Source organism: Dipodomys spectabilis, unplaced genomic scaffold (genome assembly GCF_019054845.1).
Source record: "Dipodomys spectabilis isolate Male_0828 unplaced genomic scaffold, ASM1905484v1 ptg000042l, whole genome shotgun sequence".
NCBI classification, from domain to species: domain Eukaryota; kingdom Metazoa; phylum Chordata; class Mammalia; order Rodentia; family Heteromyidae; genus Dipodomys; species Dipodomys spectabilis.
In genome coordinates this window covers 11,113,486-11,257,664 of record NW_024870719.1, presented here as the reverse complement: position 1 = coordinate 11,257,664, position 144,179 = coordinate 11,113,486, and positions in this window count along the sequence as shown.

Here is a 144,179-nt window from a genome sequence, read left to right as displayed (position 1 = left end):
TGGAGTAAATATTATGAGATGAGTACTCTGATGATTAAGTGCACAAGTCCTATCCTACAGACAAGAGTGGAGAAGGAGAGTAGAAAGTAAAAAGTAACAGGACAGTGTAGTGGTACTATGGTTTGCATGTGCCCAGAAATTAATATACTAGAATCTTTTTTCCTCAATGTCACAGTGCTAAAAAGATACAAGTGGAAGCTGTTTCAAGGGGCTGAAGTAGGATTTAAAATATTGCATGCACTCACACAATTGAAATATTACAAAATGAGGATATGCCAGGAAACCTTGAGGCCTGACATCAAAATCTTGTTAATGATTGTGGTCTAGAATAGCAAGTTTCTCCAGCTTTCTCCATTAAAAGCTGTTTCCTATATGGGGCACTGGTGGTAGGATTATACCTGTAATCCTAGATACTCAGGAAACTGAGATCTGAGAATTGCAGTTCATAGCCAACCTGGGCAGGAAAGTCCAGGAGAGAGAAAAGCCAGAGTAGTACTATAACTAATAAGGTAGAGTGCTAGCTTTGATCAAAAGGTGTTATGCTACAGCGCTCAGGCCTAGAGTTCAAGGCCCAGGACCAGGGGGAAAAAAACTGTTTCTTCTTATTGCAATTCTTATCTAAAATGTATAAGTGATGACCACAAAACAGTGTTGTGTTACTCCTGCCAACTGATAAATTGTTTTTTTTAATGAAAGAAGAACAGAAAGGAAAAAATGTTTATTATACTTTCCTTTTAAAAAATAAACTTAAATGAACCCAGAGGGCTAATTCTAAGTGGTCTGCCCCCAGTTCATCAGATAAACTCTGTTCTGATACTCAGTGTGCTTCAATTTGCCTTTTAGTTTGACAAGGTGTGGTTCTCCTACATGGGTTAATGTTTTTCTCTTAGAGATATGCTTGCTATTTGGAGTTCATCCACTTTTCCTCAGCTTCTGCTGTGCCAGCTTAAACTTGTGTTCTATTATGAGTTAAAGGAACATAAAGCCTTCTGAAGATGTGGCTGCCTAGATTCTCAACCCAATTCAATCTCTTTCTTCTATAAATTACTCATTATCACATGGTCTACAACAAAATAACAACAACATAAACAGCCTAAGATAGTAAGCAAGAGCAGCAAGAAGCTTCTGTGTTGTCTGAGTGAGAGGGAATGCAGAGGAAGAAATAGTTAACCCATTCTAAAAGCATTCAGAAAGTCTCACATTAAGAGAAAGGGAATCACAGAAACAGTGGAACAAAGGGTAAACCAATGCCATAGTGATAGTTACTAGACACTATGTTGGAAATGAACTTTACAACTTGGGTGAGAGGGGAAGGGGGAAAGGAAAATGGGAGAAAACCAGGAAGGGGCAACACTGTTCAAAAAGAAATATAAAAAAAGAAAAGAAAAGAAATGTGCTCCTTACTTTACTTATGTAACTGTAACCCATCTGTACATCACCTTTACAATAAAATGTTATTTTTTAATGGTAAAGTCACTGGGATGGAAAAAAGATAGAAAATTGAAAGCTGGGCACCAGTGGCTTCCACCTGTAATACTAGTTACTCAGGAGGCTGAAATCTGAGGATCGCAGTTCAAAGTCAGCCCAAGAAGGAAAGTCTATGAGACTCTTATCTCCAATAAACTACATAGAAGAAGTCAGAAGTGATACTGTGGTTCAAGTGGTAGAATGCTAGCCTGAGCAAAAAGAGGTTCAGGGACAACACCGAGGCTCTGAGTTCAAGCCCCAGTATCAGCAGAAAGAAAAAAAGAAAGAAAGAAAATTGAGGGTGATGTGGAACACACTTCCCCAAAAGAAATCCGAAGAATCAAGGTGTCTTTATGTCTTTGTGTTTAAACCAGCTTTTCTGAGTTTTCTATTTAATGAAGAATATAGTGAGGAAAGGGTTCAAAATGGTACCAAGCTTTCTTGAAGCTTCCAAAAGAAGCCTACGAGGTGCTTAGCCTAAATCCAAAGCAACCAAGGACCCTCAACAGAGTTTCAAAAGTTCTTATACGATATAGATTCTGGGAAAATATCATCTATGATTAAATTATATTCTCCTATTGGCCTTGCTATGAAACACTAATTACCTCGTAACAGATGGGTGAAATAGCTGAAAAAAGGCTGGAGACCAGGCCCTCCCCGAAATTCCCTCTCATCCAGGTTATCACCTGGAATTTCCACATCCCACCTTTTTGTATAGCTGCCACTATCATTGCTGCCGTTGACCTTTGCTTTTGTTTGCCATTTTGGAATTTACAGATCAACAAACACCAGTAAATCTTGCCAGAATTAATGCAAATGTAAGGCAGAGTCATTACCAGCTCCTCACGGTAAAGAATAGCTTGTGACAATGTTATTACTGAAGCACAATTACCCCGATTGCCAGAAAGATGAGGCGCCCTGAAAGTGAGCAATAAATTTGCCCTAGAAATAAATTTCCCTGGCGATGCCCACGCAGAAGTTTGCTTCTGCAGATGAACACTGTCGGAGCTAGGGGCGGAGTGATGGATTCACTCCCGCTCATCTCCCGGCTGGAACACGAAAGTTAATTTGCTCTCATCCGCTCTGCTCACCACACTAGACATTTTTTAAGGGTTGAACTCAGAAAAAGGAAGCCCAGTAAATCAAGATGCAGCTAAATCCAGGGCTCCTCCCACCCTGCCTGAGCTTTTGTATTTCAGGTCTCCATGAGGTTCCCTGGGGTTGATACCCCCAAGAATTCCAGGCAGAAAGTACTCTTTGCTCAGTTGGCAATACAGACCAACGGCTACATCAGAGTTGGCAATTACATCAGAAGCAAAATTTCAGTTCATGACCATTTCATCTCAGCATATTTACATCATTCTCCCCTCTGTGGTTAACTCTGGCAACAAGATAAGTGGAACAAATAATTTCAGTAGTCTTCAGTAATCTCGTCTCAGGAAGCCTGCATGGAAGAGTAAATGTGGAGAAATCAAAAGGAAGTTTGCAGAAGATAATTAAGCCAAGTATGGGTGTTAATCGATCTTCAGGGAAATTATTAGTATTCTCAATACGTGGACTTAGCTATGAAAGGAAAAGTAAGGTGAGAGCAGGGAAAGGAAGCATGCCGGATTCTCAGCTAGTGCCTAGATTTTAAAGACAGGAGAAGCCACAATCAGACATAGCACAATTCTCTCTCTGGATGTTCTCAGCACCTAACCACCCTACACAAAAGCAGTGCCAAGGTAAGAAAGATCACATATTCAACAGAAGTATTCAACATGCAAAAGAAAACGAGAAAAAGAGTGGTAATATTCTAAGAAGTCAGAACCTATTAAATAATCCATCATTATTGAGATCCAATTAGAAAATTCGAAATAATTTTTCTTGTTCTAAAGCGTTTTACATTCCTTGAAACAAAATGTAAATTGAAAGTCTCCAAATACAATCTCCAAGTATAATCTTTTTATTCTTAAATGAATTCAAAGAACAAAATAATATGCAACAATATGGGCTACATAAACAATATAATAACAAAGGTTTTGTTACAAGAATAAACACACCAAGTAATCTAAATTATAGTGCCAGAATACTTATAACCAGAAGTACCTTGAAGACTGGGCTTTTTTTTTTTTTTTCGGTCAGTCATTGGGCTTGAACTCTGGGCTTGGGTGCTGTCCCTGGGCTCTTCAGCTCAAGGTGAGAACTCTACCGCTTGAGCCACAGCGCCACTTCTGGTTTACAAGTGGCTTATTGGAGATAAGAGTCTCTCAGACTTTCCTACCCAGGGTGGCTTTGAACCACCATCCTCAGATCTCAGCAGCCCAAGTAGCTAGGATTCCAGGCGTGAGCCACCGGCACCCAGCCCAAGACTGGGCTTTAAAATAAAGAATTGGCATTTGACTTAGAAACTTGAAGTCTAATAATTTGATCCCTTGAATATTTATTGACTTCTTCCTACATATCAGACATTATTTCCAGCGCTGAGTATGAAAGAGCCTCCCATTAGGTAGTTTGTAACCTAAAGAGACAAGTGGCTAAGCTGATGGGTAAGGTGCAATGATGTATGCATGGTGGAGACAGAGAGAGTCTTTCATTGTCTTACAGCTGTCAGAAAACCTAAAAGGCAATTACACAGTATAAATGTTAATATTAAAATAGCCCACTTATTCTGAAGCAAAATCTGTCTCAACTTAATTTGTTCAATTTAGAGCAGAACCTTACTGTTTTTGACTAATGAAGATGACCAGATTTATTGAAGTCTATTGTGCAGATGTGGGAGCATGCTGAGTATCTCTAGTCTACTATCTCCCTCCCCCACCCACGCATTCTTAGCTTACACCATGTAATATAATCGCAACAGAAACTTTTGACAAACAAGCTAGGATGCTGTGTTATCATATATTCTCTTTTTTCTTTCCTTTCTTTCATTCCAAGTAAATAGTCAGATCATCTCACAAAAGAAGAAAATCAGGAAAGAAATTTAAGAGTTAAACATCATGACAGACATCTATAAAACTTCCAATCAAAATGCTACAAAGAACATATTCTTCTCGCAAACTCATGGACCTTTCTTGAAAACACATCTCATTTCAGCTTATAGATCAAGTCTAAACAAACATAAAATTTCTCATATCTTATTATGTTGTAATAGAATAATATTACAAATCAAGCAAGTGAAGCTACACAAACAAATGAAGAGTGAATGATAACTGAATAAATCAGGAGGGAAACTGAATAATTCATACCCCCAAATTAAAAGGAAAATACTAATTATCAACACTTTACGGATACAACAAAGAGAGTTTTAAGAGAAGCCAATAGCTGTGAGTGGATACATGAAAAAAACAATAGAACAAACTCAACTAAATAACCTTGATGATGCATCTCAAAGCCTTAAAAAAGAATAGTAAACCAAAGAAATAATTATAATCAAGTTGGAAATTAATGAACTAGAAACAAAAATAATACAAGGAAACAAAGAAGCAGATTTAGCTTTGTGAAAAGGTAAACAAAAATGGTCAACCTTTAGTCAAACTTACAAAAAGTAAATAAAAAGAAGACATAAATTAATTAAATTGGGGCTGAATAAGGGAATATTGTGACAGATATCCAGGAAATCACTTGGTAGTATTTGGAAATTTTAAATTCCAAAACATTATAAGGTCTGGAAAAAATAAATATGTAGACACTTCGGTTTATTACAAAAATTAGCCAGTAAGATGTACACAAATCAAATAGAGATGCAACTACCAACAAAATAAGTAATAACTGATAAGCAACAAAATAACTAATAACTAATAGGAAGTCTCTAGACAAATCAAGACCCAGATAGATTCATTGTTAATTCTACCAGACATTTACAAACTAACATTTAAGGCAAGTAATGCTACCAAATTCAGTACATAAAGCCAGTGTTAGACTAATAGCCAAACCAAATAATGATAAAAACATAAAAAGAAAAGTATTATCAGATTTCCTTGATAAACTTAGATCTAAGATTCTTAAATAAAGAATGTGTAAACAAAATTCAATAGCACATTAAAAAGGTTAAAAATGACAACTAAAGTGGCTCCATTCCAAGGATGCAAAGATAGTTAAATAATAAATGTAATATTCATATGTAAAATAACATATGTGTAGAATCAAGGACAAAAAAACACATGATCACCTCCATAGATTCAGTAAAAGCCTTTCACAAATTCAACATCTCTTCTTGACTAAAAAAAATCCTACAAAAAATAGGGATAGAAGGAACATACTTCAGCATAGTAAAGGCTAAGTGAAAATCCTATAGCCAAAATTACATTGATTGGAGGAAATCTGGGAGTATTTCCTCTAAAACTAATTGCAAGACAAGATCATCAGTTCTGTTCAGTCCTATTCACCATAGTGCTTGAATTCTTAACCAGTTCAATAAGTCAAGAGAAAGAAATAAAAATGATACAAAGAGGCAAAGAAGAACTAAAATTATCCCCACTGCCACAGTACCCTATATTTAAAAGACCTTAAAATGCCACAACTATAAATAAATAGAATAATCTAACACATTTTTGACAAAGTAGCAGTACACAAAATAAATGTGAAAAATTTCTTTAGCTTTTCTAAATACTAATAAAGTACAGGCTAAGAAAGAAATCAGAAAAGCAATCTCCCTCAATACAGCCTCAGAAACTAAATAAAATTCCTAGGAATGAGGATAACCAAAACAGTGAAAGACTTCTACAATGAAAACTGTAAAACCTTGAAGAAAGAAATTAAAGACCTCCAAATTTATAGCATGGTGAAATTAATATTGGGGAAATGGTTGGTTATATTACTGAAAATGATCTATATAGGTATAATATTCCTAAAATTTTTATGGAAATAGAAAAGGCCCCAAATAGCATTCTGAGCAAAAAGAAAAATGCTGGAGATATCACAATGCCTAGTTTCAGATTATACTACAAAGCCATAATGCCAGCATGGTACTGGCACAAAGATATAATACATATAGATCAAAGGAATAGAATAGAGGAATCAGGGGGAGGAATCCTACACAGCTATAGTCATCTGATTTTTTACAAAGGTGCCAAAAACTTACAAAGGAGAAAAGATAGCCTCTTTAAGGAATTGTGCTAGAAAAATTGTGCTGAACATTCACATGTAGATGAATGATTGAAAATAGATTCCTAATTTTTTCCCTGTATAAAAATCTATTCAAGTTGGATCAAAGATCTTACTGTTAGAGTAGAAACTATAGAATTATTAAGGGAAAAATATACTAAGATATAAGCATAGGCAATGACTTTCTGAATGCGACTCCAATAGGTTTAGGAATTAATAGCAAGAATAAAAGTGAGATTACTTCACACTTAAAAGCTTTACCAGAATGAAGAGACAGCCTAAAGGACAAGAAGAAATGCTTCCAACTAATTATCTGATAAGGGATTCACATCTAAAATATAGAGAGCTTTAAAAAAATTAAATAGCCAATGAGCAAATAATCCAATCAATAAGTAGGTAAATGAATTGAACAAACAGTTCTCAAAGAAGTACAAATGGCCAATAAATACATTTTTTCAAATGTCCAACACCCTTAGCCATCAGAGAAAGACAAATAAAAACTACACTCTAACTATTCCAGTTAGAATGACAATCGCCAAGAAAACAGATGCTGGAGAACATAAAGGGAAAAGCAAACCCTTACACATTGTTGGGGGAATGTAAATTCCTGTAGACCATAGGGAAATCAGTATGGATGGCCCACAAAAAGCAAAAACAAAACTACCTTACGATCTAATTATACCACTCCTGGATACATACATAAAGGAATCAAAGTCAGCATCTAATAGAGATATCAGAACCTCCCCCCTCCCCATGTTTAATGGTGAAACTGTTCACAATAGCCATGCAATGGAATCAGGCTAGGTACCCATCAACTGATGAATGGATAAAGAAAATATTTGGCCATAAGGAATAAAATTATATCATTTGCAGGAAAACAGATAGAGCTGCAGATCATCATGTCAAGCAAATAAACCAGATTCAGAAAGATGAATATCGCAAGTGTTCTTTCCCATGAGGAAGCTAGATGTAAAAACAAAATTACATGAAAATGTAATGGGGCATAGGTATGGGGGAGAGCAGACTAACAGGAGTAGGTTCAAGAACAAAAGTGCTTGGGGGAGATTGAGTATCATCAAAGTAGATAGTATACATGTATGAAAATGTCATTATGGACCCATTATTTTGTATAATTAATACATGCTAGTTAAAACCAAAACATAATAATTCTCTATGAGAATATTCTCAAATAATTCTGTGATACCTGAATAGCGATGAATTATTATTTGGTGGGTAGACAGACCACCCAACTATTGGTGGATCTTTACATATTTATTATTGATACCACCACATGGGTACTAAAGAGCAATCTACCTCTTCATTAAGTATATTACCAAGTTGTGCAAGATCAAACTCACAGGTCTGGAATTAAACATACTAGTCTGGATTCCAAAGTTTTGGATGCATGTGAGACATAGAATGCAAAGTGGGAAATCACTTAATCTTTGGTCTGCATTTGCTTATGCTTTCTGATGATTAAGTCTGAGTTTTCTAGGAAATATAAATCCTATTTCAATTCTCCCATTTTCTTCTGTATGCAAATACTTATCCATTTTCCTTGGCATTTTCATTTAGTGAGCAGAAATACAAATATGAACTTGTTTTGCAGGATAAAACATGAAAACAAAGAGAAGTTGAAACTATAACTACCTGTTACAGGTGAGACTATTTTGAAGGACAGTCTTTCTGGTGTTGTCATCCGGTTAGAATTCAAATTCAGATAACTGGAAACTTTTATTTTTACTTAATGAATCATATTTTTGGAGTAACTGTTGCAAGTTCCTCTTCTCATGCTAAATGTTCAGATGTTGGGGAAAAAATTAAAACCTGTCAACTGCTACAGTGAAGTATTTCTTTCAGTAAATCGTAGTTTTGAGCAAATACAGAGGACAAGATAAAAATAAGTGAAATATAAAATCACAGGTTAGTATCAGTAGTATATCCGTATATACTACTTTAGGTATTCACAAGAATTATTCTTGAGATATACTCCACATACCTACAAAACATTTTCTTACTTTCAGATTTGAGATTTTCTGTTTGTTTTTTTTAGTACAGATGATGGCAAGGAAATTCAATTTTCTCACTATTTCAGAGTAAACTCTCCCTCACCCTCACATCTCACCTTTTATGTATTAGATGCCAATCTCATGAGTGCATCTCACTTTTGAAAACTAGATGAACACTGCTATGCATCCTCGGTTCAGAAAAGATTAACATAGGCTTGTATGTAACAGTTTGTACAGATAATTTTTGGAAGTTCAAGAGCTCATGATGAAAAGAATTGCTAAAAGAACCAGTTTAGTAATCTATAATATTTCTTTTAATGAACAATTTAATTCTACATATTGTACAAAAAACTCTGTACACAAAGAGTTTCTAAGTATGACAAACACTTTAAGACTTCAAGGGAAACATGTTCGGCTGATACAGAAGATAGTTGAGGAAGCTGTCAGTTAAGAAAATGAATATATTTACCATGCATTACTATACATGGTAAATTTACTCCAAGTTTTAAGTATTATTTTAAGTAAATTTTAAATTTTAAATAAGTATTAAATTATACTTCTAGTATGTTTTAAAATAGTGGTCTGTGCATATGTGAAATAGCATGTTCAGCCCAGAAACAAGGCTTGGCGTACAGGTAGGTTTTCAGAGCCCTGGGAATGACTCCAAAATCTCATTCCCACCAAAGTGGGAAAAATCTTAAATAAATAAAAGGTTCCTAACAGACAGTATTTTAATTTGGATATAGTATACCCTCAGAAAGAATATTTAGAAGAAAGAAAATGTCCTGTAATAAAACTTCTATGATTACATTGTACTTCTCATTTGAAAGGGCCTTGGTTTCTTTCAGTATGTTATTTACATTTTGTTTCAAAAAAGATTTCTTAATAGCAGAGTGTTTCCATTTTCATTTAATAACCTGTGGTGACACAAAGTGAATAGGTTCTATAAATTACCATGGAAATGGGTGAGCCAACAATTTGGCAGAACAAAGCCCCAAGGGCATGACAAGTAAAGAGAGAAGGCAGCGCGTGCAATTACAGATTAAAACTGGAGAGGAAAGTATTTGAATGCAACACCACGATGCTAAAAATGGACATTTCTCATGACTGCTTTGCAGGCCTGAAATAAACACTAAAAGTGGTCACTCTGCTTAGCCCCATTGAATACTTGGACTATTTATCTTATTGTCAAGTGTGTGTATGGGGCGGGGAGGGGATTGTTGTATCTTGAAAGTCCTTGTGCTTGATAGGCAATCAATCCACTCTCAGTCCTTCCCCCTTAGAGATTTTCTTCCCTGGAAGTATAAATTAAGATCATTTAACTTTGAGCGCAAAAGGTGAGGAGCCATGTTTAAGGAGTGTGATAGCCTTATTTTGGGCAGAGCCATGATAATGAGAGAGTTTACTGGTGCCACTTTGGGTGAAACTGTGACTAAATTCTGCTGTTTGTAGACATTTTGCCTCAGAATCAAAGAGAAAGTTTTTTTACATTCTGTTTGCTCACAGAGGAGTTCAGACATGCTCTATTTGCAAAGTGACTGCATGAAACGAAAAGCACAGTAATTCTGAAGCTGTTGGCTTGGATAAAATGAGGATGCAATTAAAAAGAAAAAGGTTAGGAAAAGAACATGCTGAGAATCGAAACTAAAAATCTGAAATGATGTCCCAGCCTGCCCATATAAGCCTCTCCCTGTGCAGAAAGAAACTTGCAATGCTCTGCTTCTTCTACTGTCTGTGTTCTTTACTCCAGTGTCACCTGTTCTGATGTTTCCTGTGTTTAATCAAGTATCAAAATAATCAAAATTGTTTTTACTTAAAATCTTTATTATTCTCATGCCAATAATTACCTGATATGTATTTATTTACTTACTTGCCTGTTGGAGAAAAAGTGTGTGTGTATATGTGTGTGTGTATGTATTTATATGTATATATATATAGTATCTATTGTCTCTTTTTTTGAATTCTAAGCTTCTTGTCATTAGCTTGTTTTCCAACATGTTGTTTCCTGTAAGCACATTACTTCTAGCTCCAGATTCAAACTAAAATGATTCTCAGGGTAAAAATATACTTATACAAGAAGAAAATCCTTTTACTTTGCTGCTCCACACATCAATAGTAGATGAGATGCAGAGCTTTCAAGTACGTTTCATAGGATTCACTGAATTAAAACAGAGAGGGCCTTGGAGAATCATTCAGCAAAACTTCCTCATTTTCACAGAAAGAAGCTCTGGCCCAGGGAGAAATGTGATTTATTGAGAGAGGCCCAGTGAGTGATAGAGTTAGAACCACAGAGTTCTTAGGTTCATAAACCCAAAGCCCCAGAAATGCTAAATTGACAAAGTAGTCAGCAACTTCCCAGTTGACAAAGAATAACCTCATTCATCCATTTTCTATTTCTACCATGTCTGTTCTTGTTTAGGTTTTAATCTTGGTTTTATGTGACTCTAAATTCTCATTCATTTGGGCTAAGTATCTGCCAGATTTTAATGCTGCAATGATTTTCCTACAAGTATACTTTCATTTGCTTTGACAAAATCACCTCAATTTTTCTCTAGAAAAGAAAATTCTCTAATGAACATTCCCATCTACTCTGAAGTCTGATATGTGGAAACATTAGTTCACAATAAGCAACTGACCAGAGGAAGACAGCAGAGGAAAGCTGACACTATACAGGAAAATAGGCAACTCTGAATCTAGAAAACTTTTGTCATTACACTGAACTTTCAGCGTAAAAAGAGATGTAGACATTGGCTATCCCAATATTGCCCCAGTGTTCCTTGTATTCTAGAAGCACAAATAAGAAATGATTTTGTAGGCAGGTTAATTAGGGACAACTATACCAAATTAAGTTGATTCCTTTCCTATAAAATTCTAATAGCCTTTTATACCAACAGGCTCTGAGACACTCAAAAATTATAGGGAACTTGCCAAAATTAATTTTAAAGAAAATCATTTATACAAAATCTCACAGACATACCATCTTGAAGATACCACTGGGGGAAATCTAATTCAATTCTACAAATACTGTTAATGCAAGAGCTAAGACATTAACCAAATCTTTGCAGTGCAGTGTTAATTGTCAGGAACATGAGCGCTTCTTAAGCATTGTGGTTTCAGACAATTCACTTAATCTATCTCAGATAAAATGAAAGTAGTAAGACAATCAAGGAATCTTATTTAGGACGGGTTGGTCACAATACTTAAGAACAACGTAGTAACTGATCTCTCAATTTAAAGCCTTTAATTCTTAGCTCAACAATAATCACAGAATTTTTTGCATGTATTAAGATAAGCCACTAACACTTAAACTTTAAATAAATTCCTATGTAAAAACTTTTATGATATATATGAAAGCAAGTTTTCAAAAAATATCTGAAATTTTGTGGCTGAATTCTTACTTGCCAAAAATGGAATATTTTGAAAAACACCAAGTATAGCAATGGCAACTGATAGAAATTTCACATATGTTTTAGCTTGTGAGGTTACAATGATACATAAGCAAAAATAAAATAGTTTAAAGACTGGTGAGTGAAAAAAAATCTGTTGTTTTTTTTTAAGCAAACTACATCTGATGTGAGCAAATAGCTGATGAAGGAAACTCCCTCTTAGTTTTCCAATTCAGACAGGAAGAAGGAAGGAACAGTTACAATGCCATACTCCTGAGCTGTAGGCAATGATCATCTATCATTAAAACTCTTAAATCACAAAGTGAAAGACAGAGTGCATGTGCCTCCTGGTGCAACCTGTGATAAAGTGTCCTTTTCCTAAAATTGAGCCTGAATTTAATCAGCCCTTTAGTTTCCAAACACCATTTAAATACAGGTGAATCAAAGAAATATGTCAAAAATCAGCATATTTTGCAAAGTAAGAAATTCTAGTTTAGATTATCTTGGTTTCTTAAACAAATAAGTTGCATGGGTAAGGGCAAGGACAGAGAAATCTGTTCATAGCAAATTTTCAATTCATGTCTTATTTGAAATCAGATGATACTATTTTGAGGGGTTGGGGGAGTGAGGTTACAGGCTTTTAAATAGCTGTCTCTTAAAGATACATAAATATAGCACATGATTGAAAACAATCCCAAACCAGGTACCAGTGGTTCAAACCTGTAATCCTATCCACCCAAGATGCTGAGATATGAGGATTGTGGTTCAAAGCCAACCCAGGCAGTAAAGTATATAAGACTTCTGTCTCCAATTAACCACCAAAGAGCTGTAAGTGGAGCTGTGGTTCAAGTGGTAGAGCTCTAGCCTTGAGCAACAAACTTCAAGGAGAGTGCCCAGCACCAGGACTGGCTTAAGCCCCGAGACTGGTACACACTCACAAAATAATAATCCTACGCTTGGTGGAAGATTTTCATGGTGGAAGGAGACTGGCTTGGGGATAAAAAATGCTGGTGCTGGGTGATGGCTTAGATGAACAATTACACCATCTTCCTACTTTTATAATTGCTTAAAATTGTCCTTAAAGGGTTTCTTTTAAGTTTGTTGTTATATCATAATAAAATTTTATGCCAACTTGTTTTGTTAAATGGCAAACCCTTTGTACAACTACTTAAAGATTGTAACTAAAAAAATGTATACCACCTCAGATGACAAATGATTATCAATTCTTGATTAGAACATGATCAGCTTACCTGTTATTTATATATCTGATGATACAGTAAGCCATTTACTCTTCAAATAATCTTTTTCCATCTAGAAAATTTTCAACTTCATTTTTTTCCCATTGAAACACATTGGTAATGGATAGCTGCCAGTTACTGAATATTTGGGAGCAATTGAATTTTTCATTTAGTATAAAAATATGTCGGTTTTGGTGAAAAGATATGTGAAATTCAAATTATCATTGGTATGTGATCTTAAGTTATAGAGTATGAATGCTCAAAAAATATATTATAAAAGCAGGATATGATCAGAAAAGGGAACAGAATGATCAGAAAAGATGGTGACTACAAAAACACCCAGACATAGCCTTCAAACAATGAAAGCACAGAGGAAATGCATGGGCTAAGGAAAACTATGCCCTCTATGAATTGGGAAGGAAAAGGACACTGGAGATAAAAAGAGAAATCCTAAAACTGGAAAATTATATGCCAAGCTACCATTTTCTGCCCCCCACCTTTCCTATTTCTACTTTCCTAACCTTCAATCCTTTATACATTGGAGAAAAGGACCTTGAAAGCCAGGTGGATTCAGTTCTGGAGTAAATGTGCAAGGTCAACCTGTGCTACATAGCAAGTCCCAGACAAATGGGCCACATGTGAGTCTACCTCAAAAAGGAAAAAAAAGTATAACAACATTTTAAAGTAGATAAACAGCTCTTCTGTTGGGACCTGGAATCAATAAATCCTCTGTATCACTTCCTTAACCCCTTCTCCCCATTCTGAGCACTGTCCCTCAGCAACTCAGCTCAAGGCTAGTGCCCTACCACTTGAGCTACAGCACCACTTCCGGTTTTCTGGTGGTTTATTGGAGATAAGAGTTTCACAGACTTTCTTGCCTGGGCTGGCTTTGAACCGCAATCCTCAGATCTCAGACTCCTGAGTAGCTAGATTACAAGCGTGAGCCACCAGTGCCAGGCTCTTCCCCATTCTTTTAAGAGATTTCTATAGGTTTCATTACACACACACACACACACACACACACACACACACCTTCTACAATCTTCATCTCACTGTCACCTTCTCCTACAGGAGACTCAAAATGCCTGTAAAGTCCTAAGAGATTTGAACTTTATTGGAATTTGTAGATTTGGAGTCAGTATTTCTCAAGGGAGGATTTTTTTTCTGAAAATTAAATTATGCATGATTAACTCCTCCCATCCATCGGTGGAGAGTTTGGACTTTAGATGATGAGACTGGCACTGTATGGTACTTAGGTCTATAGCTACAGGTTAATGATATTCCAACTAGCTATGAGGTCACCTGCTAGTCATCACAGCCACAGGACACTTCCCAGTCTCCAAATGTTAGTAGGGTACAGTCAACAGGAAGTAGTTGCAAAGTCTCCAAATGTTAGTAGGGTACAGTCAACAGGAAGTAGTTGCAAGTCCTGAGCTGTTCTATTTTCAATGGCCATTGCTCTCGGCAACCACTTTCCTCACACCCTGCTCATCTCTAATAGCCCCTTTCAGAGGAGGTTACATGAGTGTTGGGATTAAATTCTAAGCTAGAACAAGAAGGAAATAATTCATAGCCTTTATTCTGGTAGCTGCAACAGTACAGAGAAAATAAATGTGCAACCAAGTGTAGTTTTTTCCCTAACAAAAAGTGGATAAAAGGGTTTAAAATGAGATGATGATCTTTCAAGTAATAAATACTCAAAAATAGAATTTAATCCTTTCCCTCTGAAAATCTGTATGTGCATAATTAGAAGACAAGACTATATCTCCCAAATGCCAAGAATGGAGCTATTGTATATGCATGGTGACATACTCCTATAATCCCAGCTATGTGAAAAGCATACAAAGGAGACCAATGTAGGAAAATATGTGAAGTCCTATCTAAAAAAAAGAACTAAAGCCAAAAAAAAGAGCTGTGATATGGCTCAAGCAGTAGAGTATCTGTATGACAAAAACAAGTCCCTGTGTTCAAACTCCATTACTGCTGATTTAAAAAAAGAAAAGAGAAGGAAAAAAAACAAAAAGGATGGATGGATGGACGAGTTCAGCCTCCACAAAAACACTCAATGTGACACAATTAGCCAGTATTTTTTTTTTTGGGGGGGGGGTTCAGTCATGGGCCTGAACTCAGCCTGGCCACTGTCCCTGGCAGTCTACCACTTGAGCCACAGCGCCACTTCCGGCATTTTTTTTCTGCTTATGTGGTGCTAAAGAATCAAACCCAGGGCCTCAGGCATGCAAGGCAAGCGTTCTACCACTGAGCCACCTTCCCAGCCCAATTAGCCAGTATTTTATTAATATATGTTCAAGTAATACAATGTTATCATTTATCAATTGTTTGCAAGACAGGCACTTGGCTGTGTCTCAGGCGACAGAATTGGTGTTTCATTTATATATTAAGGACTGACAAGGCGCACAATGTTAAGGGGACACTTGAAAGAGATTAGGCAGAAATGTAAATTCAGATTTGGCTCCAAGCTTTACCTCAAATTTTCTCACACTTTTGAGCAAAGTGAGCCAGTTTGGTTGCCCACAGCTGCCATACTGTGGGCCTTAATGTGCAAAATGGCAATGCATTAGAAACAGAACAATGATTCTTTAGCAACACACAGCCTATAGATTCAAGCAAGGTTCAGGGTTCTAGGTTCCAATATTGTACCCAACTGCCTGAAAATGCCATTATCAAGACCCAATGTTTGTCAAATAACAAGAGATCCTGCAAAAGACAGTTTGAAATCTATTTACAAGTTTTGTTGCATATAGGAGGCTTTTTACCACTTTGTACCCCATTTCTGTTTAAGTGACCACATATGCTCAGGTGAAATGCCAGGGTGAGATCCTGTTGAACAATTAGCGTGTGAGCACGCCCCCCCACCCCCCGCCACACACACACACACACACCATACAGAATGGATGACAAGAACACACAACAGGTCCTAAGCAGTAGGAGGGCATTTGTGAGCAATTGGAGAAAAATGGGGAAATGGAGATAGTGATGGAGAATGAATATGACCCATATAGTTTAACATACACACAGGTGAAAAATAGAACAATGAGCTTGTGGAGATTGGTTTGGGAATATCGGAGGGAGGAGGAGGGAGAGTAATGGAGGAGGTGAGTCTGATCAAAGTACAGCATAGGCATATGTTGACACGTCAAAATGATATTCTCTTATACAAGTAATTAGTGCTAAGAAAATTGTGGGAAATAAAGAAAACGAGGTTAAGAAAATCTTATTGTGAAGCATTATGGTATTTTCACCAAAAAAAAGTTTATGAGTTAAAAAGAATAGAGAAGTGGTCATCCAAATCTACATTTGAAACCTATGCCTTTTACTTGTAATTCGGGATTTCAGAGATTTAGTTCTTTTCAGTGAACGGGAGTTGAAACTAATTCACAAAGGAAAATCTTGAACTGGAGCGTTGACATCCAAAGACATGACAAAGAAAACTCCTTCCACAGGAGAGCTGCAAACAAGTCTCCAAGCACCTCTCAAACTTTCATTTAATGAAAAAGAATTATTTATTCCATGTAAAAAGACAGAAACACTGCCATTTCTTCTGTCTGTATTCTTCTACACAACTGGATATCCTGGGGTTTCAATGCAAAACTTTGAAAGGTGACCAGTGTTAATAACCCGCAAGGCCTGCCAAGTTGATTAACAAGAGATATAAGCTTATAAGAACATCTCTAAAGGGCCAAGCATATGAAAGAAACCATCAGTGTTCAGAAAATGCAGAAAGGAAAAATCTGAGCATTTCCATGCTGAGTCCCAAGCAATGAAGGCAATTTTGTTGGCTTTATATGTTTCGGACAGGAAGTGATTTATAATATCCATGAATTATGGAAAGTAGCCAACTAAACTTTCTCTAATTCAAAGATAAAATGAAATTTTTGCACATCTCTTTCCTTTTCAGTATTTCTGTTTTCATTCATTAGCCTTTCATCCTATTCCTACATCTCCTTACTTGTTTTATTCCCCTCCCCCCCGAGACTTTAAAGAATTTCCTATTCTTTATCTTACCTTATGACCAATACAATGAGATCAGAAAGAGAGGATGGTGTTTAATCAAACTCAAGGAAGCAGAGTCTCGCCATTTTTAAGAGAACAGTATCAATGGCTGAACTCTTATAAGCCTGTGATAAAGATAGATTAGGAAGGACTGGCATGCAATCATAACCCACTGCTTAATTTCTTTAGTTAACACAGGAGATATCTGGCTTAATATCTCTCAGGGAAAGTCTTTAAGAGCAGAAAAAGACCAAATAAACCATTTAGGCTGTGAAAGATGTTGGTAGGTTAGGTAAATTGTCTCTAATTCTACTCCAAAGCACAGAATCTATCCGCTCAAGCAGCATGCATGAGAGCCTGTCCTCCGTGAATCCCAGGGTCAGCCTCAGCCAGGAGCCTTCAGCAGGTACCTTAAGGACACTTGTCTGTATCTGGTTCTTCAGTTTTTTGTTCTCTACTTTTATTTTCTATTTCCTATTTTATTCTCCTTTTATTTTCTAGTTTTGAGCAGAGGTAAACATTTTCAGTTGTCTAATCTATCTCCCTAGATCTAGGCACCAATGGATACTCAGTCACTATTTGTCATGTGAGTAAATTGCCACATCATCAGTCTGAGTTGAGGGACAGTTACATAGTTTTTGAGGCTTACTAAAAATGTTGGAAGGGGTGACATGGTGTTGTCAATGCATTGTGTTCATAAACGGTTTGATAAATAGTAACTCCTTTATAGAACTATTTCAAGATAATAAAAAATATTTTAAAAGAAATAAAAAGAATGTCTTATTCTTCCTAGTCTTGATTCCCACATGTCCTGACTTATTGTCTCTTTAGTAGAACATTTGTTTGTATATTTTTGTTAATTTTTTAAATCTTCTTTCTTCTGGATTTTTCTCACCTACAATACAGTCACTGAGGACCAAAATGACATAGGAAAAGCATATTCTCTATGATTAATGGAGGAAAAAAAAGAAAATACTAGACAGGCCCTATCTATCAACTAACTTTCCTCTCCCCGAGGTAATTTCTCTTCCTAAGTTCTTTCTGAAACTCTTCCAGGCACTTTATGATGGAGCAGGATTAGAACACATCATGACCAAAGGCTTATTTTTAGAAAGGCTTATTTTTGCCTGGGTGGTTTTTTTTTTTTTTGGGGGGGGGGGTCCAGTTGTGGGGCCTGAACTCTGGGCCTGAGCGCCGTCCCTCAGCTCTTCAGCTCAAGGCTAGCGCTCTACCACTTGAGCCACAGCACCACTTCTGGCTTTTTTCTTTTTGCTTATGTGGTGCTGAGGAATCGAACACAGGGCCTCATGCATGCAAGGCAAGCGCTCTACCACTGAGCCACCTTCCCAGTCCCTGGGTGTGTTTTCATAGCTAGTGAACTTTCTGAAGACACCTGGGACCAAGGTGCCCAGCTAGATCAGATAGCTAAACCATCAAACTGAACTAAACATATTGTAACTCACTCTATCATTCTTCCTCTCCAGCCAAATTCACTGTCCAGCTTAAAAGATACTATTCTAAGAATATCCAAGAAACATTACACAATGCATGAATCTGTAACACTGATTTCTTGGTTCATTCTGAGAAGACATATGAACTGAAGAATGCCAGTAAAGGGCTATTGGTGAAATTATGTTTGTTGGAATATGGGGGCCTTGTCTAACTTCGAGATAAAGGGGATGGGATGCCTATTCATTTAATTCATTCCATTTGCTCTTATATTTAATATGTATCTTATCAAGAACCCAAGTGAAGTTCTTATTGCAAGTGCATGCATGACTTTATCAGGAAAGAGGTACATCCATTTTTAACAGAATACTAAGTATTCAAAACTGAATAGTTTAGACCTAACACATTATCAGCACAGGAAAAGGTCATGTTTTTAAAGTATTTTGAGAAGCTTTGATTCTGGTTCATCCTCTTCCTCTTTGTCTAATATGATTGCTTCTTAGCTGAGAGACCACTCTATGGCCCATTCATTTACTGTAGGTTTGTGAGGTGTTAACAAACATACACATGGATTAAAATGCATTCTACCACTGGATTTTAAGGCACTTCACTTTTTTTGTTAAAATATGCTGCAGCTGAGATCTTTCATCAATCAATTTGTGTAGAAGGCTTAGAAGTTAGCCATATAACAGTTTAAGTTATGAAAAAGCACAATAGTTACACAATAGTTACTTTATGAAGAAGGAATATTATTCTGACACACAGCTCTGTTCTCCAAGGGCTCAAATCTGGTAGTGAGCATCTTCTCACCACAAGAAGGCAGCATGGGGCATCACAAGACAAGAGTCAGGCAACACATTTGTTATGCATGTTCTGTTCCCTCTTCTTCTTTGTATAAAACCATGAGTATTCAAAAACTCTTACTTAAGCCTGATGAATTTAATCCTAATTATCCCTCAAAAGCCCACCTGTAAGTGAATTTAGCTTCCTACCCTTTAAACATCTCATAAATAGGGATTAACTTTTGCCACACACACCTTTGGTGGACAAGGCAACCATATGCAAACCATGACATAGTAGAATCTTTTCAGTTTTATAGTTAATTGGGCTCCTGAAATTCATACAGAATGGGCCGGATACATAGTGAGTGGCTGGCATAACTTTGCCAACTTCAGTTGGACAAACATTGGCACTATCAAAATTCCTTCAGTTCTGAACATGCACCTAATAGACATATGTCCATAGTTTAAAAATATCTATCTTATTTTTAAAAATCATTTAAATGTTCAGATATTTTAGAGACTGTGCATTTTATACCACATTCAGAATCCCCACTAAATTCAAGATTATACAAATTGTACATTAATTCATTCTATAAAATGATCACTATCTCATCTTTTTTAAAAAAAAGTCTTTTCCATGCTGAAAACAACTGAATACTTCCTGTGTTTTTATTGCCATTGCCTCTGTCAAGATTTTGCTATGAATTTTTAAATGTAGTACTTTAAATTACAAATACAGAGCCAAGTGCCAGGGGTTCACATGTGTAATCCTAGCTACTCAAATGAGTAGCTAGTACTTAGATGAGATCTGAGGATCACAGTTTGAAGCCAGTCTTGCAAGAAAGTCCATGAGACACTTATCTCCAATAAACTACTCAGAAAAAGCTGGAAGTGATACAGCCTTAACCTTGAGCAAAAGAAGTTCAGAGACAGCAGCCCAGACCAAGTTCAAGCCCCAGAACAAGGACCAAAAAAGTAAATAAATTGCAAATATAGTCCATGAATTAAAACAAAAGTAATTTAAAGGAAGAGAATCCAATGTGCCATTTTGATGGCTTGATTTGCCATATGGGTTAATACATAATCAAAACCAGTTATTGAATATAAGTCTAGTTTACCAGAAGTTGCCAAAGTGCAAGCTTTTTTCATTTTGAGCAATTTGATCTGATGAAATTGATTTTCCAAGAATATCATTTCATTTCACTGAAATATATCTCAGCAGGTTAATCTGTTGATGAACTTCAAATTTTACTACACAATGAAAGTATTGCAATATCAAATTAATATAAATATTAAATGTACTTTGGAAGCTGTGATGTCCCATGTTCAAAGATGAAGTTATTCTCCACCATGCTAACAATAAGGTAGACTTAATGCAACATGCTTAGATATAATATTCTATTATATATAATTTTATATTATATATTATATTATGTAATTTATATAATTTGTATATAACATTTTCTATCTGAGAATAAAATCCAAGTCCTTAGCATGGTCTACAAGTCCTCCCATGATACATCCTACTTTTACCAGTACCCAGCCTTATCTTAAGCACTCTCCCACCTGGTTGCTGTTCTGCTACTTTTTCTTTCTGTTTTTTTATATATATAATTTTATTGTAAAGATACTGCACAGAGGGGTTACATGAGCAAAGTAATGAGTACATTTCCTATCGAGCATTGTTACCCTGTCCTTTGTCTTTCCCCTACCATCCCTTTCCTACCTAACTCCCCAACTCCTCCCTCCCCACCCAAAGTTGTAAAGTTCGTTTTCAATATAGTGTCCTGTACATCTCATTGTTGCAATGGGTCATCCTGTATCCTTATTTCAGCATTTTGTTATTTCCCTTCCCCTCCCCAAATTAGAAAAATGCATATACAAGATCCAGAACACCAGAATCAAATATAGTAACAACAGGGGTTGTCTCATGGGGGAAGAACATACAAAGGAACAAAAAATAATCACATAGTACAATATAAGTACATTTTAAAAAAAGATACAATCTCTTGTGTCCCTGTATTGGGGTTCATTTTGATTAGCATCAGGTTATATGGTCATAGTACATAGCTTTTGAAATCTTCTGCTTGTCCTAGACATATACTAGTTATTGCAGATAAGGTAAAACATGAGACCTATGTTTCTTTGAGTCTGGCTTACTTCACTTAATATAATTTTTTCCAAGTCTTTTCATTTCCAAACAAATGGGGTGGTATCATTCTTTCTGATGGAGGCATAGAATTCTACTGTATGGAATGTACTACATTTTCTTGATCCATTCATCTACTGAGGGGCATCTGGGTTGGTTCCAGATCTTAGCTATGATGAATAATGCTGCCATAAACATCGTTGAGATGGTAGCTTTAGTAGGGCCTTGTATGTGATCCTTTGGGAAAAGGCCTCAAAGTGGGATTGCTGGGTCATAGGGGAGCTCTATGTGGAGTCTTTTGAGGAACCTCCAATACTGCTTTCCAAAGTGGTTGAACAAGGTTACATTCCCACCAACAATGCAGTAGGTTTCCCTTTTGGCCACATCCCCTCCAGCATCTGTTGTTATTAGATTTCTTGATTCTAGTCAGTCTAACTGGAGTGAAGTAGAATCTCAATGTTGTTTTGATTTGCATTTCTTTTATGGCTAGAGAAGTTGAACATTTATTCATGTGTCTATTGGCCTTCTTATTTCCTCTTCAGAGAAGTTTCTCTTTAAATCTTTAGCCAACTTATTAATTGGGCAATTATTTTTTTGAGGCTTCATTGTTGGGAAATTTAAGTTTTTGAATTCTAAGTATATTTTAGATATGACACCCTTGTCCATTGTGTGGCTAGTGAAGTTCTTCTCCTGATCCATGGTTTTTCTATTGAACTTCCTTGCTACATCCTTTGCCATGCAGAAGCTCTGCAATTTCATGCTATTCCATTTGTCCACCTTTTCCTAGATTTGGTGTGTTGATGGGTCTTTATTAAGAAAATTTTGGCCTGTGAAAAGGAGCCCTAGAGTTTCTCCTATTCCTTCCTGTAATTTTTTCAGGGTGTCTGCTTTCACTCCAAGGTCTTTGATCCATTTGGAGTTGATTCTGGTTCAGGATGATATATAAGAATCTAGCTTTAGTTTTCTACAGGTGTTTAACCAGTTCTGCAAGGACCACTTACTGAAGAGGCTGTCTTTCCTCCATTCTATTTTTTTTAGTTCCCTTATTGATGATTAGGTGGCTATAGGTTTGTGGGTTCGTTTCTAGGTCTTCAGTTCTATTCCATTGGTCCTCAGGTCTCTTCTTGTGGTAGAACCAAGCTGTTTTGATTACTTTAGCTTTGTAGTAAAGTTTGAAGTTTGGTATTGATATTCCTCCAGCTATTAGGGGTCTTTCATTGTTCCATATGAATTTTTGGATTGCTTCTTCTATTTCCTTAAAAAATGAGGATGGAACACTGAAAGGAATAGCATTGTATTTGTAGATAGCCTTTGGATGTATTGCCATTTTCACGATATTATTCCTCCCAATCCAGGAGCATGGGAGATTTTTCCACTTCCTTCATTCTGCTTTAATTTCTTTTTTTCAAGTTTTTAAAGTTTTCATCATAAAAGTCCTTCAATTCTTTAGTTAAGTCAATTTTTTGTATTTAATTTTTTGTGGGGCTATTACAAAAGGAGTTGCTTTTCTGATTTCATATGTGCTCTTCTCATTATTGGCCTGCAGTAAAGCCCTTGATTTTTGAGGGTTAATTTTGTATCCTGCTATTTGCCAAAGTTTTGAATCAGCTTGAGTAACTCAGGAGTGGAGTCCATGGAGTTCTTTAAATACAAGATCATGTCATCTGCAAAGACAGAGAGTTTTACTTCATCTTTCCCTATTTGGATCCCCTTTAAATTTGCATATTATCTTAATTGCTGTTGCTAGGCATTCTGACACTAAATTGGAGAGAAATAGAGAGACTGGACATCCTTGTCTCATTCTTGCATTTAGAGGAAATGGCTTTAGCTTTTCTCCATTAAGTATAATGCTGGCTGTAGGTTTGTTATACACAGACTTTATTATATTGAGGAATGTTCCATTGATTCCTAGTTTCTCCAGAGCTTTCATCATAAAGGGATGTTAGATCTTGTCAAATGCTTTGTCTGCATCTATTGAGATAACCATGTGGTTCTTATCTTTTCTCTTGTTGATGTGATGAATTATACTAATTGATTTGCATATATTAAACAACTTTGCATCTCTGAAATGAATCCTGTTTGGTCATGGTGTATGATTTTTTTGATGAGCTGTTAAAGTCAATTGGCCAAAATTTTGTTGAGAAGTTTTAGATGGATGTTCATCAAAGAAATGGATCTATAGTTCTCTTTTGTTGATGACTCCCTGCATGGTTTTGGGATGAGAGTTTTGATGACTTCATAGAAGGAGTTTAGTGTGAACTTTCACTTTTCATTGAAGACTTTGGAGGAGTATTGGTGTGAGTTCTGCTTTGAAGGTCTTGTAGAACTCTGCTGTAAATCCATCCAGTCCTGGCCTTTCCTTGGGTGGGAGGTCTCTTATTGCTGTTTCTATTTTGATGCTTGATATGGGTCTGTTAAGTTGGTTTAAATTATCTGGGTTTAGTTTGGGCATTTCAATATTTGCTAGAAATTCATCCATTTCTTCCAGATTCTCAAGCTTATTAGCATAAAGTTGTGAGAAGTATTCTCTTATAATGTTCTTAATCTTGTTTGTTTCTATGGTGATGTTGCTATTCTCATCTCTGAATTTGCTTACATGGGTGTGTTCTCTTCTTTTTCTAATAAGATTTGCTAAAGGTCTGTCAATTTTGTTAATTTTTTCAAAGAACCAACTCTTTGTTTTATTGATTCTTTCTATAGTTTTTTGGACTGTAATTCATTTAGTTCTGATTTAATTTTAATTATTTCTTTTCATCTACTGGATTGAAGTTTAGTTATTCTCTTCTTCAAGGCGTTTCAGGTGCCTTGTTAAATTCTTGGTTTCAAATCTCTTCAATTTGTTGATGTAGCAACTGAGAGCTATAAACTTGCCTCTGAGTACTGCCTTTGCTGTGTCCCAGAGGAGCTGGTAATTTGTGTGTTCATTTTTGTTAAATATCATGAACATTTTAATTTCCTTTTAATCAAAAATGTGTTCAAAAATGTGTTGTTCAGCTTCCATGTGTTACAGGATTTTCTTTGGTGGTTTTTGGTGTTGAACTCTAATTTTATTCCCTTGTGGTCTGAGAGAATGCACAGAAAAATTTCAATGTTTCTGAATTTGTACAAATTTGATTTGTGACCTAAAATGTGGTCTATTTTGGAGAATGTTCTGTGTGCTGCTGAGAAGAACATGTATTCCGATGCTGCTGGGTGAAATATTTAGTAGATGTCTATTAAGTCTAGTTGATCTAGGAATTTGTTTAAGTCTGAGGTTTCTCTGTTTAGTTTTTGCTGGGTTGATCTAACCAGTAGAGATAGTGGTGTGTTAAAGTTCCCAACAAATAATGTCTTTGGATCTCTGTGTGATTTTTAGGGAAAGTAGTGTTTCTTGGATAAATTTGTGTGCTGTGTTATTTGGTGAATAGATATTTAGAATTGCAATATTTTCCTGAAGGAAGATTAGTATGTAATGACCTTATTTATCTCTTCTCACTAATTTTAATTTGAAGTCTATTTTATCAGATATTAGGATTGCAACTCCCACCTGTTTATGGGAGCCATTTGCTTGGTAGATTTTATTCCACCCTTTCACTTTCAGAATATGTTTGTTTTTGTGGGAAAGGTATATCTCTTGAAGGCTGAAGATAAAATTTTCTTGCTTTTTGATCCAACTAGACAGTCTATGTTGCTTAGTTGAACAGTTAAGTCCATTAATGTTGAGAGTTAGGCCTGAGAGGTGTTTGGGAATTTCTGCCAGGTTATCCACCTTCCTGGGGGCTGTGCCAACTGAGTTCTTCCTATGGTTCTTGGATTCTCTGTTTGGGGGCTGTTTCTTGGCCTTTTGTGCTCTTGTTGGTTTTCTATGTGTGGGACATCTTTAAGTATCTTTTGTAGGGCTGGTTTGGTGGAGATACATTGTTTCCATTTTTGTTTGCTGTGGAAGATTTTTATTTGACCTTCAGTTATGAAGGAGAGTTTAGCTGGGTACAGTATTCTTGGTTGATAGTTGTTTATTTTTAGGGTATAGCATACATCATTCTAGGCTCTTCTTGCTTGAATTGTCTCTGCTGAGAAATCTGAAGTCATTCGATTTGGTTTCCCTTTATAGGTGATTGATCTTTTCTCCTGACAGCTTTAAGGATTCTTTCTTTAGTCTGAATTGATCCTGTGCAGATTGCAATGTGACAGTGGGATGTCCTGTTTTGGTCTGGTCTATTTGGGGTTGTAAAGGCTTCATGTATTTGAATAGGCCTATCATTTTGCATGTTTGGGAAGTTCTCTGCTAGAATTCTGTTAAATAAACTTCCTAGACCTTTAACTTCTTTTGCTAGGTGCTCCTCTATACACATTATCCTCAAATTAGGCCTTCTGATAGTGTCTGCTAAATATTGAATAGATATATCATATTTCTTGCATTTGTCTTGAATAGTTGTCTGTTCTTTCTCTATAACATCTAGGCTATCTTCAGTCCCCGAGATTCGATCTTCTGCATGGTCTAACCTACTGTCAAGACTTTCTACTTTGTTTTTTTTTTCCTTCTAATTGGTCAGATTTGATGGCTTCAAATTCTTTGTTGGAGCTTTGTCTTAGATTTTGTATAGACTTTGTTACTTCCTTAATTTGTTTTTCAGTGTTCATTCTCAAATCCCTAGTTGATTGGTTATGGTTTCATTGGATTCCCTTTCCTTCTGTTGGGTTTCATTCAGCATTTCCTTTGTGGTCTCCCTGGATTCTTCCAACTGTCTGTGGATTCCAAGAATGTCTCCATTAATCTTTGTCTATTCTCATCCCACTCACACAATTCTTCTATTATTATTGTATTAGCCTCATCGCACTCGCAATATTCTTGTATTAATCTTTGGTTAGCCTCATCACACTCACTCATTTCCCTTTTACACTCAAGCATTTCCCTATCACGCTAGCACTGAGATCTTTGCAGGGTTTCAAACTTTTCATTCACCATGCTTATCAGTAGTATTTGTAAAACATTTTTGGAACTCTCTTCTGGGTTGGTAATTGACTGCTCTGTTGCCTGATTGTTATGAGTGGGAGTTGAAATCCCGGGACTTGCCATATTTCTTGTGTTTCTGCTTGTTCTGCCCATGTGTGTATGATAGCCAAATGAATTCTGAGCTAGAAGACTATTTTAAGGCAAGCATCAACCAGAGCCTTGTAAATGCACAGATTATTTGATCTAGTCAAAACAGGTATAAATACAATCTAGTTCAATAGATACAATCTAGTTCAACAAAAAACAGCTAAGGATCAATGGAGTAAGAAAAATCAACAAAGGAGTCAGCAGACCAGAAATTAATAGGTTTAGGGAGAATTGTGAGGAAAAAATAAGATTGGAGGAACGTAGGACAGGAAAGTGAGAGAGATTCAGAGAAAGGGCAGGTGTAGAAGAAAAGAAGAGAATTAAAGAAAAAGGAAAATAAATAATAAAAAATTTTAAATTACTTAATAAAATATGTATTATAAAGAAATAATTCTATAATTAATGGAGATAAGGCTGAGTGTTTGTGAATTGAGTAATTAATATCTGAAGTAAGTATGCATACAATGAAGGATTAGTTCTAATAATTGAAGACAGTTTTATATCTGGGGATGAACAGAACAGCAACTAAGGGGAAAAAAAGGCCAAAAGGGAAAAGAGTATAAAGAGATTATAAAGAAAAATATCCAACAAACAAAGACAAAAACAAAAAACAAACCTAAAATAAAAATAAAAAATAGCCAACAGTTTAAAAAATATATATGTAGAAAAAAAAAGTTATTTGAAGTTTGTTTTTTTTTGGGGGGGGGGGGGTGGGGACAGATCTTGTGTCTTCCCTCTGTCCATAACCAGTCTCTTGGTGGTGAAGTCAATGGTTTGCTTGTGGTGTTTGATTGTCCTGTGGCTTAGCTTGGTTTCTTAAATCAGTTTGTTTGAGCAAGCTGAAGGAAGCTCTGCCTTACCTGGGACTTTATGTCCCTCCTCCCAAGCTAGTTCAGTGGGAGGGTGATCTACTTTGAGTATCATAAAAGAGTGAGGTGGCTGTTTCCTCTAGCTTGGAGTTACTGTGACGGGTGCTAGGTTGTAAGTAGGCCTGTGGCCTGTCAGTAATCAGTAGCTTTACCCTGATGGGCTAGCTCCTGAGAGACTCAATCAGCCCAGCTTGGAGCCAATCTCAGGATTTATGTGTAACGAGTTTCCAATTGCTCTAGGGCTGGAGTTGCTGCCTGTACAGCAGCTGGGTAGGGTAGCTTCTGGCAGATTCTGAGGAGAATATGCCCTGCCCATGGCCCATGCAGAGCTGCCTCTCTTGGTAGGGGCAACTTTCCCAAGAGGTGGAGATGAGCCCTGGAATAGGTCAGATCCCTTTGATTTGTTGAATGGCTCCTATTGTCTTCTTCCAAGGCCTGAGTTATGATAGCTGCTCTAGCTGGGTCTGTGTCAGTATCAAAGATGGAATTATTCTTTGGTGGTAGGAGAGGGGCTACCTTTCCACCACTCACCCATGAGAAGAAGTGAGGGTGTCTTGGGATTACTCACAGCTTTCCTTTGGTTTCTGGGCCATCCATGTCCATGGTCCATGGTCAGCTGGATGAAGATTTCCTCTCCTTGTCAATTCTTGCTGGCAGTGAGTAGAATCCACTCATGCATCACCTCTGGCACCTTTGTCCTGGGCTCTCTCTGTTGATATGCTGGCCAGCGGCAGCAGCCACTGTTAACTGGCATTGCTCCATTCTCCATCCTTAACTAAGCTGCCTGAGTTTTTCTTCTCTGTCCAAACTCTCTGCACTATGATGACACACTTGGTGTGACTTTCTAGCCTTAGATTTTTCCACGAATACTAATACTAAGCAAGCAAAAGCTTGCTTAGCTCCCAGCTTCTCCTCTGCTATCTTCTTATTTCTCTCCTCTCCTGCTATTTTTTTCTCTGCTATATTTTTTTCCTGCTATAGTTTCTCTCTGAAATTCTTGTTTCCCAGAGACATGACATTCAGATCCCCGTCCAGTGGTACTTCAGAATTCAGTCATTGTACCTAAAATCCCTTAATTTATCCCATCACTCTCTGTGCTCTTCTGCACAAAGCAGATACCAAAATCTTTGAAATGTCTAAATCAGTACTATAAAAAGGCATTGGTGGTGAAAATTAAGCAATTCTTTCAAAGCATCAGGGACATTTTGATGCCAATCTTGGACCTGTGACTGGAAGAATGAGTAGATAACCACTAGAGAGGAAAAACAACATGTACTTATATAAAATGGCTACTGATTTTAGAGACTGACATGGAGTAAGAAAGGAAGAACTCTAGGACAGCTGGTTTACGATAAGATGAGGGTTTTTAGAAAGACCTGGAAGATAAAAATATACAGAGATCAAATGTAGGGCAGGTAATAGTGGAGTTCTGGGTGCAATTTAATACACTAACAACGTAGTTAGGTTACAATGAAACTTTGAACTCATCATGACTGTATAGGTATATAATATGAGCTGGTAAAAGACAGTATCACTCATTAAAAATCCCTCAGTGATTATTATTCTATACAAATAAGACCTGTAGGAATTTAGAAAAACTGTATTTCTTTATATTAGTAGATTGCTTAACAAATGCAATATAAAAAGTGGAAGACATAAATACAGAAAAATATCCAAGTTATCAAACAGTTCACATTCTCTAAGAGATAGTAGATGAACTGTGACAAATGTGGCTGCACTGTGAAATTGAGCCACTGGCATATAGACAAAAAAGATATCTAGAGCTCTCACATTCCCATGAGACAATAGCATCTGAAAAGGCTTGCGTATGATACATGGAAAGTAATTGTAGACAGTACACAGGGAACCTGATAAGTAGGAAAGGCTGTTCACAGCAAGATTGATACACACTATTAAACTTAAATCAATAAAATTCTCTCTGGACTCAAGTACTATCTGGTCTTCACTTGGGTGGTAAAACCAAACGATGAGGCAAACCATTCCATCATTTTGCCACCTAGAGATATGGAAAACTACAAAAGTAGTTTTTTAAAAAGCATTCAAAATGTAGTTTCATGCTTAAAGTAACCTCATATATAAAGTATTAAAGCCAAATATGCTATTTTGCATAAAGAAAACCAAAGTGATACTTTTTTAGCTTACTTTCTACTATGCCACAGATACTCTGATTATAGATCCCAAGAACACAATAGACATCAAAATTCACAGATGTCCATTATGTAGTTACCAAGCTCCAATCTTGCATTGTCTTTCTCGAGTAAACTACTACATTAACCTTTCCCTATAGACTCACAAGTGAGTCTAATCCCAAAGTCCTCATGGATACTGCCAGACTAGAGAAGAAAAGGAGGGGTTGTAGGAGTCACAGTGGCCAATGGCCATGGGCCGTCCTGGCAGTTCAGCACCAAGAATCCTCCTAGCAGGGTCTCCATGCACAGGTGGCTCTCCAGTTGTCAAGGTGAGAAATCCCTGTCAAGCTCCTTCATCTCTATAGTACTGAGAATACAGTTCGACTGACAATCAAACCTTATCCTTATTCCTTAGACCTTATCTCCTCAGACCTTATCTGAATCTCATCTTTGTAGAGTTTCCTCCAAATCTTTTTTTTTCTATTTCCCTTTGACATTCAAGTTAGTAGCCCCACTGGACATACATAATATAATAATGTTCTTTTTAATCCTTTTTAGTAGTTGACTACCTTAATCTCATTAAAAAAGTTTTAGACCAAAATTTTCATACTCAAATTACAGGACCCTGTTTGATGTATTGCATGTTTGGCCAAGTGTCACATGACTATTTATCCCTATCAGTATTATGGAAGTTAGGAAGTTAAAGCACAAACCCAAGTTTAAAACCCTGTAAAAAATGTTACTGTGCATACTCATTAATTCACTCATAGCAAATTATCCTACAAATCCATCATACAAGTACCCAAATATTAATTTATAACAATTTTTCATCAAATTTGTAAAGAATAGAAAGCCAATTAAGACAAGTTCAAATAAAAAAAGGAGACATATTAAAGCATAACTAAATGTTAGAAAAGCCAAGTACTATAAATAAGTATGGTGGGAAAGATTTCATGCAAACATGAGCTACTAAACAGAAAATTGTCAAAACCAAGGCCAGAGCTTTGTTTTTTCCACCATACAAATGACAGATGATCCACCCCCACAGACTGTACTGTCAATCCCCCCTATTCTGTTCTCCTTATTCTCCATTTCCCATACATAGAATTGCAACATTAAAATGCCAATTGCTCTTTGTCTTTCTCCTCTAGAACATGTATTCCATAAAGGCAGAGGTCCATGTTTTATTCACTGTTATATCCCAAACAGCTAGGACAGGGGTTGGCACACAGGAAAGACATCACGTGTTGCTCTATTTTTTTTCTCTTCCTACAGATTCAGTATTCTTTTCAGCTATAGCCCCAACTCAATCTATCAGTGACAAGAACAGTTTATCAGTTTTACAGTTCTAAATGGTTGAACAAGGAATCAGATTGCTACTATTCATCTCATTGCTTTGAATCAAGCCACAAGTTTTTGAAGCATAGACTTAACCTTCATTTATGCGAGAAAGGCAGATACAATGTTCTCTATACCAATCATTATTCAGAAATTCAGAAGGAGAAATGGATGAGCCAGGAAATGCTTTGCATCTCTACTAATGAAAAAAAATCATGTTATATTGTAGCACTATTTTTAGTTGGAAAGTAAAAACTACCTAATATCTTGATTCATAACCACATATTAAAAGTGATAGTAGCTGTATTTACCTGGTAATATACTCATCATATACTTTCAAATTTTTAAGGATATGAGTAGAACAAAACATAAAATTTTATATCTATATAAAATGCATATAAAATTCTAGACAGGTATTTACCAAAATGTTTATAGTAGTTAGTTTGGGGTGATAGGATTATGTTTACTTTACTTTCTTTTTTAATGTTCTTACTTTTACATTTTTTTATTTTTCATAATAAAATGTTTCATTTGTTATAGTAATAAAATAGTGCCACTTATAGTCTTTAGGAGAAAACAGATAAAGAGAAGAGAATGAAATCTATCAGTAATAATACTAACAATTGGCTACTAAAGATCTTCTTACTAATGAGGTAATAAAGGCTATCTACTCCTATAAGGATCAAATAAAAGTTAATAACCTGTGAATTTCAACCATACTACAAATTTAAAGGAATTGTTTAAGTTCATAATAATATTTTAAGAAGTGACAACCTTTAGATAATAAGTAGACAACTCATTATCTTGATAAGAAGCAAATAAAGGAACAGAAATAAACATTTATTCATTTCTTATACGAATTACACTAGTAGGTAATTAACTGGATGATGGGAAGTGGGTCTTTACAAAGATATTCTAATTATGAAGTGAAAACAAAATAGTAGAATGAGAAAACCCCATTTTATAATTTTTAATGCATTACTGATATAAATATTAAATATTAATGGCATCAATGACTACTAAAAATCACACACACACACACACACACAAAGAGAAAGCTACACATCATGGGCCTTATTCTCATCCTAAATATTCTATATGGACTTACCCAACGTATTAACTGTCAATCAGATCCACTCCTGAAAATTAACCGTCCATGTACAAGGATACCTACGATGAGGAAGAATGTTGACATACAAGCATCACACCATTGTACTCGATTCTGTAGGAAATTCTACCTATCAAATTCCCCAGAGCCGGGAGCCAGTGGCTCATGCTTGTAATTCTAGCTACTCAGGAGGCTGAGATCTGAGGATCGTGGTTCAAAGCCAGCCGGGCAGGAAAGTCCATAAGACTCTTATCTCCAATAAACCACCAGAAACTGGAAGTGGTGCTGTAGCTCAAGCTGTAGAGTGCTTGTCTTGAGCTGAAGAATGCAGGGACATCACCTAAGTCAAGAGTTCAAGTCCCCTGACCAAACAAACAAACAAACAGAACAAATTCCCCAGACTCTTCAAGAGGTATATTTTGTAGGAAAATGAAGGGGATGAAGCAAAAATTATCTTTTAAAGACTTAGAAGACATCAGATTTTAAAAATAATATGTGTCCCTAGACACATAGGAGTGATGAAATTGTAAAAATACAAAGGACATTACCACTATAAAAGTCAGGGAAAACAGGGAGCCAGTGGTTCATGCCTGTAATCCTAGCTACTCAGGAGGCTGAGATCTGAGGATCACAGTTCAAAGCCAACCGAGGCAGGAAAGCCCATGAGACTCTTATCTCCAATAAAACACCAGAAAACCGGAAGTGGCGCTGTGGCTCAAGTGGTAGAGCACTAGACAACGCCTAGGCCCAGAGTTCAAGCCCCATGACTGACACAAAAAGTCAGGAAATTTGCAGAAATGAGGGAGCTATAACTGGGACTTATCAAATGGGAAAAGCTACTCAAGTGGCTGGAAATGCTCAGCTGATTTTTGTTTTTTGTTTTTCTTTTTTTTTAAATGTGGGCAGTGTTTATCTTGTAATGATTCATTAAACCATATATTTGAGTTGGGTATTTTCTATTTCTATGTTTTTATTTTTCAATAAACATGGTTTAAAATATTGCTATTGTATGAAATAGAATCGGATTAAAAAACTTCATTCTTCTCTAGAAAGAAGCTCCAAGGTGGTCCATTGAAAGGTAGGAGGCTACCTTTCATGGGGATATTATGGGGAGGACAGAAAGTGCAGTAAAACACCACATGGGCGAGTTACAAGAGGTGAGAATGACAACATTCTCAGCCACACAATTCTGTCTTGCCCAGTGCATACTTGTTCTCAGAATGTATTGTGCTACAAGAGCTTTTCTCTTTCTTGCTATTGTTTTTAATGCATTTATAATATATTATGTGATTTTTTTGTTTCTTTTGTATGCTCTTCCACCATGGTATAACCCCTGTTGTCACTGTCTTTGATTCTAGTACCCTTCATCTTGTATATACATTTTTCTAATTTAGAGGGGAAGGGAAATAACAAAATGCTGAAACAAGGATACAGGTTGACCCATTATAACAATGAGATGTACAAGACACTATGTTGAAAAGGAACTTTACAACTTGGTAAGGGAGGAGGAGTTAGGGAGGTAGGGAGGATAGGGGAAAAACAAAGGAGGGGGTAACAATGCTCAATAGGAAATGTACTCATTACCTTACTCATGTAACTGTAACCCCTCTGTACAGTACTTTTACAGCAATATATATATGAAAAAAGAATTTATTGTGTTATAGATCAGGCACAGCAATAGGAGGGGGAAGAGTGGAATAAAACCTCTCAGACAGAATCCTGGGGGTAGATACTTAAACTCTTATTTTTTCCAGATAGCACATACAATAATACATAAAATTAAATGTCCATAATACAAGGACTGTTAGCTGGATCAACAAAACAAAGGTTTTTTGAAGACAGTTAGCAAAAAAATGCTATTCATTTGTTTCCAAGCCAGAAAAAAAATAAGCCCAAATCATTAGCACAGGAAATAGCCCCACCTCACCACTGCAAGTCATGAAGCAAAAACTATAAAACGGCACTTCTAGTTTTCAGCATGATGCAAATTAAATAAAATATAAATCTTTTATACTGAATGTCCAAAACCCAAACTTCATCTCTTTTGATAATCTTGTCTTCTCTTTTCTGCAATCTCAGCTTTGTTCCTTTAGATGCTTCTTTTCCCCTCAGCTGATCAGTATCTAAAACCTGGATGCTAACCTGGAAATGAAGGAGGCATAAGGAATAGAAGAAGCACACAAGAAGCCGGGCGCTGGTGGCTCACGCCTGTAATCCTAGCTACTCAGGAGGCTGAGATCTGAGGATCGCAGTTCAAAGCCAGCCCGGGCAGGAGAGACCGTGAGACTCCTATCTCCAATAAACCACCAGAAAACCGGAAATGGCGCTGTAGCTCAAGTGGTAGAGCGCTTGCCTTGAGCTGAAGAGCTGAGAGACAGCACCCAGGCCCAGAGTTCAAGCCCCACGACTGACCAAAAAAAAAAAAAAAAAGAAGAAGCACACAAGAGGACATGGGCATAATAACAATATATATTAGAAATATTAATTTTCCATAATTGCAAAAGATGAGGTACACAATGAAGGACAAGGAGACAATTACATGCAGAAAGCTCAATTGAAATGACAACACAAATTGAGCCAAATACCATGTCTCTTAAACCAGACTTGAAAAGATAGACTGAACTACCATATTTCCAAATATTCAGGCATAGGTGAGACCTGTAGAGAGAATAGGCCCCTTTCAAGCTAGCATGTGTTAGAGGTGTTTAATCAATCTTTCCAAGTTTTTCTAGGCACCAACCAATCTGAAAAGCATCTCTGTGAAAAAGCATTGTACCCCAATAGCAGAATGATAAATGTTTAGTATTAAAACTAATCTAATCATAATCTTTCCTTAATGAGTCAGAGGCTTTCCAATATGTAGCAATAATGAAAACTCATCATTATAAAATCAATTAGCACTGCATTTTGATTTACAGAAATGGTATTTGAGAGTTCTGGCAAATAGAATAAACAACTGTGTTCTAAAAATACATCACAGACTGTGTTGTGTCTTTCCTTCTTATACTCCTGTCAGAAATAAAATATGAGAATATGTCCTCCAAAGAAAGTAAAAAGATACTAAAATAACCCAACATTTCCACATCTAGGACACAAGCCACTTTAATGTATTTGGTCATAAATAAATAGATCGAGCACATTAAAAATGGTACTTTCCAAAGCTCTTTACTCAAAAGGACTTTAAATTACTACTCAGAAAACAAAGGACTTGAAAATTTGAAAAGTAAGCATAATTCTGTCCAAGTTATTCTGCATGTTTTCAAGGTTATTTGTTCTTATAAAACATGTATAAATATGCATGTCTTGTCTCTGAGTCAGGCTCATTTCAATGTCCTGGAGCAAAAAGAAATAGGAAAATCATAAGAGATTTCAGATACCAGAGTCTGAATGAAACTTGAATGCAATCTATAAGCTTGTGCCATTAAGTGGTTTAATCATCTTTATTGCATGGACTAAATTTATATTTGGCTGTAAGGTATTTATTTCTGTCTGTAAGGCTTGACATCAGCCTAAGCAAGCTGTGTGCATTAGACATTGTAGTTAATAAACCTATGTGCAATAGCTGGTCCCTCTTTACATTTGAAATAACAAAGTGTTTTGATGTGGAAGATCAAATGAATATAACCTGGTCCTTCTCATTGAACTAGCATATCAAATCTATTTTGGGGTTCTCAACTTCCAGCTCTCAAGCAGAAATACCTTATGCAGATACAAAAAAACCCCAGAAAGTATCCTTAAAATTTACTTTTCAAAACTAAATAAATCTTTAACAACCAATTATCATATTTTCAGGACTCATCATTTTTTCTGGAAAGAAGTCAGCTCACTAATTGAAGTCTTATTTTTCTAATTTCAAGGTTTTGTTACTGATTTTCCAATCATTGAGATTAAAACTGAAAAGCTTCCGTCCCCTACATGTTAATTAGCTAAATGATTTGGTTATTCATTTTTAAATTCTTTTTTTAAGTTTATTTATTTATTTTTATTGTCAAGGTGATATACAGAGGGATCAGTTACAAAAGTAAGGTAATATGTACATTTCTTTTTTATTTATTTATTTTTTTGTGGGAGGGGGGGTCCGGTCGTGGGCCTGAACTCTGGGCCTGTCGCTCAGCTCTTCAGCTCAAGGCTAGAGCTCTACCACTTGAGCCACAGCGCCACTTCCGGCTTTCTTTTCTGTTTATGTGATGCTGAGGAATGGAACCCAGGGCCTCATGCATGCAAGGCAAGCGCTCTACCACTGAGCCACCTTCCCAGCCTTCTTTTATATTTTTTATTGTCAAGGTGATGTACGGAGGGGTTACAGTTACATAAATAAGGTAGTAAGTACATTTCTTGTTAAAGTTGTTACTTCTTCCCTCATTTCTCTTCCACTCTCCAAATTCCCCCTCAGTTGTACAGAAAATTTCCAACATATTGTCTTGTGAGTATCACTGTTGCATTGGTTCCCCCTTGTCCTTTGTCTCACCATTCTGTTGTTCCCCTTCCCTTCCCTAATTCAGATAAACTTATATACAATACCAGGGTAGCAAAATCAAATACAGTGACAACAGGTGATATACTATAGGGGGAAGAATATACAAAAGAAACAAGAAATCTCAACAACAAAGAACAACACCACCAAAAAAAAACCTCTTGTGTCCATGTCTTGGAGTTCATTTCACTTAGCATCATCTTATATGGTCATATATATGTAGCTATTGAGCTATTCTGCTCATCTGATAAGATTATCCTAAATGTATACTATTTATTGCAAATAAGGGAAACCATGGGACCTATGTTTCTGTGGGTCTGGCTTATGTCAGTTAATATGATTTTTCCCCAAGTCCTTCCATTTCCTTACAAATGGGGTGGTGTCATTCTTTCTGATGGAAGCATATGGCGTGTGTGTGTGTGTGTGTGTGTGTGTGTGTGTGTGTAAACACACACCCAATGGAATTCTATGCTTTAAATAAGTACATTTCTTGTGGAACTTGTTACTCCCTTCTCATTTTTCTCCCACTTTCCCTCCCTCCAAAGCCCACCCCAAGCCGTACAGATAATTTTCAACATATTGTCTTATGAGTATCACTATTGCATTGGTTCCTCCTTTATCTTTTGTCTCACCATTTTTCTTGCCCTCCACTTCCCCATATAAGATAAATGTATATACAATTACTCTAGACATTCAAATAGTATAGTATAGTAGGTATAGTATAGTATAGTATAGTATAGTATAGATAGTATAGTATAGTATAGTATAGTATACTTTAGGATAATCTTAGCAGATTAGGAGAATAGCTCAATAGCTATGTACAAATATCCTTATAAGAAAATGCTAAGCAAACAATGCTTGATAAGAAATGTACTCATTATCTTGTCCATGTAATTGTAACCCCTCTGAACAGTATTTTCACAAGAAAAATAAATCAAAGTACAAAAAAAAAGAAAATGCTAAGCAAAATGAACTGCAGGATATGAACACAAGAGGTTTCTCTTTGTTGTTGTTTTTAAAGTATTATGTGATTTCTTTTGTGTGTGTGTGTTTTCCTCACCTATGGTTTATCCCATTGTTACTGTATGTGATTTTGGTACCCTGGGTATTGTATATATGTTTATTAATTATTTTAAGGCCAATTTTCTTTATTATGATATCTTTTATTATTATCTTGAAGTAGTTTTATAAGGGAAATGTTATTTAATATTACAGTATAGGAATACAATGCATCTTGATCTGTGTCAGTCCTTCAACCATCTTGTCCCCCTTTGACCCACCCTTTCCCTTACATTTCTTAATTTTGTGGTATATGCAGTGAATTCTTAACTGCATTTTCCCTCACCCCTTCATTGCCTATCCCTCTTCCTCTGCCTCTCCCCTGCAAGTGCCCATTTTTTGGTGTAGAGCCAGTTTTCTTAACTCATCGGGAAAGAGAAAACATAAAAAAGCAGAGTGAAAAAGAGATTTTGAAGAGTGATCTGGAAGAGTGATCTGGAAGATGCGCCAAACTCAGGCCTTTGCAGAAAGAATGAAAAAAAGTTGTATTCAATACATGATAAGCATGCTGCACTAAGTTTTATCTTTGTTTAAAATACCATGTTTAGTTCATCTTACACACTGAAAACTGCTGTAGTAGCCAAGAGATCGATGCTCTGTACAGCTCAAGCAACAGGATACTTAGATAAGATAATTATGCAACTACGTGTAAGGTATTTCAGCAACAATCTCCAAGCCAAGGAAGTGCAACAATATAGGTTTTATAGGTTTCACGTGGTTTGATATGTTATCAGACTACTTTTAGGATCTGCCCCTCTTCTTCTCTAGCAGAGCACTGATATAGCCCAGATGATTACATTGCGTCCTCTATTCAAATGCAAGGCCCTCTCCCACATTGTGGACAGTATTTAATAAAGGGTTGAGGGCCTTCACCTGCGACCTCCAAGCAAAAGGCATCTAAAATAATATTTATCAAATGATATCATCTAAAATAATATTTATCAAAATATAAAAGAAAGAAGCACAAAACCTTTTGCTGTGATAGCCAAGCATACAATCTTATCTGAGCCAATTTATCTCTTCTAAATATATCTCATTAACACAAGCTATAATAAAAGGTTCAGAAGAACATGGCTCTTTCATACTAATTTGCTTCAGAAGTATTTATTCTCTGTTCAATTCTTTATGATAACCTCTATGAGAAATTAAATGAATCTTTAAAATCTAAAGTGGGAGATCTGATTAGAATCAATTGGAAAACAGTCTAAATTCCTCTCAGTGAATGACATTGCAAGTCAAAAGACTCATTCCAATGATTTCTAAAATCTGTTGACCTCTTTATCATATCTTCCAGTTACAAATTGAAAGGTATTCTTCACATTAAAAGTGAAGAGAAACAGCTAGATTGAATACATGCTAAGTTGGATAAACTCATTGAAGCTCAGGCTTTAGAAATGCAATGAAACAACAGGAAGCCTGTTAGAGATGCTTTTTATTATGGAGAGGAGGGTCAAGGATGTGATAAATGGGAATGAAATTGATTAGAATACAGTGCAGACATTTGTGGATAAATAACAATGAAATACCCCCTCATAAATAATATAAGCCATTTTTAAAAAAAAAAAGTAATATAATGAATATTTGTAACACTTGGAAACTCTGTGAGTCCGTTTGATAGAATTAACAAATGCTGAAACAAGGACACAGGATGACCCATTGCAACAAAGATTCCTACTGGACAGTATATTGGAAATGAACTTTACAACTTCAGGCAGCGAGGTGGGGAGGGAGGATAGGAGTGTGGTAACTGGGGAGAGAAGGGATTGTAGGACAGCAAGAAGGAAGGGAAGGGGGAATAATGATCGACAAGTAATGTACTCACTCATGTAACTGTAACCCCTCCGCACAACAGCTTAACAATAAAATAAAATTTTTTAAAGAAATATTTATATAAAAACAAAACATTTCTGAAATCTTTGCTTTAGAACTCTACTATATATTTAAACTATACATTTGAGGTATGCCTACAGTAGATACTTTAAATTAGAAATTACCATCTTGCTTAAAAGCACCTTATTAAATAGGAATACTAAAGGGGGCTTTAAACAATAAGCTCTTGAAATTACCAGGAATAAGAATTTGGCAAAAGTCAAAAGTTACAAATTAAGGGCAAAAGTCTGCATAGCTCCTTATTACATGACTTTCTCCACTGAGTCAAGAGAGTTAGAATTTCCACTGAAGGATCTTTTGGAATCCTTATACAGGCAAAAGAGGCATACTTTCAAATATAAATCAGTCAGGTACTGATAATATAAGCTCAATATTTAGTTTTTCTACTGTCTTCTGTCAAAAACTGCTTATATTTGGTTATATCTCATACTTGTAATACTAATAGTAATTAATAATATTTCCTGAAATTCATAAACTATTTATCTGCCCATGATTAGCTAAATAGGATGTGATAATTCTTAGTGTGTGATTTTTCACCACTATCAGTTGAACTGTAGGGCTAAGATTCTAGGATTGCCAGAGTTTGCACAAGTGCATCATTAAGACAGTCTCCAGGGAACTGAATCACACAACAGTGTTAAGAGAAAAGAAAACTGCCAAATAAAATGTAGTACAATATCTATGGACTGCTTATTATGCTAGCTCTATAGTCATTTTTATGAATGCTTAATTATATATTTTAAACATTTTTATTTCAGTGTAGCAACAAAGAAAAGATAGAGATAGCTTTCAGTACATAGCTTAGTAACTGTACTGAACCCAAGCATTTCTCCATCTTTAAAAGCAAACCTAAAGTCTGAGAATAAGAAGAAATTTAGTCTAGAAACCCATTCAGTTTGCATTGCTTCCATTCTTTCTGGGAAGTTATTAAGTGTTGGAGACTGAGTTGGCTCATTCTTTCTTACAGAGAAGCATCTCGGTTTTTTTTTTTGTTTTTTTTTTTTTGTCAATGAGAAGAGATCGTGTCATCTGGGAAGAAAATATTGTCATTTTTATTGTTTTAGCAAAAGATATGCAACCAGCCTTTTCCTTAAGTTGATACTATAGACTTCTGGTGTTATTTCTTGATGTAAACAGTACAGTAGCTATTAATTTTATTTTTTTAAAAAAACCATAGCATCTGTACAAGAGACTGATTAAGCCTTCTTTAATCTGAGAGGCATTTATAACATTTACATCAGTAACACTCATTTTGAACACCAAATATTTGGCCAGAGGTAAATGTTTCTAAAAAATAGAAACAAACTTAACAACTATCGTCAAGAATTGTGAATTTAAAGTGTCTGTCTCAAGTAGGTAGAGCACCATTGGTGAGTATGCAAGGGGCATTGTGTTCAAGTTTGATATGGGAACACAAATGCATTTTTTAAAGAATTCAACTTGATGCTAAAATGGCATTTTCTTTTTTTTTTTTATTGTGAAAATACCGTACAGAGGGGTTACAATTACATGGGCAAGATAACGAGTACATTTCTTATCAAGCATTGTTGCCTCCTCCTTTGTTTCCCCTTCATAGTGAAAGAATTTCTTCACTGAACCAAAGGAAAAGAAATTGCAAGTTGCAAGTCAAAACTTTTATGTTGAGTTTAAACAAAAATTGAACAAAATTGATATATAAAGTTCAAAAGAAACATTGTTGAATATTCTAGAGAAAGGGGATAAAATGACTGAATATAAATTTCATGAATTGTGAATATTATAAAAGTTAAGTAGCATTTAATAATAAAGTCACAGAATAAAAAGTATATTAAAAATTACATTTTTTTACTTTGGAAAATCCTTAAATTCAAGGATATATTGAAACACAAGAGTGTCTTTTTCAAGTTATATATACTATAAATAAAATAATTCCAGTATATCATTTTATGATCTTCACATATAAATGAACACAGAGTAAATAATTGATTTGAGACAGAATTGGAAATACACCACTTCATGTTTAAAAATTAAAAAGAAGTCATGATTTAAAATTTCATCTAGTGCTTTCTTTTCTTTTCTTTTTTTTTTTTTTGGTTCCGGTCGTGGGGCCTGAACTCTGGGCCTGGGCGCTGTCCCTCAGCTCTTCAGCTCAAGGCTAGTGCTCTACCACTTGAGCCACAGTGCCACTTCCAGCTTTTTTGTTTTTGCTTATGTGGTGTTGAGGAATCGAACCCAGGGCCTCATGCATGCAAGGCAAGCGCTCTACCACTGAACCACCTTCCCAGCTCTTATTTTCTTAATTAAGTAAAAATTAACCAAAAAAACCTCACATATAATATAATTACAAGTGGGACTTAAAAGCAGATTTACTATTAACCACAAGAGTAATAACCAAGTTTTGATCATTTCAATCACATGTGACTTATAATTCTAACTAGAAAGTGCACAATTAATCTATGCTATAATAATTACTATCTAAAATCTTTTAAAATTAACTAAAGGACTTTCAAAATTAACAAACATACTCATTATCCTTTTAAATGTGGTCAAAAAACAAGCTCTTTCACTTCTAACTGTGGGAACAGCATGATTGAAATTGCTCTGATAATAATCAAATTTGCTCAAAAGCATGCTTAATCTAAACATGAAATATCTCAACGTTGAACAACTAGAAGGTGATCCAAACAAAATGACTAGAGATAGAAAATAGCCTACTTTCTTTCTTAAAGTACAGAGACTGGGAAAAATCTAATTACTGATCTGTTTCAACTCTGGGGTTTTATTTTAATCCACTAGAAGTTAAAAGGCAAAGCATCAAAACTATATGCCTGTGGAGAAAAAATGTTACTATGGAAAACCACCTGGTTTCATACAACCACATACTTAAAGCTTAGCTTTTATTCTTTGCTTTTTTTCACTTATTTTGATCCTTTAAGACTTGCTACACTCAAGACATAAATTCTATTACATTGAATTGACTTTTGAAGATCGTGTGTAATAGACAGTTGGATAAACCACATTGTTGATCTTACAATTAAATGAAATGAATGAAGGATCTATTTTTTGTAAGGAAAAGAAAAAGGAAGTTATAAAGAAATATTTAGCCTTTAGGGGGGGAAAAGTAGAAAGAAAAGAAAGACATAAATAAGAAATATTTGCAGCCTTTCCCATTTTATCCTTTTAGCCTCATCAACCATTTCTCCACAAGCTATGCCCTGCTCTCAGCAACACAGAATTATTACCCATTGCCTCAATTCTGCTTTCCTTCTCTGCCAACTTAAGTGGTATCCATTTCAGGCTCTATAAAATATTTTTCTTCATTTCCCCTGATTTCAGTAGAATCCTCTAAGTCCCAAACCCATACACAAGCTCTTACTTTCTTGGCTCCTAAATGCTTTGAACTTTTTCTTATCTGCCTTTGTTACAGAAACCTTTAATTATTATAGTATGTAGTATAGTTACATACATGCAGAGTGCACAAAAGATAGATCTTAGAAACATGTCCTGGGATGATATCAGTGTTTGAACATCACAGAGTGTGCTCACACACTCTAACACAGCTGCAATGTCACTATGCAATAAATATAACCTTATTAGGATACATTATGGATAGTGTTATACATTGTGCAGTTCGTGGCTGTGTATATGGTTTCTTATATCTACCCTTGAAGACTGCAATTGCCTGAAGTCTGTGGTGTATGTTTCATTCCCTGCAGTACTCAGAGTAGGATCTTTATCATAGGAATTGTTCAGTAAGTGTTTACTAATTGACAAGCTCTAAGAAGGTTTTATTGTTGTTGTTGTTGTTGTTGTTTGTGCAACTGCTGGGGCTTATAACATAAATTAACCTTAAAATCAGGTGTTTTTAGAAACTCATATAAAGCCTTGTCTAGTGGGTAAGACATTGTAAGTGTGTAAGCTATATGCTGTATGAATGTGTGGATTATGTGAAAGATGAATGTTGAAGACAAATAGTCTAAGCCATGAACATCTTCTAATGGTATTTATTCATTCACGATTGATGTGTTTCTAACATGGGTGAGACATTTTTCTTAGAACTGGAGGTCACATAGTTAGTAAGACAGATGAGAAAATGCTGTTAAAGAATGTCTAGCCCCATGGAACCAACCCAGATGCCCCTCAGTAGATGAATGGATCAAGAAGATGTGGTATATATACACAATGAAATTCTATGCCTCCATCAGAAAGAATGACATTTCCCCATTTGTTAGGAAATGGAAAGGCTTGGAAAAAATTATATTAAGTGAAGTAAGCCAGGCCCAAAGAAACATAGGTCCCATGGTTTCCATTATTTGCAATATCTAGTATAGGTATGAGTCAAGCGGAAAAAGTCAGAGAATGTGATGTTAGGAAAACGAAACCTCAAATATGTATTTTAATGTTTTTGTTTCTTTCATGCATGTGTTTCTAACGCATTTATAAGATTATTTCTTGGTTGCTTTGTATGTCCCTCCCCCACAGTGCAACCCCCGCTTTCACTATATTTGATGTCAGTATAACATGTGGAGGAGATGGGGACAAACAAGTCGTTTAAGGATTCAGGTGGACCTGTTGCAACAATGAGAAGTACAAAATGTCATGTCAAAACCAGCTTTACAATGTCGGTGGGTGGGGGGGTGGGGGGGTATGATTGGGTGGGAGGGAGGGGGGAGGCTGGGAAGGGAGGTGAAGGGTAAACAAAGGAGGAGGCTGCAATGCTTGGTAAGAAATGTATGCATTATCCTGCCCATGTAATTGTAACCCCTCTGTACAGTATGTTCTCAAATAAAATAAAATAAAATTAAAAAAAAAAAAAAAAAAAAAGAATGTCTAGCCTTCCTAACAAACATGGAATTTGTGCCAGGACAATCGTGCTGCCATAAAAAGAGTCTAACATGTGCCAATGATTTAATGGTCACACAGAGAAAAGCCAAGTAACCTGTATCAAAGGATAAAAGGCTGTCATCTATTTATACAGTAGAAAATATTAGGTAAATAATCCCGTGAAATAACTTGGAAAGAAGACATCTGAGAACTGAACCGGGAGCTCTTAAAAAAGAAAGGGTTGGAAAAGACAAAGAAATTTATTGTGCATATTGGTTACTGTTGGTTAAGTCTGATATGCAAATAATAAAGAATGATAAGAAACTAAGGGAAAATTTTACCGATTATAACAAGCCATGGGGGAAAATATTTAGAAATTCAAGTCCTAATATATTGTATGAACTTTAGAAATCAACAGTGAACATGTTAAGATTTAAAATTGGCTTAAAAGGGTGCAGGGTGATATTTTCCTCAGGGAAAATATCAGCTGAAGTTGGAACATTCCATTCACTGTCACTTCATCAAATCCATCATCAAGTCAAAAAACAGACTTTGGGATGAGTATTTGGAAGAAGACAAGCAGTGAGATATAACAGATGTAAGAACTAATAATCAAAAACATCTAGAGGTTAGTTACTAGATTAATAACTGGCTAGATTACAATAGAAGCAAATTAAACTTTCAAGGCAATTAACTTTTGCCCTCAATAGTAAAAAGCTTATTTGAGATATAATATGACTTAGAACCCAAATTTCAGGAAATAGAAATTAAATTTCAAAAGGCTTCAATCCTTGTTTTGGAAATGGTCACCCAAGATAACAGGGTGGGGGTGGATAATCTCCTAAAGGATACAGTTATAACCAGTGGGAAAATTGGACAATGAAACTGTGCTAGCAGAGCCATGCCTAGTAATGGGGCAGAGGAAAGGAGGAACTTTCACGCATCTGCCATGCTTTGAAAATCACTGCAGACCACTGACAGCTGGGTCTCTAATTTCTAAATGGTATTGCTGATAGCAGAGGTGGGAGCAGGTGAATAATTCTGTTCACTTTATACCATTTCAGATTGAGTTTGCTCATGACTCAGGAATGCGTTCAAACCTAAGGCAGAAGTTAATGTACATCATTGTGACATTTGAGTTTAGTACAGCAATTGGATGGAACTTGATCCACTTTGAGGCTCTACTTATAAAAGAAAAACATAGAGGAGACTATCACTAAAAAAGAATATTATATCAGAGATATTTATTGCTCATCAAATATCTATGTGCCCTTCCTCTTATTATTTATTTTAGTGTAACTGATACAGCCTCCTGGGGGGGGGGGGGGGAACCTTAGTGAGAAGGTTGAAACTCCACAGGCATCAACAATTTTAAAAGTTAAGGGAAAATACACAGAATATGAATTTATATAGGAAAAAATTGTCTCTAATAGGGAGTTACTGTACAAAATACACAAGGAACCTAAATAATCATTAGGAATAAAACAATCTAATTTACCTGGGCAAAGAGCCTGAATAAACATTTATAAAAAGGACACATACAAATTACCAACAAATATGTGAAAAATAAATGCTCAACCCTACTAACCATTAAAACTACAATGAAATATAACTTAAAAGAGGTTAGATTAATCATTATTTTTAAAAGGTGGTGGCTCTTGCCTGTAAACTCAACAGTTTGAGAGGTAGAGATATGGAGGATTATAGTTCAAAGTGGGCTCAGGGCAAATATGTGAGACCTTATCTTAAAAAATAACACAAAAAGGACTAGGATGTGGCTCAAATGGGAAAGCACCAGCCTAGCAATTACAACACCTCCAAAACGATGGTAAGTAACAAGTGCTAGCATGGCTAAAATGGTGCGGATGTTCAAAAATTACATATAAATTACTGGAACTTTCCTGACTCTTCCCTTGTTTCTTCTTTCAACTCTGTGAATTACCCCAGGGTTTTTTTCCAAAGAAGTCTCCTTACTAAAATGAAGTGTAAAAAATAAATAAATAAGTGAAATAAAATAAAGCTGCTTTGAATTTTTGCAAGCCATGAAGAATCTTAAATAAGAAAATCATTTAAATCAAGAAGCTTACAAATCAATTATAGTGTTGAGTAAACACCATATGGAATACTTGTTGTTAATAATCTTGTTAAAGACTCTTCCATGTATTTGTCAATCTTTGGATATTAGAGCTAGTTTCTTGATCTAAGGTGTGGAGTTTAATAATAACTCACTTGTATGTGGCAAAGTTTTAATACTATAGTGATGGGACTTGACTTGTGATAAACACATTCATTGTTACTATAGTCTTGGTGAAACTCTAAGAAGTAGTAAGTCTCCAAATAGAATAAAACTCATCTACAGTACACTGGAGATTCTAGAGTTTGGTAAAGACTCTATTTATCATCATGAATGACCTCTCTTGAGTAACCTTCATTTTCTCCTAATGCTTTACAGGAACCTGGTACAAAGTTCCTCTTTCTCCCCATTTTTAATCCCTTCACTGTTTTATGATTAAATCAATATTATCAGTAGGTAATTTTCAGGCCCTAGTCACAGCAATGGGGAAGAGGACCACACTGTTTTGTTGTATCATGGAAAGTTTTAGAAGCCCACCTACCTTGACAAGGAGTAGAACAAAGAGCCAATTTCTAATTCCCTTGAACTTACTTAATACTCCCTAAAGCTCACAACCCTTGGTTAGAGTACTAATAGTCTCACAGTTTCATAGAAAGGCATAAGACAACAAGAAATTCTTTTTCATATCCCAGGTTTATAGCCTCCAAAAGCAGTAAAAATGAAATTCAACTTCTACCTCCTGAAACAGACTTAACCAGCATAGTCATAGTCAATTACAAGTTGCTAGGGCTCTGAAAGCAGTCAGGGATCCGGAAATAAGAAGCAGCGATACTAATCTTTCTACACGTTACTCCTTTTCCCTTAGAAGCCAAAACTTCATCTGGACCCACCTGCTGAGTAAAGTCAGCAGGGAATGTTGAATAGAGGCCTGCTTAGAAGCAAAAGAGGTGAGAGGAAGTGCAGTGTATAAGTGGGACTTCCTCCTCAAACTCCTAAAGAGAAAGCTATAAAAAAAATGAGGAGAAAATACATTCCTTTTCTAGCAAGATATGAACTGTTTAGATATTTATAGCACTTACTAGCAAAGTCTACAGCAGTAGGCTCCCCATAAAAGAAAGTTCTACCTGAGAATTCATGCCCATTGCTTCCATCTCCTTGTCCTCTCCAACACAGTGACAAGGTGAATCGCTAAAGTGTTAACTACTATCAAAGATTAAAACAAAAGAACTTCAGAACTGGAGGCATTTGTATCTTATGCAGTCTTTCTCAAAGTTTCCTTAAAATACCAAAGTAGACCAAAAACAGATACTCATCATCCATACTAATGAGGGTTCCTTGTGAACTTAATGTCAGAATCTGGGGAAGTGTCCTTTCCCTACCACATGCTTCATAAAATCAGATATTTTAAATGTCACGCTATGACAGTTTATAAGTTTAAGTGTCAAATGTCCCCAGCCAGGAGCTCAAGGGTCTGTACTTACCAGGTAATTTACCAACCAAGCAGGACTATAGCTTTTCAAGTAATCCAGAACTGTGCCTACAATCTCCGGTTTATTTTTCTTTTTTAATTTTTATTTTATTGTAAAGATGCTGTACAGAGAGTTTACAGTCACATGAGTAAGGCAATGAGTGCATTACTTGTTGACCATTGTTCCCCCTTCCATTGTGTTGTCTTACTATCCCTTCCCTCACCCACCTCCCCAACTCCTCCCCCACCAAACCCCACCATAGGAGATAGAGTTCCCAGTATATACTGGTTGGCAAGGAAGGAAAAATGACTAGACATAGAAGCTGTCATCCAAAGAGTTGTTTCCTCTATAAATTGTAATCTGTATGTCATATTTCAAGAGAATCTTGGAAAAAGTAGATCCTGATAATTAATATTTTTTCCTTTTTTCCTTTTTAAAAATTTTATTTTATTTTAGTGTAAAGGTGATATACAGAGAGGTTACATAAGTAAGGTTATGAACCTCCATGCTCCTGGATCAGGAAGATTAACATCCAGAAAATGGCAATACTTTCAAAGGCTATCTACAAATTCAATGTGATACCTATCAATATTCCAACCTCATTCTTCAAGGAAATTGAAGAGGCAATCCAAAAATTCATATGGAACAATAAAAGACCCGCAATAGCAAAAACAATTCTTAACAAAAAGAACAGTGCTGGAGGAATATTAATACCAAATTTCAAACTCTACTACAAAGCCATATTAAGCAAAACAGCTTGATACTGGCACAAGAACAGACCTCAGGACCAATAGAATATAACTAAAGACCCAAAAATGAACCCACAGACCTATAGCCACCTAATCTTCAATAAAGGAGCTAAAAAAAATAGAATGGAAGAAAGACAGCATCTTCAGTTAATGGAGCTGGCTAAAGCTAGATCCTTATATATCACCCTGCACCAGAATCAACTCCAAATGGATCGAAGACCTTGGACTCAAAGCAAACACCCTGAAAATATTACAGGAAGGAATAGAAGAAACTCTAGGTTTCCGTGGCACAGAGTGAAATTTTCTTTCTTTTTTTGGGGGAGGGAAGTTTTTTATTGTAAAAATGTTGCACAGAGGGGTTACAGTGGCATGAGCAAAGTAATGAGTACATTTCCTATTGAGCATTGTTGTCTCCTCCTTTGTTTTCCCCCTATCATCCCTTCCTTCCCACCTCCACAAGTACCCCTGCCACCCACCCCCACACTGTCCCCACCCTACCCCCCCAAAGTTATAAAGTTGGTTTTCAACAACCTGTATCCTTATTGTATAACCTGTATCCTTACTTAAGCATTTTGTTTATATTTGCTTAATAAAGACCCAGAAACACAACAAAAGAAAGTTGGGCAAATGGGAGTTCATGAAGCTGCAGAGCCTCGGCATGGCAAAGGACATAGCTAGCAAGATCAATAGAAAGCCTACGGATTGGGAGAAGATCTTCGCTAGCCATACAATGGACAAGGGTCTCATATCTAAAATATACTTGGAACTAAAAAAATTAAATCCCTCAACAACAAATCCTCAAGGAAACAATCTCCTGATTAATGAGTGGGCTAAAGACTTAAAGAGAAACTTCTCTGAAGAGGAAATAAGAATGGCCAATGGACACAAGAAGAAATGCTCAATTTCTCTAGCCATAAAAGAAATGCAAATCAAAACAACATTGAGATTCCACCTCACCCCAGTTAGAATGGCGATACTCAATAAAAATAGTAACAACAGATGCTAGAGGGGGTGTGGCCAAAAGGGAACCCTACTGCTTTGTTGATGGGAGTGGAAACTTGTTCAACCACTATGGAAAGCAGTGTGGAGATTTCTCAAAAGACTCCACATAGAGCTCCCCTATGACCCAGCAATCCCACTTTTGGGCATTTACCCAAGTAATCACAAACAAGGCCATACTAACGATACCAGCACAACTATGTTTATCACAGCATTATTCAGGATAGATAAGATATGGAACCATCCCAGATGCCCCTCAGTAGATGAATGGATCAAGAAAATGTGATATATATACACAATGGAATTCTATGCCTCCATCAGAAAGAATGACATTGCCCCATTTGTTAGGAAATGGAAAGACTTGGAAAAACATATTAAATGAAGTAAGCCAGACTCAAAGAAGCATAGGTCCCATGGTTTCCCTTATCTGCAATAATTAGTATATGTCTAGGACAAGCAGAAGAGGTCAAAAGCTAAGTACATATGACCATATAACCTGATGCTAAGTGAAATGAACCCCAAGATAGTGACACAACTGGTTTTTATCTTTGTTGCTGTTCTTTTTAATGTACTGATAATGCACTATGTGATTTTTTTGTTCCTTTGTATGTTCTTCCCCCATGGGACAACCCCTATTGTCACTGTATTTGGTTCTGGTATCCTGTATCTTGTATTTACATTTTTCTAATTTGGGGAGGAGAAGGGAAATAACAAAATGCTGAAATAAGGACACAGGTTGACCCATGGTAACAATGAGATGTACAAGACAGTATGTTGAAAATGAATTTTACAACCTTGCAGGGGAGGGGGGGCAGAGGAGTGGGTGGAATTGGGGAGGTGGGGAGGTAAGGGATGGTAGGAGAAAAATAAAGGAGAGTGTAACAATGCTCTATAGGAAATGGACTCATTACCTTGCTCATGTAACTGTAACCCCTCTGTACAGTCTCTTTACAATAAAAAAATATTTAAAATGCTACAACTTGGAGATCACCTCCTAATTCTGAAAGTAAAATATTAGAATCCTACAAAATTTATAAAATATAATGCCTTCCCACATTTAAGCTCTTTTCTGTATATTTTTCTCTTATTCTCTGCCCTAGAGAATACCTTGAATAAAACTTTGAAAAGTAAATAAATAAAAAGAGGAAAACAGTCCTTTACTCCAAAAAAAAGTAAGGTTATGAGTACATTTATTTATTTATTTATTTTTTGTTGGTCATGGGGTTTGCACTCTAGGCTTGGAATCTGTCCCTGAGCTCGTCAGCTCAAGGCTAGTGCTCTGCCATTTGAGCCATAGTGCCACTTCTGGCCTTTTCTGTTTATGTGGTGCTGAGGAATTGACCCCAGGGCCTCATGCATGGGAGGCAAGCACTGTACCACTGAGCCACCTTCCCAGCCCTTGAGTATATTTCTTGTTGAACAGTGTTGCCCCCTCCCTTGTTTTCTCCAACTTTTTCTTCTCCCTGACTCCCACCACCCAAGTTGTGAAGTTTATTTCCATCATAGTGTTTGTTGAGTATCACTGTTGCACTGGTTCACCCTTTGTCCTTTGTCTCACCATTTTGTTATTCCCCTTCCCTTCCCCAAATCAGATAACCATATATGCAAGACACAGAGTATACCAAAATCAAAAACTGTGACAACAGGGGATAAACCAAAGGGGAAAAATTAATGAAAAAAATTTTACATAATACATGTTTTAAAGTCCTCTTCTTTCCATTTCTTGGAGTTCATTTTGATTAACATCATTTTATAAAGGAGCTAGAACAGGAACAAGAAGAGGATTTGAATAGTATCCATGGATTCAAAAAAGCCAAAAACATTTGACAAATCACTTATCTTGGGAAATAATTCCTTAATAAAATGAGGGGAATTATAAAACAAAGGGAAAGTAATTGTAGACTACAGATATTTATTGACAAGAATGAAAGTCTGCAACAAAAAAAAATGATTTCGGGGTAGTAGGAAGGATGTTTTGGTAGCAGAAATGAGAGGAAGCAAACAGAGATTGTTTGTTTGAGGGTATTTTGTAGCATAAACTTCTTGGAAACAAAACAGAATGGCATCTCACTCCAATATATCTTGTTTGACAATGCTATTAGGAGTCATGATTCCTCATCTAATTCCCAAGCTACAACAATACAGACCTCTCCACTAAGGTTAATAATAATAGCCAACACTTGAATACTTACTGCATATCAAGCATTACTATAAATTCTACATATGTTTGTGTTCATTTGCTTGGTCCTCACAGTGAAGTTCAAATTGTTCCTATATTTTGGGCTCTGCTGATAAAGAATTTATGGCACAAATGAGTGAGTAACTTGCCCAAGGTCACACTACCCAAAATAGAGAAGATCCAAAATTCACAGCTGAGGATCCTGACTTGAAACTCTGTCCAATAACTTGAGTAAGAAGTGTTATCCAAAAAGTACCATGTGTTGAAGTCTGGGACCCCAACTATTGTTTAGATTGAGCAGTTATTGAATCATTAGGATGCTAACCTAATCAATGAATTAACCTGTCCATGAGTTTACAGCTTAACAGATTTTCAGGAGGTAGGGTCTAAAAGGAGAAAGTGGGTCATAGGATCATGCCTTTGAAGAATATACCTATCTATCTGTCTGTCTGACTGTCTGTCTAGCTATCTATACATATATAAAGTCTTTAAGTAATTGTACAAAGTGGTTGCTATCCAACAAAGCAGTTTAATCAACGTTACCCCTTTCAACATTCTTACCTATCCATCCCAACCACACCCTTTCATTTATCTTAATTTTGTAGGATATGCATTGATATTTTTACCTTATTTTTCTCTCTTCTCTTTATTTTCCACTTCCCTTCCATTGACCCCAACCTATCCCACACTTTTCAAGTACCCATTTCTTGAGATTTATTTTGATGAACTATGATTTTGCTGTTTTTACACTGTTTGACTTCTCCCCTGAATCTGCTGTATTTTATTTAGATATTTGTATAGCTGTATGCACTTATACTGTACACTTGCATACCATCCATGGTCTTTTTTTAATTAACTTTTTATTGTGAAATACTGTACAAAGGGGTTACAGTGACATGAGCAAGGTAATGAGTACATTTCTTATCCAACATTGTTGCCTCCTCCTTTGTTTTTCCCCTACCATCCCTTCCCTCCCACCTCCTCAACTACACCCCCCACCTCCCCACCCCCCCACTCCCAGCCTAAATTGTAAAGTTCATTTTTCAACATGATGTCTTGTACATCTCATTGTTGCAATGGGTCTACCTGTATCCCTATTTAAATAATTTATTTTTTCCCTTCCCCTCCACAAATTATACCAACATCAAATACAGTGAAAACAGGGGTTATACTGTGGAGGGAGGGACATACAAAGCAACAAAAAAAATCACATGGTACCTTATAAATATGTTAGAAACAATAGCAAGGAAGAAAAAACCCACTTGTGTTCCTATCTTGGGGTTCATTTCTCTTGACATCATCTTATCTGAGCTTTTCTGCTTGTCCCAGACATATCCTAGTTATTGCAAATAAAGGAAACCATGGGGACCTATGTTTCTTTTATTTTTATTTTATTTTTATTTTATTTTTATTTTTTTATTGTGAGAATACCATACAGAGGAGTTATAATTACATCGCAAGATAACGAGTACATTTCTTATCAAGCATTGTTGCCTCCTCTTTGTTTCCCCTTTCATCCCTTCCCATACTCTCCCCACCTCCCCCCACCCGATCCTCTCCCCCCCCACCAAAGCTGTAAAGTTCATTTTTCAACATAATGACTTGTACATATCATTGTTGCAATGGGTCCACCTGTATCCCTAATTAAACAATTTGTTTTTGCCCTTCCCCTCCACAAATTATACCAACATCAAATACAGTGAAAGTAGGGGTTATACCATGGGGGAGGAACATACAAAGCAACATAGAAATCATCTTATAAATATGTTAGAAACAATTGCATGAAAGAAAAAAAAACATTTGAATACTTATCTTGGGGTTCATTCCCCTAATATCAACTTATCTGAACTTTTTTGCTTGACTCAGACATATACTAGTTATTGCAAATAAGGGAAACCATGGGAACTATGTTTCTTTGGGCCTGGATTACTTCACTTAATATAATTTTGTCCAAGTCTTTCCATTTCCTAACAAATGGGGCAATGTCATTCTTTCTGATAGAGGCATAGAATTCCATTGTGTATATACCACCTTTTCTTGATCCATTCATCTACTGAGGGGCATCTGGGTTGGTTCCATATCTTAGCTATAGTAAATAATGCTGCAATAAGCATAGTTGTGCTGGTAGCTTTAGTATGGTCCTGGATTGGAAGGATCAACATCGTGAAAATGGAATACTTCCCAAGACTATCTACAAATTCAATGTGATACCTATCAATATTCCAACCTCATTCTTCAAAGAAATAGAAGAGGCAATCCAAAAATTCATATGGAACAGTAAAAGACCCTGAATAGCAAAAACAATCCTTAACAGAAACAACAGTGCTGGAGGAATATCAATACCAAATTTCAAACTCTACTACAAAGACATAGTAATCAAAACAGCTTGGTGCTAGCACAAGAACAGACCTCAGGACCAATGGAATAGAATTGAAATCCCGTAAATGAACCCACAGACATATAGACACCTAATCTTCAATAAGGGAGCTAAAAAAATAGAATGGAAGAAAGCCTCTTCAGTAAATGGTGCTGGCAAAATTGGTTAAACACCTGTAGAAAACTAAAGCTAGATCCTCATATATGACCTTGCACCAAAATCAACTCCAAATGGATCAAAGAGTTTGGAGTCAAATTAGATATACTGAAAACATTACCGGAAGGAATAGAAGAAACCATAGGTCTCCTTGGCACATGCTGAAATTTTCTTAATAGAGACCCAGAAACACAACAACTCAAAGAAAGTTTGGACAAATGGGATTGCCTGAAGCTGCAGAGCTTCTGCATGGCAAAGGACATAGTTAGCAAGATCAATAGAAAGCCCATGGATTGGGAGAAGATCTTAACTAGCCATACAACAGATAAAGGTCTCATATCTAAAATATACTTGGAACTCAAAAAATTAAGCCACCCAACAACAAATCCTCAAAGAAACAACTGCCCAATAAATAAGTGGGCTAAATACTTAAACTTCTCTGAAGAGGGAATAAGAATAGCCAATAGAAACATGAAGAAATGTTCAACCTGTCTAGCCATAAAAGAAATGCAAATAATTTCAACAATGAGCTGTACAAGATGTTATGTCGAAAAAACCGAACTTAAAAAAAAAAAGAAAGAAAAAACCGAACTTTACAACTTTGGTGGGGGGGGGGGGGCCTGATGGGAGGGGGAGGAGATGGGAAGAGGAAACAAAGGAGGAGGTAACAATGCTTGATGAGAAATGTACTCATTATTTTGCTCATGTAATTGTAACCCTCTGTATGGTAGTTTCACAATTAAAAAGAAAAAAGAAAAAAAAGAAATGCAAATCAAAACAACATTGAGATTCCACCTCATCCCAGTTAGAATGGCTATAATCAAGAACTCTAATAACAACAGATGCTGGGAGGATGTGGCCAGAAGGGAACCTTACTGCATTGTTGGTGGGAGTGTAAACTTGTTCAACCACTTTGGAAAGTAGTATGGAGGTTCCTCCAAAGATTTCACATAGAGCTCCCCTATGACCCAGCAGTCCCACTTTTGAGCATTTACCCAAATGATCACAAACAAGACCACACCAAAGCTACCATGGTCTTTACTTATGTATTTGTGACTAATTCTACATTCTACATATGAAAGGAAGCATGTGACCTTGTATGTCTTATCCCTACAGTCTTCCTCTCTTTTCTTGACATCTCACCACAACAAGGGAGCAGACTTTTTCTTCTCCACTACCATGATATTGTGCCATACCTGAAGCCCAAAGGAATGAACTGAACAGACACAAACTTAAACCTCTGAAACGTTGGGACAAAATGAATCTTCCCTCTTTTAAGTGTATCTTTCAGTGTTTTGCCACAGTGACTGGGCTTCCTCTACAGGTTATTACAACCGAACCAGTATGAAGCCATCAGGAGCTACTGTTTCTGACCAAGATACAATCCCGAAGCCACAAAACAGTCCCAGAGGAATCACTGACTACATCAAAAGAGTGAAGGAAAAAGTCACGAAAACATATTGAAACTTCGTAACTGACTACAGAAATAAATACTGCTGTATTTTCTTCAATAATGGGGCACTGTGTGGGGATGTACATCAATAATTTTATATGCAGAACTTCTCTGCATGTTCCTCTCCGTCTCTCCTTCTATAGGCTTCGGTTGCCTTCATTCAACACATAAGCTCAGAATAAGCACTTATATTTTAGTTTCTTCAGCAGCCCCTATGAACAAAGTAATTTAGTGCAGAGGGTGCAGAACGTCAAGGTAAAATCACAACATGCTATAGGAAAGCTGATTACAAACCAGCCTAAAATTGCGTGTGATTGGGGTAGTCAGGAAACATTTGCTAACTCCCTTTAGTCATAACGTTAGAGCAGAGAGTATGAAGTGCTAAGCAGGACATAATGCACAGTTAGTTATGTGAAGAAAAGGCCTTGTGTGTTATTTTTTTAATTACACTACTTTTTTGGAAATATAAACACATCAGGTTTCAATTAGATCCTAGTTTTTCATTCTCCTTCTTGTTTTGATGAACTTTTCAAGATTCACAATAAATAATCAGTTAATTTAACCACGTATGTGTATTAGAATTGCTAGCAAAATAGAGAAGAAAGTGAGTGGACTAAAACTCAGTGATAGAGTTCCTACATAGCATACACACAGCCCTGTATTTGATCTCCAGCACTGCTAAGGGGGAAACAATAAAGGAGAAAGAAAAATACAGTGATGAAGAGAAGATTGATAGAGAAAAAGAACAAAAATGTGAATTGTTATACCAAATGTAACAAGTGTATGTAGCAAATGTATGAAGTAAGTGAAAATCCATTCTTTCAAACACTCAGGTGAGAAAAAAAGTGAAAAACTCTGCTATGGAGATATTAAAGCAATACTAGCAGTGAAACCAAATACTGACACATGTAAATCAAGCCACAGTAAGAGAAATGATGCAAGGAAAAACAGATATATAGAGGCCCTATATATACACAGAAGAGTTAAAGAAACATAAAGAATGTGGATTTCTACAGTGGAGAAAAAAAACTATTATTCAATAAAGAATATTCTGAGCAATGAGGAAATTAAAAGGTTAAATGCTGTCTTGCTACTGATGAGATCATTGAAATGAGAAAAAATAGAGAACTATAAAAATCCTACTTGTCATAAAATTTAAAAAGAAATTGATTATTATAATTAGAGTTCAGAGCTCAAACAGAATTCAAACCAACTGCAACTGCCATCGCCAGAAACAAATAAAACCAGTAAGAGATGAAGCAAAAGGTTTCTGAACACCAGTGAACTTCCAGCGTGAATTTGTACTGGATCCAACAAGAGTCAGAAGTTCTGAGAGTGGAAGTAAAGTGAAATGCAAACATGGAAGCTGCAAAACAGGATCAACAAAAGGTCAAAAGGCAGAGAATTCCAGGGTGGATGTGAACATCCAGCTGGTGTGTATCTGTGGAAAAGCGTGTATTTGCTCAATACACTTTTACTTTACAACAAGCATAAAAAGAAACACAGCCCCCTCACATAAGAAAAATTCAAGCAGTCTTCATTAATATTATTTAGCATCCTCATATAATATTGAGTTAAACTGTGCATGACAATGCTGTAACCACCATATTAAGTAAATTTTGCTAACTAGGATATAAAAATCATAATATTATTACTGGGTTGTATTGGTGTTGGGCTTTACAGTTCGCAAAGTTCTACAGTAAATTTCTCAGGACTGTAAGGTAGTATACCAGAGTTCAACTATTTGGACCATCTCATTCAGAAAATAACTACCATATAGCATGATCTCAAGGTTTACACAAGTAATACCTTGAATACCAATAAACTAGCCTGCTACCATTATACACTACTAGCTAGGCTCATCCTCTCATTCCATCTCCCACTTGTCCACATGCATTTCCCTCAGTCTTCAAATATTCTCAAAGCTTCTAGTCCTGACAGAGCCAAAACTTTACTGAGGCCCAGGCAGGAACCAAGAAATTAGATTCAAAACAGTTCTGTGTAACAAATGGTCACTAAAATAAAAGGCAACTACTCTTTAATTGTATTCTTACTAAGTCTCTTGTGAATAATTTCATTAATTTCTCACAATTACCCTTGTAATTATATAATTACATATCTAGGACAAGGAGAAAGGACAGGTTCCCTCTACTTATTTGTCTCTAACATATTTCCTTCTACAAATAATCCAGTAGATTTCAAATATTAACTCTTTCTCTGAAGGAATGTTTCCCAGATCCCCAAAGCCACAATGTCTCTAGTTACCTATATTTCAAATTTTCATACATCTGAAAGGTCCATTATGATCGCTTTCCCCCAAAACAGAAATGTCATTCTAAAAAGAGAATTCAAATATTTGCCCCCAAAATGTGAATTTAACATTGCACTGAAAATCTTTTCAATAAATAATGGATTGGCAGAATGAATATTGCAAAAATTACCATTCTACTGAAAGCAGATTTAATATAATCCCATCAAAATTCCAATGTCATTATTTTCAGAAGTAATTATATGGAACTATAAAAAATTCTAAATAGCCAAAGTAATACTGAGTAAAAAAGCAATGCTGGAGGAATCACAATACCCAAATATAAAACAAAGCCATAATAACAAAAACAAAACAAAGCCATAATAACAAAAACAGCATAGCAATGGTACAAAAACAAACAGAACCACTGGCACAAAAACAATATTTTTTAAAAACCTAGACAAGTAGATCATTGGGATAGAATTAAAGTCTTGGAGATAAATCTACAATTACAGAACTATGATCTTTGACAAAAGACATTAAGCATATGTTGGAGAAAAGACACTATCTTCAATAAATAGCATAGGGAAAATTGGATATCCACATTAGAAGACAGAAACTAGAAACCAGATCAAAGTGGATCAAGCACCTTAGTAAAAAACTTTAAAATTTGAAAGTAAGTAAACATGGAGAAAATACTTGACAATATAAATCTAGATAATGACATTCTAAATAAGACTCAATTGTTCAGGATATAAAAGCAAGAATTGACAAGGGTGATGGTACATTGAATTCAAAACCTTCTGCACATCAAAGGAAAAGATGTTCCAGTATGAAGAAATAACCCATAAACTGAAGAAGTTTGTTTTAATTTATTCATCAAAGGACTAATATCCATAATATATAAAAAGCTATTTTATAGTAGCCAATATATAAAGGAACAAATAACCTAATGAATAGACAAGTGAGTTAGCTCTCAAAACGTAATTTTCAAAACAAAAATTGCAAATAGCTAATAAATACATGAAAAATGCTCAACATCCTTTGCCATAAATGAACTGCAAATCAAAAAGATTGGGATTCCATCTCACTCTGTCTATACTATCAATGAGAAAACAAACAACAGCAAATGCTGGCAAGGATGTGGGGCAGTGGGGAAGGAACTCATATATATTGTTGGTGGGAACATGACTATTGAAATGGAAATCAGAAACTAAAAATGGAAATATCATCTGACTCTTGGGTATATATTTAAGAAGTTTCAACATACAAGAGAGTTATCTGCACACCCATATTTATAAGCAGCACTATTTATAGTAGCCAAGATAAGGAATCAACCTACATGCCCAAAAACTGATGACTGGATTTTAAAAATTGTGGTGCATATACACAATGGAGAATGAGTTATCCATCCAGAAGAATAATATCACTTGCAAAAGATTGGATGGAACTGGAGGTCATCATACTAAACAAGGTAAGCTAAACTCAGAAAGTGTTACATTTTCGTTCATGAAGAATCAGAAAACAAGAATAATAGCCTGACATGATTGTAAAAGGAGATTGTTGTGGGGGAAGTGGTGTGTGGAAAGGAGAGAAAGAAGAAAGTGACAGAGTGAACATGATAGAAGTGTACCACACTTGTATGGAAATACCAAAATGAAACCTACTAAAACTCTTTTTTAAAAAATGGGGAAGCCCACGGTCTAACCCCTGTTTTTACTGTATTTCATGTCGGTGCCCTTCATCTTGTATATACATTTTTCTAATTTGGGGAGGAGAAGGAAAATAACAAAATGCTGAAATAAGGATACAAGATGGCCCATTGTAACAATGAGATATATAAGATACTATGTTGAAAACGCACTTTACAACTGGGGGAGGGGGGAAGGAATTGGGGAGGTGGGGAGGGAAGGGATACTAGGGGAAAAACAAAGGAGGCGGTAACAATGCTCTATAGGAAATGAACTAGTTACCTTACTCATGTAACTGTAACCCCTCTCTACAGTATCTTTACAATAAAAACCATACCAAAAAAACAGGGGAAGGAGAGATGGTGGCTAATTAAGAGTAACATAAATGGAATGACTACATACAAGGTAAAAATATTATAATGAAGTTACTTTGTACAATTAATTTATGCTAATTAAAATATTTAAATCTTTTCACAAATAGAGGAGTAGAAAAGAATGGGTTTGTAGGATGAGGAACAGGACAAGTAGGAGGGGAACAAGAAATTATACAAGGAATTAAAATGATTCAAGTACATTATGTATCTATATTTAAACTATCAGTGGAGTTGTAGGTATGATGAGTGGAGTGTCAGGTACCAAATCCAAGTCCTGGTCATGGACAAAAAGAAAAATCACAATGACGCATTATTTTCTGCAACTGTATGCTAACAAAATTTTGTTTAAAAAATTAAAAGTAAGAAGGATAAATAAATAACTAATCTAGAAGATACACTGGTGAACTGATGTATTCTTCAGAACAAAAAACTGAGAGCTTACTGAGAAAAGGAGGCAAGACTATTAAGGCTTCTTGTACAGACTACAATGTCAGAGTATCAATCCCAGGCAACAGTGGTCTCAAAGGAATACTGATAATCATACTGAGTACTAATTAAACCATCTGAAAATTCTAGAGAAAACCACCTTTATCTTGGAACAGTAAACACTAAAACAAAGAGACTTTGCTTTCCATTGAGACTGTTGGTTCATTGGAGTCTGGCAGGAGGAATTGGTGGGACCAAAATTGCTAAAAGTCAAATGACAAATAAAAATTGTTCAGGAATCCTGTCCTCACACTACTGAAAGAGTTGTTTGTATAGGATGACAGCCTCACAGGACTGTAGAATGGATAATGGTCATCTCTGAATTTGCATCTGAGGTTCCTGGTAAAGGCGATGCTCAACATTATGATCCCAACTTTTAGGATAAAATTTGTGCTTCGTGATTTTACAATGGTGTTTGAGAATTACCAAGGCCATTCCTTCCTATGCATGGAATAGTTGGTTTTGCAGAATGCCTGTGGTCTAGGCTGTGCCTTTCATGCTGACATCCAGAAGAGAATATGGTAATATGTACTCTCCTCAAGGCTCGCCTCTTCCTGCCCCTCCTCCCCACCCCACCCCTGCAGATTAAGCATGATAAGGGGAGATCAAAACCTTCCTCTTCCTCTACTACCATCACTTAGAGGTCTATGACAAGATTAGAAGACCTAGAATGCTCAGATATCTTGGTTGGTTTTGGGTGTGGATGAAACTAGAAACTCTGCCCATCCATGGCTCTCATCATAATGGTGAATGTCTTATGAACAGGGCAATTGCAGTTGTGATTTGGATCATTCAGGAGGTCATAGCTCATATGGCTCTTGCATAATTGTTATTATTATACAAGTAAAGACTTGATTGGAAAAAATTATATTAAGTGAAGTAAGCCAGGCCCAAAGAAACATAGGTCCTATGGTTTCCCTTATTTGCAATTACTAATATATATCTGAGACAAGTAGAAACATTCAGATAAGTTGATGTTAGGTGAAATTAACCCCAAGATAAGGATTCAAATGTTTTTTTTCTTTCTTGCGATTGTTTCTAACATATTTATAAGATGCTTTCTTTGTTGCTTTGTATGTCCCTCCCCCACAGTATAAGCCCTGTTTTCTCTGTATTTGATGGTATAAATTGTGGAGGGGAAGGAAAAAACAAATTGTTTAAATAGGGATACAGGTGGACCCATTGCAACAATGAGATGTACAAGACATTATGTCAAAAAACGAACTTTACAGCTTTGGGGGAAGGGGGAAGGTGTAGGAGAGTGGAGGAGTGGGAAGGGGAGATGGGAAGGGATGGGAAGGGGAAACAAAGGAGGAGGCAACAATGCTTGATAAGAAAAGTACTCATTACCTTGCCCATGTAATTGTAACACCTCTGTATGATATTTTCACAATAAAAAAAAGTGAAAAAAAAGACTTGACTGGATTAGCAAACATAGTCAGCAGATCAAACAAAAGCATCACAAGTCAGGAACTTATAGAAATGGATTCGTTTTTAGAAGTATCCACGGTTTGGATTAGATCATCCTAGGAACATAGGACTAGATCCAAAGCGTTGTTAGACAGAGTGAAGCAGTATTCTAGAAAGTTCTTTTTCTAAACCTAGTGAAGAACTGAAGGTGTCCAGCATCTTCTTTTACATTTATTTTTTTCTTATCTGTTTCTGTTGAAAACTCAGTATCCTCCTAAGTGTTGTGCATTTGAGGTACAGTGGAATCTTCGCTGTTCATCAGATGTATGGTTTTACTCCTTACCAAGAAGGTTGGAGTAAAAACCAACACTGAAAAATTTTACACAGCAGCAGAAGACTGAGTGGATTTTGTATTTTGTTCTTTGTGGCTAAGCATGATTCCCCCATGTCATTATTGTGAACGCTTGGCTGTGGTGGCTTGTAAACTTGAGCAGAGGAGGGATAGGGAGGAAATTAACAATAGTCCACATGTCTCTGACATCTGTTCAGAGAAATATGCAGAATGTAATGTTCTTTGGTTTAAAAAAAGAAGTCTTGTAACTTCTAAGAATAAATTCAATGAGCTTTTGAAATACATTGTCTATATTATCACTATAGCCTTATTTTGAAACAATGTTATCATGTCAAAAGTTAGGAAATTTTTAAAAACTTTATTTTTTATTTGGTTTCAGTGAATATGAGGAAAATGAAAGTCTCATTTAGAGTGCAATTTTCACAAGTAAAGACAGTCAACATGATTAGATTGTTGTGATATTTCAGGGAGCATTTTTAAGTATTGATTTTGGTGTGTTCTTGGCCAAATAGGGATAGTAGTGCTTCCATTTGGGAGCCAAATGACAGCATGAAGGATCTAGAAGGTAGAAGTTAGAGTCAAAATTATTTTGACTCATTTTATCTGAGGACATTTTTACCCATAAGGAAATAAAATAAAGTGAAAGGTAGAGATATTTTTTAAACCACCAAGACATATAAATGGGAGAACAAAGATAAAGCAGCCATGTTTTGAAGGGTTTGGAAGTTTAATGATAATTCAACTCTGACTTTCAGAGCCATGAAGAATGGAGTTTGTAGACGGATAGGGAAGTGCTGAAATGGATGTATTGAAGGTCATTTTTACAGTGAGTATTTGGGGAAAGGGAAACCTCGGGGAAAATAAAGTGAAGACATTTGGAGGAAAGATGGCCGAGCAGATAGAAGCTATGCAGTGCTGCAACAAATGAATCTCAGCAGATCGATAGGCTTCTTGAAAATCTCTTCAGGCAGTTTCATGAATCTGGTGAATAGAGCAAAATGGCAGTCCACTACAAAATCTCCTGTTGGTGTTGGGCAGATGATTTTGTAGAAACCATAAAAGAGAACATGTACAGGATAGAATTTGACTGCCTTACTTAGCTGCACATTTGTTGAGCAGATTATACGTGGTCCAAGAATTCCCTTGTACAGTAGAATGGCTCACATAATAATTGTGTTCATTCAGAGGCATTTGGTACCAACACAGTAAGTGTTTAGGCCCATTTTCATGTCCATCTTTATGTCTGTAATTAACACCATGGCTGCAAAGCTGAAAAGACTTTCTGAATGATTTATGATTGTGGGACCTTGGAGTGTTTGCTGGACAGAAATGTAAGTGATGACTTCCTTGTTCTATTCATACATCAGTATTAACACAATTGTCCTTTATGCTCACTCTATACTAGGGGAAGTAGCATTCTGCTTTTGGAGTACAAGGGCTTTGCTGTTCACAAATGGTCTGCCTTTCATCGAATTTTTTTTGTAGGAACTGAAAACACACAACCAATTGGAAGCAGTTGGACAATACCTCTGGAATGTAATGGTAGGAGACATCAAAGTGGCTTTTGATTCTGATGCAGATATGCATAGAATCTAAGCTTAAATTAAATCTAAGCTTAAATTAAATTAATTCTATATCTGCCAAAAACAAGCATACCATTAGAATGTAGGGACAATATTGACTTGTTCTTATTATTTTCATTTACTTGTATCTCTAGGAAGATATTTAATACCATGATTTTTAATTCTGATATTCTGAGTATGTATTATCTACAAATAAGTGAACAAAATGATCTATGAGAATTGTTAACTTTTTAAAATCAAATATGATATCCATATGAACTTAAGTATGTTGATAAAAAATTTACTAGACACCATAACTTTATTAAAGAGTCTAACCATTCTGGAGAATATCTACAGTAATTTGTGAACCATCAGCCCATATTAGATCAGGAATCATTTCCTAGAAATTAGGTTAATCTATTCTCTTGTAAAGAGAGAGAATAGAGACATTTCCAGTACTCAGAGGATGGAATGTGGGAAAAGTATACTGTAATACTTAAAGAGCGGAATGGGTTCTATAAAATGTAGTCCAAGTTCTAATCTCTAAGGAGAAGATTGAAATAACTGTCTTTGCCTATGCTTTTGTTTAGTTTCAGGTCAAAACTTTCATCAAGATTTGGGTTTGCAACCTTCACAAGCTGGTTAGTTTGCCCCCACACACATACCCCCTCCCCAAGGTCATTCTAAATAGATAAAGGTAATTGTCAATGGGTGCTTTTGGTATTAAGGATGATAAGGGAATGGAATATGTGTAACTAAGAGCAAATATTTCACTGATTCTTGAAAATCAATGTGCAGGCCAACTTAACAGTGTACCATACTAGATCAGAATGTGCCATCCTCACATGTGCCCTTTCTGACACTGATAATTTTTGCCCTGCTGGTTTTGAGAAAATAAAGATAGGAGAAACTCTGAGAATAGATTAGAAGTTACCCCTTTGTGAGGGAAATTTACATCTGGAAAGGAAATCTTTATTTGTAACATTGTCTCCCTCTCTGTACTCCCTCTCTGTAGTAGGAAAGGATGTCTATTATAGTTTGAATCTGGAATGACACTACTACAAAGGTTCCTGTGTTGAAGGTGTGGTCCCCTGCTAGAGGTGTGTTCAGGAGGTGTGGAAACTTTAAGAAGTAGGGCCAACTTGGAGGAGGAAGGCCAGGCTGTGCCCTTAAAGGGAATTGCCCTTCCCCTCTCTTTCTTTGCTTCCTGGCTGCCATGAAGAGAGGATATTTACCCTACACATGCTTCCTGTTAGGTGATGATCTTCCTTGCCACAGGCCCAAAGTGTGGGTCCAAAGAGATGGCCTAAATTTATGAGCCAATGTAAATATAAGTCATGCATCTCTCAGCAATGAAAATCTGACACAGACTCTAAATCACGTAAGAGCTTTGTAAGAGCTTTTCTCAATGGAAAATATGTTTATTTAAATTGCATAATAAATCATGCTATTGTTTAGTTTACCTTCCTTAGGTATCACCCCATAATCTATAAGTGACTACTCCTACATTCCTCTTCCTTTGTTTCAGTGGATAATAGTATTTAAGACTGAACCCAAAGCCACATATTTGAAACTTGTTTCAGTGTGCATCTTCCAGGAGTTACACATGACAGTAAATATTTATGTAGCATTCTCATATTAATCAGATCAGAAAGGGTCTGAGTAAATCTTGTTTTCCTTCTTAGCATACAAGAATGATAAAATGTTTAATTGTTTATAAATTCTTTTTGTCTAGTTTTCCTAAAAATTTTCAATATTTGTCAAAAAGATTGAGTACAACCTTATCCTCATATTTCAAAAAAAGAAAGAGAGAAAGAAAGAGAAAAAGAAAGACGGAAGGAAGAAGAAAAAAAAAAGAAGCAAAGAAAGAATTTTTTTTAAAAAAGCAATTTTCAGCCAAGATCTCTGGGTCAGAATTGGAAGAAATGGAGTTTTCCTGAATTTGCAAAATTCAGTAAGGAATATTCTGCCTTTGGGACATAACTCAAGTACTACAAGACTTGCCTAGCAGTCACAAGAAATAAAGATAATCCCTGATACCAGTGGAAAAGGGAGGAGGGAAAGATTCAAAGGAGTTTGACTATGGCTTGATCCTAACATTTGACTAAAAATAGAGTCCTTGTCAGGTGTGGTGGCATCCACTTGTAAGTCTAGCTAATCAGGAGGTCAATGCAAAAGGATCACAAATTTGAGGTTAGCCTTAGCAGCATAAGAAGTTTGAGGTCAGTCTTAGTTGCATAGGAAGTTTGAGGCCTGGCTAAGCTACTACATAGTACAAGACAGTGTGTCCTCTAACCTTAAAACAATCCAACTCTGACCACTTCTCTAAAAAAGCTGTGTATTTTCTGAAATGAAATTCTCTCTCTAAAAAAAAAGCTGCATCTATATCAAAGATCCTACAGGCAGCTTGACTTTGACCAAAAATGTCTTGATTATAGAAAAACAAAATACTGTAATTCAAGAGCCAAAGATGTTTTGGGCTTGCCTATGATCCTTTTTAATAGTCATTTGTTACCAATTGCTTTATCTAACCTAACATCCTAAAGGATTCCAAGATGAAACACTTAGAATTCATGCTATGTTTTGCAGACCTCTAACTTCCACCCAACCTCCAAAGCTAAGAATGAGATATCACCTGAAATTTATATAAGAGATTTGCCCACCTTGCATTAGCCTGCCTACCTGATGAGCCCACTAATGTCACTGGTAACTGTTTTATTCCATGATTGTCATTTGGTCTGTGACACAAAAAAATTTAAGTAACCTTTTCCTCAATGGAATGTGGTGGTGGTGTTAGGTAACTTACCAGCGAAGCCACATTTTGAAGGATGGAATATTATAATTCCATTATATCATAATGCAATAATTTTAATAATTAATTTTTAATTTTTAACTTATCTTTATTTCTTTTATTGTCAAGGTGATGTACAGAGGGGTTACATAAGTAAGGTAATAAGTACAATTCTTGTCAAACTTGTTACCCTTTCCCTCATGTTTCTCCTACTTTTCCTCCCCGACTCATACCCTAAAGTTGTACAGATCATTTACAACATACTGTCTTGTCTATATTGCTATTGCATTGGTTTCCCCCATCCTTGTCCTTTGTCTCACCATTCTGTTGTTCCCCTTCCCTTCCCTAATTCAAATAAACATATTTGCCATTCCAGGTTACTAAAATCAAATACAGTAACAACAGAGGATATAGGATAATCTTAGCAGATGAGCAGAATAGCTCAAAAGCTATGAACATATCCCCATATAAGATGAAACTAAGTGAAAACGATCTCCAAGACATGGACACAAGAGGTTTTCCTTTGTTGTTGTTGTTTTTAATATTGGAGTCTTTATTACAACACTACCAGTCTGCAGGCTGCCCATTGTAACAAAGGCCTGTAACCCCCAACTATACATAACATGGTTAGGAAACAGGCCAGAGAGGAAAGAAAGAACAGAAATAATACCAACAAACCAATTCAGCCCTGATCGAGAGCTAGATTGGGATGCCATGGTGACCAGAGATGAGCCAGGAGACCAGACACAGGCCACAGAGACAGAGGTGGCATGGTATAATGGCTCCCATGCTGGTCTGGGCCTAAGTAGGGTCAGCCCTGGGGGCAGGTCCACAGGAAATTCCCAGTCCTGGGCAATGGACTGACAGGTTTAGTAACCTATCTGACAAGTGCCTGTCCCTGCTTCCAGGGATCAGGATATGTCCTTCACCTGGGAGATGGGGGTGCTTCCCTCCCCCAACATGAGGACAAGATGCCAGAGCATACCATCCACCACATGGCCAATATGGCACCCGCCAGAAATGACCTCCCTATTTCATTTCTTCATACAAAATTTTAGTAGTTTCATTACTGTGAAAGACATGATCAAAATTGAAGGATTTATTCCCATCAACCTGATAAATGACATTATTGCCACTTTTCCAGTAAACTAGGGTAGCTTCTCCAAGTTCTTTGTTTCTGCTGTTGAGCAGCCATACTTGCAAGCACACTGCCACCCCTGTCACCTCTCTATTTCATTGTCACTCAAAGTAACCTGAATCCACATTCCTGGGCCAAGTTCACTATTTTTTTTTTAATTTCAGAGTCCCTTTTTTATTGTTATTGTAAAGTTGATATACAGATGGGTTACAGTTAATGAGTACAATTCCTTTTGCCATGTTCTTTGGCTTAGAATAAACTATTTTCTTTTTTTCTCTAAAGCAGATTTGTGTGTGTGTGTGTGTGTGTGTGTGTGTGTGTGTGTGTGTGAATGTGTTTGCATTGGCAACTGAAATTTCCAAGTTTCTATGATCTTACCTATTGCCTTCACCTTGAAGTAGTAAAACCTGATAATACTCGGGATTACATCATCCAGATGACTAATGATTTTTCTTAATGTATTCTGGTGACAAAGATTGTCTCCTTGAACAAACTTCAGTTGGCCTCTTCTGAACCATGTCCTCAAGTTGACTCCAACCTTTGGGTTTCCATCATTACATTACCCAGTTTTAACCAGATTCTTGATGAATCAGTTTATCAATAATCTTTCTCCCTCTGTATCTTATCACTTTAAATTTCTCATCTCCCACAATCCCTGAAGATTATTCTGGCTTTTCTTAGTATGAACAATGCAAGGTCAGTTGAGCAATAATTACTCTATCCACTAATCCTTATACCCTATTGCTTAGCTACTTTTATCAGAATCAAGCCACATTCTCTACTGAGTTCTGCTACTCTGTTACAATCACCATTAAGTAAAAATCTATTTTTATCATCCTAACTACTGTCAAACTGGTTTTTCTCTATCACTTGTCCTTCTTACTATATGTCTGTGGTTATGGATTTAAATTGCTATAATTTGAACAAAAATTAGCACTGGAAACTAACAACAGTGTTGACATATGTTGAGAGAAAAACATCAAGCTATTGAGATTCCTGTTCTTTTGTTGCTGTTGATTGTAGCAATACATCTGAAGAAATTGAAAGTCAATGATTGAAACCCAGGAGGCAAAAAAAGAAGAGCAGATATATATAACAGGCTTTATTCTGCATGTGCTTTGAGACTTTGAGCTCTTAACTCCACCTTTGATGTGACAAAATAAAAGTAACTATAATCACACCTCACAATGAGTGGGCAATCATTATTCACTGGATGACTTATATTTTGCCTTTTTCAAACTTCTCAATGGTTCACACAAATTTAGTGTAGTATATCTGAAGAGTGATTATTGTGTTGAACATAGGCAGAATAAAATTTAAAGCTTATTGTAATCTTTAGAGGTGATTTCAAGATAAAGAAAGAAAAGATTGAAACAGACTAATCAGAAAAATATTTAAAAATGGGAGTGTGTGTCAGTGAGATTTAAGGATCAGAATGATGGTGTGAAGAAATAGAAAGAGGAAATTAAAGAATAAGATTAATTTCCAAACTTTCCCTTCCAGATAGAATTTACCTCTTCTGAATATTAAGTGTAAGGGAAATTTGGGGTTATGTTTATTCCCTTGGTTTTAAAAATCATAAGCTGCTGGAAAACAGAAATAAATTGTATCATATACTTTTCAGCTCAAGAAAGGGACTTTTGTGTTACTGAAGTGTTCTGTTTTCCAAGTACAGTGCTTTATCTTCCAACTATATGATGTCATACTATATGCAGTGAATACCAACAGCATGAATATGCTTTCAATAGGCACATAACACACTTACATATGTAAAAGAAAAAGCATAAAAGATGGCTCTTTTTAATATATATTTTTATTGTAAAGATACTGTACAGAGGGATTATAGATACATGTACAAGGTAATGTACATTTTCTATCAGGCATTGTTACCCCCTCCTTTGTTCTTTTGGGAAAAACATACAAAAGAAACAAAAAAATCATATTGTACATTATAAGTACATTAAAAACAACAGCAGTAAAGATAAAACCTCTTGTGTCCCTATTTTGGGGTTCATTTCACTTAGCATCATCGTATATGGCCATATGTACATAAATGACACCGCCCCATTTGTTAGGAAATGGAAAGACTTGGAAAAAATTATATTAAGTGAAGTAAGCCAGCCCAAAGAAACATAGGTCCCATGGTTTCCCTTATTTGAAATAGCTAGTATATGTCTGGGACAAGCAGAAAAGGTCAAAGATGGCTCTTTTTAAAAAATAACAAAAAAAAAAAAAAGTGGTCTATATAGCTCCATGTCAGCAGGAAATGATCAATCGGAACTTAATTACCAAAGGAATTCCACTATCTGAGTATATTAAGACTATGTTTTAATAAGTACTACATTGATTAAATACAGTATCATTTAATTAAAATAATTTAATTATACCTGAAAATAATTTTCTGCATTGCATTATCCCAATCAGCTACAGAGGGTGAATATTGTGCCATTGGCTAACATAACAAAGTGGAACTGGAGAACAATGTACATCTAGAAGAGACAATTTAGAATTCACACTGTTGGTGAAATTGGAGTTGGCAGTTATAATTATAGGTGGAATTTCTGTGAGAAGAATGTAATTATGCAAACTGGATTTTAACCAGCACACCTGAGCACTTCAAAAAAAATCTTAATACCATAAATAAATACCTCCTTTGTTCCATCACTTAGTGGAAAGATACCTGCTCCTAGGGCAGGTTGAATTCCTGGGGTTCTGCTTCAGTTCTGGCTCAGTAGGAAAAGTGCCACCCACTGAATTGCCAATCTCCTTCCTGCAGAGATCTCTGATCAAGCAAAGAAAACTATTAATAGGTAGTTTATTATTCTTATTAGTATTTGATGTCTTCAAAATATTTTAAATACTTTTCATTAGGAAAGTCAAAAGTTTTAGGTTCACAGGATCTATGTGGGTCATAAATAAAAAAACACTAGTGTCAGTTCCTCTTTGATCTCAATAAAGAAATAATTTCTACAATTACAGGAAACACATTAAACCTCCTTTCTACCATAACATCTGGGGGAAACGGCCCAGAAGGTAGGTTGTTGAGAAATACTAAGGCTGGGTTAGAAGTAAAGAGGTAGTCTTCCTTGCCATCATGTATCAAATAGAAGGTAGGATTTCCTTGAAAAATGTGGAGGAAATAAAACTAAGTATACTTATATGAAAAGAAAACCTTTAGAGAAACTAAATTTGACAAATTTTAAGTAAAAATCAATTTCCCACTGAGGCAGACCTCAGAATCAGAAAGGTTCCATCTAGAAACATGAGCAGGCAGAGTTTATGAACAGAAAATGAAAGTGAGTTGCAGAAACAGTGCGGACTGCAGCTCAGTGTTGGCCTTACATGGACATGGCCTGATTACAAGACAGACTGGGATAGGCTGAAACTCACCTGCTGTGATTGGCTGACACTACTCCTAAATTAGGCTTTCAGTTTGTTGATGTACCTAGACACAGTTAATTACATAACTCAAGGTACAAAAGTAGCCCCAGGCCAAATTTAGCTTAACTTAATAATTGTTATTTGAAAACCATGCTATAAACTCTTTCATATATAAACTAAAATTTTAGTGAGTTAATGATTCAGACTCTAATACCCTAAACTACATCTGTATGGTTAACTACTAAAGTTCACAGTTCCTATTCTTCCCATTATAAACTATGAGAATCATTCCCTCATTTGTTACATGGGGGTTGTCAATAACAGATCCAGTAATATATTTTTTGTATTAACACCTACCTATAATACACTTGGAACAATGCTGGGCCTGTGGTAAGTACTGCATACATGTTTGCTTCTATCATTTTAAAATGTACTAGTCTTTTCCAGTACATTCTGATGATGATAGCAGAAGGCGAAAGCCACAAGAAGAGAAAGTCAAAATCAGGTATGGAAAAATACTTTCCTTGGTAATATCTGCCTAAATGTTTCATCATGTCCTTAATGAGGCACAAAAAGAGAATATGAAAATCTTCCTGAATATTATGTAGAGACTGTTAAACAAAAATATTCTTCGACTGACTATAGTTAAAAAATAAAAGGAAGAGGAGACAGAGGAAGATGGTGGAGGAAAGCAAGGAGCTTACCAAACTCTTGCATAGAAACCAGTTTTAGTGTTCCAAAGAAAAATGCAAGGCTAGAGAGTCACACCAAGTATGCCATCATACTACACAGAGTTTGGCCAGAGAGGAAAAATTCAGGCAGTTTGTTTAGGGACACAGATTCCAGCACTCGCTGGTGGCCACAGCCGCTCCCACCATATCAACAGCAGAGACTGAGACAAAGACACTGGAGACAGGGTAAAAGCGGCTTCTACTCCCCACCAGAGCAAAGGGACAAGGTGCGCAAGTCATCCTGCAACCACAGACAGACATAGACTGCAAATGCCCCAGGGGAGTGTAGTTGTGGAGATGGGAGGGAAGGGATGGTAGGGGAAAAACAAAGGAGGAGACAACAATGCTTGATAATAGGGATACAGGTGGACTCGTGGCAACAATGAGAAGTACAAGTTGTCATGTCGAAAACGAACTTTACAACTTTGGTGGGGGGGAGTGAGGATTGGGGGGGAGGGGAAGGCTTGGAAGGGATGGGAAGGGGAAACAAGGGAGGAGGCTACAATGCTTGATGAGAAATGTACTCATTATCTTGCCCATCTAATTGTAACCCCTCTGTACAGTATTTTCACAATAAAAATTTAAAAAAAGAAATGTACTCATTACCTTGCTCATGTAACTGTAACCCCTCCTCTGTACAGTATTCTCACAATAAAAAAACTTATTTTTAAAAAAAGGGAAAGGTGTGAGTACTCTACAAGACATCCTCACTCCTTCTCACACAACAGTGTTTGGAAGGTAGACTCTCCCCCCACCACCAGAGAAGAACACCATCTTTGATACCGGCAAAGACCTGGCAAGAGCAGCTAGCAGGTAACTCAGGCCTTAGAAGCAGACACTGATGAGTCATTTTTGAACAGGTCAAAAAAACCTGACCAGCAGGGCTCAGCTCCACCCAGGGGAAGAAGCTCCCAGGCAGAAGAAGCTCTGCCCAGGGCAGAGAGACTCTTCACTGGGTAAACAGAGCCAGAAGCAGCTCCACCCTTCTGAGCATCACCAGCAGCTTTCCCAGTTGCAGGTGGGTAAAAGAAACAATTCGAAACTGTAAATGTCATAAATCCTGAGAGTGGCTCCAATATAGGCCACAAGAGTGTCTCAGGAACTAGCTCCCCAGGGAAAAGCTACTGATTGCTGACAGGCCACAACCTATCAGCCATCTCAAGTGTGACACACACAGCATATGGCCCTTCTACTAAACTAGTCTGGGAGGAGGGTCACAAAGTATTCACAATGGTAAGGCACAGCTTCCTTCTGCTTGCTCAAACAAACTGATTTAAGAAAACTACTAAACTGCAGGAAAACCAAACACCACAAGCAAATCAGAGACTCCACCAAGAAACTGGATACTGACACAGGGGAGACACAAGATTCCCCTGAATAAATCAAAGAATTATTTTTCTACTTAATTTTTTTAAATTTCTACTTTTTTTTCATTTCTCCCCCCTTTCCCTTTTGGTCCTTTTTTAATTTTTTTTACTCTACTTAATCGATCGGGAGATCTTCACTAGCACAAAGGACAAGGGTCTCATATCTAAAATATACTTAGAACTCAAAAAACTAAATCTCCCAACAACAAATCCTCAAAGAAAAAACTGCCCAGTAAATAAGTGGGCTATAATTAAGAAATCTAGTAACAACAGCTGCTAGAGGGGATATAACCACAAGGGAACCCTACTGCACTGTTGATGGGATTATAAACGTGTTCAACCACTCTGGAAAGCACTATGGAGATTCCTCAAAGACTACACCTAGAGCTCCCCTGTGACTCAGAAATCCCACTTCTGGTCATTTACCAAATGATCATAAATAAGGCTATTCTAAAGACACCAGAACAACTATGTTTATTGCAGCATTATTCACCATAGTTGAGTTATGGAACCAACCCAGATGCCCCTCAGTAGATGAATAGATCAAGAAAATGTGATAGGTAGATAGATAGACAGACAGACATTTACAGGAATTCTATGTTTCCATCAGAGAGAATGACACCACCCTATTTGTTAGGAAATGTAAAAACTTGGGAAAAAATCTTATTAAGTGAAGTAAGCCAAACCCAAAGAAATAGGTCCCATGGTTTCTCTCATTTGCAATAATTGTGTATGTCTAGGATAATGTTATCAAATGAGTAGAAAAGCTCAAAAGCTTCGTACATATGACCATATAAGATGATGCTAAGTGGAATGAATCCCAAGATATGGACACAAGAGGTCTTTCTTTGTTGTCATTTTTAATGCACTATGTGATATTTTTTGTTTCCTTTGTATATTCTTCCTCCTTTGTATATCCCCTATTGTCACTGTACTTGATTTTGGTACCCTGCATCTTGTATATACATTTGGGGAGGAGAAGGGGAATAACAAAATGCTGAAACAAGGACACAGGATGATCCATTGCAAATATAATACTCACAAGACACTATATTGGAAATGAAGTTTACAACTTCTGGGTCTGGGGAGGAGTGAGGGGTGGTGGGGAGGGAAGGAATAGTGGGAGAATAACAAAGGAGGGGGTAACAATGCTCAACAAGAAATGTAATCATCATATAATTGTAACCTCTCTGTACAGCATCTTTACAATAAAATAAAAATGAAAAAGAAGAAAAAAGAAAAAGGATTTCATTCTCAGTTTTGACTATAAGTTTAAATATTCTCAATGAATTCTCTTACGTTCGTTATATGATTTTAGTTAAAGAATTCAGTACTGTGAGGGGATACAATACTGGCAGTCAATATGAATCACAGACATATTTTCCTTGTTATTGATAAATATCTAGTGTAAGTTGTTCTTTTCAATCCTGGTGTCAAGAGCAGAGAAAATTGAATAAATATGTCCTTTAGATTATTTTCTAAATAATTTTGGAACAATTTTGTATTAAACACCTTTAAGAAAATAGTATAAATAAATAAAACAAAAACTTTACTCAACTGGGCACTGGTGGCTCACACCTGTAATCATAGCTATGCAGGAGGCTGAGATCTGAGGATCACGGTTCAAAGCCAGCCTGGGTAGGAAAGTGTGTGAGACTCATCTCCAATGAAACACCAGAAAACCAGAAGTGGCACTGTGGCCCAAGTGGTAGAGCACTCACCTTGAGCTGAAGAGCTCAGGGACAGCACACAGGCCCAGAGTTCAAGCCCCACGACCAAAAAAATTAAAAAATTAAATGAAAAAAAACATTACTTACAATCCAAGTATTCTTACTCATATTATTTTTGTCACAATTATTGAACAAATACTGATGTATTACTCTTGTTAAAGCCTACACATTATTCATATTTCCTGAGTATTCATCTAATGTTCTTTGTTCCAGGACCTCATTCTGAGTAGCACATTTATTTAACTATCATGTTTCCTTAGTCTGATCTTGGTTGTAAGAGTTTTTCAGAATTTCTTTCTTTTTGATGACTTTAGCAGTTTTGAGGATGACTGGTCACATATATTATGGAATATCCTTCAAGGGGTATTTGTCTGACATTTTTCTCATTATTGAAATAGAGTTTTTACTTTGAGGAAAGAAAAGCTTTGTTTAGTTATTCAGTCAGTACAAACTCAAAGACATTTCTGTGATGCTCCACTGTAATCAAAACTCTAGTTTTATTCAAAGTGTTACAGCCTTGGCAATTGGAGTTTCTTTCAGGTTACCACTCTGCTCTTTGGACATACCCTCATTGTTGTGGGATTGCTTAATGGGAGTGGGGAGAATGGGAGCACTTCCTGATTCTTTTTTTATGTTGAGATAACAGAAGTTGTTGCAGGCACATCTTGCTTATTTCTTGATCCAAGACTGAAGTGAGTTCTTTTTCCAGGAAGTTTTGGAGTTTTTTGCTGGACAACAGTACTAGAAAAGCAAAAAAGATCTGAGTAACTAGGTGTGTTGTTGCTTCTGGTATATCTTTGTTTTTAGGTTCTCTCCTGTAGAGGACAAAGAAAATATATTTGTGTCTACTGACTTTGAAAATATATTCAAAGACAAGAGCTGACATTTTAACCACATTTGATCTTCCAATCAAAGCAACCAGTTGTTTTTTTTTCACTTCTTTCGTTAGTGTCTGACAGTTTTCTGTATAATCATCTTATACATATTTTGTTAGATATATACCTGAGTACATTTTTAGTAGTATTATTAATGGTTTTTTAAAATTTCAAATCCCAGTACTTCACTATTAATACACAAAAAGACAATTCTCTATGGAATATATCTTCATATACATCTTAAAGGATATCACTACATTTTCATAGGACAAAGCCAATTCCGGGGGGGAAATGCAATCACTTTCAAATGCACTATTACAAAGGCATAGGCTCCAGAGAGAAAAATCAATAGTAGGATTCTATCACACATGAACAAAAGAGCAACTCCACTTCCAACTAGCCTTACTATTCACCTAAGTAGTAGAGAAAATGAACATATAACATGGTTGAAGCCTCTTTGTACAAGTACTTGAAGATAACAAAAGTAAAAAGAAAAGAAATAGAATAGTCAACTGTAAAGGGCATGCCTAGAACATAGGCTTCTAAAAGACTAAGGCTTAATCATGAATTACAGAAGACATCACTCCTTCAACATCTTTTCATCACATCAAAAGTGTCACAGCACTGGATTACAGCTGAAACTTTTACAAAGTTCAAATTCTAAGAAACCTCTCAAAAAATGCAAAATCCACGGAGGAACAACAAAAAAAAGATCCTAGAAATATAAAGACTTTGGTACTTAAAGCTATGCAAGCACTGAACACAGCCCAAATGCTACTCAAAATAGACCTTACACTAATGTCTTATTCATCTAAGTTCCGATAACTCAATATATCACATCCCTCTTTCAATCCAAAATTACAAAGTACGCTAAAAAACACAGAGAAAAATGGTTTGAACCAGATTCAAAAGTGGAAAAAAAATAGGTTTTCTCAAATTAAAACTGAGGGAAATCACACACCAGCCCTGGAAGAAAACATTTTTTTAAAAAAGCCTTCACAGGGAAAAATTATGTTGAAGAAAACATACCTATATTTTTTCTTGGTTTTCCTAGAAATTGAACTCAAAAACCTTGTAGTAGACAGCTGGTCTATCACTTGAGCCATGCCTCCAGCCCCCTTCATGCACTGGGTATTTTCAAAGTCAGCTCTCATTTCTGCCTGGGCTGTGATTCTCCTAGTTTTACTGTAGTTGGGAATAGCCAGCATCTATCATTGCCCTTAGCCACTGTGCTTCCCTCAGTAGGATAATAGATACATAATACCATGTCCAGGCATTAGTCAATTAGTGAATTTCTTGAACCATGATCCCCTCATCTTTGCCTCCCAAGTAGCTAGACTTGGACCACCAAACTGGGTTCATCTACATTTTTTGAAAAAGAAAAAATATCAAAGAAAGAATAAGGAGAAAAATGAAACCTTTTGCTTTATGCTTGATTGGTCTAAAAGATGTTTGTTCGAAGCACAAAGGAGGAAGTGAGTTTGATCCAGGTACATTGTATGTATGTATAGAAATGTCACGATGAGGGGCTGGGAAGGTGGCTCAGTGGTAGAGCACTTGCCCTGTATGCATGAGGCCCTGGGTTCGATTCCTCAGCACCACATAAGTAAAAAGAAAAAAGCTGGAAGTGGCGCTGTGGCTCAAGTGGTAGAGCGCTAGCCTTGAGCTGAAGAGCTGAGGGACAGCGCCCAGGCCCAGAGTTCAGGCCCACGACCAGACCTGAAAGTCTCCTTATACACAAATAGTTTAATAAAAATCTTTATTAGAAAAAGAACTCAAATGATTTTTTTTCTTGCTATTGTTTCTAACATATTTATAAGATTATTTCTTTGTTGCTTTGTATGTCCCTCCCCCACGGTATAATCCCTGTTTTCACTGTATTTGATGTTGGTATAATTTGGGCAGAGGAAGGGAAAAAACAAATTGTTTAAATAGGGATACAGGTGGACCCATTGCAACAATGAGATGTACAAGTCGTTATGTCGAAAAACGAACTTTACAACTTTGGCTGGGGGAGGACAGGTAGGGAGGGGAGAGGAAGGGATGGGAAGGGGAAACAAACGAGGAGGCAACAATGCTTGATAAGAAATGTACTCATTACCTTGCTCATCTAATTGTAACCCCTCTGTATGGTATTTTCACAATAAAAAAAAGTGTGAGAAAAAAAAGAAAAAGAAACAGTAATTACTGCATAGCGCTATTTTTCTATGTTTGGTTTTGAATACCAGGAGATTTTTAGTATTTTTTCACATAAGCAATCAAGTTATCTGCAAATAAAGATAGTTTTATTTCTTCTTATTGATATGAAAAGTTTCTTTTCTTTTCTTTGTATACTGGATAGGACTTCCAGTAAGATTTTCAATAGGATTCAATAAAAGACTTACCTTCCTTGTTCATGATTTAATTAGAGGGCAATTACTCTCACTAACAAATATGATGTTATATGGAAATATTTTGTAGATATTTTCTAGGAGATTGAAATTTTTCCCTTCCCTAACTTTACTGAAAGTGTATTGGATTGTGTCAAAAGATTTTGCCATCCCAATCAATATGGTGTTTTATCTTAGTTAAATTTCTAACTGCTGAACTATCCTGGCACATCTGGAATAAATCCCACTTGATTATGACATGTAATTCCTTTATGCATTGTTACACTTGATTTACTAGCATTTACTAACTAAAATGAACTAAGATATTTCTTTTAATTACATTCTACATTATTAATTTAATCACCTAAAGCTATGATCTTTCAACCAGAACTACAAAAGATGTGGCATAAAGTAAAAACAGGGACTTCTGATTGGGTATTACTTAGGATTTAGTCAAACCTATGTATTTAATCACTTAATTCAACATTGTAATAAATAAACACAGTAATAAATAATTCCTTAGGTGAAATTTTTCTTTTCTTTGTTTCGCTCACTAAACAATAAAATTGGTTAATCTAAATGGGGGACGTTCTTGAACCTTTTTTTTCATCTATTTTTAGCTTTTTGAGCACTTTTTGCAAGGGAACAGCAGAAATTCAAGATTACGCATTTTAAAATACTGATTTCCTTTGAGACACTATTTTGGGTACTTGAGTAAAGGAAGGAAGTAAAAGACTCAAATACAATTCTCAAATTGAAGTCTAGCAAACACTTAATTTTAGTGCTAAATCTTGATTTGATATATATACATATATATATGTTTTGTTTATGTTGTATATTGTGTTCTTATTTGATATTTCCCCAGGGATGTGTAGATTCTAAGCCTCTTGCAAAATGTTTATAGTTTTTGCATATTATTAAATTACATGTGCTAACTTTGATGTATTTTTATCTTGGTTCATAAACTGATGAACTCATCTTTAATTTCCCTAGCAAACAATGTTGAAGAGATAATTGCTACTTCAAGTGAACTTCACCACATTTAGAATAATCATATTTTAAAGGAAAAGCTTCAGTAAAAAACTGTAAAGCACTACTTTGAAAATTAATCATTCATTTCCCAGCAACTCTCATTGTTGTTAACAGTTAGCAATAATTGAAGTCCATGATGTTTTTATGATTTATATTGCCAGTTTAGAAAGTTGGATTGGACTTGGAAGGAAATGTTTTGAGAATAGCTAGTAATATTAGCTAATGGATGTCTTTCTACATCCAGAACAAAAGAGAATACAAAATCAGACAAACTTGAACATTTTAAGTTCCCTCAAATATAAACAATATATACTGCTTATTTACTAGTATATGATTGTTTTTGTATTGACTCACGTAGTAGCATAAGATCCAAAGAAATATACGAATCGAGGAAATAGACTCAGGAATGGAGCCTCCCACTCACATCTTATTCTTATTGGACAAAGAGTTCTGTTTATGAATAGTCCAATAAGTCTAAGCACTTCTGATCACTGATTTGATAGCTAAAAAATTTTCAATAATGCCATGGTTGTGTGAGAGAAAATAAATCCTTAACAAGTTTATCACCCTCATTTTTACAAAGAACGTCTTGGAAAGAGCTGAAATTCCTGTCTTCATGTCGAATGGAATGGAAACGTGCGTTTGTGAGAAGCTGTGGTTGCCAGACCTACAAGACGTTTCTCTACCAAAAATATCTAAGAAGCTCAAAAGCTCACTTACACTATTCAACGTATTACAATTGTGGAAGTTATCAAAGGTTTGCATACTGTGTGCTTGGAGGAATGATTTAGTATTTTAAAGACTATGAAATTATGGGGGGAAAATGGCTTCACAGTTCCCAAAACTATTTCATTAGATAGTATCATTTTCCTACAGGAGAGAGACTATTGATATGTACAGAATAATGGAATTTGATTTTTAAAACAGTTGGGCAACAATGATGTGTGGTTCAATTCTTCAATGTTGCCTGTAATTCACAGCAAAATACCTAATTAGGGAAACTATGCTCCAATGATGCTTTTCTCAGTAAAATCAATATATTATTTTCTTCTACGCCTTCTTTAAAAACTGCCTTCTACCTCTCTCTTTAACCTCATGATTAACTTTTGTGTCCACACAGACTAAATGCCAAGAGTGAGACCAACACTAAGTCACACGTCTTTCACAGCACTTGAGACTAACCTACTATTGAAAAGGAATGGCTGGCCAGGTGCCAGTGGCTCACGCCTGTAATCCTAGCTACTCAGGTTGGGATCAGAGGATCGAGGTTCAAAGCCAGCCCAGGCAGGAAAGTCAAGTGAGACTCATCTCCAATTAACCACCTGAAAATCAGAAGTGGCACTGTGGCTCAAGTGGTAGAGTGTTTGCCTTGAGCTGATGCATTCACAGCACCCAGACCCAGAGTTCAAGCCCCACAACTGACCAAAAAAAAAAGAATGGCTTCATTCTCAAACACATTTTTAGAGATGTATTGCCTGACACTTCAGTTATATTCCCTTCTAGAATTATTCTGCCTGCAATATGTTCATTCCCTTTTCTCTTTTGTCTCCTTCTGTGGTGTTGTGGTGTTTCCCTCTTCCACATTTCCTTCTGGCTTCCTTGGAGCATGTTCTCTTGAGTTCTCACCTTCTCTTCTTTTTCCAATCTCTATTCTTGTTTTATGGTTTGTTTTCAAATCTTGCTGTACTGGGATTCCACAGGCACTCTTTGGCTCAGTGTATGTGTAATTGTTGATCCTGGCACATTTTCAACACATATCACTGCGGTGTGAGCTGTAGGAAATGAAGCCTCATTCCATATTAGTCTGGGGGATTTGGGATGTCCACACTGAGGCTTTAGCCATTCTGCCTTTTCCATCTTAGCACTTGTTTCCTGATGCCTTCGTGAACCAATTCTATGTGCTTCAATCAAAATCTCTGGATCCCATTTCTAGCTGAAGGCAGCTAGAAACAAGGAAAAATCATTTTTTATATCAAAGTCTGAAGGATAATATATTCGTGTATGTGCAAATCTATCACTTGCACAGCAATAGGTGATCAATTTAAGAAGTTGCCTTTGTGAGAAGTATATATACAACATAAGGCATACAGTTATAACCCAGAGCAAAAGAATAAAATATTTATCTAGTTTTGGAAATCCTTGGAAGATGTGGCAGAATTGAGCTTGGAATTATAGTAAATGAGTTGAAATGGGAATTCTTCGCATATCAACAATATTTTCAAACTAGTCAAACCAATAGAAAAAAATCTTCATGTGTTTTGGTCACTAACATCTCTTCGACATTTAAATAAATCTATTTTTGCTAGTCATTTCAGGAGAATCCTAAGTGCAGAATGTACTGAAACAAGATAAAAATATGAACAAATGCATAGATATGGTTTCTCTGGTGTCTTAACCCCTAGAATTGTGTGACACATTCAGAACATATACCATTAGGAAATGTCTATATCTATTTGAGATATTCTACCATTTGTGTCAATTTTCATTGATAAAGAAGGTTGGGAAATGGTAGGAAAATCAGAAAACCACATGTAAAATAAATGCCAAATTGTTCTCCTTGTGAAACATATAAAACAAGCCACAGCACAACTGGAACACAATAGAAGTCAGTCTTCATTGTGAAGTTTTCAGCTGACAGTTCCACTGACAATAGACTGTCAATCTACAGTTATTTATTTTCTTATTGGTTCCACAGGTATTGGTTTTCTAAAGCAGCAGCAGGATGGTTATTTTTCAAGATTCTTCTTTTTTTTTTAATTTAATTTAATTTTATTTGTGAACATACTGTACAGAGGGGTTACAATTACATGGGCAGGATAATGCGTACATTTCTTACCAAGCATTTCAGCCTCCTCCTTTGGTTTACCCTTCACATCCCTTCCCAGCCTCCCCCCTCCCCCCCAATCCCAATCCTTCTCCCCCCCTTCCCCCCCCCCCGTCCCCCCCCCCTCCCGGCACCAACATTGTAAAACTCGTTTTGGACATGACAACTTGTACTTCTCATTGTTGCAACAGGTCCACCTGTATCCTTAAACAACTGGTTTTTTCCCATCTCCTCCACAACTTATACTGACATCAAATATAGTGAAAGCAGGGGTTATACTGTGGGGGAGGGACATACAAAGCAACAAAGAGATAATCTTATAAATGCGTTAGAAACACATGCATGAAAGAAAAAAACCTTAAAATACATATCTAAGGGTTCATTTTCCTGACATCACATTATCTGACCTTTTCCGCTTGACTCATACATATACTAGATATTGCAAATAAGGGAAACCATGGGACCTATGTTTCTTTGGGCCTGGCTTCAAGATTCTTCTTAAAGCTATCAAAAATGTCTTTCACCAGAATATAGCTAATTACAAGTAAAATTCATTTCTTTTATTTATTTTTTTGCCAGTCCTTGGGCTAAAACTAAGAGAATAGGCCCTGTCCCTGGACTTTGTTTTGCTCAAGCCTGTTCTACCACTTGAGCCACAGAAGCTCCACTTTCAGCTTTAATGGTAGTTTGTTGGAGATAAGTCTCACCAGCTTTCCTGTCCAGGCTGGTTTCAAATCATAATCCTCAGATCTCAACCTCCTAAGTAGCTAGGATTACAGGCATAAGCCACCAGTGCCCAGCCAAATCAACGTTCTTATTAATATTGTATTCGTTCTTTGGGGGTAAAGTGTGCTCATCTAACCTACAAATCTGCAATCTGCTGCACCCACACTGAACAAGACTAGGCAAGTCAGGAGAGGAGATGCACTAAGCAATGGGTTTGAATTCACTGGAGCAGGGCCTTTTAGCTATGACTTGACTATGAAGGTCCTTGAATCTTGTCATCCAAAGATATTCTCAGCACAGAGGAGCCTGGTGCCACCTTGAATATTCACCATTCACAGGCTGGCACTTTTGCTATGGGAACTCATGCATGTGACTTGTTTCCATGACAGCCCATAAATCACAGATCCCAAAGTCAGCTGTAAAGGAAAGAGAAAATAATATTTGTATAAGACCTTTGCACTAGTTCTTGGCAGAATTATCCCAAGTATGGCTGAAGCCCTTTTGGTTTGGTTTCAAACCCATCTCTGTTATAAGAGAAACATCAAGCATCAGCATTCCATAGATTAGACATTAGAACCAAGCTGTCTTTCCTTAAATAAGAATCAATATGAGACTTGGGAAAGAAAACATTTTTATGAGTCATGCCTTGTATCTGTGCTTTCTACTGTATTCTACTTCTGAGCTCTGACCCTTGAAATTAAGTCTTATCGAAAGTATCTTTCTAATATATAAGTCATATTAATTAAAACATTAAAAAAACATATGGATAGCCTATAAAAAAAAGTCTAAGAGCTGGGAAGGTGGCTCAGTGGTAGAGCGCTTGCCTTGCATGCATGAGGCTCTGGGTTCGATTCCTCAGCACCACATAAGCAGAAAAAAATAAGTGGTGCTATGGCTCAAGGTAGCGCACTAGCCTTGAGCTGAAGAGCTGAGGGACAGCACCCAGACCCAGAGTTCAGGCCCCATGACTGGACCAAAAAACAAAAAAGAGTCAAAAAAAAAGTCTAAGACATTTTTTAAATTTTATTTTCGGTTGTCTTAGTACTTGAATTCAGGACCTTGACACTGTCCCTGAACTTTTATTTGTCCAAGGCTAGTGATCTACTACTTGAGTCATAGTTCCACTCTGGTTTTTGCTGTTGTTGTTGGGTTTTGGGGTTTTGTGCATGTGTGTGTGTGTTTGTGTGTGTGTGTGTATTTGTGTGTGTGTATATGTGTTTAGTAGTTAATTGGAGACAAGAGTCTCACAGGCTTTCCTTCCCAAGCTGGCTTTGAACAATGATTCTCAGATCTCAGCCTACTGAGTAGCTATGATTACAGGCAGGAGCCACGGTCATCCGACCTATAATGATTTTTGTTTGTGGAAAACAAAAAAACAAAAAGACTAGAGTCTTCAAAACAAGTGTTTACTTTGGCATTAGCAAGATATTGAAGCCAAAATAATTTGCACATTTCTTTTGTTAGGTATAGCAGTGGGCGGTCTCCAAGAACCCAAGTACTACCTCCACTCCATTCATTATAATTTTCAACTTAAACATCAATTTTGTAAAAGAAGAGAGAGTTCCATTCCTATTTTCTAGTTGAGGAAACTGAGACTCAAAGATGTTAATTAACTTCTCCAGCACATAAAAGAATTGAAATCCAAAAATAGAAGAAGCAGTTTCATTTAGTCCAATCAGTCTATAACCTTTAAGTACAACCCTAAGGTACCATCTTACATCAATTTGAACAACAAATCTCAATGAGGATGTGGGGGAGAAGGAACCCTACTGCACTGTGCAACCACTTTGGACAGCAGTCTGGAAGTTCTTCAAAAAGCAAAACATAGATCTTTCCTATAACCCAGCCATGCCACTCCTAAAGAATCAACCCAGAACATCTCGAGCCAGGACACCATAAAGATGTACAAACATCCCAACCCCCTCCAAAAAAATGTACCTACACACAGTGGAATTTTACACAGCTATTAGAAAGAATAATATTGTGCCATTTGCAGAGAAATGGATGGATCTTGAACAAATTGTGCTAAGTCAAGCTCCTAGAGACAAACAGTGCATGTTTTCTCTGACATGTGGAAGTTAGATATAAAATACACTGGAATATAATAAATTATACCAGATTATAGACCCTCACACACAATAAGACCAAAAGGATACTCAGGGGAGAAACACAAAGGTGCAATGCCTATGTGCCTCTTTATATTTATATAAAATTATATCAAAACAAACTCCTGTATTGACATCAACCCTAAATAATAGTGAAAGCAAAATTTTTACACATATATTGGATCTGGTCTCTGTATCTTCAGTTCATTTACGTGTTAATAACTTAATGTACCAAAAATGCAATCAGGTGGCCTTAGCTTTCTCTCATTTTTCAGGGTGTGTGTTTCCCTAAATACAATTAATTTTTTAATATAATTATATCATTACTATTAGTAAGGTGTTGTACAGAGGGGTTACTATTTTATAAAACATTTCTTGTTGGACAGTGTCATCCTTTCCTTCACTTTCCCCCAAATTCCCCCTCCAATCCTTGCCCAAAAATTATTTCCCACATAGTGTAAAATTTATTTTCCACATATTGTACAATTCTATTTTAATTTAAAACTTTCATATACTTCTGGATTTCCATTTTCATAGAACCATTTTACTATATTTTGTTCCTGGCCAATTATTGACTTGAGGCAAATTTTGACTCATTAATGATAATTAATTATTGCATATCACTAATAGGAGCAAAAGAAATTCCGGTCATTCTTTCCTCTAAGTTCAAGCAATTTTTTCCAGAGTATTCCTTTCTTATGGTTAAGGTGCTTCTTTGGATTCATTAAATTAATTAAATTCGTAGTCCCTTTGCTGTGAGGTTTTTCACAGGTCCACCCACTCTGACCATCCACTCATTATGAATAAGAACACAGAATTTAAGGCTAATTAGACGTAAATTCATTGATTGCCCCTATCCCTTTCTGACCATGTGAATTTGAGCTATCTCTTGTTTTACTTATAATTTACCTAGATTTAGATTCCTTTTCTGCCAAAAAAAAAAAAAAAAAAAAAAGCAGTACTAGTTTAGGAATTTTAGTGAGGAATAAATCCAAATTAACATGTCAAGTACTGAAAAGAGTGACTGGCCATTCCTTCCAATGAAGTGCCATCAACCTCTGCCCACTTTCATTCTGCCCCACACTCACCCAACTGTTCTACAACCACACTTCCCCCACCATGTGCTCTCCCACTGAACTGCACACGGCTTTTCTATTTATTTCTAAAGTACATCCCATTCACTGTTAAGATAAGAGTGCTATCTTGTTCTTAGACTTGCACATGGTAGGAAATGGAAAAATATCCATACAATAAAATACAGGATGAGCAATAGGCATTAGATTTGTTGGGAGTAGGAGATTGGCCATGGAGAAGAGAAGGAAAATCAAATGCATTACAGAAAGAAACATAGGAAACATCACCTTCATTTGTCATTCACATTTTAATTTCACTTTGAGAAACCTGACAAGTAGGCTATAGTATGTGGGTACTTTGTCTGAGGAAGATGGATTTTTTTCCCCTTTTAACTTCTAAAATCATCTTCTCTTAGGTGAGGTTGCAATTAGATAATGTGATTTTGTGCTAAAATTATGAGCTGGACAGTCTCAGAAAGCCTTGGTGATGAAAGATGGTATAGAAGAAAGCAGACAGTTTGCCTGAGATATGATCATCAACCTTCAATCTCAAAAACAATGAGGAATCCAGGGCTAAAATTAGAAAGTGTTCTGGAAAGAAAGCTATATCATGAAATTTGTGCCCGTGTCAAAAGTCTCTTCTAGTGTGCTGACCTGGGCAGATGCTCAGGTTGATTGACTTCACCTATATCACCCACAGAGGGAAAGCAGGGTGACTGATGACTTTCCCAGCACCCATCCTTTTTATTTAAAGAAGTTAGAAATACACCTCAAGATAGATGCTGAAGTAGGTATCATCTATCTTTTGGATTCGATGTAAAGTTCATGGTTCCTTAAGAATCAAGTGAATTGAAAAGGCAGGAAAAAATGCTCTGAAGGCTAGCATTTTGAAAATGCTGATTTCTAATAATACTGAGAGCAGGAAATAACTTTAAGAGTATATAATAGATAGCAATAACTGAAACCAAGAGATCTATTAGTGCCCTCTATATCATAAGTTTTTATTTAGGTATGCTAATATAGGACTATAATATTATTGCTCATTACCAGTAGCATATTTGTAAGTTGATTTTATGAGATACAATACAGTATAATCACACACACACACACACCAAAACAGTGCTTCTTGTCTCTATTTTTTCTCATGCACCCAGTAAACCAGATAAAATTTCAGAGAGAAAGCTTATTTATTTCTGCTCAATATTTATTCTACAAGATTTAGTTCATCCTTAAAAACCATGAACACTTCCAAGTGAGTTTTGTAATTCTTTTTTTTCAACTCTCCAACATCTGCCCTGCTTTTCAGACAAATCTGACTAGCCACTATATTCCTGTGCTTTAAGGAACTCAGTTTTTCTAATATTTTCAGAGGCCAATGTTTGTTTTGCCATTAATTCTTTTTATTTCAAATATCTTTAAATACACATTACTAAGTGAACTCATTCTTGCACAAGACTTCTGCATATCATGGCCTTCTCCATATGTTGATGTGAAGAGAAATCTCTCTCTTCTTTTATGAGGACATCAATTCTGTCATGAAATTCCTACACTCAGGACTTAGCTCAAGCTTAATTACCTATCACAGGTACTGTCTTTAAATATTATCACATAGGAGGATAAGAAGCTGTAAAATGAATTTCAGAAACACAAAAACATTTTAGCAAATCAGATAGGTGAGTAAAGGACAGGGTAGACAATTCAGTGTAGATTGCATCCTGAAAGGATTATAGCCATTTATACTTCCACCTCAGTGCTATGAAATACCCATTGTCCTACACCATCACTACCACTGGGCTTACCCAAATTATTTACTCGCTGGATATTTTTTTGAAAAATGTGCTATCTTATTATTTTATATGTATTTTCCAGTTATTTTGAGGTTTTAAATGAGACGCAATAATCATTGACTGTGTATATTTTTAATTATTTGTACTTATTGTCTTAGTAGGGTCTTCATTTTTTTTAATTTGGAGGAATTCTTTATATATAACAAACATCAATACTCTGAAAATACTCCAACACTCTGTTCTAGTTAGTACTAGAACACCGGGATCTAAAAGAGTATGTGGTACATAGTGTGTCTTCAATACATACTTACTGCAAGAATGAATAAGCAAAGAAATTACTGAAGAGGTTGTAAACATTTCCCAGGTACTGCTTGACTAGATTTATGGTGACTAATTTAAATACTTTGGTATATTTTTAATATTCTTTCCTAAATGTTTTTCTTTGGTGTCTTATCTTATAACTATGCCCACCATTGGTCCCATGGTTTCCCTTATTTGCAATAACTAGTATAAATCTAGGATAAGCAGAAAAGGTCAAAAGCTATGTACATGTGACCATGTAAGATGGTCTTAAGTGAAATGAACCCCAAGATAGGCCCACAAGTGTTTTTTTTTTCTTGCTTGCTATTGTTTTTAATGTATTTAAAATGTACTATGTGATTTTTTTTGTTTCTCTTGTATGTTCTTCCCCCACAGTATAATCCCTGTTTTCACTGTATTTGATTTTGGTGTCCTGCATCTTGTATATGCACTTTTCTAATTTTGGGAGGGGAAGGGAAACAACAAAATGCTGAAATAAGGATATAGGTTGACCTATTGTAATAATGAGATATACAAGACACTATGTTGAAAACAAACCTTACAACTTGTGGGGGGGAGAAGAGTTGGGGAGGTGGGGAGGGAAGGGATCATAGGGGAAAAACAAAGGAGGGGGTACCAATGCTCATAGGAAATGTACTCATTACCTTACTCATGTAACTGTAACCTCTCCGTACAGTATTTTTACAATAAAAAATATATTAAAAAAGAAAAAATTTAAAAATTTAAAAAAGAAAATACTGAAATGAAGGCCTTTTAAAATAAGAAAAAAATTCTTCTTTATTCCCCTCTAACTACATGTTTATTTCCCTATTTTACTCTATGTTCATCTGTTATTGCTTACTTTTGCTGCCTATAGTCCAAACAGAACAAATTTCATAAATATATGTCAATTAAGAAACTGGTTTGCGATAGTATGATGTTAAGCAAAATGAACCCCAAGATAGGGACATAAGTGGGTTTTTTTCTTGCTATTGTTTCTAAAGTATTTATAATGTACCATGTGATTTTTTTTGTCTCTTTGTATGTTCCTCCCCCATGGTATAACCCCTGTTTTCACTGTATTTGATGTTGGTGCCCTGCACCTTGTATATATACTTTCCTAATTTGGAGAGGGGAAGGAAAAAAACAAAATACTTAAATAGTGATACAGGTGGACCCACTGTAACAATGAGATGCACAAGACACTAACAATGTTGAAAATGAACTTTACAATTTAGGCTGGGGAGAGGGGAGTTGTGGAGATGAGAGGGAAGGGATGGTAGGGGAAAAATAAAGGAAGAGGTAACAATGCTTGATAGGAAATGTATTCATTACCCTGCTCATGTAACTGTAACCCCTTTGTACAGTATTTTTACAATAAAAATGTATTTAAAAAAAGAAACTGCTCTGTATGTGACATCCTAGAATAAATTTTATAGATAGCAAACATATTGGAATTTCTTAATTAAAACACATGTAACTGCTTCTTATATTGAGTCATTACCCTCCAAAAATCACAATCATGGGACAGTACACATGATTATTTTTCTTTCACAGCACCATCTCAGAATTCTCAAGGAGAAAGCTCTAGAAAATATGTTGGAAGTCAGCACAGTATTTCCATTTGTATTCAGTTTAGTATTTATGATTAGCTTAAAAGTACATTGGGCCCTAGATAAAATAATCAAAACAAGGCAAAAAAAATGTCGACACCACTATTTCTTTGTACGAATGCTAAGAAAAACTCACAGAAGCAAAAATCTGGGATATGATGTCAAGTAAAGCCTTCAAAAACTTATCAACAGTATGTATCTGAAAAATAAACAAGAAAGATATACGCACTGAAGAAACTTTGGAGACCAAAACAGAAAGTAGTCTTATCATAGCAATATTCTTTAGAAATCATGGACAGTCATATTTCTCTTTTTGACCACCTGAGTAGTAGCATTGTCAAGACACAATATGAAAACTATTGATATTTGCCAACAGTATTGGCAAAAATATTAACTAAAATAGAAAACAAAACAAGTCAGAGGGTAATACCTAGGTAGAAATGAAACTATAGCAAATCATAGATCAAATGATCTCAATAAAACAGAAGAGGGGAATAATCATTTCAAGGTCAGATGCAACAAATCTATGTCCACTTAAGTAAAAGAACACCTAATATTGAGTATTAAACTTTTCATCAAAAAAAACAGTTGTTGTAGATTACATTCCCCATATAGAGTCATCCACTAAATAGGCCAGCCCTAAGAATTTCCCTTGTTTAGTAATTATTAGTTTGCAATTTTCTTCTATGAGCAAAAGTTATTCGCCAACTATTCTTAATTCTCACCTCTCATTGTAGAGAAGTTAGCAGATGAAGTAACCTCACAGAAAAATAACTAAGATACAACATAGTGGTATAAAATTAATTTTCCAAGAAGGCATTCTACCCACACATTGTCTTAAATTTATTAATTTAATTACATTCACTAGCCATTTGTTAGGCACCTCTGAAGCATGAGTCTAGCATGCCTCATTGGAGACCCAGAAATTCAAACCAAAATTTTGTCCTTGAGAGATGTGATGTAGTACTTGCTACTACAGCTTGTAATTCTGATACAGATGCACATACACACACACACACACACACACACACACACACACACACACACACACTAAGTTAAAAGGGCCAAGACAGTGTGTAGTTATATAAATAATTTAACCAGTAAGATACTATTTCCACCAGTTTCAAAATCAAGTGTGCCTCCAATTCAACTTTATAAATGGAGAAGATGTTCATTGGAAGAATCCTCAATTGTTATGAAAATTTACATATAATAAGAATAAAGCTTATGTATAAAACTTACATATAAATTGCTATAAAACTTACATATAGATGATGAAGAAGTTGAATTCAGAAATACTTATTAAATATATACTCTGTTTAATGAGTGTGCTGGGAGATAAGAATCCACAAGTAAGTGGAGAATGGTCCCCATTCTTAAGGGGCTCTCAATCTAACAAAGCCTATTTGGGAGGGATTTATAAAGCTCAAGACACAGAGGGCAACAAAGGATGATCATTCAATTCTATTTGAACTGCAGTGATACCTGAATAAATACTTTTCCCTTTTTATTCATTAGTGTATACTAAACTGCAGATATATCTAAAGAAATACATCTTTCTTCTTTGTTTATTAGCAAACATTAATTGTTGAAGGGATGCTACTCCTTCCTTCTTTTTATAACCAAGCACCTTCAACTCATCAAAAGTGCAATGAAATTCCTTCTTGCTTAGTATACCCAACAGTCTCTTCTACTTGCTACTACATAGTTGATCTCACTGTTGCAATGAGCTCCTTGTGACAACAGACTGTTATCTTCTACTTGCTTTCTCTTGTGTAAGAGAAATATAGGGTCTTGGCCACCTTGTTTTGTGTATATACAAAAATATATGATTGTTTGTCTTCTCCTTCCTTGGCTATTCCTTTTTAGTGTCTTTTTGATGATTTGTTATTTGAGCCCTTTATACTAACAGAAATTCCTCAGTAATAATAATAATAATAATATATTTGTTATGATGTATAAGTAGTTGTTGTGTATAATTAGTTATAATGTCCATGCTTAAATTACAACTATTTCAGGGTTTTGTGATTGTCTCTAACCTCTGTTCTGCATTTTTTTCTCATTCTTCCTATTCTTCACCCACAGCTTTGGGACTTCAATGTATGATCTCTCCTTGTCACAAGTCTCTCCTAGACAGAAAGTCCAAATTCTTCTCAGCCTTTTGCCTAGCTAACCACAGTAGACTAACCAATACTTCCTTCTTTCCTGCAACTCTGCTGTTAATTGCAGCTTTAACTTCCAGAGTACCTTCTGATTCTCCCTAAAACCACACTCTTGCTCTTTTTTTTATTTATAACCTCTCTCTAAACGTCAAATGAAATTTTCCCTATGTTAAAAAAATGTCTTGTCTTTTTCCCTAGGTAGTTCAACTTAATATATTACGAACATGTTTCTCTACCAGGAGAATGACCTCCATAAAAAAGGCTGTAAATACATTTAATATGTAAACAGTTTTTATTATTTTATTAGCCTTCAACCATACCTGTAATTGACCTCTGCAGATCACTACCATCTTCTATTTTTGCCAAGGGAGACAAGTAGTGTCCATGGTAACCTATAAATAATTGCCTACTGCATCACAGAATTTAAGCCCTTGTCAAAACTTTGGAAGTCTTCCATTCTGGACCTTCACCATTCTTAAGTCTTCCTAGAGCTCCTTTTCATCCTCTCCCACATACACAGGTTACAGTCCATTTAAATACATAAGATGTGAACAGGGAAGCAGAAAAAAAGGAATAGTATAAATGTATCAAGTATCTTTAGCAAAATGATCAATTTGCTAAGCCTAAACGTTCTTCTTTGTAAAATTATGAGTATCATAAATTCTTTGTCTCCTGATAGAATTGGAATTCTCCGTAGAGAATTACTGGCCTAATATATGAACACATATCTAACATATATTTTATTATAATAACAATATTTATTACTTTGGCCACCAGATACTATACCTGTGTTACATTTATTGTCATTAGTTTGACAGACCTGAGAAAAGGAATATTATGTTTGTGAGACTTGTTTGGGTTTTTTTTAAGCTTTGGAACCTCCTTATGTATCTGGCACAATGAACATAACGTTCAATAAATCTTCTTTTGTCAGACTCATTCTAAAGCTTATCAGAATAAATACCCCCAGATCTTTAGTAGAACAAAATATTTTTGCCTCAAAAAAATCGCAGTCCTTCCAAACTCCTGTCGATATTCATGCATTCTGAGATGGGACTGCCTTTTTCAAGCACATGGAACGGAGAGAATATTCAAAGACCTTTACTTCTTAATGGGATTTGGTTAGTTAGGCGTTGTCCCTACAAAACAGTCCTCCATCAGAAGTTATCGTCCATGTGAATACGTTAACTGAAAAGAAGACCTCTAATAGGACTGGTTGAACCATGCTGAGGTTCAATCACATATAGATAAGTGAGTACTTCCTGCAAGACATCTATCTAATTTCCTAGTATCGGAGCCTTTCCAATGCACACAGGGAACTACAAGTGGCTGCTGTGATGACATGTTGCCTATCTAAGTAGCACCAGTGCCACCTGCAGGCCAAGCTCAAGCAGTGCTTGTGTTTTCTGGTTTGTCTTGTTTTTTAATTTAATTTTTTTGTTTTTTTTATTTTATTTTATTGTAAAGATGCTGTACAGAGGTGATCACAGTTACATAAGTAAGGCAATGAGTACATTTCTTGTTGAGCATTGTTACGCCCTCTCTTGTCATTGCCCGCTATCCCTTCCCTCCCCCACCTCCATGTACTTCTTCAGTTCCCTCAAAGGCTTTGCCATCCTTCTGCTTCACTCACTGAAAAACACTTCAGGACTCATCTTACGTTCTATCCATTCTCCTTGGTGAATGAAGCAGGTGTGTTTTAAATATAACACCACTAAACTAGAGAAATCTAGTGTTCAATAGGTCACTTTCAGAAACAAAACTAAGTAGATACAAAGTTCTTTTCTGTGCTTGCAATAGAGAATGTGCAGGAACTGAAAACTGAATCTTCAACAGAAGCTTCCATATCAGTACATTAGACTGAAATATCTAGAAGCTAGAAATTAAGAAAATATGCTTTTTCTGTATAATTGTGTGTGTGTGTGTGCCAATACTAGGGGTGAAACATGGCTTTGTGCTTTTGCTCAGCCCTTTGCTCAAGGGTTGTATTCTACCATTTGAACCATAGCTCCACTTCCAACTTTTTACTGATTATTTGGAGATAAAAGTCTCATGGAACCTTGATCACTGGCCTGATCACATGACTGTCACCTCAGTCATGCTACTAGATATTTCTTTTTCCTACTTGGTTCTTTTTTTTAATGAGTTTTTATTGTGGCCCTAATTGGTTCTTTACACTTAGAAGTGGAATGAAGCTCCACTTCCTGGAACAAAAAAATAATAATAGCAAAAACAGAAAAACCACTTTTCTTGGCACTCCTGTTTTTACGCATTACATAAGTCTAGATTTCAGGCTACCTCTGATTCTAAGCTGGGAGAAGAAAATAAAACAACAGGAAATGATATCCACCTGCAGTTGTTCTTTTCAGCTTTGCAGGCTGTTTGGTTGCTTTTTTTCAAGAGCCAGGTAGAGTTCTGGGTATCTATTCTGTTTGACCTGAGCCCCCAAGCTCTTCATTCATTGTTGACTAATCCTATCCTTGTCTCCCTTTCATTTATTCACCATCCATCATTCTCTTACTTACTACTTCCTGTACATCACATAGGTGTTCATCAGCTCACCAGGTCTGAGCACTTACTATCAGTTAGATGCCACATTACTCACTGAAGATACAAACATGGAGGAGATGGATTTTTCTATCTCCAAATTCTCAGCCATACAGGGAAGCAAATGAATGGTCAGAAAAATATCAATACAATAGAATGAGTGCTATACTACAGAAGCTACCAAATGATTTACAAGAGGATGTCTAAGGTTTTTGTTGTTGTTGCTATAGCAAAATACCCAAGGCTGTGTAATTCATAAAGAAGAGAGATTTGTTTATTTGGCTCACAGAGGTTGGGAAGGCCAAGAGTATGGTACTGGTATCTGCCAAGGGCTCCTTTCTGAATGGTGACATGGTGCAGTTCTGTCTTCACGATGAGCAAGCAGTGCATGTCCACTTTCCTTTCATATAAAGCCATTGATGTGATCATGAGGGCTCTTCCTGGTGACTCCTCTAACCTCAACTACTTCCGAAATGTATTAACTCCAAGTGCTATTAACAAATAACTTTAGGGATCACTATTTAACATGTGAGCCTTTGGTGGCAGGGTCAGGCACAGCAGAGGGTTTCTATTAGACAGCAGCCTGGCTGCAGGAAGTTGTCTCTCTGCTCAAATGTAGATTTGAAACTAATCAGCATCTCACTCTGAAAGGATAGGATGCACCAAGGAGCTGGTCAGGAGCTGAAATGAGAGGTTGGGGGAGCATCTGTGAAGGAATAGAAAAAAATTTTAAAGAAAAAGTCTCATGGACTTTTGTTCCTGGCCTGGCTTTGAGCCATGATCCTCATATCTCAACCTCTGTGTAGCTAGGATTACAGGAGTGAGCCACCAGTGCTCAGCTGTTCTGTAACATTTTTTAGGAGAGCTATTTTATTGTGTAATTTTATTCAACTCTAACTCTACATATTATCTCTCATATATACAGCAAAGTTTTCTCATCTTTCTGCTCCCTTTTTTGTTCTTTTACAAGATTCAGCTCCACAAATTTAGATATCGAAGCTCTGTGTTCTACCCAACACACTAGCCAAAAAAATATCCATTGACACTTCTGAGAAAAGCTAATTTTAATTCTATGCCTTTTTTTTAAATAAGAGATCACACTTTGACCTGTCTGTAACCCAGTGGAAATACACACAATAACTTTCACATTTGCAGTAACTATTCTTTAATATATCTCCAAGATGATAATATTTTATCCATTTCCAAAATTTGGAAGTCACTATCTCAATATATCAATTTATCCCAATTACTATAATTAGAAAAAATCTCATTCTGTTCTTAAATAAAGCTCTTGGACTGAACAAATAATTTCACACAGTAATAAACCAGAGAGCATTTTAAATACAAAATCAGTAATTGAAATGAGAGCTGACATTATGTACTTTTAAATGCTAACCTTAGAATTGTCTCAATAAGGTAGAAAGCAGACTCACAGGGAGGAAAAAGAATCAATTGAGATAACAACTACTTTTAAAGGCAAACTAATCATAATCTCCCAAAGCATGAATTAATGTATTGAATTAATGGCTTGTCACGATTGTTGAAATTTTTCAGTTTGTTAAATAAACTGGGTTTTCATAGTCCTACAAACTAAATAATAATTAGTAGTCACCTGCATCTACAGGACTACTGTAATAGAACCCAGTTCCACAAAAGCTATTTGTTTATTGCCATCTAGGAATAATGAAAAAATACCACACTTCATTTCTTTATTTTTCAGTTCTCTTCAAGTACTTCCTTAGTGTTTCCATTTTGTTTTATGATGGATAGATTCAATTGTATACCTCAGTCTGGTGGTGTCCAAAACTGTGATGTATAGAGTAGGAAAATAGTTATATCGTGTATGAAACTACTCAAATCCTCAATTAAGTGGGAGATTAGCTAATTTTACCATTTTTTCTTCCTCATATTTTCTGCCACTTTTCCTTAAAAGGCCTTTCAAATGGAGTTATTAGTCATTAATAGCTAACATTCTCATAGAGAAGAAAGTCATTGGCATCTACTGAAAAATGCTGGGAGTCCCACCTTAGCCTAATGTCTGACTCACCAGCCTGATGGAAAAACAGTGGGGAGAGCAAAATCCAACAATCAATATGTTGGAAATGGTCTGTACAACTTGGGTGGGAGGGAGGAAGAGGCGGGGAGGGGAGGAGGGAGGAGAAGGGATAAAAAAAATCCAATGATTACCATGAGAAAACTATTTTAAACACCAGGAATGCTATATACAGTTACATAGTTAGCTGTACATAGCCCTGAAAACTGAGATTTAATTGAAATGACCAAGCTTATATTCATCATATAGAATAACAACTGACAATCTAAATGTTGTTGATCATTGCTAGAACCAAGCTATAGCTAGAATTCAATGACAAATGAAGATATTGAGTAAAAACAAATAAATAAAAAGACTTACTAGGGAAATAGAAGGGGAATGCAATGGAAATAGATTAATGAAGGTAAACAATTGTGCAGGAATTCATGAGGATCAAGAAGAGGGAAACCTTTCCCTTTCCCTTCCCACGGAGTGATACTCACGTCTGTCTGAGAAATAAACTGATAATAAATTAAGAGGAGAAAAAGTATATAAATGTATTACATGCACAGAGTAATAACATGAAAAAGTGAGTACCCAGATACACAGTTATATCTAGATGATACATCCTCTTCATAGAAAATAGTTAGTTGGCAATTTAGGGGAGAATAAAATATCTGGGACACACACACTTCTGGACTTCCAAAAGAATAGGTGAAATCCTCTAACAAAGTCTGTCTAGGCATGGTATCTTTCTTGACATAAGTTAATCCTGCCTGCTGATTGAAATGGCTGGGCAAGGATTCATGGCAATCTTGTTCCTTTTAGTCAATGTTTACTCCCATCATGGAAAATCAGAGAAAGTCCTTCCCCAAACTTGCTAGACTCCAAATACCTTCAGTTTTAAGTGATCACTATATTCAAATGGCATCTGTGGGTAGATTGTTTCACATGCCTTTAGAAGAATCATTGCAACAATGATATGTACAAGATGTTATGTCGAAAAACAAACTTTACAACTTTGGGGGGGGGAGGGATGGGAAGGGGAAACTAAGGAGGTGGAGGCAACAATGCTTGATAAGAAATGTACTCATTGCCTTGCTCATGTAATTGTAACCCCTCTGTACAGTATCTTCACAATGAAAAAACTTATTAATTAAAAAAATAAAAATAAAATTTAAAAAAAGAAATCAAGAGTCTTGTAGTGATACTACAACATTTCTAAGGCCAAAATGTGCTTACCAAAGTAAATATACTTACTTCAAGGCCAGACTGGGCTATGTAGTGAGACTGTCTAGAAAAGGAAACAGAATCTACTACAAAGCCAGGACACACACTGGCTACAGACATGGTGAAAAACCCAGCTAGCTCCTTTCTGTCATTCAGCTCAAACACATCATGTGACATGTCTCTGTAGTTTGGGTACCAAAGAAGTACCAAAGGACTTAAGTTCCATAAAAGAATCCATTTGCAAAATAGAAATAGTAAGGCTCTTAGGACTGAGGGGCCCTTCTAGGTGTGGGCTTACAATGTCTAGCAAGGAAAAGGTTGAGCTAAATAAGCAGATCCATATGTAAGACAAGAATTTGAAAGTTGTAAGGAAAACTCGGTGTCTGCGGCATACCATCCTGGGGATAATATATGTCATGGGAATCCCCCAAGACATACTATATTCAGTCACAAATTATCTTCATGAGAAGAAAAGAGGGTGAAGTTGACATATAGACATGCTGGCCCAATACATTCATACACAATGAACAGTTTTAAAAGGCTACATAACAGAACTAAAAAAATTGTGCCAAGTTGTCATGTGTTCATAGGTCTTTCGTTCATTCTATTTCTTGTACACTTTTCTACTGTTGCTTCCCACTTCCTCCTACCACAGACACATATGCACAAGTGCGCTCGTGCACACACATCACCATGCAACTGTGCTGATCTCTGCCTTCATGTTCTATGGAACGTAAGTTGCTCTTCTTGGGGGAGGTATTCTTTAAACTTCGGATTCACTGTGATGTTCTTAGCAAATGCTTCCCATGTCCTTGTCCAGCTTTTGTTACTTCCTCCTCTCTGCTGCTTTTGTTCTTTAGGTGAACTACTTTCTCCTCTGAGAACTTGAAGACTATTTAAAGAATAAGCTAACAAGAAGAGGATCAGAAATTAGCCTCTAAAATGTCACCAGTTTTCATTGTTTCATTCCAAAGATTCTCTGGCATACAAGAATATTCTCTGTTTTGTGTATGCTTACAGATGGATGGAAGATAATAATATGTCCATCCAACATTAAATTCACTTTTAAGTTAGTCTCCATCTTATAATTTCCTGTTGTATAACCAAAGAAAGAAATTTACTTATGTAACAGCCCTGTAAGAGTTTTACTTTTAAAAGTCCATCTTAATGCTGGGAACCCAGGGCTTATGCTTGAGCTACTCAGGAAGCTAAGATCTGAGAATTGTAGTTCAAAGCCAGCTCAGCCTGGAAAGTTCATGACACACTTATCTCCAGTTAATCCCAAAAATCTGGAAGTGGAGCTCTGGGTCAAGTGGTAGAGCATTAATCTTGAGCAGAAAAGTCTCAGGGACAGTGCTCAGGCCCTGCAATCAAGCACTGGACCAGCATGTACACTCATACACATGCACATGCATGCACACACACACACAGAGCGTCCATCCTAATGTTCTTCCTACCTTGCAGAGATCAGCTTATCAGCAAGTTTGAGACAATATGGAAGGGAAGTCTGCACCACAACACAGCTACATGAACTTCTGAGTTAGATGGAGAGAAATTAGTAAGCCATGTTTTCTCATAGAATTACAAATTACATAACACTGATAATTCTCAAATTTGTTTTAAATTATCAAAAACTACAGATAACATGAACATATTTTTTAACATAGAACTTTGAAGCAATTGTTATTTCTCTGGTCCCTCTTTCTAAATTACTTTGCCTTATATAGAAGAGAGGCTACAAATGCTAAAGCCATTTCCTCTAAATTCAGAAACGGGACAAGGTTGTCCACTCTCTCCACTTCTCTTCAATATAGTATGAGAATGCCTAGCTAGAGCAATAGGACAAGATGCAAAGATAACGGTGATCAAATTGCAGATGACATGAGCTTGAATTTGAAGAACCCCATGGGCCATGTAACTGTAACCCCTCTGTACAGCATCTTTACAATAGAATTTTCAAAGAACCCCATGGACTCCACTCCCAAGTTACACAAACTGATCTGAAACTTTGGCAAAGTACCAGCATATAAAATTAATCCTCAAAAATCAAGGCTATTTTGTATGCCAACAATGAGAAGAACGCAGCTGATATCAGAAAAGCAACTCCTTTTGTAATAGCCCCACAAAAAATAAAATAGCTAGGCGTTAACTAAAGAAGTGAAGGAGCTCTATGATGAAAACTTTAAAACCCTGAAAAAGGAAATTAAACAGAACTAAAGAACTGGAAAAACCTCCATGCTCCTGTATTGGTAGGATTAATATCATAAAAATGGCAATTCTTCCCAAGGCTAACTACAAATCCAATGTGATACCTATCAATATCCCAACCTCATTCTTCAATGAAATAGAAGGGGTGATCCAAAAATTTTTATGGAAAAATAAAAGACCCTGAATAGCAAAAACAATCCTTAACAGAAACAACAGTGCTGGATGAATATCAATACCAATTTCAAACTCTACTACAAAACCATAGTAATCAAAACAGCTTGGTACTAGCACAAGAACAGACCTGAGGACTAATGGAATAGAACTGAAGATTTAAAAATGAACCCACAGACTCTAGCCACCTAATCTTCGATAAGGGAGCTAAAAATATAGAATGGAAGAGAGACAGCCTTTTCAGTAAATGGTGCTGGCAAAATTGGTTAAACACCTGTAGAAAATTAAAGCAACTCCAAAAAAAGAAAGAAAGAAAGAAAGAAAGAAAGAAAGAAAGAAAGAAAGAAAGAAAGAAAGAAAGAAAGAAAGAAAGAAAGAAAGAAAGAAAGAAAGAAAGAAAGAAAGAAAATTAAAGTTAGACCCGTATACATATCCCTGCACCAGAATCAACTCCAAATGGATCAAAGACCTCGAAATAAAAGCAGACACCCTGAAAACATTACAGGAAGGAATAGGAGAAACTCTAGGTCTCCTTAGCACAGACTGAAATTTTCTTAATAGAGACCCAAAAAACAACAAATCAAAGAATGGTTAGACAAATTGGATTACATGAAACTGCAGAGCTTCTGCATGGCAAAAGACATAGCTAGCAAGATCAATAGAAAGCCCACAGATTGGGAGATCTTCAGTAGCCATACAATGGACAAGGGACCCATATCTAAAATATACTTAGAAATCAAAACATTAAATCCTCCAAAAACAAATCCTCAAAGAAACAACCACCCGATTAGTAAGTGGGCTAAAGACTTAAAGAGACTTCTCTTAAGAGGAAATAAGAATGGCCAATGGACACATGAAGAAATGCTCAATTTCTCTAGCAATAAAAGAAATGCAAGTCAAAACAACATTGAGATTGCACCTCACCCCAGTTAGAATGGCTATAATCAAGAAATCTAGTAACAACAGATGCTGGAGGGGATGTGAACAGAAGGGAACCCTACTGCATTGTTTGTGGGAGTGTAAAGTTGTTAAACTACTTTGGAAAGCAGTATGGAGGTTCCTCAAAACACTCCACATAGAGCTCCCCCATGACCCAGCAATCCCACTTTTGGGCATTTACCCATATGATCACAAACAAGACCATACTAAAGCTACCAGCAAGACTATATTTATTGCAGCATTATTTACCATAGCTAAGATATGGAACCAACACTGATGCCCCTCAGTAGATGAATGGATCAAGAGAATGTGGTATATATATATATATATATATATATATACACACACACACACACACAATGGAATTCTATGCCTCCATCAGAAAGAATGACATTGCCCCATTTGTTAGGAATGTAAAGACTTGGAAAAAATTATATTAAGTGAAGTAAGCCAGGCCCAAAGAAACATATGGCCCATGGTTGCCCTTATTTGCAGTAACTAGTATATGTCTAGGACAAGCAGAAATGGTCAGATAAGTTGATGTTAGGCAAGATGAAGCCCAAGATAGGGATTCAAATTTTTTTTTCTTTCTTGCAATTGTTTCTAACATATTTATAAGATGATTTCTTTGTTGCTTTGTATGTCCCTCCCCCACAGTATAACCCCTGTTTTCACTGCATTTGATGTTGGTATAATTTGTGTAGGGGAAGGGAAAAAACAAATTGTTTAAATGGAGATACAGGTATACCCATTGCAACAATGAGATACTGTACAAGACGTTATGTAGAAAAACAAACTTTACAACTTTGGTCGGGGGGAGGGAGGAGATGAGGGGGGGAGATAGGAAAGGATGGGAAGGGGAAATAAAGGAGGAGGCAACAACGCTTGATAAGATATGTACTCATTACCTTATCCATGTAATTGTAACCCCTCTGTGTGGTATTTTCACAATAAAATAAAAAAGAAATCAATTTATATGTATCATAATTATAATAAGTAAATTTTATCTTAATAAAAGTTTGTTTCCTGATTTTAAAAAAGAAAGAAATCTAGTAACAACAAATGCTGGAGGGGATATGGCCAGAAGGGAACCCTACTGCATTATTGGTGGGAGTGTAAAGTTGTTCAACTACTTTGGAAAGCGGTATGGAAGAAGTTCCTCAAAAGACTACACATAGAGCTCCTCTATGACCCAGCAATCTCACTTTTGAGCATTACCCAAACAATCAAATAAAGGCCATACTAAGGCTACCAGCACAACTACGTTTATCACAGCATTATTTACCATAGCTAAGATATGGAACCAACCTAGATGCCCCTCAGTAGATGAATGGATCAAGAAAATATAGTATATATACACAATGGAATTCTATGCCTCCATCAGAAAGAATGACATTGCCCCATTTGTCAGGAAATGGAAAGACTTGGCAAAATTATATTAAGTGAAGTAAACCAGGCCCAAAGCAACATAGACCCCATGGTTTCCCTTAATTGCAATAACTAGTATATGCCTATGACAAGCAGAAAATGTCAAAAGCTATATACATATAACCATATAAGATGATGTTAAGTGAAATGAACCCCAAGATAGGGACACAAGTGGTTTTTTTCTCTTTCTTGCTATTGTTTTTAATGTATTTATAATGTACTGTGTGATTTTTTTGTTTCTTTTGTATGCTCTTCCCCCATGTATAACCCCTATTTTCACTGTCTTTGATTCCAGTGCCCTGTTTCTTGAATATACATTTTTCTAATTTGGGAAGGGGAGGGGAAATAACAAAAAGCTGAAATAAGGATACAGTCTGGCCCATTGTAGCAATGAGATGTACAAGACACCATGTTGAAAATGAACTTTACAGCTTCTGGGTTCAGGGAGGGGACAGGGGGAAGGAGTAGTTGGGGATGTGGGGAGGTAAGGAATGGTAGGGGGAAAACAAAGGAGAGGGTAACAATGCTCAATAGGAAATGTCCTCGTTACCTTACTCACGTAACTGTAACCCCTTTGTTCAGTAACTTTCCAATAAAAATATATATTAAAAATAAAGAATAGCCCTGGGTTGTTGCCAGTTTGGGGGACCTCGAAATATGGCATCTCTAGGAAAAGCTGAGTCCTGTGGAGTTACCTGGGGAGTTTACAGTGCCAGATCAGTTTTTTTATTGTCAAGGTGATGTACAGAAGGGTTACAGTTATTTAAAGTAAGGTAGAAATTACATTTCTTGTCTAACTTGTTAACCTCCTCCCTAATTTCTCTCCCTCCTTCCCTTCCCCCTAATGTCCCCTCCCCAGGTTGCACAGATCATTTCCAACATATTGTCTTGTAAGTATCACTGTTGCATGGGTTTCCCCTTTGTCCCCTTCTTGTCTCACATATTTACCCACAGATTCCATCAATGGTGATAAGATTATATAATCTTGTCATACACTTAGATATTTTATATTTCCTGTATATGTTTCCAAGGAAACAAATGCTTTAGTCACCTTGAACAATTGTTTAATTGTATCATTTCCTGTCAGTAATAACATGTAGTCAATATTACAATGTACAAAGAAAATGGAAAAATAATTTAGTTGAATCTAGGCTTAAATGTGTTCTATATTTAAGCCCCAAAGTCATATGTTTTTGAGGTAAGTCTTCTGGAAGTAATTAGAATTATTTGAGGTCTGCAAGCAAGGCTCACATGATGAGATTAATCACTATATGAGAATAAAGAACCTAAGCTACTTTACTTTCTTCATCTCATCACCTATAACTTCCACTTCGTTGTGTAGCAGCAAAAAGATTTAAAAGTTCCATGCAGAATAGCCAATAAGCCTACATACTTGATAGGTATCGAAATAGCGATGCTGCTTTGTCTTTATGCGAAATGTAGCAACTGACAAGCCTCTTTTAAACAAAACTGAGTCTAGAGGAAGTTAATGCTGATGGTAATTGAATTTTACAGTTACAGCTGAGAAGTTTAACCAACAACTACAACACAGCCAAGTTCTCCATCAAGTATATCTAGATACTATCCGTGTCCTTCCCACCCACCCCAATAAGCTCTCCCAGAGCCAAAATGACTACTTTGTAGCAGTTAGGCCTCTTCATAGTTACAAATGGAGTTTGGTTTGCTTATTCTTTGGGTGGGCGTGTGATCTTTAGGGGATTGTAAATAAATATTTTAGCTTTCTTATTCGTGAAACAATATTTCATTCGGCAGCTAAATGAGAGCAATTCATAGGTATTCTTTTTTGAAAGAAGTAATCAATTCAAGAGATCATGGGAATGAAGAATTAAAATGTGCCATTAAATAAAGTTGAAAAATAATAAATGTTATTATAGTTAGTAATTTTCATTTCTCTCTTTTGGAACCTTCACAGAGGCAGTTAGTAATGAATAAAAATAATTTACTGTATTCTCTAGTCTAGCATATAGGAAACGTTCAAATAGCAGCACTGTTTCTAATGAGATCACAACAGTATTCTGGACTTGGTTACAAGTGGCACTTTTCAATACTCCTGAAGCTTATAAAGTAGACTTGTGTTTAAAAGATCCTAACACACTGTACATGTTTTTACCATAGAGGAAGTGGTGTTTGTGGCACCACAAATGGTAGAGAACTAGCTTTGAGCTCAAGAGCTGAGGGACAGCACCCAGGCCCAGAGGTCAAGCCTCACAAACAACCAAAAAAAAAGATATATCTGTTTTTGTCATAGAACTGTAAACTTGAGTCACTTTGCAGTTTCTCTATATAAATTCCCACTGACTTACTTTGGGAAATTCTCTCAATCTCGATCATCATCATTTATAAAGTGTGCTTTATTTCATACTGACTGGCTCATGGATCACCATATAAAAGATACAAAAAGTACCTCCTCTGGTGTCTGACATATAACCAGCATTAAAAAAAAAAATGGTGCTCATGTCATTTTTACTTTGTGCCAGTTCTGGTGCTTAAACTTAGGGCCTCCACGCTGTCCCTGAGCATTTTTACTCAAGATCAGCTCTCTACTACTTAAGCCTCAGCTCCACTTCCACCTTTTTGGTTCTTAATTGGAGATAAAAGTCTCATAGACTTTCCTGCCCAGGCTGGCTTCAAACTGTGATCCTCAGAACTCAGCCTTCTGAGTAGGATTGTAGGAGTGAACTGCTGGCACCCAGTCGTAGTTACGTCATTTTGAATAGAATATTTAAGCAACCCTTTCTATTGATACCTACCCTCATATTCTCCATTCTGATAAATACAAACTTTTTCTGGCCATTTCTCTTTGTAATTTAGGTTGGATGTAAAATGAAATCCACCTAGATTCATGCATGCTATTGCTTCACCCATGTGGATAATAATATAAGGCCTTAACTACTTTTATGTTCTCATTTCCCTCCACAGTTTTTGCTAATGGATTCCTTGTGGTTGTTAGAAATTTTAAAAGATTGTTTTTAAACAATTTTTATTATCTTTAAGTAGTTGTACAATGGAGGAGCCATGTTACAAAGCAGTACGTGAATACAATGTATCCTGATTAGTGTCGCCCCTTATACAATGGAGGAGCCTGTAACAAAGCAGCACGTGAATACAGTGCATCCTGTTTAGTGTCACCCCATTCAGCATTTCACCCCTCTTCAACCCACATCTTCCCTTACCTTTCTTAATACAATAAATTCTTGACTTCATTCTCCCCGCACCTTCCCTCCTTTATTCATCTACCCTCTCCCATTGGCTTTAACACCACTTTGGATGTATCTATTTTCTGGTGTTGGTTTTGTCCGGCTTTGACCTAGTCTTTCTCAAAGAGTATACTACTTGGGCTCTCCATGTAATCTACTGTACTTCAGGTAATTCCTTTGTGGAGGCTAATTTCTCTAGAAATGGGTGCAGCTCTCTAGAATAGTTAATTCCTTACAGCAGCCTAATAATGGATAAGATTCTGCCAAGCTACTTGAAAACTAGCTAGAAAGCTAGCAAGTGTTCCTGTTAGGTCACCAATTAATACAGGTGTTTTGAGTTTCTGCAAGCTTTGTTCTCAGAGAAAAAAACATTTCAGTGAATCTGAGAGAGTATCAGGCAACCGTAATGAGTCAGAGCCCAGATGCCAGTCATCATTTCTGGCCAGCTGCTTCCTCCTTTTGATTCTGAACAAAGACTTACCCTCTGAGAGCACGGCCCCCTGCCTGCGGAGGGATGGCTAGCACACAGAACTGCATGAAACAACTCTTGGCAGGATTTAAGCATCCTGCTGGGCCATATCATAGCTACAGTGAAACAAGGTCTGAGGTGGGACTGGGATTTGTCAAAACTGTGGGAGAGAGAAGACAGCACCAAGAAATATTCTTGGTCAATGACGCAGTGCTGAGATTAGAATAACATGGTAGTTTCAAATAAATCTCACAGACCCTCAATTAAGTTTGGTCCCCACCTGACAACAACATGCTGGAGTAAAGAATACCCAAACTATAATATCAAACTAAATTTCAAGCTAATTTCTACTCTCCACCAACTTGGGCAATCTTTGTAACCCTCGTAATTTACATAACTTTTTTTGTTTTAATTTGTGAAAATGATAGCATCTTTATCATGGGGTGGCCATGATAATTCATTGGACTAATAATATGAAGCTTTTAACAAGATGTCTGAAATATTCTAGGATTCAGTAAATATTATCAGGAAATATTTATATTGATTTAGGCAGAAAATCTAAATTTATTGTAGTAAAAATCAGGTAATTGTTCCAGGCTGCAGTGGTTAGTGACTCAGGAGGCTGAGCTCTGAGGCTTGAAACTCTGGCTTCCAAGCCAGCCTGGGCAAAAATGTCTGTGAGACTCTTTCTTATTAACCAGCAAAAAGTAGTAGAGTTCCAATCCTGAAGGCAAAAGCTAAGGGAGAATGGGAAGCCCTGAGTTCAAGTCACAATACCAGCACACATACTCAAAAGAAAGAAAAGCAAAACAAAAAGCAAAGATAATTATTATTCTTTCATATATAAAGTCTAGATACAAAGCCCAGCACTATGTTTATTCTTTTGCCCCAGGATCATAGCAGGTTTAGTCTAATTTTAACAGCCCAAATGACTACAGAAGTTCTAGCCATCATAGTATATCTAACTGCTTAGAGACATAAAAGGGAAAAGGGGGGGGAAAAACAAGAACTCATCCCATCTGTTAGCTCCCTTTTCAGCCTCTTTCTCATTCGGTCAATAATGTCCTTCCAATATCTTCTACCAGTAGGTCATGAGTCAGAACTGATTCGTGTCTTACTGCAAAGATAGAAATTAGAGTATTTTAGCTATCCAATCAAAATTAAATTTGGGTAGGAAGTTTACAATGTCTTAAGGTACTATAACTGGTCTTTCCTTCCAGTGTACACAATGATAGTATAGTATCTGTCTCTCAGTCTTTCATTGCCTTGACTAAATTCGCCATCTTTTTCTTCCATCTGGAATAATTTCTACAGTATAGACATGTTTTTCTCTCCACTTTTCCTCAATGGTTCTTCTATTTTTTCATTATCTCCATCAGAGGTGGTTTAAACTTTTAAATATCCAGACTTGTCTGAAGACAGAAGTCAGCTGGAGTTTCAAGCCTCTTACAGCCTAAATAGGTTTAATTCAAATCTCAGTTTTAAGATTCAAAGCCTTCCCCAAGACTTCTTTCAGCTTACATAGCTTCTATTCTAACTGTGTTTGATTTCAATCTTCTCTTACCATGAGTTTCCTCTTTCTGTAATATGCCAACACAGCTGTAACAGTCAGACACTTTCTTGGTTAATAAAAAAGATGATAGGAACCAACCCAGATGCCCCTCAGTAGATGAATGGATTGAGAAAATGTGGTATATTTATACAATGGAATTCTATGCTTCCATCAGAAAGAATGACATTGCCCTATTTGTTAGGAAATGGAAAGACTTGGAAAAAATTATATTAAGTGAAGTAAGCCAGGCCCAAAGAAACATAGGTCCCATGGTTTCCCTTATTTGCAATAACTAGTATATGTCTGAGACAAGCAGAAAAAGTCAACAGCTATGTACATATGACCAGATAAGATGATGTTAAGTGAAATCAGCCCCAAGATAGGGACACAAGTGTTTTTTTTTGTTCTTGCTATTGTTTTTTAACAATATTAACATTTTAACCATAACATTGTATTTAAAATGTACTATGTGATTTTTTTTGTTTCTCTTGTATGTTCTTCCTCTATGGTGTAACCCCCATTTTCACTATATTTGATGTCAGTGCCCTGAATCTTGTATATACATTTTCCTAATTTGGGGAGGGGAAGGAAAATAACAAAATGCTGAAATAAGGATACAGGTTGACTCATTGTAACAATTAGATGTAGGAGACACTGTAGAAAATAAACTTTGCAACTTGGTGGGGGTGGGAGGAGTTAGGAAGGTGGGGACAGAAGGGATGGTAGGGGAAAAACAAAGGAGGTAACAATACTTGATAGATAATGTACTCATTACCTTACTCATGTAACTGTAACCCCTCTGTACAGTATTTTTACAATAAAAAACAAAAAAGTTAAGCAGCAAAAGATGATAGATGAATAGATAAACCAATGCATACTGATAACAGTCTATCAGTCTATCTGTTTGTATGCAGAAAAACACCCCCCCACACAATAGTTGTGTGAGTTAAATAGGCTTAACTGGAAATCTGAAACAGAAATGGAAACATGACAACAACTTCAAAGGTAATACTTGAAATCTACCCTCTGAAAATGTCCTTTCTGTAGCCCATAATGGGAAATCACCATGAGCCATCTCTCCATAGCAATCCTTTTCCTTGTACTTTCTCCTTTCAATTTCTTTCTCCACCCCCATCTTTGCTTCTTTCATCTTAGGATGAAAATTAATCCTTCACATATTTTACATAGATTATGGCTATTGCCTCCTAACAGGTCTCTACCTATACTGTTCTCTTTTTGTCTCTTTCAACATAGGATCCTTTGCAACTTGTCAGTTCCTGCCACTTCTCTCCTTAGAACTCTGAGTGGCTCCTCTTCACACTGAGAAAAATCCAAAGTTCTCACTATTTTTGTTACTTGAGCTGATACCCCTCATTATTTCTCTGATCTTGCTCACCTTGTTCACCAGCTCCCCACACAAAGGTCTCCTTATGGTTATGCAACAGTCCACCTGAGGGACATTTTCTCCTTTGCCAGGAACACACATTTCCCCATTCTCCAGATAGATAGTTCCCCACATCCTTCAAGTCTCTGCTCAATTCCTAACTCAGTGAAACTTTCCCAGATGTCATTTGAATAGCAGTAGTCTTTCTCCTCTACATGAAACACCGCATCTGCTTTCATTGTTCTTCCACAGGACTTTCCTTTGGACAGTCTTTATTTATAATTTGTTGGTTTTGTTTGTTGTCTCCTACCACCTACTTCATCATGACAGAAAGGGAGCGGGGTCTGGTTTGATTGTTGCCCTCTATTCACAATATCTGTCAGAACATAAGTGCTTGTTAAATATTTGTTAAGTAAATAATGAAATGTTTTCTTATGTACATTTGTAGCTTTTGATCTTCTTCACAAGTCCTTTTTTTATCAATTGGCTTATTAGAGTATTTTTCCAAATCAAAGGAATATAGTGACAGCTATTAAGAAAGCAAGTTTTCCACATAATTAAATCAGTTCTATATTCCATAACAGGGAACATGGCGGAGACCTGCTGGAATTGCCCTTGGCATAAGAGCATGTACCAAGTACAGCTAGAGGAAAGCCTTCAACTTCAGGCTCCACTACCAACTTCATATGCAATTCCCAATGGGTTCCTGCCTCCTTCCCTTTTATCTCTCACAGATATGTGCCTATTAAATCTCTAGAACTTCAAATTCTGTCTTGGTGACTGCTCCTCAGAGGTCCTAGTATTTTAGACATTTTCACTTGTATGTGTATAGTTCAAATTCAATATGTTTGGAACAAATGCAAGAGAATCTTATGACACTTGGGACAGAATGATGTGGGGAAGAAAAGTGTCACAGAGCTGTATCAAAGTGTTAGGAACTTTCTACTGGGGGACTGAGTATAGCAGCATCTGTAGACCATGGTATCTCTCATAGGACCAAATTACTTAGGTGATCAAATTACTCACATTGGAAAGACAATTTCTAACTTTTATGGGAAAAGCTCCAAATATTTGAAGTAACCACTTTGGCATATAATAGCTTTGACTAATTTTGACCCTATGGTTTACTAAAAATAATCATACAAAATTAAGTTGGGAAAAATAAAGGAGGGTGTAACAATGCTTGATAGGAAATGGACACGTTACCTTACTCATGTAACTGTAACCCTTCTGTATAAGTATCTTTACAATAAAAATTATAAATTAAGAAAAAAAATAAAAGACCCAGAATGGGAAATTTTAATCATGATGTTTATTAATGTAAAATGACAGTGAATAAGTAAATGTTTTAAAGACACAAGCATTTCCTACATATTTTAGTTCAAATCAAGTTATATAAGTAATAAAGTATGTAAGCTCATTGAATATTTACTGTTTGCGGATGTTCTTTAGCCAGAGCTGAAAGATACATTTGATTTGTGTACTAAATGGTTTAAACAGATTCAAGATTCTGTTCCAATATTGTGGGAGTTTCATGATAGACAGTTTTCCTTGTTTAAAGATTTACCAAGAAGCTGGCCACTGGTGGCTCACACCTCTAATCCTAGCTACTCAGGAGGCTGATATCTGAGGATCACGTTTCAAAACCCACCCAGTGCAGAAAGTTTGTGAAACTTTTATCGCCAATAAACTATTCAGAAAAAGCTGAAAAAGCTGACACTGTGGCTCAATTGGTAGAGCTCTAGACATGAGAAAAAGAATGTTATGAAGAGTGGCCAAGCTCTGAGTTCAAGTCCCAGGACCAGCACACACATCTCACACACACACACACACACAGAGAGAGATTTACCAAGAATTTATGGTGTTAGCTTATTCCACTTCACAATGCAACACTTTCTCTAAGTGAAGAGTTGGAGAGTATGAAGTGATTTAACATTTCCACTTTACAGAAGTGTGGTACTAATCGGATCGTTGACTGTATATTTTGTTGATGGTTATGCTTGTTCTTTCTTTGAGATGTGAAATTTTACTCTGGCTTTTGCTGTTCAGCTTCTACAACCATGATTCCATCTAAAGGGGATGCAGCAATTCTGAATATATAAGAACCCAGCATGGGAAACAGGCTTCAGAAGTCCCAGGAACATTCAACTCGAGGAACTTTGGAATTACTCATAAGAAATTTGTACAGAAGTATATGGGTAGACGACTTGAAATAACTCTACAGATAAAAGATTACTTTTCAAACTTAGGAAAACACAAAATTACAGAGGAAAGGAATCCAACATCTTCCTGTAAAGTCCTGATGGATTTGGAACTGGGCATGAGCTATAAAAGACTGTTTTCATTAGGTTGAAGATGTTATTTCCCAAATGGCACAGCAGAAATTGCTTCAGGCTGGTTACTGTTTCTTCTGCACCACCCCCAAATTCAACATTGAATACTAAGCAGAAGCATTATAGAAACCTTTCATAGACATAAACCTATTATAATATAAATTATATATGATGATCTATTTCACATAACTTTTCTCTGGTGATAAGCTTCCTAATGTAGTAACAGTAGAAGGTAAGAATAACCGGGTGGTATACGTAAGGAATAAATGATATTAAAACATAGATCATCCAGAGTGATAATAAGGTGATATTTGCCATCCTTATGGAAGTGCTTTCCATTCTGGAAAAAGAGAGACTCATACAAATGTCCCTGGCAAGGAAACAAAGGAGAAGTGTGAGGAAGGGTAAGATGAGGGGAAATGGAAGTGAATACAGGAGAGTGCAGACTGAAGATTTTGCATTCTTTTCTCCTAAATAAAAGAAATAACTAAATCTGAGTTCATGTTTAGCTACAGGTACATGAATTCTACATGCTACACATGAAGATCTAATCACAAATATCTCCAAAGTTTATTTCTTAGGAATAATACAGGTACCTAGAGTATTAAGAATACTGATAATTGGGATAGAATTAGATACCTGTGTATTATTTGTCAGGAAAATTTTAGTCAGTTTAGAATGAGTCTGGTGCAACTGTAACAGTTGAGCCCCTAAAATTTCTATATCACCCACTAAAGTTCACCAAAGAAAAGTCAAAGGAAAGAAACTAAACTGGGACATTCTTCACACATATGTCTACCTTAGCTAGAGTACTACAATTTAGATACTTCAAATCCTCTGTCAGAATGTTAGTGCCACCAAGAGCCAGAAGACTGAGGTCTGAAGATCACAGATCCAAGCCAGCCTGGGCAGGAAAGACCATAAGAATCTTATCTCTCATCACCAAGAAGCTAGAAGTGGAGTTGTGGCTCAAGTGGTAGAGCATTGGCCTTGAGTAAAAATTTCAAAGGCAGTGCTCAGGCCTTGAGTTCAAGCCTTGAGACCAGCCGGGGCAGGGAGGTTGGGGGGAGGAGGAAGCATGTTAATCTGATCAAATTGTCAAAGTCTCTTTGGTTGCTGACAAAACTGTCAACAGCCTCATGTATCCAAACTGATTATAGTGCAAGCACTTGAAATATGTAAGAGGAATAGAATAAAAAGAATGTGGAGATAAAAGTCAGATTGAGCTTGGCTTTACATAGTATTCTCTCCAGAAACATGTAGATATAGATATAGATATAGATATAGATATAGATATAGATATAGATATATCAACCAGAATTTTGGTAGAAATTACATTTCTCAAGATAATTACAATAATTTCCCCACAAATAATTCAGTTCCCAAACTCTTCATAAGGAAAATAACCATAAAGTGGTTACACCACAGCATGTCTGTAACTATAAACCACAACAATATTATGATGACACAACAGGGAATATGTTGTGTGTCAGCTCTGCTCTTACAATAAAAGTAGAATGCAATTTGCAACTGTTAGATCTCAATATTTGTGTATATATGACTAATTACCCACAAGAAGGCAAGTACCAGGTTGTGGAATTGTAGTTCAGTGATGAGATAAGAGATGAGACAAACATCCAAATTAAAATATGCTGCCATCAACAAAACACTACATTGTTGGGATCAAATTGATTGCTTTCAAGAAATCAAAGAAACCTGGGATTTAGGAAATCTTGGGAAAGATGGACCTGGCTTTAAAGATTGTAATAAAATCCCTGGGCATATATACAAAAGAGTATAAATCAATGTACAAGACACACTTGCATGTTTGTGTTTATTACAGTTCTGCTCAGACACTTGCACATCTGTGTTTCTTACATTTCTGTTCACAATAGCCCAAACACGATGGAATCATCCTGTGTCCAACAATCCATGAATAAATAAAGGAAACACACATGTGTTTCTACATGTATATGTATATATACAGCATACATACATGCACACACATACATATATACCATGGAGTATTATTTAGCCATAAAGAAGAATGAAATTATGTCATTTGCAGGTAACTTGATAGAATTGGAGCGATAAATCTTATCTTAGGAGAGATAAATCCAAATAACCCACATTTTCATTTATTTGTGAAATCTAGACCAATGATGATGGTGATGATGATGATGATGATGATGATGATGATGATGATGATGATGATGATACATAAATATAAAACTGAGAAATTAGCAAGAAAGAGGAAAGAAAAATGAAAAGAATTTCATGAGTGGCAAAATGATTTAAAAAATAGCATAATGAAAGACAGTAAACTCAAAAGGGAGGAAGAGGATGAACTTATTCAAAGTGCACAGTATGTCTCTATGTAATAATTACAATGAAATCTCTCCTACTATTAATATATTATAATTAAAAGATAATAGTTTTTTTAAAGCAATGTGGGAGACCATGGAAAAAATTAGTTATTTTATTTGAAAAAAACTATGTTTATATTTTCAGTGACTTTTTTCACAACTGAGTACTGCTTACTATTTCACCCTCTTTGAGAAATAAAATGAGATTAATCTATAAAACAAGGCACAGGGAGAATAGGATGTAACTCATTAGTTAAAATCAAGAATTGTCTTAGAAAGCCAAACACTCGTTACATCTTTCTGTATACTTGAATTTGTAAAGTGATGTAATGTGAATTTTATTTTTTATCTTGTCAGATTATAGAATATTCCAAATCTTAGAAAATCCTGGCTCAGAAGGAGAAGTCTTCATAACAGATTTTGCTCTTAAATAAAACTAAAAACCCCAATCCCCATTATGGCTCTACTCCTTTGTGTGTCATGTGACAGGTGTCTGTCTGATGACTTGCAGCAAGTGCCAGGAAAAGGGGGTCATGCACAGCACCAGCATGCCTTCCCTGAGCTCCTTCATCACTGGCTGATGCCCAAAGATCAGGAACTGTGATGGAGACAGAGTAAAAGGGAAGCAATAAAAACAGAGGAATAGAAGCAGAAGTAGAAAAAGAGCTGAAATTAATGAGGAAAAAATATGCATCATGTTGCTCTTTATTCTTTCTCTTGTTCTTGAAATGACAAGGAATTTTATAAGGAAAACCTTGTTCACAGGAATCCTTTATGGTATGAAAATGAAATACATTTCTAAGAAAATATACAACCTTAACAAATCTCTGGACAATGTTAAAGAAACGTTATTTTTCCCATAGGCAAGAAAATGATATGTAAGCAAAAAGCAGCATATGGAGAAAGGCTCTGACATTATAGAACACACATTAATCTTGTAAGCTTTTGGTTGGCATCCTGCTTCCCCGCTGCTGGATGTGTGAGATGAACCTCTTCCTGTTCAGGTGTGAAACAGGATCTACACTTGTAATCCAGAATCCGGTCCTGCCATTCCATAACAATTCATTCTGAAAAGACCTGAATCCCACAAGAGCCTCATCAATCCCAGACAGGATAACCTTCAATGACTGAATTTTCTTCTATGAGGCCCACACCTCTTACAAGTTCCACTGTCACTTAATATTGACACATTGGGTACCAAGATTCCAGCTATAAGCTCTTGAGGCATACAATTAAACCATATCCAAATTACAACTGACTCAGAGGAGTCGTCCATGTGATGATCAATGGGGGCAGAGCATATAGTTACTAGCCACACAATACAAATAATTGCCCACAGACACCAGAAGGTAGAGGCCGGCATGGGGCAGATTCTCTCTCGCTCAGTTCTTCAGAAGGAAGTCACTCTGAAAAGACCTTGACTTGGGATTCTGACTTCTAAAACTGTATGACAATAATTTTTCTGTTGTTTTGGGCCCACTAATTTGTGGTGGTTTGTTAGGGCAGCCCTAAGTTTTAAAATAATATATGTTCAAGTTACAGTTCATGAACATGGGTGTTACCACTGATATTGGTCACTCAAGTCTTACTAACTTCTATTTTAATATCCTCTGAAATGGTTGAGATTGCTTTGGGTATATAATGATGATATTTCTGCTTTTGCTGAGCACAGGCATCTTCCATCATCTCCTATCAATAAACAGTGCAACCACTCTGTGAACACAGCTCCGAATGGTATAAATGAGAAAGTTACAACCTACTAAAGAAGTGAGGAGTTTCAGCAGATGAAGAAAGGGTATCAGAGACTGAAACATAGTTTTTTTTGCAGCATTTTTCTTTTTTAAAAAAACTGTCTATTGAGGTTCAGAGAACCATTTTTTGTGGAAAAGAACTCAACTGTCAGTGGTTTTGTTTTTTATATCTTTTTGTGTCACTGGAGTCTTATACTAAGCAAAGCCCTCTACAATGACCACATTCCAACCCTACTCAGTATTTTTTTTGGGGGGAGGGGTTCCGGTCATGGGGCCTGAACTCTGGGTCTGGGCGCTGTCCCTCAGCTCTTCAGCTCATTGCTAGCGCTTTACCACTTGAGCCACAGCGCCACTTCTGGCTTTTTTCTTTTTGCTTATATGGTGCCGAGGAATGGAATCCAGGGCCTCATGCATGCAAGGCAAGCGCTCTACCACTGAGCCACCTTCCCAGCCCCCCTACTCAGTATTATTTTTAAAACTTTGAAAGCTTTCTTGAAAACTTAGTTGACATAGTGCTAGGATTGTTACTCTTTTATAACTTCTAAATGGATCAGGAAGCAATCCCTAAATCCTAAACACTGAAAAATAAGCATGTTGAATTGTTTTCTTTGTGATCTCCATTGGTTTAAAGGTTTAGACTCATTTGAATAAAAAACCATAACTTCTGAATTCTAAGACCCTGCACATATTAATTGGCTTAGTTTCTCTTAGAGAAATTAGTCACTTTACACTTCTTTTCAGGAAAATTATCACTTTGAATTATTTTGAGATGCAGCCAGAAACAGGACATTTTCAACAGCGTATTTTATTTGCCTTTGGCAATTGAGACTCTGCTCTATCCAGAATTCTCACTAAGACAAGAGTTAGTTGTATTCCTGCTCTGGAGATTCAAATGAAAATAAAAAAAGTGAAATCAAGCCGGATGCCGGTGGCTCACACCAGTAATCCTAGCTATTCAGGAGGCTGAGATCTGAGGATCACGGTTCAAAGCCAGCCGGGCAGGAAAGCCCGTGAGACTCCTATCTCCAATAAACCACTAGAAAACCAGAAGTGGCTCTATGGCTCAAGCGGTAGAGCACTCGCCTTTGGCTGAAGAGCTGAGGAACAGCACCCAGGCCCAGAGTTCAAGCTCCATGACTGACCCCCCCCCCAAAAAAAAAAGTGAAATCAATTTGATGCATTCTTTCAAACTTAAACCAAACTCACCAATTTTTATTTGAAAACTATTGGAGTATAAAAGAATAAAAAGAAAACTTAAAAATTTTAGGTAGAAATATAAGAAAGGCATTTACCAGAAAAACCCAAGATATGGAAATTGAATGCATCCAATTTGCAAAATTTGGAAAAAGAAATACCTTCTTAACAGTGCTTATGAATTTATTATGATCACACTTTCTGATCTTCTTTACCCAAAGCTAGCTCTCTACCACTTGAACCACAGCTCCACTTCTGGCTTTTTGGTGACTAAGGACATAAGACTGTCACCAGATTTTCCTGGGCTGGCTTCAAACTACAACCCTCATTCTAATCTCAGCATCCTCAGTAGCTAGGGTTACAGGCATGAGCCCCTGGTGCTCTGCCCACTATGATTTTTATTGTCATTACATCATGTATTACCAAGCTTCTTTCAGTTAGAAGAGATTCAACTTAAACTGGTTGAAGTCTTTCCTCTTCTATAGTATTCCTTTATTTTTTTTAAATAAGATTTTTATTGTGAAAATAAAAAAGGGGTTACACTCACGTGAGCAAGGTAATGAGTACATTTCATATCAAGCATAGTTGCTTCCTCCTTTGTTTTCCCCTCTCATATCCCTCCCATATCCACAACTAACACTTAAAAGACTCCACATAGAGCTCCCCTATGACCCAGCAATCCCACTTTTGGGAATTTACCCAAATGATCACAAAAAAGAACACACTAAAGCTACCAGCACAACTATGTTTATTGCAGCATTATTTACCATAGCTAAAATATGGAACCAACCCAGATGCCCTCAGTAGATGAATGGATCAAGAAAATGTGGTATATATACACAATGCAATTCTATGCCTCCATCAGAAAGAATGACATTGCTCCATTTGTTAAGAAATGGAAAGACTTGGAAAAAATTTATTAAGTGAAGTAAGCCAGGCCCAAAGAAACATAGGTCCCATGGTTTCCCTTATTCGCAATAACTAGTATATGTCTGAGACAAGCAGAAAAGATCAGACACAATGATGTTAAGCAAAATGAACCCCAAGATAAGGACACAAGTTTTTTTTCCTTGCTTGCTATTGTTTCTAACATATTTATAAGGTATTCCTTTATTTTTGGCTGGAATTAGATAAAGACTATGTCTTTGTGGGCTGAGAAGGTGGCTCAGTGGTAGAGTGCTTGCCTTGCATGCCTGAGACCCTGGGTTCGATTCCTCAGCACCATATAAGCAAAAAAAGAAAAAAGCCGGAAGTGGCACTGGCTCAAGTGGTAGAGTGCTAGCCTTGAGCTGAAGAGCTGAGGGACAGCACCCAGGCCCAGAGTTCAGGCCCCATGACCAGACCCCCCCCCAAAAAAAGACTACGTCTTTGTGAAAACAATGATGGTTCCTAGGTACTCCTAGCTAACCATAGTGTGCAGAAATAAAGAGTATCTCCTTTCTAAGCAGTTCTAGCAAAAATAACAGAAAGAAGAAAGGATTCTGGCCCTGTTTTATCTGTAAACCAATCACTCAAGCTAGGAATATAAAGACTCTCCCCAAGTCTGAGACAAGGGCTAATACCTAGAGCAGGGAGGTGGATCATGGTGTGAACCATACATGGAGTTAGACTATGCTGAATAGAAAGAATTGTCCTTCAAAGAGAAATGAAAAGTTGTACTATGTTTATCAATTGGGATCCCAATGGCAAAGAAAGGGGATATTCAAACTAGTATTAACTCAAGATAATTTCTTTTACAGAGGACGCATGACAGATGCATAAATGAAGTAGAGAGAAAGCATGTTAGTGTCATGTAGTAGTGTTAAGAGAAGGGAGAAGTTGCTGGAAAGAATCCTAGAGAAAAACCACCTGTGAAGAGGCAAAGAAAATCAATGAGGATAACACAGGGAGGACTAATCCAAAGTCCCTTCACCAAGAAGAAAGTGTAAGAAGTAAACATTCCTTCTCTCCAATCTCTTTCCAGAATTCCTCAGGGGCGACCCTCAGCCAGGAACCAGTGGACAAGGAGAGTCCACTGATAGAATCCTTAAAAATCAGGTCTTGAAGGAAGCCAAAGGGTGGATAATGTCAGAGAATGGATCTGGAGGGGCAATTGAAAAGTCCACTGAAGGGAAGAAGCACAATAATTGTGCTGATTTCATGAGTGTGCTGAGTGCAACAGCTCCTGGAGCTCATACATAAGTTCAGTAACTATTTCTTAATTTCTTCAAGTTACAAGATACCTTTCAAAGTAGGGGGAAGTTTGGCTTTGTAACGTCATTATCTCCACAGCCAAGAAAGTAGAACAAAATTAGAGTAATTTTTTTTCTTTTTTTTATGTTTTTTTATTGTGAAAATACCATACAGAGGGGTTACAGTTACATGGGCAAGGTAATGAGTACATTTCTTATCAAGCATTGTTGCCTCCTCCTTTATATTTCCCCTACCATCCCTTCCCTCCCACTTCCACAACTACACTCCCTTCCTCCCCACCCCCGCCTAAATTGTAAAGTTCATTGTTCAACAGTATCTTGTACATCTCGTTGTTACAATAGGTCAACCTGTATGTTATAAAAGACAGTAATTTTTTCAATGAAGCTTTCTATATTTACCTAAAGATTTTGGCAGGCAAATGCATTCCTATATAGATGATCTCCCAGACCATAAAAGAAATTTTAAATGACTGAAAACACACAGCTCTTGTTGCAATGTGGCTGCTGACTTTTTGGTCAGCCAAGTTTCTCTAGCTCTAAGAAAAGGCAGGTATACCCAGCATAGAGAAAGGGAATTTTTTTTCCTTCTTTTGTTCCACTGTTGGGGTTTGAATTCAGAGCTTCTGTCCTTAGTTGGCTTTTTTACTCAAGGTTGGTGTTCTACCACGTGAACTACACCTCCATTTCTGGATTTTGCTGGGCTTCCTATGAACCTCAGTCTTCAAATCTCAATTTTCCTGAGTAGCTAAGATTACATGCATGAGTCACCAGTGTCTGGCTAAAGGAACTATTTCAAATGATGAATTAAGGGAGGGAGAAATTGACCTTTTAATTGAAACTTGATGGCTAGGTTAGCCATCAAGTAAGTATATCAGAAGAGAAGAGGAAGAGTGACACACTAGACAGATGAAATATTATAAGGAAATAAAGTAGTATTATACTACATTGTAGTCAAGCAACTGTATAATATCCAATATAATTAGAAGTTGTATGATCAAATTTTAATATGGATTGACTAGTAAGAAACTTAGAAGATGCCAGTGTGTGTGTGGGTATGTGTGTGCACGCGTGTGCTTTTCTGTGCGTGCACATACCTGCATGTATTCACAGCAATTCTGTTTCCAAATTAAGAACTGGTCATCTGTATTAAATATCTTTTTTTTGAGTTCACAATGTATTAAACCAGGTTGGCTTTGAATTTCAGTCCTTCTATCCCTACCTTATGAGCTTGAGCCACCATACCCAGTTCTGTACAATAAAAACTTTCAAAAGTCTCTATTGTGCTTCATTGAAAAAACAGTGCTTATCATGATTTGCAGTTATTCTACTGTGCAATACAATATTAAAACTCCTTACACCTTTAAAATTATAACTTAGTTCCCATAGACCAATCTTTCCTCATTCCTCCCTCTTTCTAGTTTCTGGTAACTACTAATTTACTCTGAATTTATATGACTTCAACTCTTCTTTTTATTTCCTTTTATTTCTTTTCTTTTCCCTTCTTCTTTTGGTATGTGTTTTATTGTAAAAATACTGTACAGAAGGGTTACAGTTACATGAGCAAGGTAATTAGTACATTTCCTATCAAGCATTGTTGCTTCCTCCTTTATTTTTCCCTGACCATCCCTTCTCTCTCACCTCCACAACTAGCCCTCCCTCTCCTCCACCCCCTCACTGACCCCCACCAAAGTTGTAAAGTTCACTTTCAACATAGTGTCTTGTACATCTCATTGTTACAATGGGTCAACCTGTATCCTATTTAAGCATTTTGTTTATTCCATTCCTCTCCCGGAATTAGAGAAGTGTATATACAAGATGCAGGGCACCAACATCAAATATAGTGAAAACAGGGATTATACTGTGGGGGGAGGAACATACAAAGAAACACAAAAATCACATGGTACATTATAAATACATTAGAAACAATAGCAAGCAAGAAAAAAAAACCACTTATGTCCCTATCTTGGGGTTCATTTCACTTAACTTCATCTTATATGGTCATATGTACATAGTTTTTGACCTTTTCTACTTATCCTACACATGTACTAGTTATTGCAAATAAGGGAAACCATGGGACCTATGTTTCTTTGGGACTGGCTTACTTCACTTAATATAATTTTTCCAAGTCTTTCCATTTCCTAACAAATGGGGCAATGTCATTCTTTCTGATGGAGGCATAGAATTCCATTGTGTATATATACCACAATATCTTGATCCATTCTTCTACTGAGGGGCATCTGGGCTGGCTCCATATCTTAGCTATGGTAAATAATGCTACAATAAACATAGTTGTGCTGGTAGCTTTAGTATGGTCTTGTTTGTGATTGTTTTGGTAAATACCCAAAAGTGGGCTTGTTGGGTCATGTGGAGTCTTTTGAAGAACCTCTTTACTGCTTTCCAAAGTGGTTGAACAAGTTTACACTCCCACCAATACAGTAGTGTTCTCTTCTGGCCACATTCCCTCCAGCATCTGTTGTTATCAGATTTCTTGATTCTAGCCATTCTAACTGGGGTGAGGTAGAATCTCAATGTTGTTTTGATTTGCATTTCTTTTATGGCTAGAGAGGTTGAGCATTTCTTCATGTTGTCCATTGGCCATTCTTCTTTCCTCTTCAGAGAAGTTTCTCTTTAAGTCTTTAGCCCACTTATTTATTGGGCAGTTGTTTCTTTGAAGAATTGTTGTTGGAGGATTTAATTTTTTTAGTTCTAAGTATATTTTAGATATGAGACCCTTGTCCATTGTATGGCTAGTGAAGCTCTTCTCCCAATCCGTGGGCTTTCTATTGATCTTGCTAACTATGTCCTTTGCCATGCAGAAGTTCTGCAGCTTCATGCAATCCCAGTTGTCCAACATTTCTTTGATTTGTTGTGCTTCTCTCTATTAAGAAAATTAAATATCTTTTCTCTAACTCTGCAAGAGCCAGAACTGTAATGTTAAAAATTACTAAGTGATTAATCAATAAAATATTCTTGATTGGTTGATTATTTATTGAAATTTATATTGATATATTTTGAAGAAAATATCGCATAAACTTTTAAAAGAATGGTGATTACTTTATAAGTCACCTGCCCAATATACAATAAGATTATTTTATAAATATGACCTATGCTAAGACAGAAATAATAGTAATGGTGAGAAATTAATTCCAAGTATAATAAACCAAACTAAAAATATTTACAGTATAAGTCTATAAGTATATTTTCAGCCACTCATATTTTCACAATCTGTAATAAAATAAGTTATAAGTAGAATAAAGTAGATTGTAAAATATATAGAAATTTTTACAGAATTCTGGGTGAAAAGAACACAAATGGTAGAAGTGAAGCAACAGAATTGCTGAGGAATAAGAGTGAAAAATTAATAAATGGGACTGTAGCAAGTTGAAAAGCCATTGAAGAAACAACTACCACAATGAACAGACATCTACAGTATAGAAGAAACTCTTTTACAGCTCTTCACCAGATAAAAACCAGTATCTAGAAAATGTAAAGATCTCAGAAACTTAAACACCAAAGAACAAATAATCCAATTAATAAATGACCAAATAGACAATTCTCAGAAGAATATGTACAAATGACTCATTAACACAGGAGGGTAAGATATTGCCTAATATCCTATCCAATAAAATAAAAGTGCAGCTGGGAGCCTATGGCTCATGCCTGTAATCCTAGCTACTCAAGAGCCTGAGATCTGAGGATTTCAGTTCAAAGCCATCCTAGGCAGGAAAGTCCATGAGACTCTTATCTCCAATAAACTACTCAAAAAAAGCCAGAAGTGAGGCTGGGAATGTGGCTTAGTGGTAGAGAGTTTGCCTAGCATGCATGAAGCCCTGGGTTCAAGTCCTCAGTACCACATAAACAGAGAAGACTGGAAGTGGCTCTGTGGCTCAAGTGGAAAAGTGATAGCCTTGAACAAAACAGCTCAGGAACAGCACCCAGGCCTATAGGTCAAGCCCCAGGACTGAAAAAAATACAGTTATAATATATATATATAGAGAGAGAGAGATATTTTTTAAGTGCAAAACAAGCTGGGCGCCAGTGACTCACACCTGCAATCCTAGCTACTTGGAAGGCTGAGATTTGAGGATTGCGGTTCAAAGCCAGCCCCGGCAGGAAAGTCCGTGAAATTCTCATCTCCAATAAACCACTGGAAAGCCTGAAGTAGTGCTGTGGCTCAAGTGATAAAGAGCTTGCCATGAGCTGAAGAGCTGAGGGACAGTGCCCAGGCCCAGAATTCAAGCACCACGACTGACAAAAAAAATAAATAAATAAATAAAATAACAAGACTACATCAGGATTCCAGTTCACCCCCACTGAAACAATAATCACCAAGAAAACAAGCAATTCTTGGATTTTCAAGGGCTTCAACTATGGAAACTAGCATGGAGGTTCATTAGAAAAATTAGCAATCGACCTATGTATGAGCCTACTATAGCACTCTTTGGCGTATATCCAAAGGAATATAAGTCAACACACAAGAAAAATGTCTGTGCACCCAACTTTATTACAGCAATCAGCCTAGCTGCCCAAGAACCAATGATCAGATAAAGAAAAGATAGTAAATGTTCACAGCAGTGTATTGTTCAGTTCTTACTATGCAATAAATGCATGCAAATAAAAGATTTTTTTTGCCCTTAGGGCCAAGACATGTTCAAGTGTTAGCACATTTGTTTAGCAACAACACAGCTCTGAGTTCAAACCCCAATATCTCAACAAAATCATCTTGTTCATTAACAATATTGCCCCTCAAAACCTTATCTTTTGGTCAGATGTAGGGCTTGAACTTAGGGTCTGAGCACTATCAGTAAGCATTTTTACTCAACACTAGCACTCTAGCACTTTAAGCCACTGTGACACTTCCAGTTTTCTGAGGTTAATTAGGAGTCTCGGGAACTTTTCTGCTGAGGTTGGCTTCAAACCATCATCCTTAGTTCTTAGCCTCCTGAGAAGGTAGGATTATAGGCATGAGTCACCAGTACCTGATGTCATTTTTTAATTATCATTAATTAGTTGTACAAAAGAGGTGCCAAATAACAAAAAAGTTTATGAATACACTGCAGTTGAGTGCTCATTCACAGATGATCATCTCCCTGTTCTAACCTCACTCCTTACTTTCTCTGTTTTGATTCAAAATAATTTGTTCTGAACTACAGTTGCCCCCCTTGCTTTATATGCAACTGTGATTTCGAAGATTTCAGTTACTTGTAGTCAGTCAACCATACCCCAAATATACTGCTCTAATGCAAAGAGGAATTAAGATACATTGATCTGGACAACAGTTGTTCAAGCCTGTAATTTTATCTTCTCAGGAAGCTAAGATCCAGAGGATCATGATTTAAAGCCAATCCAGGCAGAAAAGTAAAATCATTAGACATCTTCACAATAACCTACAAAAAAGCCAGGCTGCAGACAAGCCAGGCTTGCTAGTACCTCCAGTTACAGATAGCTAGGAGTCATAAGTAAAAGGACCATGGTCTAAGGTCAGATTCAGGCAAAAATGCTAGACTCTCGTCAAAAAAATAAGTAAAACAAAAAGCTCAGATCAAATGTTAGGGTATCCGAGGCCCTAAGTATCCAGTACTTCCAAAGTTTTTTTAATAAGAAAGGAGTTATTCTCTTCAACATCCTCCCTACATACTCCACATCTGTTGAGTTGGGGAAGGAATAATTATAAATTGATGCCTGATTTAAATTTTTATGTGTGAGAGAGAGACAGGATTTAAACTAAATTAAAGGAAAGGTTAAATTTAAGAAGAAGGTATTACATAAAATTAAATAGAAAGACAATTGATAGTACAATACAGTATACTTTATCCATAAGTACAGAATACTTTATCCATCTACAAACAAGGAAAAAAGTAAAACCATCAACATAAAGGAGAAAACTATAAACACACACAGACACAGAAACACATACACACACAACAAAGAGTACAATAAATGCAAAATACAGAACAATAAACAAAACTATGAAAATTTCTCTTAGCTAAGTGATATGCCTCAAGCATAAGCTACAAGCTATTTGGGATGTACAGACTGGAGTATCACAATTCAAGGCAAGCCCAGGCATAAAACAGTTCTCAAGACTGTATCTCAGACAATGACCAGGTTCAATAGTGTACATCCACCGCTGCCTCCGACACTGAAAGGCACAAATATTACAACTCAAGCCAGCCTGGGCATAAAGGAAAACCCTATCTTGAAAATAACCAAAGCAAAAGAAAAAAGAGGTCAGAGGCATAACTCTGGTGGTAAAGCACCTGCTCAACAATAATGAGGCCCTAAGTTCCATTCCCAGTCCCATCACACAAATTTAAGTGCATTTCATTGACAATTAGTGTCACCAAACATAGAAACAATCTGACACAAAACTAAAGAACAACTCCACACTTACAGTCTGTCTTACAGCTTGTAAAGATTTACAAACTAGTTAAAAGGAAGAAAGGGAATTTAAAAGGAACTGTTCATGAATGCAGAAGATAAACCTACAGCATTATAGAAAGCCTGAATACTAAAAGGAGACAGGAAATGAATGGGCACAGCAAAACAATACCCAGGGACAGCACACTGCTATTAATTGTACCATTCAGTGTGGAAGACCATTAAATCTACTCCTGCAACCCAACTGCACTTTGTAAGTAACACTAAAGATAAACTGAAACTGGAGATATAAATAAGCACATGATAAAATTGTTCCTCATATTTTGTTGATGAAATAATGACACAGGATTATGAATGTGTTCCCTAAGCCCTTTGCAAAACAAAACTCTATGAAATTACATTCTATCTCTTAAAATATATCTCTTATTTTATATTAATATAAGAAAATAAGGTATGTATGCCTGCATCTTGCTATTTCTCAGTATAGTTATAACTAGAAGCATAGAACTATGTTATAAAAAATCTGCTAAAACAGAAAATACAAACAGAAGAATCAATCTATAGGTAATAACTATTACTGAGCTGCTGCTCCCATTTCTGGGTACCATGATGTTCCTGAGAGAATTTGCTGGTCTCTATGTGAAGTCCTGATAAACCTCAGTCACTTCCTTTTCACAAACACTGCCTAATTCCCATTTTTATATGATTATACTCCCTCTACTACCAGGCTTTATAAAACCAGGTATAATGCTGGTCTTATCTAATTCTATATCCTTAGAGTAATGAGATGTCTGCAAAGAACTGTTTTTAGTAATACTCAGTTACTTAGTATTCATGCCAATACCTGATTACCTAATGCTAAGACAGTAAAAAGAAAATATACATAATGTGAATCAGGGAATGATGACTCACACCTACCTACTAGCTACTCAGGAGACTGAGAACTGGAGTATGTGGTTTGGAGCCATTCTAAGCAATAAAAGTCTGTGAGATTCCACCTCACAGGAACAACCAGGAAAAAGCTGGTATGGTAGAGTGGGTCAAGAGGTAGAGTATCAGCTTACCAAGTAAGCCAAGTGAGTAGAAGGCTTTGAGTTTGAACCCTGGTACTGGGGAAGTGAGAGGAAGAGGAAAAGGAAGAGGAGGAAGAAGAGAGAAGATGGAGGAGGAAGAAGAAATAATGCATAATATTTAAATTAGAGACAATACAATTTTTCCACTGTCCTTAACAAGTAATAAATACTGTTTAAGAAAAATTTATAAAACTTTAAAAATGATAAAATAATACCATAAAAAGAATAAGTCTTTTTTTAACCTCAAAAGAAAAAAATACTTCAATATCTAACAATTGTTATAAATATCATGATCATGATCCTGGATTGGGAGGATTAACATCGTGAAACTGGCAATACTGACCAAAGCTATCTACAAATTCAATTCAATATCCTTCCAAATCCAAACAATATTCTTCAAAGATATAGAAGAAGCAATCCAAAAATTCATAGAGAATAATAGAAGATGCCAAATAGCAAAAACAATCCTTAGCAGGAAGAACAGTGCTGGAGGAATATCAATAACAAGCTTCAAACTCTACCACAAAAACGTAATTATAAAAACAGCTTGGAAGGGCTGGGAAGGTGGCTCAGTGGTAGAGCGCTTGCCTTGCATGCATGAGGCCCTGGGTTCGATTCCCCAGCACCACATAAGCAAAAAGGAAAAAAGCCAGAAGTGGAGCTGTGGCTCAAGTGGTAGAGTGCTAGCCTTGAGCTGAAGAGTTGAGGGACAGCGCCCAGGCCCAGAGTTCAGGCCCACAACCGGAACCAAAAAAAAAAAAAAAAACAGCTTGGTACTGGCACAAGAACAGGCCTGAGGAACAATGGAATAGGATTGAAGATTCAGAAATGAACCCATAGACCTTTAGCACCTAATCTTTGACAAGCAAGCCAAAAACACAGGCCTCTTCATATAAAGGGTGCTAGCAGAATTGGCTATCCATGTGCCTCTTCAATAAATGATGCTGGCAGGACTGTCTATACACATGCAGAAAACTGATGTTAGATCTTTATATATCACCCTGCACCAGAATCAATCACAAATGTATCAAAGACATCAATATAAGATGAGATATCCTGGGGCTGGGAAGATGGCTCAGTGGTAGAGGGCTTGCCTTGCATGCCTGAGGCCCTGGGTTCGATTCCTCAGCACCACATAAGCAAAAAGAAAAAAGCCGGAAGTGGCGCTGTGGCTCAAGTGGTAGAGCGCTAGCCTTGAGCTGAAGAGCTGAGGGACAGTTCCCAGACCCAGAGTTCAGGACCCACGACCGGACCCCCCCCTCCAAAAAAAGATGAGATACCCTGAAAATAATACAGGAAGGGATAGGGGAAACACTTGGGTTCCTTGGCATAGGACAAAACTTCTAAAGTAAAGATCCAGAATCACAACAAATCAAAGAAAGGCTGGATAAATGGGATTGCATCAAACTGAAGTTTCTGCGTGGCAAAAGGGCATAGCTAACAACAACAACAAAAAAAAAAAAATAGAAAGCCCACACACTGGGAGAAGATCTTCACTAACTATGCATCAGCCACAGGCCTCATATCTAAAACATACTTAGAGCTCAAAAAATTAAATCCCACAAAAACAAAATCTCAAGGAAACAGCTCCATGAATAAGTGTGCTAAAAAGTTACAGAGGGACTTCTCTGTAGGATGGACAATAGATACATGAAGAGATGTTGAACATTTCTGGCCATAAAAGAAATACAAATCAAAACGACATTGAGATTCCACTTCATCCCAGTTAGAGTGGCTATAATCAAGAACTCTAATAACAACAGATACTGGAGGGGATGTGGCAAAAAGGAAATGTGTCTGTTGGTGTGAATGTAAACTTGTTCAACCACTCTGGAAAGCAGCATGGAAATTCCTCACAAGACAAAACATGGAGATTCCCTATGACCCAGAAATCTCACGGCATTTACCCAAATGACCACAAAGCAGCAAAAAGATGTTCACTGCAGCATTATTTACCATAGCCAAGATATAGAACCAACCCAGAATCCCCTCAGTGAATGAATGGATCAAGGAAATGTGTAATATAATATACACTATGGAATTCTATGCTTCCATCAGAAAGAATGACATTGCCGATTAGTAAGGAAATGGAAAGACTTGGAAAAATATATATTAAGCAAAGTAAGCCAGATCCAAAGAAACACAGGTTGCATAGTTTCCCTCACTTATAATAACCAGAATGTCTATAAATCTACAAGTTAATCCAATGGTAAAAGACAAATAATTACACTTGGACATAATTAATTAAACAGCAACTCTAAGCATTTGCACACTGAGAACAAAGGAGGATATTCTTAGGAAAAGATTGCAAGAGCTCAAAAGCCATGTGCCTATGACCATGTAAAATGAATTCCAAGAAATGAAAACAAGAGGGTTTTTTTTAGATATGGAAATTTTATTTACACAATTTTTGAAATAAATTCCAGTTTTTAAATTGTGACTTTTTCAATATATATTTTTATTGTAAAGATATATGAGTAAGGTAATGAGTACATTCCTATGGACCATTGTTAACTCCTCCTTTGTTTTTCCCCTACCATCCCTTCCCTCTCCACCTGCCCAACTCTTCCCTCCCCTCCCCAACTCTTCCCTCCCTCTACCCTGTCAAAGTTCTAACATTCATTTTCAACATAGTATCTTGTGCATCTCATTGTTACAATGAGTCAACCTGTAACCTTTCTTCAGCATTTTGTTATTTCCCTTCCTCTCCCCAAATTAGAAAAAATGTATATAAGATGCAGGGCACCAGATTCAAATACAGTGAAAGCAGGGCTATACCATGGGGGAAGAAATACAAAAGAAACAAAAAAAAAATCACATAGTACATTATCAGTACATGAAAAACAGCAGCAGCAAAAATAAAAACCTCTTGTGTCCCTATTTTGGGGTTCATTTCGCTTAACATCATCTTTTTTTTTATTGGTCATGGGGCCTGAACCCTGGGCCTGGGCACTGTCCCTCAGCTCTTCAGCTCAAGACTAGTGCTCTACCACTTGAGCCACAGCACCAGTTCCAGCTTTTTCTGCTTTTGTGGTGCTGAGGAATAGAACCCAAGGCCTAATGCATGCAAAGCAAGCACTCTACCACTGAGCCACCTTCCCAGCCCCCAACTTAGCATCATCGTATATGGTCATATGTACGTAGCTTTTGACACAAGAGGATATTTTTATTATATTGTTTGCAGTTATTTCCTTTTTGTTTCTTTTTTCTCCTTTCATTTAATTCCCTATTGTCCTTTTTTTATTTCTGTACCCTTTGTCTTGTATATAAGTGTATTTGATTTGGGGAAGGGAAGGCGAATCGTAGAAATGGTGGGACAAAGGGTGAGCCAATTCAATAGTGAAACTCACTAGACACTATGTTGGAAATGAACTCTACAACTTGGGAGTAAGAGGGACTACAATGGGAGAAAAATGAAGGAGAAGTTGACACTGTTCAAAAAGAAATATACTCATTACCTTATTTAACAATAACCCCTGTGTATATCACCCTTACAAAAATTTAAATTTAAAAAATAAATATCAGTATCAAAACAAGAAACTATAGGAATTAGAAGATGAAAATTATTAATAAAAAATTAAACAGATTTAAAGATGAAGACTAAAGATGTAAATATTAAGTGATGCAATTTTGATAATAATGAAATTTGAAAAGAATTTCAGGTAGATTTTAGACTATCAAGATAAAAAGATGAAGAACATTAACTTTACTAATTGTAAATCAAAGCAACTATTCTTCCTAGATTCTCTTAAAGTGTGTATTATTTGCTTGGGTACAGCAAAAGTTAATATCAAAAGTCTTTAAAATAGCTATTTTGAAATCTATTAATGATAATTACATTTGAAAAAGTATGAAATATTTCTGTATCAAAGCGACTAGGTAAAAAATATTACCTCTTCTCTCTCAAGCATATTTTTTATTGTGAAAATACTGTATAGAGGGGTAACAATTTACATGGGCAAGATAATGAGTACATTTCTTATTAAGCATTGTAGCCTCCTCCTTTGTTTCCCCTTCCCATCCCTTCCCATCCTCCCCACCCCCACCCCCACCCCCACCCAATCCTCCCCTCCTCAAGCATATTTTATTTATAAAACACTGGCTATGCCGAAAGAACTAATGAGAAATTTACAGGAAGTATAAATAAATAAATAAAATTTGCAGAAACTTACAGGAAACATACATACATACATAAAAATAAAATCTATTTTTATTGTGAGAATACCGTACAGAGGGGTTATAATTACATGGGCAAGATAATGAGTACATTTCTTATCAAGCATTGTTGCCTCCTCTTTGTTTCCCCTTCCCATCCCTTCCCATACTCCCCCCCTCCCTTTAATCGGTCCTCCCCCCACCACCAAAGTTGTAAAGTTTGTTTTTTGACATACGACTTGTACATCTCATTGTTGCAATGCATCCACCTGTATCCCTAGTTAAACGATTTGGTTTTGCCCTTCCCCTCCACAAATTATACCAACATCAAATACAGTGAAAGCAGGGGTTATATCCTGGGGGAGGGACATACAAAGCAACTTAGAAATCATCTTATAAACATGTTAGAAACAATTGCATGAAAGGAAAAAAAAAAACATTTGAATACTTATCTTCGGATTCATTCCCCTAACATCAACTTATCTGACCTTTTCTGGTTGACTCAACCAGAAAAATAAGAATCTATTAATGGTCATATCCATTGCCAGAAACTCATACATGCATCTGGCAGGAAGGATTTTGCAAACGATGACGTTGTCCTATATACTACAGAAATGACTTAAAGGTCAACGACATGGGGATAGAAAGTCCAGAAAAGGAAATGACCATGAAGGTATATAAAATCAATAGAGAAGAGTGAACTATCTAAAGCAAACTTCAGGATCTGTTCTCAGACAAATTCCCTTAATAAATTCTGAGGAGGGTTCTGATGAAGGTCACATTTCAATCAAGTAAGGCAGAAAGTGGTCACTAGCACACAACAAGGAGCTCCCTGACTCTCCTGCCACTTCCACCCACACCTCCCTCTCCCCACCCATCACAGGAATAGCTCTCAGAGTGAAAATGGAATCTGCAGCTTCTCCAGGAATTTTCTACCAGACACAAAGTGCTAAAGATAAACACCAGAAGAATAATGTTCCCATATTAATGAGATGTCAGTTACTACCTAGGAAATAATTCTATGCTAACTGTATGGTCTGCCTCTTTTTTAGTCTGGCTTCCACACTCCCTTATAAATAGATAAATCATATAAATAGATGAAAATAGCACAGTGAAAGCCACCAATAGGGCAAGAAGGAAGGAAAGTAAAAAAGAATAATATAAATGGGATGCAGTTGATCAAAGTATATTATATGCATGTTGTAAATATCACCATGAAGACCCTTTGAACAATTAACTTACGCTAGTAACTTTTTAAAGAATTATATTAGCTGGCCACTGGTGGCTCACGCCTGTAATCCTAGCTACTCAGGAGGCTAAGATCTGAGGATCATGGTTCAAAGCCAGCCCGGGCAGGAAAGTCCTTGAGACTCTTTCTCCAATAAACCACCAGGAAACCTGAAGTGGTGCTGTGGCTCAAGTGATAGAGTGCCGTCCTTGAGCAGAAAGAGGTTCAGGGACAGTAACCAGGCTCTGAGTTCAAACCCCACAACTGACAAAAAACAATTCTCTTTCCACTTGAAACACTTCTTCTTTTTTTAATTTTATTTTATTGTAAAGTTGTACAGAGGGGTTACAGTTACATGAGTAAGGCAATGAGTACATTACTTGTTGATCATTGTTACCTCTTCCTTGTTGATGTCCCATTATCCCTTCCCCCGGCCCCCACCAAAGTTGTAAAGTTCATTTCCAATATAGTGTCCTGTGGGTATCACTGTTTCAATGGGTCATCCTGTGTCCTTGTTTCACTGTTTTGTTATTCCTCTTCCCCTCTCCAGATTAGACAAATATATATATACAAGATGCAGGGTACCAAAATCAAGTACAGTGACAATAGGGGATATACCATAGGAGGAAGAACCTACAAAGGAAACAAAAAATAATAATAATCACATAGTACATTTAAAACAACATCAAAGACACACCTCTTGTGTCCATATCTTGGGATGCATTTCACTTAGCATCATCTTATATGATCATATGTACATAGCTTTTGAGCTTTTCAGCTCATCTGATAAGATTATCCTATACGTATACTAATTACAGCAAATAAGGGAAACCATGGAACCTTAATTTCTTTGGGACTGGCTTACTTCACTTAGTATAATTTTGTCCAAGTCTTTCCATTTCCCAACAAATGAGGCAGTGTCATTCTTTCTAATGGAAGCATAGAATGTGTGTGTGTGTGTGTGTGTGTCTGTGTATGTGTGTGTGTGTGTGTGTGTGTGTGTGTGTGTATCACATTTTCTCAATCCATTCATCTACTGAAGGGCATCTGGGTTGGTTCCATATCTTAGCTTTGGTGAATAATGCTGCAATAAATGCTGGTAGCTTTCATGTGGCCTTGTTTGTTTTCATCTCATTTATTGGGTATATGCCCAAAAGTGGGATTGCTGGGTCATAGGGGAGCTCTAGAGTGAACCAGAAGTAGCACACAGTGCAATCCAGCTTCGATCATGCATGAGTCTTAGAAACACAATTATTGACGTTCCAAATTGCTGCTTCCCCCGCATTTGGCAGCATGAGAAGAAATCCTCTGTGAAAGAAAATAATACCATTGTAGGACTTAACTTTTTACCAAAAAAAAATCCAATATAATGTCTGGTAAGCAATAAGAAAATAATAAGCTGGCAAATGAAAAGAGAGAGAGATGGCACGAATAAGTAAATAGAATCACTAGACCATAAAATGGGCTCACTAATGAATCGACCAATAGGATAATTGCCAGACATGGATTTTTAAAATAACAATGTTCAGCAAAAAAATAAGAGGTTCAAATTGTTCACTAGAAAATTAGAGACCTCAGAAGTGACCTAGTTTTAAGAAAACAAAAACAAAACAAAACAAAAATTTTTGCACTAAAAAATACAGCAATTAAAATTAAGAACTTGACAAGTGGGTTTGAAATAGGTTAGATACTGATGAATTAAGCATTAGTTAGCTCAAAAAAATGACAGAATATCCATAATGAACCAGGAAGAAGCATGAAAACCATGGAAGCGAGAATAGGAGAGAAGACAGCGTAACAAATTACAGTATCTAGTATAACTAATCATAGAATTTTAACAAGAAGACAAAGAGAATGGAGTAAAATCAATTTTTTAAAGACTTAAGAATTTTCCTAAAATTTTTCCAAAGCTGTTCAAGACATCAGTCCACGTGTCAGTCCATGTAGATCCTCTTCCTATGACTTCATGTGATAGAAATGAAAGCTGAGTTTCCTGAATCTCCCTCTCTCCACTCTCCCCCTCTACCTCTCTCCTTCTCTCTCTGTCTCTCTGTCTCTGTCTCTGTCTCTCTCTGTCTGTCTCTCTGTCTCTGTCTCTGTCTGTCTCTCTGTCTCTGTCTCTCTCTCTGTCTGTCTCTCTGTCTCTGTCTCTGTCTGTCTCTCTGTCTCTGTCTCTGTCTGTCTCTCTGTCTCTCTCTGTCTCTATCTCTGTCTCTCTGTCTCTCTGTGTCTGTCTCTGTCTCTCTGTGTCTGTCTCTGTCTCTCTGTGTCTGTCTGTCTGTCTGTCTGTCTCTCTCTCTCTCTCTCTCTCTCTCTTCTGGTCCTGAGGCTTGAACTCAGGGCCTGAGCACTGTCCCTGAGCCTCTTTATGCTCAAGGCTCTATCACTTTAGTCACAACACTATTTCTGGCTTTTTATTTTAGTGGGTTTTTTTTTTTTTTGGAGATAAGAGTCTCATGGACTTTTCTGTTCTGGCTGGCTTTAAATTGAGCTCCTCAGATCTCAGCCTTCTAAGTAGCTAAGATTACAAGTGTAAGCCACCAGCACCAGCCCTAAATTTCTTTATTATAGACATTCTTATGCCAATCATGAATTTCCACTTCCATTATTCATTCACTTCCAATACACCTCACCTCATAATACCAATACCTCCACAACTCATTTCCACATATAAATTTAGGAGAAACACAAACATTCACTCTATGTAGAAAAAGAGGCAATTTGTAATATGTTACAGGAATATTGGGAATCTAAAATATACGTGCCGAAGTCTTGGAGACAATAGTTGGAAGTGATACACACTGTTTTTCCAAGGTATATGACATAACTTACAAGAAGAATTAATTCTAAGCTGAAATCTAAGAAAAGAACTAATCCAGTGTTAAGTGTATGGATGGATATGGAAACAAGTGTGCTCTGGCTGACAGACCTACCTGTACATGTAAAATCATAGACAACACGGAAAAGAAGGTTGGAGTTGTTTCAGAAAACTGAAAATGATTCTATTACTGGCGTATAGACTATGGGTAGAAAAGTATGATGATAAGAATAGAGAGTCAGAGACAGAGATAGCACCATGATGATGAACCTAATAAAGCACGGTTTATCTTTAATTATTTGATAAACATGGTTGCATAGGCTAAAAATTACTAGTGATATTGATTGGGAACTAGGTAGAAATGAAGTAAGATTAGGGTTAGTATTATAAGCTAGGAGCCTCTTGTGGTAAGCAGTCAAAAACTAGTGGTAGCATAAACAGAAATAGATGACTAGAAATGGAGCACATTATTTGAACTTGGAAGGTAAAGTGAGGTTTATATTAAATGGACTTTAGTGATTTGAAAAGACAAAAATTAAAGCTGATTCTACAGCCTGTGGATTATGTAACTATGATGAATCTTACTATTTTGCCAGAAATAGTTTCAGGTTAACCTGGAGCTGCAGCTGGGTTTGGAGGAGATGATGTCATCTGGGTCATTGTGAATGCAAAGTTGCAAGCAGCCTCGCGTTGTGCAGATGTCTTCCAGATTGCCAGCTATGTGGGCCTGAGCTCAGTAGCAAGAGAATAGACTAGAACCGTGGAATGAAGGATGAATTCCTACATACAGAGACTGCTGGACAGCTGTCTAAGGCAAAATTGACAAGAGATACAGACACTGAGGAGGTAATAAAACAGATGAAGGTATTTTGAGAGATTAGCTATAAAGAAAGGGAAAGATGGCCTTTTGTAATAGCTAAACATACAGAAGCTGAAAGTCATAGATATATATTTGTGTGTGTGTGTGTGTGTGTGTGTGTGTGTGTGCGCGGACATGCACGCAATAGTCCTGTGGCTTGAACTCAAGGACTGGGCTATGTCCCTGACCTTTTTGCTTAAGGCTAGTGCTCTAGCACTTAAGCCACAGCTTTTCCAGAGTTTTGGTAGTTTAGTGGAGCTAATAGTCTCAAAAACTTTCCTATCTGTGCTGGCTTCAAATTGTGATCCTCAGATCTCAGCATCCTGAGTAGCTATGATTACAGGCATGAGCCACTGGTGCTTCATAATCTGGGTTTGAATGTGGGCTCTGGCACTTGTTTTGCAAAGATTGTCAGATAACTTAATCTAAAGACTGAGACATTTCCTCATTTCCGAAACAGAGGAAACAGTATACCTACTGAATATAATGGTTCTTCAGGTATATGAAACATATTTGCAATGATTACAAACAGACTTGGCATGAAGTAGGAGACTTTCAGTGAGTGAGAGGTTGTCCAGATGGGTTTGATGGGAATTCGCCTCTTTTTTTTCACTGTTGGGTAAGACTGCAAATGACCTGAATGTTTTTACCAAGTAAGGACCTCTCTTATTGAACAGTTGTAGAGGTCAAATAAGCCATCTTGAAAGAGGTTTATGACAGTGGAATGTTCTTTGCATGGTGTGATGCATATATAGGGCTTAGTCTAGTATTTTATATAAAATAAGCACACAATAAAATATAATAATTGCAATGATCATCATTATTGACTAAACATCAGCCTCTCTATGGGCAGTATTAAAAGTTCAGGCTCATTTCAAAGAGGCATCGAAATTGAACTACACAATGGAAATTGGGCTTCAAGGTCCGCCATGGAGAATGTGATTCATCAGAAACTCTGTCAGGGAAAAGAATCTGAGAGAATTGTTCAATGTCAAAGATTCTTTTGATACAGGTTTAGATAAAAAGAAAAAAATCAATTAAAATTTTTTTTAGTTTCCTCTTTAAGAAAGAGTCCTTAAAGTGCAGGTGAATTCCAGCCTATGTCTCATCTACTGTTAAAGGAGGTGAATTTGAGTAAATGCCCAAAAGTGGGATTGCTGGGTCATAGGGGAGCTCTATGTGAAGTCTTTTGAGGAAACTCTGTACTGCTTTCCAAAGTGGTTGAACAAGTTTATACTCTCACCAACAATACAGTAGGGTCCCCTTCAGGCCACATCCCCTCCAGCAACTGTTATTAGAGTTCTTGATTCTAGCCATTCTTACTGGGGTGAGGTGGAATCTCAATGTTGTTTTGATTTGCATTTCTTTTATAGCTAGGGCGGTTGAGCATTTCTTCATATGTCTATTAGCCATCCTTCTTTCCTCTTCAGAGAAGTTTTTCTTTAAGTCTTTAGCCCACTTATTTATTGGGCAGTTGTTTCTTTGAGGATTTGTTGTTGGGGGATTGAATTTTTTGAGTTTCAGGTACATTTTAGATATGACACCTTTGTCCATTGTATGGCTAGTGAAGCTCTTCTCCCAATCCGTGGGCTTTCTATTGATCTTGCTAGCTATGTCCTTTGCCATGCAGAAGCTCTGCAATTTCATGCAATCACATTTGTCCAACCTTTCTTTGATCCATTGTGTAACAAGACCATACTAAAACTACCAGCACAACTATGTTTATTGCAGCATTATTTACCATAGCTAAGATATGGAACCAACCCAGATGCCCCTCAGTAGATGAATGGATCAAGAAAATGTGGTATATATACACAATCCAATTCTATGCCTCCATCAGAAAGAATGACATTGCCCCATTTGTTAGGATGGAAAGACTTGGGAAAAAAATTATATTAAGTGAAATAAGCCAGGCCCAAAGAAACATAGGTCCCATGGTTTCCCTTATTTGCAATAACCAGTGTACATCTGAGTCAAGCAGAAACGGTCAGATGAGTTGATGTTAGGTGAAATGAACGCCAAGGTAAGTATTCAAATGTTTTTTTTTCTTTCTTGCTATTGTGACTAACATATTTATAAGATGATTTCTTTGTTGCTTTGTATGTCCCTCCCCCATGGTATAACCCTTGCTTTCACTGTATTTGATGTTGGTATAATTTGTGGAGGGGAAGGGAAAAAACAAATCGTTTAACTAGGGATACAGGTGGACCCATTGCAACAATGTGCTGTACAAGTTGTTATATTGAAAAACGAACTTTACAACTTTGGTGGGGGGGTGTGGAGGGGGGCTAGGAGGTATTGGGGGGGAGAGAGATGGGAAGGGATAGGAAGGGGAAACAAAGGAGGAGGCAACAATTCTTGATAAGAAATGTACTCATTGCCTTGCCCATGTAATTGTAACTCCTCTGTACAGTATTTTCACAATAAAAAAAGAAAAGAAAATAGAACAGAATATATAAATTATAAATATATATATATATATATATATATATATATATATATATATATATATATATAGGAGGTGAACTTGAAACTAAAGTTTACAGAAGCCACAAGGTCTTCTAAGACTCACACTGGACAGTAGAGGGAGCCAGGGAGCAGCTGGCAGGAAATCAAATAAAATAAAAAGTAGATTTCATCCAGAATGTGACAGATGGGTCACAAACAATTCAAAACCTTTAGAAACAATTGGGTGTAGGGGTGGGGAGAATAAGAGACAATGAATTTAAGAGATTGTGTGTGTATGTGTGCATGCATGCGTGTATGCACTTGCTTGTTCCTGCACTTGTGCACACTAGTACCAGGGCTTGACCTTAGGACCTCATTCTCTGTTTTTCTGATTCTCTGCCCATGGATGGCACTATACACTTGTGCCACACATCCAGTTTAATATTTTTGCCAGTTAATCAGAGCTAGAAGATTCTCATCTCTCAGCTTGCAAAATAATCGGGATTATACGAATAAACTACTGATGTCAAAAATATGAGAAATTTTGATGATAGATGCCATAATGATGAGAAAATAGTAAATGCTGAAAGACACAGAACCTACTATGTGCTGGTCACAATTATATGTTTGATGTATGTATGTATGTATGTATGTATATATATATATATATATATCACAATGTATGTATATATATAAACATATTTACCACAAGACTATAAGTAAGAAATTACAATTTAAGCATATAAAAGAGATTTGGGGGAAGCAAGATTTGGTTAAAAGTCATTATAGGTTTATTTGTTTGTTTGCTTGTTTGTTTTTCTGGTGCCAGTGCTAGGGGTTAAACTCAGAGCCTCTTGCTTTCCCTTAACTTGTTTGCTTGAAGCTGCTGTTCTAATACTACTTCCAGCTAATCTTGCCTTCCAAGTGATTGGATTTATTCTTTAAGAGATTTGGATTTGCTCAGAAGTTTAAGAGCCACATCACATGCCTGTTCGCCTCTAAAGTATTGCAGCAAAGTCTGGCAAAGCTTTCTGTAGCTTTATTGTCCTCAGGATGAAGCTCAAGCTCCTTATATAACACAAGACCTCTCATAGACCAGTCTACAAATCCAGACTCATCCCTACAATTCTTACAATTGTTCCCCAGTGTAATAGTTACCATTTTCTCAGAGGAATTCACATGAAAACTCTCCAAATCACAACTTTGGGGAGCAATTCTCAATTCTCAATTCCTACTCACTGTCATTATGATGGTAAGCTTGAAATACACTTTGTGGAGAAGAGTCTGTTATTTGTATCCATAAAGAGTACTATGGTTTGAGTTAAACTAAAGAAGTCATCTTTCTCATGCAAAAAAACCAAAACGTCAATATTCATTTCAGCCTGGACACCTCACAGAAAGCACCCCTTATCTATTCTATGAACACAAGCTAAGAAAGTAGTTATGGGCTACATTCAGCCAACTCTAAAATGCAATTGCAAAATTTGCAATCTGTTCGGCAAGCCTTCAGTCCTACTTAGGTAATGACTCTACATGCACAGCAGTTTTTTTAGTACATTCAGAGGCAATCAACAGAAATGCTACTAACTTCTGTGTAAAATAAATCTGTGTTAAAGATACAAAAGGCAAATGTTGGCACGAACTTAACACTGTGAAGGTGACTCTCACTCAAAATCAAACTACAGAAATATCAAGAATAGAAGTTCAGTAAATGTGTCTTTTAAATATTAAGTTTTAACATGATATATTGGTATAATTCATTTTTCATTTTTGATATATCTTTTTTTCAAAATGATGTTTGCATATCTGATTAGTAGCATTATTTAAGCAACTATATGTCTCAAATGTCATTGTAATATATGATAGAATCCAGACATGTGTTTACTTTCATTTCTTATTTGGAAGGAATAGCAGAAAGATTATTTCTTAGGGAAGGGAGGTAGACAACTAAAGAGAAGAAGGGGGGTGAATGCAGTCAAAAATTCAAGAATAAAGCTCAAAAGAAAGTTCCTAATATTCCCACCAAATCTCCTTCTTCAGTCTTCTTCCATCTCTTCATTACTAGAAACTTCATTCTTCTGTGGTTCAAAGCAAACACCCAGTCATGCTTGCTTCTTTTCCATTTACCATCTATCAACAAATCCAGTCAGCTCTACATTGTAAATATAGTCAAAATTTAATCATTCTCTTAAGGGAGATCTCAAATAGTCCTTAGAAAGCCAAAATCAAAGTTCAACAAATAAAACACTAGTAAGGATACTCAAAAGGAGTATGGTGGGATCAAGGAGAAAGAAAGGGGAGGGCAGATGAAGAGGAAAAGATTTCAGTGTACATTCTACAAAATGAAGAATAGTGAGGGAAGGGGTGGGTAGAGGAGGGATGAGTGAGAATATGGAAAGGGATGTTATTGATCAAGGCATATTATATTTATAAACTGCTTTGTTAAATGGGAACTCCTTTGTTCAACTTCTTAAAGATCATTTTAAGATAATGGAAAAAGGGAACAAAAGAAAAGTGTGAAGAATAGGTTGGAAAGAAGGGATAAGAAATAGTTGTCTTGTCAAAGCTTATAGAATTCACAAACCTTATAGACCAAGGTAATGACAATTTGGGTCATGAAGGTTAATATGTGTAACTAAGTATCACTATCCTACCATACTGTGAAATTAGTGGAATTTATGTAACCAATCTCAATAAAAAAAAACTATTTTGGGGGGGAAGGATTGGGTGGGGGGGAGGGAGGAGGCTGGGAAGGGAGGTGAAGGGTAAACAAAGGAGGAGGCTGCAATGCTTGGTAAGAAATGTATGCATTATCCTGCCCATGTAATTGTAATTTTTTAAAGATGTTGAAAGAGGTGATATTGATCACACTGTACCCTGATACATACTGTGGTCATAAATTGCCCTGATAAATGGCAACTCTTTCGTTCAACTCCTTAAGGATAATAAGAATATTTTTAAGTTGATTTCTCAGGGAAACAGGATGAGAATGTAAACGTATTATAGAATATACATCACAAGTGACTGTATATTTCTTCCTTGCACTCGTCTGGTACCACCCATATTTAAAATCATTTCTGTGCAGTACAGAACTAGGGTAGCACAGCAAGGAGTTAATATTTACACTGTCTGTTACTATCATGATTTCTAAACCTACCATTTGCTTCGGAGCACAGACTGACAGATTGTCAAGCTTCTATTGCAGCTCTCTACAAGATTTCAGCCAACTGTCTTTTGAACACAGCTGCCTCTCCTAGGGCAAGGGGACAGAGACATGACCTTCCATGGACCTTCTTTATCTACAATTCTAGAGCAAACTAAAATAATGACAGCAAGTGATGGAAAGTTGAGGTTAAAACCTTAAAAAATATATTATCTCATAAAAGTGGAAGCCATATTGCCTAATCCAAATTAAATTTTTAGGGAATAACTTTTAGAAATACAAGAACAATCACACTAAATTTTAGAGCATGCATATAAAAAAAACATGTGGTCATTTATGTTATCTCTGGAGAAGGGACAAAGTAAAGTCTCAAGAAAATAATTATCAACCAGGTGCCCAGTGGCTCATGCCTGCAATCCTAGCTACTCAGGAAGCTGAGATCTGAGGATTTTGGTTTGAAGCCAGCCCAGTCAGGAAAATGTCTGACTTATCTCCAATAAACTACTCCAAAAAACACTGGAAGTGGCACTGCGTCTCAAGTAGTAGAGCACTAGCCTTGAGTAAAGCTCAGGAACAGTGGCCAGGTTCAAAGTCCTAGCCCCAGGACCAGCAAAAAAAGAAAGAGAGAAAGAAAGAAAGAGAAAGGAAGGAAGACAAAGGAAAGAAAGAAAGAAAGAAAGAAAGAAAGAAAGAAAGAAAGAAAGAAAGAAAGAAAGAAAGAAAGAAAGAAAGAAAGAAAGAAAGAAAGAAAGAAAGAAAGAAAGAAAGAAAGAAATGTCCTTTGGAACAGTCCTTGCAAATACTTGCCTCCCATGAAGCCATATGGGAGTATAGCTACACAGTCCATAGGTACTCCATTGCCTGCCCATATCTCTTAGCCAGGTTTATCACCATAGATAACATGTTCCATGAAACTTGCTGATATTGTATTGACTTTGCTAAAGCACAAAGTATGATATGAACAGATTAGTAAATGATTGTGTGTTTACAAAAATCAGATTCAAAAAGTGCATAGCACTCCCATAGTATGTGATTCTTGGAAACAGATCTAATTGGAAATACATCTTGGAAACACATCTAATTAACTCAGATCAATGCCAGGAAAGATATATATGTTACCATTAGATATGTGTAGATATATAGATATCTATATATATTACCTCCTTACCAAAAATAGAGGGGAGAGAGACAAAATCAGAATATATAATCCATTTGACAGTAGTGAATAATAAGACATAAATTACCTCAAAAATTAGAAGCAATGACTTTTTAAAATTTTTTAGAGTTATTAGAAAAGTGATGTCACAGTTACGTAAGTTAGATACATTTCTTTCTGGACAATGTCATCCTTTCCTTCAATCTCTCCCAGTGTTCCCCTCCTGTTCCCACCCACAAGATATATAGTACATTTTCAACATAGTATCTAGTGAGTATCACTGCTGTATTTATTCAACCTTTGTCCCTCCATTTCTGTACCCCCCTTATACTCCTAAAGACAGATAAATGAACAAACAAGACAAAAAGAAAAGGAAACAAAAAAAAAAAAACCTTGTTTCCCTTTCCTAGAGTTCATTTTGATTAAAAGTAGGATTTGAAAATCAAAGAATGAAATAGAATATGTTCATTGTGACTTTTAATACCACCTTTATCTTTTTTTATGTTTTTATTGTAAAAATACTGTACAAAGAGGTTACAGTTACATGAGCAAGGTAATGAGTACATTTCCTATCAAGCATTGTTACCTCCACCTTTGTTTTTCCCCTACCATCCTTCACCTTCCTACCTCCCCAACTCCTTCCTTCCCCGCCCCCAAGTTCTAAAGTTCATTTTCAACATAGTATCTTGTACATCTCATTGGTACAATGGTCAGCCTTTATCCTTATTTCAGCATTTTGTTATTCCCTTCCCCTCTCCAAATCAGAAAAATGTATATACAAGATGCAGGACACCAACATAAAATACAGTGAAAATAGGGGTTATACCATAGAGGAAGAACATACAAGAGAAACAAAAAAAATCACATAATACATTTTAAATACATTAAAAACAACAGCAAGGAAAAAAACCTCTTGTGTCCCTATCTTAGGGTTCATTTCACTTAACATCATCCTATATGGTCATATGTATATAGCTTAAAAGCTATGTACTTATCTATATGTACATATATATGTATGTACATATATATGTACATAGCTTAAAAGCTATGTACCTTATCTACTTGTCCTAGACTTATACTAGTTATTGCAAATAAGGGAAACCATGGAACCTATGTTTCTTTGGGCCTGGCTTACTTCACTTAATATAATTTTTTCCAAGTCTTTCAATTTCCTAACAAATGGGTGGTGTAATTCTTTCTGATGGAGACATAGAATTTCATTGTGTATATATACCACATTTTTTGATCCATTCTTCTACTGAGGGTATCTGGGTTGGTTCCATATCTTAGCTATGGAGCTCCATTTTTTTCTGCTTCCCTCTTCCTACTTCTGGCTCAAGACAATCATTTTCTTTTCTCTCCTTACCTCATAGAAAATCTGGACACAACTCAGAGAGTAAGGAACAGGAAGGATTAAGGTACAAAATAAGATCTAAGAAGTAAGGGAACAAGGACATAAAAATGGAAGAAAAGGATTAACAACATGGAAGAAATGGAAGACAAACATGTAGAATCTAAACCTCTTTGTAGAACTACTCAAAGTTATTTTTAAAATAATAATTTTTAAACTATTTAAAAAATAAAAAGCAAGAAAATGATGAACAGTTCAGCATAGCTTGTTTTATTTTAACATAGTTTAAGAATTTTTAACAGATTAAAAAGGATTGAACAGAAGTAGGATGCAGTAATCAATGAATTGCAGGGAGCCTCTTCTCATTTGATTGGAACTTAAATTTAAAGAAATCACAGCCTCTGTAGAATCGCCACATGGCCTAAAGATTGAGAATGAGGAACAGGTAAGTCTCCTCTATGTAGGAAACCCCAGCAAAGCTTGCATGTCATGATTCACTGAGTCTGTGAGATTAGTAAGGCATGATAGGAAATACATATTTCTTTTTTAATTTTATTCTATTGTAAAGATGCTGTACAGAGAGGGTACAGTTACATGAGTAAG